Raw genomic sequence first — 144,179 nt, 5'->3', positions numbered from 1 at the left:
GGAGAGGGAGGAGTGGAGTGAGGAGGAGAGGGAGGAGTGGAGTGAGGAGGAGAGGGAGGAGGAGGGAAGGGGGGTGAGGGAGGAGTGGAGTGAAGGGGGTGAGGGAGGAATGGAGTGAGGAGGAGAGGGAGGAGTGGAGTGAGGGGGCTGAGGGAGGAATGGAGTGAGGAGGAGAGGGAGGAGTGGAGTGAGGAGGAGAGGGAGGAGTGAGTGAGAGGAGGAGTGGAGTGAGGAGGAGGAGGAGGAGGAGGAGAGAGGAGGAGTGAGGAGGAGGAGTGAAGGGGGGTGAGGGAGGAGGGAGTGAGGGAGGAGAGGGAGGAGTGGAGTGAGGAGGAGAGGGAGGAGGAGTGAAGGGGGGTGAGGGAGGAGGAGTGAAGGGGGGTGAGGGAGGAATGGAGTGAGGAGGAGAGGGAGGAGTGGAGGAAGGGGGGTGAGGGAGGAGGGAGTGAGGGGGGGCGAGGGAGGAGTGGAGTGAGGAGGAGAGGGAGGAATGGAGTGAGGAGGAGGAGAGGGAGGAGGAGTGAGGAGGAGAGGGAGGAGGGAGGAAGGGGGGTGAGGGAGGAGGAGTGAGGGGGGCGAGGGAGGAGTGAGTGAGGAGGAGATGGAGGAATGGAGTGAGGAGGAGAGGGAGGAGTGGAGTGAGGAGGAGAGGGAGGAGTGGAGTGAAGGGGGTGAGGGAGGAGTGGAGTGAAGGGGGGTGAGGGAGGAATGGAGTGAGGAGGAGGAGAGGGAGGAGTGGAGTGAGGGGGCTGAGGGAGGAATGGAGTGAGGAGGAGAGGGAGGAATGGAGTGAGGAGGAGAGGGAGGAGTGGAGTGAGGAGGAGAGGGAGGATTGGAGTGAGGAGGAGAGGGAGGAGTGGAGTGAGGAGGAGAGGGAGGAGTGGAGTGAGGAGGAGAGGGAGGAGTGGAGTGAGGAGGAGTGGAGTGAGGAAGAGTGGGGTGAAGGGGGGTGAGGGAGGAGTGGAGTGAGGAGGAGAGGGAGGAGGGAGTGAGGAGGAGAGGGAGGAATGGAGTGAGGAGGAGAGGGAGGAGTGAGTGAGGAGGAGAGGGAGGAGGGAGGAGGAGGAGAGGGAGGAGGGAGGAGGAGGAGAGGGAGGAATGGAGTGAGGAGGAGAGGGAGGAGGAGTTTGGAGGAGAGGGAGGAGGAGTGAGGAGGAGAGGGAGGAGGAGTGAGGAGGAGGGAGTGAGGAGGAGGAGAGGGAGGAGGGAGTGAGGAGGAGAGGGAGGAGGGAGTGAGGAGGAGAGGGAGGAGGAGTGAGGAGGAGAGGGAGGAGTGGAGTGAGGAGGAGAGGGAGGAGTGGAGTGAGGAGGAGTGGAGTGAGGAGGAGGAGAGGGAGGAGTGGAGTGAGGAGGAGAGGGAGGAGTGGAGTAAGGGGGGCTGAGGGAGGAATGGAGTGAGGGGGCTGAGGGGATGAGGGAGGAGGGAGTGAGGAGGAGAGGGAGGAGGGAGGAGGAGGAATGGGAGTGAGGGGGGTGAGGGAGGAATGGAGTGAGGAGGGTGAGGGAGGAGGGAGTGAGGGGGTGAGGAAGGAGTGGAGGAGGAGGAGAGGGAGGAGGAGGAGGAGGGAGAGGGAGGAGTGAGGAGGAGGAGAGGAGGAGATGGAGTGAGGAGGAGGAGTGAGGGGGAGGAGGAGAGGGAGGAGGGAGGAGAGGAGGAATGGAGTGAGGGGAGGAGGGAGGAGAGTGAGGAGGAGAGGAGGAGTGAGGAAGGGGAGGGAGGAGGGAGTGAGGAGGAGAGGGAGGAGGGAGGAGGAGGAGAGGGAGGAGGAGTGAGGAGGAGAGGGAGGAGTGAGGAGGAGGAGAGGGAGGAGGGAGTGAGGGAGGAGTGGAGTGAGGGAGTAGGGAGGAGGGAGTGAGGAGGAGAGGGAGGAGTGAGGAGGAGGAGGAGAGGGAGGGAGGAGGAGGAGAGGGAGGAGAGGGAGGAGGGAGAGAGGAGGAGGGAGTGAGGAGGAGAGGGAGGAGTGAGGAGGAGGAGAGGGAGGAGGAGGAAGGGGGTGAGGGAGGAAAGGGAGTGAGGAGGAGAGGGAGGAGGGGAGTGAGGAGGAGAGGGAGGAGGGAGTGAGGGAGGAGAGGGAGGAGTGGAGTGAGGAGGAGAGGGAGGAGTGAGAGGAGAGAGAGGGAGGAGGAGGAGGAGTGAGGAGGAGGAGGAGGAGAGGGAGGAGGGAGGAGGAGGGAGTGAGGGGGGAGAGGGAGGAGTGGAGTGAGGAGGAGAGGGAGGAGTGGAGTGAGGAGGAGAGGGAGGAGTGGAGGAGGAGGAGAGGGAGGAGTGGAGTGAGGAGGAGAGGGAGGAGTGGAGTGAGGAGGAGAGGGAGGAGTGGAGTGAGGAGGAGAGGGAGGAATGGAGTGAGGAGGGAGAGGGGGAGTGAGGAGGAGGAGAGGGAGGAGTGGAGTGAGGATGAGAGGGAGGAGAGAGTATGAGGAGGAGGAGAGGGAGGAGTGGAGTGAGGAGGAGAGGGAGGAGTGGAGTGAGGAGGAGAGGGAGGAGGGAGTGAGGAGGAGAGGGAGGAGGAGGAGGAGGAGAGGGAGGAGTGGAGTGAGGAGGAGGAGTGAGGGAGGAGGAGAGGGAGGAGGAGGAGGAGGAGAGGGAGGAGTGAGTGAGGAGGAGAGGGAGGAGTGGAGAGGAGGAGAGGGAGGAATGGGAGAGGAGGAGGAGGAGGAGGGGGCGAGGGAGGAGTGGAGTGAGGAGGAGAGGGAGGAATGGAGTGAGGGGGGTGAGGGAGGAGTGGAGTGAGGAGGAGAGGGAGGAGTGGAGTAGGGGGGAGTGAGGAGGAGGAGGGGAGGAGGAGGAGAGGGAGGAGGGGAGAGGAGGAGAGGGAGGGAGGGAGGAGGAGGAGAGGGAGAGGGAAGGAGGAGAGGGAGGAGGGAGGGAGGGGGAGAGGAAGGAGTGGAGGAGGAGGAGAGGGAGGAGGAGTGAGGAGGAGAGGGAGGAGTGGAGTGAGGAGGAGAGGGAGGAGGGAGAGGAGAGAGGAGGAGGAGGAGAGGGGGAGAGGGAGGAGGAGGAGGAGGGAGGAGGAGAGGAGGAGGAGGAGGAGTGAGGAGGAGAGGGGAGTGGAGGAGGAGGAGAGGGAGGAGGGAGGAGGAGGAGAGGGAGGAGTGGAGGAGGAGGAGAGGGAGGAGTGGAGGAGGAGGTAGGGAGGAGTGGAGTGAGGAGGAGAGGGAGGAGGGAGTGAGGAGGAGAGGGAGGAGTGGAGTGAGGAGGAGAGGGAGGAGTGGAGTGAGGAGGAGGGGAGGGAGGTGAGGGAGGAGTGGAGTGAGGAGGAGAGGGAGGAGTGGAGTGAGGAGGAGAGGGAGGAGTGGAGTGAGGAGGAGAGGGAGGAGTGGAGTGAGGGAGGAGAGGGAGGAGTGGAGTGAGGAGGAGAGGGAGGAGTGGAGTGAGGAGGAGAGGGAGGAGTGGAGGAAGGGGGTGAGGGAGGAGAGAGGAGGAGGGGAGGAGTGGGTGAGGAGGAGAGGGAGGAGTGGAGTGGGAGGAGAGGGAGGAGGGAGTGAGGAGGAGGAGGAGGGAGTGAGGGAGGAGAGGGAGGAGTGAGAGGGAGGAGAGGGAGGAGTGGAGTGAGGAGGAGAGGGAGGAGTGGGAGTGAGGAGGAGAGGGAGGAGTGGAGTGAGGAGGAGAGGGAGGAGGAGTGAGGAGGAGAGGGAGGAGTGGAGTGAGGGGGTGAGGGAGGAGTGGAGGAGGAGGAGAGGGAGGAGTGGAGTGAGGAGGAGAGGGAGGAGTGGAGTGAGGAGGAGAGGGAGGAGTGGAGTGAGGAGGAGAGGGAGGAGTGGAGTGAGGAGGAGAGGGAGGAGTGGGAGGAGGAGGAGAGGAGGAGTGGAGGAGGGGGTGAGGAAGGAGGGAGTGAGGAGGAGAGGGAGGAGGGAGTGAGGAGGAGAGGGAGGAGTGGAGGAGGAGGAGAGGGAGGGAGGAGGAGGGAGGAGAGGAGAGTGAGGAGGAGGAGAGAGGGAGGAGTGGAGTGAGGGGGTGAGGGGGAGGGAGTGAGAGGAGAGGGAGGAGTGGAGGAGGAGGAGAGGGAGGAGGAGAGAGGGAGAGGGAGGAGTGAGGAGGGGGTGAGTGGAGGGAGGGGGGAGGAGGAGGGGGGGGAGGAGGAGAGGAGGAGGGAGGGAGAGGGAGGGAGGAGGAGGAGGAGAGAGGAGGAGGGAGTGAGGAGAGGGAGGAGTGGAGTGAGGAGGAGAGGAGGAGTGGAGGAGGAGGGGAGGAGGAGGAGGAGGAGGAGAGGGAGGATGGAGTGAGGAGGAGAGGGAGGAGTGGAGTGAGGGGAGGAGAGGGAGGAGGGAGGAGGAGGAGAGGGAGGAATGGAGTGAGGAGGAGAGGGAGGAGTGAGTGAGGAGGAGAGGAGGGGGTGAGGGAGGATGGAGTGAGGGGGGTGAGGGAGGAGGAGTGAGGAGGAGAGGGAGGAGGAGGGAGGGAGTGAGGGGGTGAGGAGAGGAGTGAGGAGGAGAGGGAGGAGTGGAGTGAGGGGGAGGGAGGAGGAGTGAGGGGGGAGGGAGGAGGAGGAGGAGGAGAGGGAGGAGGAGAAACGGAGAGGAAGGAGTGGAGTGAGGAGGAGAGGGAGGAGTGGGAGGAGGAGGAGAGGGAGGAGGAGGAGGAGGAGAGGGAGGAGTGGAGTGAGGAGGAGAGGGAGGAATGGAGTGAGGAGGAGAGGGAGGAGGAGGGGAGGAGAGGGAGGAGTGGAGGAGGAGGAGGGAGGAGGAGGGAGGAGTGGGAGTGAGGGAGGAGAGGGAGGAGGAGTGGAGGAGGAGAGGGAGGAGGGAGTGAGGAGGAGAGGGAGGATGAGGAGGAGGAGGGAGTGAGGGGGGAGGAGGAGTGGAGTGAGGGGGAGAGGAGGAGTGGAGGGAGGAGGAGAGGGAGGAATGGAGTGAGGAGGAGAGGAGGAGTGGAGTGAGAGGGGAGGAGGGAGGAGTGGAGTGAGGAGGAGAGTGAGGAGAGTGGAGGAGGAGGAGAGGGAGGAGTGGAGTGAGGGGGGTGAGGGAGGAGTGGAGTGAGGGGGGTGAGGGAGGAGTGGAGTGAGGAGGAGAGGGAGGAGTGGAGGAAAGGGAGTGGAGTGGTAGTAGTAGGCCAAGGCCAACAGTTTACTGGGTCTCTCTACTCAACAAGATGTGAAAACAGAGTATAGTATATCTCATGAACAAATATCAATACAGTATTATGTGACTCATGTGGCTCAGAGCCTTTCTTTGTAGAGAGTTATCAGAGCCTTTCTTTGTAGAGAAGTATCAGAGCCTTTATTTGTAGTGAGGTATCAGAGCCTCTCTTTGTAGGGAAGTATCAGAGCCTTTCTTTGTAGAGAAGTATCAGAGCCTCTCTTTGTAGAGAAGTATCAGAGCCTCTCTTTGTAGAGAGGTATCAGAGCCTTTCTTTGTAGAGAAGTATCAGAGCCTCTCTTTGTAGAGAAGTATCAGAGCCTCTCTTTGTAGAGAAGTATCAGAGCCTCTCTTTGTAGAGAAGTATCAGAGCCTCTCTTTGTAGAGAAGTATCAGAGCCTTTCTTTGTAGAGAAGTATCAGAGCCTCTCTTTGTAGAAAAGTATCAGAGCCTCTCTTTGTAGAGAAGTATCAGAGCCTTTCTTTGTAGAGAAGTATCAGAGCCTTTCTTGAAGTATCGCTTCTTTGTAGAGAAGTATCAGAGCCTCTCTTTGTAGAGAAGTATCAGAGCCTCTCTTTGTAGAGAAGTATCAGAGCCTCTCTTTGTAGAGAAGTATCAGAGCCTTTCTTTGTAGAGAAGTATCAGAGCCTTTCTTTGTAGAGAAGTATCAGAGCCTCTCTTTGTAGAGAAGTATCAGAGCCTCTCTTTGTAGAGAAGAATCAGAGCCTCTCTTTGTAGAGAAGTATCATAGCCTTTCTTTGTAGAGAAGTATCAGAGCCTCTCTTTGTAGAGGCTGTCTAGGTATCAGTGCATCTAACCAATCATTGGTAAAACTGTATATCAGCCACTACTGTACACTGCACAGCTCTTCGCTTGACACTTTTATGAACTCTATCTTTCTCTCGCTTTTTCATTCTGCTTCTCTCGTAAAAACGGTAACCCTGTAACCATAGCAACCCCCCAGTTTGAACATAATGTTTTTGTGTTCTGTATTCATACTAAGATTACGATCATTTTATTCATCCAATTGCACACAAGGTCCAACGGAAGTTTGACTTCCACTTTTATCCCAACCCCTCTGAAAGATTGACATATACATACATGCCACAGGAGGCTGGTGTCACCTTAACTGGGGAGGACGGGCTCGTGGTAATGTCTGGAGCGGAATCAGTGGAATGGTGTCAAAAAACGTGTTTGATGCCATTTAATTCGCACGGCTCCAGCCATTATTATGAGTGTGTTGTGTCGTGTGTGTTGTATTGTGTTGTGTCGTGTGTTGTATTGTGTTGTGTTGTGTTGTATTGTGTTGTGTTGTGTTGTGTGCTGTGTTGTGTTGTTATGTTGTGTGTTGTGTTGTGTTGTGTGTTGTGTGTTGTGTGTTTTGTGTTGTGTGTTGTGTTGTGTTTTGTGTTTTGTGTGTTGTGTTGTGTTGTATTGTGTTGTGTGTTGTGTTGTATGTGTGTTGTATTGTGTTGTATTGTGTTGTGTGTTGTGTTGTATTGTGTTGTGTTGTGTTGTGTTGTGTGTTGTATTGTGTTGTGTGGTGTGTGTTGTGTTGTGTGTTGTGTTGTATTGTATTGTGTGTTGTGTGTTGTGTTGTGTGTTGTGCATTGTGTTGTGTTGTGTTGTGTGTTGTGTGTTGTGTTGTATTGAACAGAAGCAGGTTAGGTAGTCATCAGGCTGGCTGTGTGCCTCCATGCTGACGTATCTAGCACTGCTTCATAGTAGAGAGGCATCTAGCACTGTTTCATAGTAGAGAGGCATCTAGCACTGCTTCATAGTAGAGAGGCATCTAGCACTGCTTCATAGTAGAGAGGCATCTAGCACTGCTTCATAGTAGAGAGGCATCTAGCACTGCTTCATAGTAGAGAGGCATCTAGCACTGCTTCATAGTAGAGAGGCATCTAGCACTGCTTCATAGTAGAGAGGCATCTAGCACTGCTTCATAGTAGAGAGGCATCTAGCACTGCTTCATAGTAGAGAGGCATCTAGCACTGCTTCATAGTAGAGAGGCATCTAGCACTGCTTCATAGTAGAGAGGCATCTAGCACTGCTTCATAGTAGAGAGAGAGAGCAATATGCATAGTCAGATTTTGCACTTGTGTGTGTGTGCATGCGTGTGTGTGCTTGTGTGCATAAATGTGTGTGTGTGTGTGTGTGTGCATGCATGCATGCATGCATGTGTGTGTGTGTGTGTGTGTGTGTGTGTGTGTGTGTGTGTGTGTGTGTGTGTGTGTGTGTGTGTGTGTGTGTGTGTGATGATGACCATTATGTATCCTCGGGGAGAGCCCAGTTCTGCCCCGCCCCTCATCCTGGAATCAGGGTTGTCAATCAACATGATTGATCTCCTCTTCCACCCCCCTCCCTCCCTCTCCCCTCCCTCCCTCTCCCTCTCCCTCTGCCAATCTGTCCTCTCCCCCACTTTGCCCTCTCCTCCCTCCCCCCAGATGAGTTAATCAGTCATTTAGACAGGTAGGCGATTGTCCATCACCCCTCCCCCTCTCCAAGCTGACCAGAACATTGAAGGGGGGATGGGGTGGGGGTTAGGGACAGAGGGTGAGGGTCACGTTGTTTGCTGAAGGTGTCCGTACTTCATTCCCCTTCAGGGTCTCTAACGTTAGGTAGGGTGAAGACGCTGATTCTTGGACAGTTTTATATTTTCCCCCATTAATGGTTAAGGATTGTTTTGGGGGAGGGGAAACTGACCCTAGATCTGTGCCTAGGGGAAACTTCACCCTGTAGAGTGTCTGGATTCAACCCTCACTAGCCACCTCTGCAGTGCAGTACAGAAGACATCTGTCCAGTGGCAGACAGACAGACAGACAGACAGACAGAGGGACAGACAGACAGACAGACAGACAGACAGACAGACAGACAGACAGACAGACAGACAGACAGACAGACAGACAGACAGGTCACTGCAGGGTGGTTAGTGCTGATGACACGCAGGCTGATGGGACTGACAGCAGCCACTAGCCACCTTCTGGGACCAGACCAGATCTGACAGCTGGCCACTAGCCACCTTCTGGGACCAGACCAGATCTGACAGCTGGCCACACTTATCAGTCAGTCCAGCTGTGATTCCAGCTATAGTTACTGTTCTGCTTCAGTATTCCTCAAAAAAGGTCTCAAAATTCTGGTCATCTCAATCCATCTCTTCCTGTATCTCTCCCCATCTCTACCTACAGTATCACTGTATCCATCTCTTCCTGTATCTCTCCCCATCTCTACCTGTTACTGTATCCATCTCTTCCTGTATCTCTCCCCATCTCTACCTGTTACTGTATCCATCTCTTCCTGTATCTCTCCCCATCTCTACCTACAGTATCACTGTATCCATCTCTTCCTGTATCTCTCCTCATCTCTACCTGTCACTGTATCCATCTCTTCCTGTATCTCTCCCCATCTCTACCTGTTACTGTATCCATATTTTCCTGTATCTCTCCCCATCTCTACCTGTTACTGTATCCATCTCTTCCTGTATCTCTCCCCATCTCTACCTACAGTATCACTGTATCCATCTCTTCCTGTATCTCTCCTCATCTCTACCTGTCACTGTATCCATCTCTTCCTGTATCTCTCCCCATCTCTACCTACAGTATCACTATATCCATCTTTTCCTGTATCTCTCCCCATCTCTACCTACAGTATCACTGTATCCATATTTTCCTGTATCTCTCCCCATGTCTACCTGTTACTGTATCCATCTCTTCCTGTATCTCTCCCCATCTCTACCTACAGTATCACTGTATCCATCTTTTCCTGTATCTCTCCCCATCTCTACCTGTTACTGTATCCATATTTTCCTGTATCTCTCCCCATCTCTACCTGTTACTGTATCCATCTCTTCCTGTATCTCTCCCTACAGTATCACTGTATCCATCTCTTCCTGTATCTCTCCCCATCTCTTCTCTAATGTCTACCACTCTCCATCATCTGTCGATAGGACTCTTCCTCCATAGTTACCATATCAGATCACTCTGCATGGAAAGCCTTTTGAGAAATGAAGCAACTTGGTGTTTCTATACCTGGCTCTCTGTCAGTCTGATGGTGTAACCATGGCAACCAAATCTGACCATTACCATGGAGTTATTGCAGACCTGTGGCCACAGGTGATGAAGGATCGCAAGGTAGCCTGTGTGTAGGAGTCTGCAGGCATTGTCCTATTCATTTATTTATGTTTTTTTTTATCTGCCTAGCAACCCATGAGATATGAAGTGCTATTTAACTATCATCAACTCAGGGTAATGAGTCTGTTTTTGACTCCAAACATTTTCAGAGTAGGTTTATGTTGTTTCCATGGCGAACCTAATTTTGTGGTGGCTACCCAACTAGCACATTTGATTCCTTGGAAGTTGTGTGAAAGTACATGTTGCATTCACATTGCTTGTGAGAACAAAGACGTACGTTTCCTGACCGGTAAAATTGAACGTTTTTTATACATTCTAAGAACAGAAGAGAACATTTTGCCTTTAGTGGGAAGGTTTATTTTTAGGTTGCAGGGAGGTTCTGAGAACGTTTTACTCTGGTTTCTTGGAAGTTTTCCTGGGTGGTTTTATTAACGCTCTGAGAATGGAAATTATAGGTTATTTGTAGGTTTTTTAATAACTTCCTTAAAACTTTCACTGAATGATTCAATAAGACTTTTAATAACACTGCTAACTTATTTTTTATCTCCAAGCACAGATAGGACACATGGAAATTAATTTCCTTAGGCATTAATCATGCAAAGACATTTCTTTTTTATTGTGACAAGGCACCAGTGAGATTCCAACCTATAATCTTCAATTCTCTATCCTTGGAATTAGTCCACTGCACCACCAGGATGGAGCTAGAATGCCATGTGTTTTTAACTCATTCAAAGCTGTTCATTTTAGTCTCTTCAAACAGACCTCATTTCAAAGGAAACAAGCACTCATTTAGATCAGGTGTTGCCAATTAGTGGGCGCGGCCAACACACCTGAACACACTTAACAAGATAGAGGATAGAGAGAGTTTCGTTGATGCCGAGAACGGAATGTATGTTTTTAAATAACATTCTTAGAACATTCTCTGAACGTTACTAAAGCGTTCTTGTGTTTTTTATGGAAAGTTTCCTTAACGTTCTCGGAACAATTTGAAAACATGACTTTAAATAAAACCATGAGGAAACCTCTAGGAAAGGTTACGCTGAAGTGCTGAAATTCCCACAGAAGAACGTTATTTCTTAGCGTTCTCTGAATTATTTGAGAACATTCAATGTCAAACCAGTTGGAGAACGTTCCTAGAACATTACCAAAATTGAAATGAAATGTAAACACGTTTGAACTTTTAGGAAACGTTCTGTTAAAGTAATGAAATACCAAGAAAATAACATTTTTTTGTCAAGTACCTTAAATGTGCTGAGAACGTTCCAAAACCAAGCAAATATCCTGCAGCCTTACATTTTGCAGTGATTTTGTATCGCCATCTAGAGGATTTTTACTAAACACTGCATTTACACTGACGTCATCCATGCCCTTCCTGCAATACCATAACCTCACCAATAGGTGTCAGCAAACTACTACAGATTTCGGCATTATCAATTAGCGTAGGTAAAGTCCAACCTGCTAGTATCATAGTCACATAGGGGCAACTCACTGTCTGTAAACCTTGATTTGTTGGTTTACAATCTAGATAAAGAGCTGAGGGAGATATGTATCTATGGCCAGAGAGGGAGATATGTCTCTATGGCCAGAGAGGGAGATATGTCTCTATGGCCAGAGAGGGAGATATGTCTCTATGGCCAGAGAGGGAGATATGTCTCTATGGCCAGAGAGGGAGATATGTCTCTATGGCCAGAGAGGGAGATATGTGTCTATGGCCAGAGAGGGAGTGATAGAGTTGGCTCATAACTCTTTAATTTCCTTTCTCACATTGTGTCATATCAGAACTTCTGCATGCCAATATATACATGAAGGCAGGGTAAAGTGACCAGGCATCAGGATAGATAATAATAAGGTATTTGAGGTAGATATGTACATGAAGGCAGGGTAAAGTGACCAGGCATCAGGATAGATAATAATAAGAGTGAAATATAGAACAGAGTAACAGAAGCAAATGATGAGTGTAAAAGTGTGTATGTGTGTGTGTGTTGTGTCGGTCTGTGTGTGTGTATGTGGTGTGTGTGGTGTATGTGGTGTATGTGGTGTATGTGAATGTGTGGGGTTTTTATGTGGGAGTTTCATTGTATTGTGTGTGAGTGACAAACTTTTACAGATGCACCATTGAGAGCATCCTGTCAGGCTGTATAACCGCCTGGTATGGCAACTACACCGCCTGCAACGGCAGGGCTCTCCAGAGGGTGGTGCGGTCTGCCCAACGCATCACAGCGGGGCACACTGCCTGCCCTCCAGGACACCTACAGCACCTGATGTCACAGGAAGGCCAAAAAGATCATCAAGGACATCAACCACCAACCATTGTCTGGGTAGCCATTTGATTAGATGTTCAGGAGTCTTATGGCTTGGGGGTAGAAGCTGTTAAGAAGCCTTTTGGACCTAGACTTGGCGCTCCCCCGCTTGCCGTGCGGTAGCAGAGAGAACAGTCTATGACTAGGGTGGCTGGAGTCTTTGACAATTGTTAGGGCCTTCCTCTGACACAGCCTGGTATAGAGGTCCTGGATGGCAGGAAGCTTGGCCCCAGTGATGTACTGGGCCGTACGCACTACCCTCTGTAGTGCCTTGCGGTCGGAGGCTGAGCAGTTGCCATACCTGGCAGTAATGCAACCAGTCAGGATGCTCTCGATGGTGCAGCTGTAGAACCTTTTGAGGATCTGAGGACCCATGGCAAATCTTTTCAGTCTCCTTAGAGGGAATACGTTTTGTCATGCCCTCTTCACGACTGTCTTGGTGTGCTTGGACCATGTTAGTTTGTTAGTGATGTGGACACCAAGGAACTTCAAGCTCTCAACATGCTCCACTACAGCCCAGTCGATGAGAAAGGGGGCGTGCTCGGTCCTCTTCTTTTTCCTGTAGTCCACAATCATCTCCTTTGTCTTGATCACGTTGAGGGAGAGGTTGTTATCCTGGCACCACACGGCCAGGTCTCTGACCTCCTCCCTATAGGCTGTCTCGTCGTTGTTGGTGATCAGGCCTACCACTGTTGTGTCATCGGCAAACTTAATGATGGTGTTGGAGTCGTGCCTGGCCATGCAGTCATGAGTGAACAGGGAGTACAGGAGGGGACTGAGCACGCACCCCTGAGGGGCCCCCGTGTTGAGGATCAGCGTGGCGGATGTGTTGTTACCTACCCTTACCACCTGGGGGCGGCCCGTCAGGAAGTCCAGGATCCAGTTACAGAGGGAGGTGTTTAGTCCCAGGGACCTTAGCTTAGTGATGAGCTTTGAGGGCACTATGGTGCTGAACGCTGAGCTGTATATTCAATGAATAGCATTCTCACGTAGGTGTTCCTTTTGTCCAGGTGTGAAAGGGCAGTGTGGAGCGCAATAGAGATTGCATCATCTGTGGATCTGTTGGGGCGAAATGCCATTCTTTCAAAGCACTTCATGGCTACAGATGTGAGTGCTACGGGTTGGTAGTCATTTAGGTAGGTTACCTTAGTGTTCTTGGGCACAGGGACTATGGTGGTCTGCTTGAAACAATTTCCCCCCTGTATATCGTCTAGTGAGTGTGCGTAGGGTCAGTGCAGATAGTTTGGGTATCCTTACCTGGCTGTTTAGCAGTCTTACGGCTTGGGGCTAGGATCTGTCTCGGAGCCTGTTGGTCCGAGAGCCAATGCTCCGGTACCGTTTGCCGGACGGTAGCAGAGTGAACAGTCTATGGCTTGGGTGGCTTCAGTCTTTGGCAATTTTTTTTAGCCTTCCTGTTACACCGACACACCTCAACGTATAGGATCAGGCGAATTGGAAACAGGAAGTACAGTTTGTAGCAAGCAAAGGAATGTTCACAGATCACAGCCTAAGTATAAGCTCTGACTAGAAAACAAAATGTTTTGTTCCTTTTTATGGACCAAAACTAAATGAGGTATTGACATAGATTGTTAGGCGGGTCACAGCAACATGTTGGAACCACCGACTCAGAGAATCAATGACATGCTACTCAAAACCTCTGCATATCACCCCGTGTTTGAAATAAAGCAACTCCTGACCTTTGACCATAAGAGGTCAGCAAACGGTCAGCTGTAAAGGTCACAGGGGTCAACCAGAGAAGTTACTGTGACAGGATCTGTGTCCCAAATAGCATTCTATTCCCTATATAGGGCATTCACCCCTATCAGGGCCCTGGTCAAAAGTAGTGCCCTATATAGAGAATAGAATGCCATTTGAACTTGGGCCACTAGACCTGGGTACCAGCCTGTTTCTACTCTAGCCAACTGGCACGCAGGCTATCAGACTGGCACGCAGGCTATCAGACTGGCACGCAGGCTATCAGACTGGCACGCAGGCTATCAGACTGGCACGCAGGCTATCAGACTGGCACGCAGGCTATCAGACTGGCACGCAGGCTATCGAGACGCAGGCTATCAGGATGGCACGCAGGCTATCAGGATGGCACGCAGGCTATCAGACTGGCACGCGAGGCTATCAGACTGGCACGCGAGGCTATCAGGATGGCACGAGGCTGTCAGACTGGCACGCAGGCTATCAGACTGGCACGCAGGCTATCAGGCTGGCACGCAGGCTATCAGACTGGCACGCAGGCTATCAGACTGGCACACAGGCTATCAGACTGGCACGCAGGCTATCAGACTGGCACGCAGGCTATCAGACTGGCACGCAGGCGATCAGACTGGCACGCAGGCTATCAGACTGGCACGCAGGCTATCAGACTGGCACGCAGGCTATCAGGATGGCACGCAGGCTATCAGACTGGCACGCAGGCTATCAGACTGGCACGCAGGCTATCAGACTGGCACGCAGGCTATCAGACTGGCACGCAGGCTATCAGACTGGCACGCAGGCTATCAGACTGGCACGCAGGTTATTAGACTGGCACGCAGGCTATCAGACTGGCACGCAGGCTATCAGGATGGCACGCAGGCTATCAGACTGGCACGCAGGCTATCAGACTGGCACGCAGGCTATCAGACTGGCACGCAGGCTATCAGACTGGCACGCAGGCTATCAGACTGGCACGCAGGCTATCAGACTGGCACGCAGTCTATCAGGATGGCACGCAGGCTATCAGACTGGCACGCAGGCTATCAGACTGGCACGCAGGCTATCAGACTGGCACGCAGGCTATCAGACTGGCACGCAGGCTATCAGACTGGCACGAAGGTATGGACCTGTAAATAGACAGATCTATATCTATGAAATGTACTAATCTTCATCAGAGCGTGTGTGTGAGTGTCTGAGTCACCTGTCCATCAACAACCAACCATCCCAAACTGTCAATGGGTGAAAGTTTAGATGCACTGTACATATTTTGATGACCCAGACCAATGTATATGTCCATGAACCCTAGAAACCGCTTGAACAAGGCTCCCCAACTTTTCTTGAGCGGAAGGTCGGGGGTCCGGAACATACTTACACATCCTTTGTACACTGCAAATGTACCACCAGAAGCACAAACAGATTTAGTATTTCACAAAAACATAATCATTTCAAACCCTAATTACATTGGGATACGATCTCATAAGCCTCTATCTATACGGGGGATTTAGGGAACACATTTCCTACATTCAAATTACTTTAAGTTTACTTCCTGCTGATAATAATAATAATAATAATAATAATAATAATAATAATAATAATAATAATAATAATAATAATAATAATAACAATAATAATAATAATAATAATAAAAAAGAAATTGCTCAGAAAACTTGGGGGCCAAATAAAATTACCCGCCTGTTGAAGACCCCTGCTGTGACACTCTGGCTCCATGGACTTTGATTATTGAGCCAGGGTTGTTCATTTTCATTGTTTGGGTGTATTTCTATGTTGGGTATTCTAGTTGTTCATTTCTATGTTTGGTGATTGTTCTTGATTAGTCATATGACTCCCAATCGGAGGTAACGAGTGTCAGCTGTCGGCTCGTTATCTCTGATTGGGAGCCATATTTATACGGTGTGGTTTCTCCTTGGGTTTTGTGGGTTTTTGTTCCGTTTCGGTGAGTGTACCGTGGACTTCATTGAGTCGTCGTTTGTTTTGTATAATAGTTACGTTTATTGAATAAAGTCATGTTTCTTGGACACGCTGCGCCTTGGTCATACTTGGACGACATAGACGACCGTGACACCTGCCCTAGAAATTCTGAGGGAAAACCCTGTCACTGTGGATCAAGGATGGAGGGGGAAAGTTTACTATCCATACATTCACTAAAGACAGTGAGGGAAAAAAGTATTTGACCCCCTCTCAATCAGAAAGATTTCTGGCTCCCAGGTGTCTTTTATACAGATAACGAACTGAGATTAGGAGCACACTCTTAAAGGGAGTGCTTCTAATCTTAGCTTGTTACCTGTATAAAAGACACCTGTCCACAGAAGCAATCAATCAATCAGATTCCAAACTCTCCACCATGGCCAAGACCAAAGAGCTCTCCAAGGATGTCAGGGACAAGATTGTAGACCTACACAAGGCTGGAATGGGCTACAAGACTATCGCCAAGCAGCTTGGTGAGAAGGTGACAACAGTTGGTGCGATTATTCGCAAATGGAAGAAACACAAAAGAACTGTCAATCTCCCTCGGCCTGGGGCTCCATGCAAGAACTCACCTCGTGGAGTTGCAATGATCATGAGAACGGTGAGGAATCAGCCCAGAACTACACGGGAGGATCTTGTCAATGATCTCAAGGCAGCTGGGACCATAGTCACCAAGAAAACAATTGGTAACACACTACGCCGTGAAGGACTGAAATCCTGCAGCGCCCGCAATGTCCCCCTGCTCAAGAAAGCACATATACATGCCCGTCTGAAGTTTGCCAATGAACATCTGAATGATTCAGAGGAGAACTGGGTGAAAGTATGGTGGTCAGATGAGACCAAAATCGAGCTCTTTGGCATCAACTCAACTCGCCGTGTTTGGAGGAGGAGGAATGCTGCCTATGACCCCAAGAACACCATCCCCACCGTCAAACATGGAGGTGGAAACATTATGCTTTGGGAGTGTTTTTCTGCTAAGGGGACAGGACAACTTCACCGCATCAAAGGGACGATGGACGGGGCCATGTACCGTCAAATCTTGGGTGAGAACCTCTTTCCCTCAGCCAGGGCATTGAAAATGGGTCGTGGATGGGTATTCCAGCATGACAATGACCCAAAACACACGGCCAAGGCAACAAAGGAGTGGCTCAAGAAGAAGCACATTAAGGTCCTGGAGTGGCCTAGCCAGTCTCCAGACCTTAATCCCATAGAAAATCTTTGGAGGGAGCTGAAGGTTCGAGTTACCAAACGTCCGCCTCGAAACCTTAATTACTTGGAGAAGATCTGCAAAGAGGAGTGGGACAAAATCCCTCCTGAGATGTGTGCAAACCTGGTGGCCAACTACAAGAAACGTCTGACCTCTGTGATTGCCAACAAGGGTTTTGCCACCAAGTACTAAGTCATGTTTTGCAGAGGGGTCAAATACTTATTTCCCTTATTAAAATGCAAATCAATTTATAACATTTTTGACTTGCATTTTTCTGGATTTTTTTGTTGTTATTCTGTCTCTCACTGTTCAAATAAACCTACCATTAAAACATCATGTCTTTGTCAGTGGGCAAACGTACAAAATCAGCAGGGGATCAAATACATTTTTCCCTCACTGTATAAGAGATGTCTAAAAGCAACAAGACAAAGTCCAACTCTGATCTGGTGAGAGAGTTTTGCAGTGACTCACACACATGCACACACTCACGTACGCACACGCTCGCGCACGCACGCACGCACGGACGCACGCACGCACGCACGCACGCACGCACGCACGCACGCACGCACGCACGCACGCACGCACACGCACACACACACACACACACACACACACACACACACACACACACACACACACACACACACACACTGTCACGATGTCCACCGAGGCTGCCCCTCCTCCTTGTTCGGGCAGGCTTCGGCGTTCGTCGTCACCGGAGTACTAGCTACTACCGATCTCATTCTCATCACTCCACTTGTCATGTCTTGTCAATCACACACACCTGGTGCTCATTCCCCTAATTAGTATGTGTGTAAGTGTTAGTATGTGTATAAGTGTGGTCCTCTGTAGCTCAATTGGTAGAGCATGGCGCTTGTAACGCCAGGGTAGTGGGTTCGATCCCCGGGACCACCCATACGTAAAAATGTATGCACGCATGACTGTAAGTCGCTTTGGATAAAAGCGTCTGCTAAATGGCATATTATTATTCCCTCTGTTCCCCTTGTCTTTGTGAGTGATTGTTTATTGTGAGAGCGTTTTAGCTCGGTTGAGCTACTCAACATTGTATTTATACCAAGGTGGATGTTTTCCCTTGAGCTTGTTCCTGTTGACGCTTGGGGCGTTTGATATATGTGAAAACATTAAACTCTAGACTTCAGTATTTTACCTCCTGCGCCTGACTCCTTCATTTCACCTTGTCACACACACATACACATACACACATACACATACACACATACACATACACACATACACATACACACATACATGTACACACACACATACATGTACACAGTGCTTGACTTGGGCAGGAACTCACCGGAGCTGAGTACCAGAGCCTCAGATGCACCTAAATATAAACAGTACCAGCACCCAAAATTAGTAACGGCACCTATTTCAGTCCAAGTCAAGCACTACACGGACACACACAGACACACAGACACACACAGACACACACACAGACACACACAGACACACACACAGACACACACAGACACACACAAACAGACACACACACACACAGACACACACACACTCAGACACACACAGACACACACACAGACACACACAGACACACACACACAGACACACACACAGACACACACAGACAGACACACACAGACACACACACACACAGACACACACACACACACACACACAGACACACACACACACAGACACACACTCAGACACACACAGACACACACACAGACACACTCAGACACAGACACACACTCAGACACACACAGACAGTATGAAAAATGTATGCACTCACTAACTGTAAGTCGCTCTGGATAAGAGGATCTGCTAAATGACTAAAATGTAAAAATCGGAGTATTTGTTCTGCAGTATATTCACTCAGTCTGTCTGTTTGACACTGCATCATCAATGTATTACATGTCAGTTTGATTTACTGCATCAATAATATGGTCCAGCGAATGATGCCTGGACCACGTAGGGAGAGACAGACAGACAGACAGACGGACACACAGAAAGACAAAGAAGGAGAGGAGGGAGGGAGGGAAGGAAGAGAGGGAGGGGAGGGGAGGGGAGGGGAGGGGAGGGAGGGGAGGGAGGGAAGGAAGAGAGGGAGGGAGGGGAGGGGAGGGGAGGGGAGGGAGTCCTGTCAATGTGTCCCGGGGTCGTAGACACACAGATCACCCTACACTACAGGTAGGGTCTGTCTGACACTGATGACATCACAGACACACAGTGATCCCAGTTTAACAAAATCACACCATCAGAGCAAGGTTCAACCACAGATGGTGTGACTTTAGATTGGTTTAGAGGTCAAGGTTCAACCACAGAAGGTGTGACTTTAGACTGCTTTAGAGGTCAAGGTGGAAGGTTCGTGTAAGGTTGTGAGACACAATAAAAAAAACATAAAATATCATGTTGGTCAATAAACAATGATTAAAACATCACATGGTTCGTTTATATTACCAAGCCAACTCTGATCTGTTATTATGATGCCACTTCTGTCATGTCAGTCTGAATGGTAGGAGAGTTATTTTGGGAAGTAGGAAAGTCTGTCATGTCAGTCTGAATGGTAGGAGAGTTATTTTGGGAAGTAGGAAAGTCTGTCATGTCAGTCTGAATGGTAGGAGAGTTATTTTGGGAAGTAGGAAAGTCTGTCATGTCAGTCTGAATGGTAGGAGAGTTATTTTGGGAAGTAGGAAAGTCAGTCATGTCAGTCTGAATGGTAGGAGAGTTATTTTGGGAAGTAGGAAAGTCTGTCATGTCAGTCTGAATGGTAGGAGAGTTATTTGGGGAGGTAGAAAGTCTGTCACTGTGTGTCTGTGATGTCATCAGTGTCAGACAGACCGTACCTGTAGTGTCGGGTGATCTGTGTCTCTACGACCCCGGGACACATTGACAGGACTGACGGACTTTGACACCCATCAGCTGAGATTACTAAACAAGCCACGTAATGTGTCCGCTCATCAGCCACTGTGTGTGTGTGTGTGTGTGTGCATCTGCTGATTGTAATTTCTGTCCAAGAGAGAGATGAACAGGATCAGACCAGAGATGAACAGGATCAGACCAGAGATGAACAGGATCAGACCAGAGATGAACAGCATCAGACCAGAGATGAACAGGATCAGACCAGAGATGAACAGGATCAGACCAGAGATGAACAGGATCAGACCAAAGTTTTGTATTAATAATGAACAAAAATATAAACACAACGTGTAAACTGTTGGTCCCATGTTTCATGAGCTGAAATAAAAGATCCCAGAAATTTACCAAATGAACAAAAAGCTTATTTCTTTCAAATTCTGTGCACAAGTTTATTTACATCCCTGCTAGTGAGCATTTCTCCTTTGCCAAGATAATCCATCCACCTGACAGGTGTGGCATATCAAGAAGCTGATTAAACAGCATGATCATTACACAGGTGCACCTTGTGCTGGGGACAATAAAAGGCCAGTTTTGTCACACAACACAATGCCACAGATGTCTCAAGATTTGAAGGAGCGTGCAATTGGCATGGTGACTGCAGCAATGTCCACCAGAGCTGTTGCAAGATAATTAAATGTTCATTTCTCCTCCAATGTTGTTTTAGAGAATTAACAGTATATCCAACCGTCCTTACAACTGCAGACCACGTGTAACCTCACCAGCCCAGGACCTCCACATCCGGCTTCTTTACCTCCGGGATCATCTGAGACAAGCCACCAGGACAGCTGATGAAACTGTGGGTTTGCACAACCAAAGAATTTCTGCACAAACTGTCAGGAACCGTCTCAGAGAAGCTCATCTGCGTGCTTGTCATTCTAACCATGGTCTTGAACCGACTTCAGTGGGAAAATGCTCACCTTTGATGGCCACTGGCACGCTGGAGAAGTGTGCTCTTCATGGATGAATCCCTGTTTCAACTGTACCGGGCAGATGGCAGACAGTGTGTATGCCGTCGTGTGGGCGAGCGGTTTGCTGATGACAACGTTGTGAACAGAGTGCCCCATGGTGGTGGTGGGGTTATGGTATGGGCAGGCATAAGCTACGGACAACGAACACAATTGCAATTTAATCAATGGCCATTTCAACGCACAGAGATACCGTGACGAGATCCTGAGGCCCATTGTTGTGCCGTTCATCCACCGCCATCACCTCATGTTTCAGCATTAATGCACGGCCCCATGTCGCAAGGATCTGTACACAATTCCTGGAAGCTGAAAATGTCCCAGTTCTTCCATGGCCTGCATACTCACCAGACATGTCACCCATTGAGCATGTTTGGGATGCTCTGAAACGACGTGTACGACAGTGTGTGTAATGAATACTCAGGGAGAAAAATGGTGTAGATTCAGGCGCAGAGCGCGGCAGGCGTTTATTTCACCTTCGCAGAAGGCAGGAATCGTGGTCACATGCAGGCAATGGTCATACACAGGTAGGCAAACAGTCAGGAGAATCAAAAACTAGGACTGAAGGCTATAACTGGTTCTCACAAACGAGGTAGGAAAAGGCTTAGTAGAGTCAAAATGAACAATACCTCACAAGGCACAAACAGAAAGAACTGAACTAAATAAGGAGCTGATGAGACCAGTTGAGTAACTAACACAGGTGGAATCAATGAACAAAAATGAAAGACAGGGCTACGTTCAAGAACACAAAGAAACAGGGCTACGTTCAAGAACACAAAGAAACAGGGCTACGTTCAAGAACACAAAGAAACAGGGCTACGTTCAAGAACACAAAGAAACAGGGCTACGTTCAAGAACACAATGAAACAGGGCTACGATCAAGAACACAAAGAAACAGGGCTACGTTCAAGAACACAAAGAAACAGGGCTACGTTCAAGAACACAATGAAACAGGGCTACGTTCAAGAACACATAGAAACAGGGCTACGTTCAAGAACACAATGAAACAGGGCTACGTTCAAGAACACAAAGAAACAGGGCTACGTTCAAGAACACAAAGAAACAGGGCTACGTTCAAGAACACAAAGAAACAGGGCTACGTTCAAGAACACAAAGAAACAGGGCTACGTTCAAGAACACAAAGAAACAGGGCTACGTTCAAGAACACAAAGAAACAGGGCTACGTTCAAGAACACAAAGAAACAGGGCTACGTTCAAGAACACAAAGAAACAGGGCTACGTTCAAGAACACAAAGAAACAGGGCTACGTTCAAGAACACAAAGAAACAGGGCTACGTTCAAGAACACAAAGAAACAGGGCTACGTTCAAGAACACAAAGAAACAGGGCTACGTTCAAGAACACAAAGAAACAGGGCTACGTTCAAGAACACAAAGAAACAGGGCTACGTTCAAGAACACAAAGAAACAGGGCTACGTTCAAGAACACAAAGAAACAGCGCTACGTTCAAGAACACAAAGAAACAGGGCTACGTTCAAGAACACAAAGAAACAGGGCTACGTTCAAGAACACAAAGAGACAGGGCTACGTTCAAGAACACAAAGAAACAGCGCTACGTTCAAGAACACAAAGAGACAGGGCTACGTTCAAGAACACAAAGAACAGGGCTACGTTCAAGAACACAAAGAAACAGGGCTACGTTCAAGAACACAAAAGAAACAGGGCTACGTTCAAGAACACAAAGAAACAGCGCTACGTTCAAGAACACAAAGAAACAGGGCTACGTTCAAGAACACAAAGAAACAGGGTTACATTCAAGAACACAAAGAAACAGCGCTACGTTCAAGAACACAAAGAAACAGGGCTACATTCAAGAACACAAAGAAACAGGGCTAAGTTCAAGAACACAAAGAAACAGGGCTATGTTCAAGAACACAAACAGGGCTACGTTCAAGAACACAAAGAAACAGGGCTACGTTCAAGAACACAAAGAAACAGCGCTACGTTCAAGAACACAAAGAAACAGCGCTACGTTCAAGAACACAAAGAAACAGGGCTACGTTCAAGAACACAAACAGGGCTACGTTCAAGAACACAAAGAAACAGGGCTACGTTCAAGAACACAAAAGAAACAGGGCTACGTTCAAGAACACAAAGAAACAGTGCTACGTTCAAGAACACAAAGAAACAGGGCTACGTTCAAGAACACAAAGAAACAGGATTACATTCAAGAACACAAAGAAACAGCGCTACGTTCAAGAACACAAAGAAACAGGGCTACGTTCAAGAACACAAAGAAACAGGGCTACGTTCAAGAACACAAAGAAACAGGGCTACGTTCAAGAACACAAAGAAACAGGGCTACGTTCAAGAACACAAAGAAACAGGGCTACGTTCAAGAACACAAGGTTGACTAGGAAAATAAATACAGAACCTTACAGTGTGTTACATTTCCCGCCAATAACCAGCAACTTTGCACAGCCATTGAAGAGGAATGGGAGAACATTCCACAGTCCACAATCAACAGCCAGATACCCTTTTAAAAAGGTATCTGTATTCCCAGTACATCCATAGATTAGGGCCTAATGAATTTATTTCAATTGACTGATTTCCTTATATGAACAATAACTCAGTCAAATCTTTGAAATTGTGGCAGGTTGTGTTTTATATTTTTCTTCAGTGTGTTAATGATCCCTATTAGTTCCTGCCAAGGCAGCAGCTATTCTTCCTGGGGTTTATTATGGATCTCCATTAGTTCCTGCCAAGGCAGCAGCTATTCTTCCTGGGGTTTATTATGGATCCCCATTAGTTCCTGCCAAGGAAGCAGATACTATTCCTGGGGTCCAAATTAATTAAGCCAAAACCTAAAATGAAATAAAACGGTACATATAACATTATTACACCACTACATATCTGTAATACAACATTTATAATACCACCATGCATACGTGTGTGTGTTTTCGTGTGTGTGCGTATGCGTGTGTGCGTGCCTGGGTGTTTTCCCATAAGTACCCATGTAGAGATTAACAGGATCAGACAGTGGAAGGGTTTTCCCATGTACAGCAAGCTGTGAACCTTACCACTAATTATATGGATTCAAGACATACCTAAAGGCCCAGTGCAGTCAAAAACGTGATTTTCCTGTGTTTTATATACACTGAGTATACAAAACATTAAGACCATGACATAGACTGACCAGGTGAATCCAGGTGAAAGCTATGATCCCTTATTGATGTCACCTGTTAAATCCACTTCAATCAGTGTAGATGAAGGGGAGGAGACAGGTTGAAGAAGGATTTGAACGTTTTTTTAAGACCATTGAGACATGGATTGTGTGTGTGTGTGCCATTCAGTAAATAAGGAGGAGAAAAGATTGAAGTGCCTTTGAACGGAGTCTGGTATCAGCACGTATCAAGAATGGTCCACCACCCAAAGGACATCCAGCAAACTTGACACACCTGTGGGAAGCATTGGAGTCAACATGGGCCAGCATTCCTGTGGAACGCTTTCGACACCTTGTAGAGTCCATGCCCCGACGAATTGAGGTTTGTTCTGGGTGCAACTCAATATCAGGAAGCTGTTCTTAATGTTTGGTATACTCGGTGTAGATAATATGATGATAAAGCCTTTTAGTGGAAGAGCTGTATGAAAAGACCACCTGAGATTTCAACCTGTTGTGGTGGGATGGAGTTTTGACCTGCCTGGTGACATCACCAGGTAGTAAAGGAGTTAATAGACCAATAAGAAAGAGAGTTCCAAACTTCTCTGCCAATGACAGCTAGTTTTTCAGTTTTCCCCTCCCCACTATGACCACTCCCAGACTGTCCAAGCTAAATTCTTTGCTTTAGAAATTGTTCTTTGCTAAGAAGTTATTTTTGTTTCTTTTTTGACCATTTTCATTGAAAACAATCACAGTAAGGTACTTCATTGTTACCCAGAAATAATTTTATATTGAGATAAAAGTCGTTAGGAATCAAACCAATGTGAAATTAATATTAAGAAAGACAGTTCAACTAAGCTCATGAGGAATTGATAAGTTATATATTTCAAGAATCAATGGGCGTGCATACTGTATCATTAAAGAAACATACCAAAAATGGATGTACCAATGTCAGATTTTCCCTCATGGTTGTATGAAGTCACAGTATTGTTGTGGAACATATACAGTGGGTCTGGCAGCAAAGCATCTCACCATGGCAAAGTATACTGAAGCTTCTGCCCTCCTGTGGGCGGCAGGTAGCTTAGTGGGGTAAGAGCGTTGTGCCAGTAACCGAAAGGTCGCTGGTTCTAATCACCGAGCCGACTAGGTGAAAAAATCTGTCGATGTGCCCTTAAGCAAGGCACTTAACCCTAATTGCTCCTGTAAGTCGCTCTGGATAAGAGCGTCTGCTAAATGACTAAAATGTAATGTTCTGGGTTTATAAAGCTAAACTGGCCACTGCTGTGTGCCGACATTGGCATGGAGAAGTTCTGACATGATGCGATAATAAGTGTACTCATTGAGTCTAAATCACACACACACCCTTCCAATGAATCCATGAGAGACAGGGCCTCAACCCCTGTCAAAAGTAGGTCATACTGTATGGACACACACACACACACGCACACACACACGCACGAAATGTAAACACAGGATGCGGATACAGTAATGAAATCTCTCTCAGTCGTGTTAAAGAGTGTGAGCTCTGGCACCGGAGGACACACACGCACGCACACACACCAGCCAGGTAGTCATTGGCAGTACCTGCTGTGAGATATGAACAGTACGGAGCTTGCCCAGCCTGTGGTGACTTGTTTCTGCCTGTACCTCTTGGAACACTGCGGTACCCACTCTCACTGACACCTGTATGTGTGTGTGTGTGTGTGTGTGTGTGTGTGTGTGTGTGTGTGTGTGTGTTCCCTCGTGAGTTTCTATCCCACCTGTTGATGTACACCCCCCTGCTCATACCCCCCTGCTTCTACCCCTCTGCTTCTACCCCTCTGCTCCTACCCCTCTGCTCCTACCCCTCTGCTCCTACCCCTCTGCTCATACCCCCCTGCTCCTACCCCTCTGCTCCTACCCCTCTGCTCCTACCCCTCTGCTCATACCCCTCTGCTCCTACCCCTCTGCTCCTACCCCTCTGCTCATACCCCTCTGCTCCTACCCCTCTGCTCCTACCCCTCTGCTCCTACCCCTCTGCTCCTACCCCTCTGCTCCTACCCCTCTGCTCCTACCCCTCTGCTCCTACCCCTCTGCTCCTACCCCTCTGCTCATACCCCCCTGCTTCTACCCCTCTGCTTCTACCCCTCTGCTCCTACCCCTCTGCTTGGCTGTTTTGACGCACAGAGTGCTTGAACTTTCAGACGGCCTCAGAATAACCTGCATAGCGTTCCACCCACCCACCCCCACCCACAGCGTTTGGCAACAAACACTCAAGGTCATGTGGCTTCGCTGACGCACACCACACACACACAAACATATAGACACTCCCAGACATGTCGTACGATGGCTCAGGTGGGCTCAGGCTACACGTGCGCGCTCGTCTGTTTGTGTGTCCCCGTGCGGCCTCGTGACCGATTGCATTTTGTTTCCATAAGGCCAGTGTGAGGTATACGTCTGCCTCAGCCTGATGGCAGTCAGTTCATGAGATCATGTTGGCTTCTCCACAGTATGCCAGCAGAGAGATAAGGGAGAAAACAGAACCACCACAGAGAGGCTGAGTAAAAAGGAACCTCTGAGAAAGTTCTGGATTTTTTTTTTTGGGGGGGTCAAGGTCCGCCATGCTTTGTGAAACCTGTGTGAAAATATTGTAGACCAGGGGTGAGCAAGTTACAACCCTGGTCCTAGAGGACCGCACTGATTGTTCCAGCCCTGCACCAACACACCTGATCCAAATATAAAACAAGCATACATTGGTGGAGTCACAAATGTCACCCTATTCCCATAGGTGTTTCATATGTGTAGGCCGTCATTGTAAATAAGAATTTGTTCTTAACTGACTTGCCTAGTTAAATAAAGGTTAATAATAATAATAATAATATCAGCTGAATTGGGGGGTGTTCAAGCCGAGCTGGAATAAAAGCCTGCACACACTGCGACCCTCGAGGACCAAGGTTGTTGTCAGGTCAACTACTATCTCTTTTTAGAGTGAGTTTTTGAATGTTTACCTTTATTTAACTAGGAAACTCAATTAAGAACAAATTCTTATTTACAATGACGACCTACCAAGAGGCAAAAGGCCTGGTGCGGGGACAGGGTCTGGGATTAAAAATAACAATTCAGGACAAAACACACAGCACGACAAGAAAGACACCACAACACTACATAAAGAGAGACACCACAACACTACATAAAGAGAGACACCACAACACTACATAAAGAGAGACACCACAACACTACATAAAGAGAGACACCACAACACTACATAAAGAGAGACTCGACACCACAACACTACATAAAGAGAGACTCGACACCACAAAAGAGACACCACAACACTACATAAAGAGAGACTACCACAACACTACATAAAGAGAGACCCACAGCACTACATAAAGAGACACACAACACTACATAAAGAGAGACACCACAACACTACATAAAGAGAGACACCACAACACTACATAGAGAGAGACACCACAACACTACATAGAGAGAGACACCACAACACTACATAGAGAGAGACACCACAACACTACATAAAGAGAGACACCACAACACTACATAAAGAGAGACGCCACAACACTACATAAAGAGAGACACCACAACACTACATAAAGAGAGACACCACAACACTACATAAAGAGAGACACCACAACACTACATAAAGAGAGACGCCACAACACTACATAAAGAGAGACGCCACAACACTACATAAAGAGAGACGCCACAACACTACATAAAGAGAGACACCACAACACTACATAGAGATAGACACCACAACACTACATAGAGATAGACACCACAACACTACATAGAGAGAGACACCACAACACTACATAAAGAGAGACACCACAACACTACATAAAGAGAGACGCCACAACACTACATAAAGAGAGACGCCACAACACTACATAAAGAGAGACGCCACAACACTACATAAAGAGAGACACCACAACACTACATAAAGAGAGAAACCACAACACTACATAAAGAGAGACGCCACAACACTACATAGAGAGAGACGCTACAACACTACATAAAGAGAGACGCCACAACACTACATAAAGAGAGACGCCACAACACTACATAAAGAGAGACACCACAACACTACATAAAGAGAGACACCACAACACTACATAAAGAGAGACGCCACAACACTACATAGAGAGAGACGCCACAACACTACATAAAGAGAGACACCACAACACTACATAAAGAGAGACACCACAACACTACATAGAGAGAGACGCCACAACACTACATAAAGAGAGACGCCACAACACTACATAAAGAGAGACGCCACAACACTACATAAAGAGAGACACCACAACACTACATAAAGAGAGACTCCACAACACTACATAAAGAGAGACACCACAACACTACATAAAGAGAGACACCACAACACTACATAAAGAGAGACACCACAACACTACATAAAGAGAGACCCCACAACACTACATAAAGAGAGACACCACAACACTACATAAAGAGAGACTCGACACCACAACACTACATAAAGAGAGACTCGACACCACATAAAGAGACACCACAACACTACATAAAGAGAGACACCACAACACTACATAAAGAGAGACGCCACAGCACTACATAAAGAGAGACGCCACAGCACTACATAAAGAGAGACACCACAACACTACATAGAGATAGACACCACAACACTACATAGAGAGACACCACAACACTACATAAAGAGAGACACCACAACACTACATAGAGAGAGACGCCACAACACTACATAAAGAGAGACGCCACAACACTACATAAAGAGAGACGCCACAACACTACATAAAGAGAGACACCACAACACTACATAAAGAGAGACGCCACAACACTACATAAAGAGAGACGCCACAACACTACATAGAGAGAGACGCCACAACACTACATAAAGAGAGACACCACAACACTACATAGAGAGAGACGCCACAACACTACATAAAGAGAGACGCCACAACACTACATAAAGAGAGACGCCACAACACTACATAAAGAGAGACACCACAACACTACATAAAGAGAGACTCCACAACACTACATAAAGAGAGACGCCACAACACTACATAGAGAGAGACGCCACAACACTACATAGAGAGAGACACCACAACACTACATAAAGAGACGCCACAACACTACATAAAGAGAGACGCCACAACACTACATAAAGAGAGACGCCACAACACTACATAAAGAGAGACGCCACAACACTACATAAAGAGAGACGCCACAACACTACATAAAGAGAGACGCCACAACACTACATAAAGAGAGACGCCACAACACTACATAAAGAGAGACGCCACAACACTACATAAAGAGAGACGCCACAACACTACATAAAGAGAGACGCCACAACACTACATAAAGAGAGACGCCACAACACTACATAAAGAGAGACGCCACAACACTACATAAAGAGACACCACAACACTACATAAAGAGAGACACCACAACATTACATAGAGACACCACAACACTACATAGAGAGAGACACCACAACACTACATAAAGAGAGACGCCACAACACTACATAAAGAGAGACGCCACAACACTACATAAAGAGAGACGCCACAACACTACATAAAGAGAGACGCCACAACACTACATCAAGAGAGACGCCACAACACTACATAAAGAGAGACGCCACAACACTACATAAAGAGAGCCGCCACAACACTACATAAAGAGAGCCGCCACAACACTACATAAAGAGAGACACCACAACACTACATAAAGAGAGACACCACAACACTACATAAAGAGAGACGCCACAACACTACATAGAGAGAGACGCCACAACACTACATAAAGAGAGACACCACAACACTACATAAAGAGAGACACCACAACACTACATAGAGAGAGACACCACAACACTACATAAAGAGAGACACCACAACACTACATAGAGAGAGACGCCACAACACTACATAAAGAGAGACGCCACAACACTACATAAAGAGAGACACCACAACACTACATAAAGAGAGACGCCACAACACTACATAAAGAGAGACGCCACAACACTACATAGAGAGAGACGCCACAACACTACATAAAGAGAGACACCACAACACTACATAGAGAGAGACGCCACAACACTACATAAAGAGAGACGCCACAACACTACATAAAGAGAGACGCCACAACACTACATAAAGAGAGACACCACAACACTACATAAAGAGAGACTCCACAACACTACATAAAGAGAGACGCCACAACACTACGTAGAGAGAGACGCCACAACACTACATAGAGAGAACCCAACACTACATAAAGAGACGCCACAACACTACATAAAGAGAGACGCCACAACACTACATAAAGAGAGACGCCACAACACTACATAAAGAGAGACGCCACAACACTACATAAAGAGAGACGCCACAACACTACATAAAGAGAGACGCCACAACACTACATAAAGAGAGACGCCACAACACTACATAAAGAGAGACGCCACAACACTACATAAAGAGAGACGCCACAACACTACATAAAGAGAGACGCCACAACACTACATAAAGAGAGACGCCACAACACTACATAAAGAGACACCACAACACTACATAAAGAGAGACACCACAACACTACATAGAGACACCACAACACTACATAGAGAGAGACACCACAACACTACATAAAGAGAGACGCCACAACACTACATAAAGAGAGACGCCACAACACTACATAAAGAGAGACGCCACAACACTACATAAGAGACGCCACAACACTACATAAAGAGAGACGCCACAACACTACATAAAGAGAGACGCCACAACACTACATAAAGTGAGCCGCCACAACACTACATAAAGAGAGCCGCCACAACACTACATAAAGAGAGACACCACAACACTACATAAAGAGAGACGCCACAACACTACATAAAGAGAGACGCCACAACACTACATAGAGAGAGACGCCACAACACTACATAAAGAGAGACACCACAACACTACATAAAGAGAGACACCACAACACTACATAAAGAGAGACACCACAACACTACATAAAGAGAGACGCCACAACACTACATAGAGAGAGACGCCACAACACTACATAAAGAGAGACGCCACAACACTACATAGAGAGAGACGCCACAACACTACATAAAGAGAGACGCCACAACACTACATAAAGAGAGACGCCACAACACTACATAAAGAGAGACACCACAACACTACATAAAGAGAGACTCCACAACACTACATAAAGAGAGACGCCACAACACTACATAGAGACGCCACAACACTACATAGAGAGAGACACCACAACACTACATAGAGAGAACCCAACACTACATAAAGAGACGCCACAACACTACATAAAGAGAGACTCGACACCACAACACTACATAAAGAGAGACTCGACACCACAACACTACATAAAAAGAGACGCCACAACACTACATAAAGAGAGACACCACAACACTACATAGAGAGAGACGCCACAACACTACATAGAGAGAGACACCACAACACTACATAAAGAGAGACGCCACAACACTACATAAAGAGAGACGCCACAACACTACATAGAGACACCACAACACTACATAGAGAGAGACACCACAACACTACATAGAGAGAGACACCACAACACTACATAAAGAGAGACGCCACAACACTACATAAAGAGAGACGCCACAACACTACATAAAGAGAGACTCGACACCACAACACTACATAAAAAGAGACGCCACAACACTACATAAAGAGAGACACCACAACACTACATAAAGAGAGACTCCACAACACTACATAAAGAGAGACGCCACAACACTACATAAAGAGAGACACCACAACACTACATAAAGAGAGACTCCACAACACTACATAAAGAGAGACGCCACAACACTACATAGAGAGAGACACCACAACACTACATAAAGAGAGACACCACAACACTACATAAAGAGAGACACCACAACACTACATAAAGAGAGACTCCACAACACTACATAGAGAGAGACACCACAACACTACATAAAGAGAGACACCACAACACTACATAAAAAGAGACACCACAACACTACATAAAGAGAGACACCACAACACTACATAAAGAGAGACTCCACAACACTACATAGAGAGAGACCTGAGACGTCACCAGTAGAGAGGAGATTCAGCAACTCTTGGAGGAAAATAGAATTAAGCAAAACGCTTCTTTACGTTCTGAGTAAAACCACTTTTACTTATCGGCGTTTTGCCTTCTTTAGGGTTTTTACCGAAAGGAATGAGGCTTTTAAACATTTAAAAATGGGCTCAGGGACCAATCACAACGAATGTGCAAATAAAAACATGATGCGATTTGTTAAAGCAGTTGTAGAAGGACCAACCAATAGATTGTGAGTGCATGTTGCACTGACCAACGGAAAATGCAAACACCGAAATAACATAAAATGATAGGTTAGATGAGTTACCTGAGTCTGACCAATAGATTGTGATGTTGTACTGTTGTACTGACCAATAGATTGTGATGTTGTACTGTTGTACTGACCAATAGAGGATGTATGTATGATAACGTCAGTAGAGAATACAGTTTTTGCCTATTGCTTACACACTTTTTGCAGAATTTGGCTCATTATGTCAAAACTCAACACACAAGCCAATCAGACATAGCACTTGGAGATTAACAGCTCACATATTTGCCAAAATGAAACACTGCAATCAAAACTTAACACTCCTTTCTAAAAATGAAATTCTTACAACAAAACCATACACACAAGCAACATTTGAATGACTCTTTCATATCACCAGCAACACACTGATGGGCTTTATATAAAACACTGCAGTCTCTGTGATTCTATTTTTATTGTCATTTTATTGTCATTGTCTTCTGTAAACCTCAAAAGTAGAATTTCTGCAGTAATCAAACAGTATTTACAAAAAAGTTTTTACAAAAAAACAAACATTCTTACAGAAATTCTTAACATCAAATTTAGCAACAAAACAAAACAAAACAATTACTGGATAAATTGCTATTGGGGGAAAAAACATATACTTGTTTTGTGTGTGTGTGCGTGTGTGTGTGTGTGTGGTGGGGGGCGGGGGGGCTTATGGATCACGCCTTCTGTTCAGATCTGGCCACAAGACCTCGTCAACATCACAGGCGATGTCCTCGCGGGCTAGGCATCGGGGAAAATATTGCCTTGTGTGCCGAATCCACCCTTGGATTGATCCCACCTCAATGTCTCCACATGCCTCTTCCATTGATTGCAGAAGAGTCATGCGGGCATGTGGTTGCCGATCATATACTTACCACCGCCACGCTGAAAATAATTTCTCGATTGCATTTAGAAAGGGGCTGTAAGGGGGCAGGTATAAAACTGTGAAATGATTATGGTTGTTGAACCAATCTTGGACCAGAGCAGCCCGGTGGAAACTAACATTATCACAGATGACAACAAACCTGGGCTGCTGTGGTCTGTCCTGCACAACTGCATGTAGTGCATCTAGAAATGCAATGATCTGTCCTGTATTGTAGGGACCTAGAGTGGCATGATGATGCAGGACTCCTTGGACACTAATTGCAGCACACAAGGTGATATTTCCCCCACGCTGCCCAGGGACATTTACAACAGCCCTTTGTCCCACTACGTTACGGCCCCCGACGCCTGGTTTTGGCCAGATTGAAGCCTGCCTCTTCCACGTAGATGAACTCATGCGGCAGTTCGGCGGCATCAAACTCCAGAACTGTCTGTAACAGAAAATATTGAATATTGTTACTGAAAACACATACAGTAACTACAATGTAGGGGCTGGGTTGGGTGAGTATAGACAAAAACTACAAGCTACAGGCAGGGCAGATGGCAGCATAAACCCTCATTCCCACATCACAATATATAGTATGTAAAGTAAAGTGACACATACCTGCACATAATCATGGCGCAGATCCTTGACCCTGACACTGTTCCTCTCAAATGGCACCCTGTACAGCTGTTTCATTCTGAAGTTATGTTTCTGTAGGATGCGACTTAGTGTAGAAATGCTGACCCCTGTTGATATTGTTGAATTCATTTCCATTTGCAATCATGCGTTGTTGCAACTCACGAAGTCGGATTGCATTATTTTCTCGCACCATTTCAATGACGGCAAGCTCTTGTTGTTGAGTGAAGAGCCGTTTCCCTTCCACCTTGAGGAGGTCGTCCAACCATTCTGTAGAAAATGCCACCACAAGATGTCATTGGTTGGGTTATTTTTCACATACTGTACTTTCAAACTGTACACAAAGTACTGCAACATCACAATGGTATTCCTTTACATATACAGTACTTCACTGTACTATCCATTTTTGTATAGTATAGTTAGTACAGTAATACTGTAATATGATACAGAATCATGTGACACATACAGTAGGGACAGTCTGGAGTAGAAACTTGAAGATATACCTGTTCTCCAGTCGGAATGTCCTTATTATCGATGCTACTGTGTAGCGACTGAGGTCAGGGTGGACTCTTTGCCCAGCCTCCCTCATGGACAGGCCATGATCTATCACATGGTCCACCAGAGCAGCCCTGATGTCATCTGATATACGTCTCCGCACTGGTCCTCGTCCTCTTCCACGTCCTCTTCCACGTCCGACTCCTCTTCCTCGTCCTCTTCCACGTCCTCTTCCTCATCCGACTCCTCTCTCTCTTCGTCCTCCTCTTACTCTGACCCTTATTGCCTCCATGCTTGCAAAGTTCTAAAAATGGCTTACCTGAGGCCTATTTCTAGTGCTAAGGCTCAGACTGGCTGGTGTTCTGTTTTCTGTGCAAGTGTTTTCAGGTGTGTATGTAAGTGCATACAATTGGCAGATGAGTTTTGCATTTTGAACAGAGTGTTTTCCCAATGATAACAGGTGATTTCGTTTTTTGAACAAAATGTCTAATGTAAGAAAACGTGTGTTGTGTTTCGCAATAAGTGTGTTACAGAATTGCAAACAAAGTGCAAAGTTGACGTTGTGTTTAAGCTATGGTTACACTGTGTTTAAGCTATGGTTAAACTGTTGTCAGCGGGTGCTGTAGGTGGGTGTGGTGCAGGAATCAGGCGCAGGACGCAGAAACTTAGTCCAAAAGACTTTAGTGAACACTCACTCATAACACGAGCCAAAAAGCCCGGAGGCGAGAAATTACGCACACAGGCGTAAAACAAAAAGCGCACTAACATGTGCGAGAACCCTCCCTAACAGAGGAGGAAAACAACGAAGCACAGACAACCAACAGTAGCGCACAAACACGACAGCAAGTACAATCACACACAACACCTGACAAACACAACGAGAACTTATAGGACACTAATGAACGCTAAATGAAAACAGGTGTACAACATTTTACATTTACATTTACGTCATTTAGCAGACGCTCTTATCCAGAGCGACTTACAAATAGGTGCATTCACCTTATAGCCAGTGGGATAACCACTTTACAATATTTTTTTTTAGGGGGGTAGAAGGATTACTTTATCCTATCCCAACATCAAGACAAAACCAAACGAACATCGAAACATACAACGGTGGCAGCTAGTACTCCGGAGACGACGACCGCCGAAGCCTGCCCGAGCAAGGAAGAGAGGCAGCCTCGGCCGAAACCGTGACAACTGTGTTTAAGCTATGGTTACACTGTGTTTAAGCTATGGTTACACTGTGTTTAAGGTATGGGTACACTGTGTTTAAGGTATGGTTACACTGTGTTTAAGCTATGGTTACACTGTGTTTAAGGTATGGTTACACTGTGTTTAAGGTATGGTTACACTGTGTTTAAGCTATGGTTACACTGTGTTTAAGGTATGGTTACACTGTGTTTAAGGTATGGTTACACTGTGTTTAAGCTATGGTTACACTGTGTTTAAGGTATGGTTACACTGTGTTTAAGGTATGGTTACATTGTGTTTAAGGTATGGGTACACTGTGTTTAAGGTATGGTTACACTGTGTTTAAGCTATGGTTACACTGTGTTTAAGGTATGGTTACACTGTGTTTAAGGTATGGTTACACTGTGTTTAAGCTATGGTTACACTGTGTTTAAGGTATGGTTACACTGTGTTTAAGGTATGGTTACATTGTGTTTAAGGTATGGTTACACTGTGTTTAAGGTATGGTTACACTGTGTTTAAGCTATGGTTACACTGTGTTTAAGGTATGGTTACACAGTGTTTAAGGTATGGTTACACTGTGTTTAAGGTATGGTTACACTGTGTTTAAGGTATGGTTACACTGTGTTTAAGGTATGGTTACACTGTGTTTAAGCTATGGTTACACTGTGTTTAAGGTATGGTTACATTGTGTTTAAGGTATGGTTACACTGTGTTTAAGGTATGGTTACACTGTGTTTAAGCTATGGTTACACTGTGTTTAAGGTATGGTTACACTGTGTTTAAGGTATGGTTACACTGTGTTTAAGGTATGGTTACACTGTGTTTAAGGTATGGTTACACTGTGTGTAAGCTATGGTTACACTGTGTTTAAGGTATGGTTACACTGTGTTTAAGGTATGGTTACATTGTGTTTAAGGTATGGTTACACTGTGTTTAAGGTGTGGGTACACTGGGTTTAAGGTATGGTTACACTGTGTTTAAGGTATGGTTACACTGTGTTTAAGGTATGGGTACACTGTGTTTAAGGTATGGTTACACTGTGTTTAAGCTATGGTTACACTGTGTTTAAGGTATGGTTACACTGGGTTTAAGCTATGGTTACACTGGGTTTAAGCTATGGTTACACTGTGTTTAAGCTATGGTTACACTGTGTTTAAGGTATGGTTACACTGTGTTTAAGCTATGGTTACACTGTGTTTAAGCTATGGTTACACTGTGTTTAAGGTATGGTTACACTGTGTTTAAGGTATGGTTACATTGTGTTTAAGGTATGGTTACACTGTGTTTAAGGTATGGTTACACTGTGTTTAAGCTATGGTTACACTGTGTTTAAGGTATGGTTACACTGTGTTTAAGGTATGGTTACACTGTGTTTAAGCTATGGTTACACTGTGTTTAAGCTATGGTTACACTGTGTTTAAGCTATGGTTACACTGTGTTTAAGGTATGGTTACACTGTGTTTAAGGTATGGTTACACTGTGTTTAAGGTATGGTTACACTGTGTTTAAGGTATGGTTACACTGTGTTTAAGGTATGGTTACACTGTGTTTAAGGTATGGTTACACTGTGTTTAAGCTATGGTTACACTGTGTTTAAGGTATGGTTACACTGTGTTTAAGGTATGGTTACACTGTGTTTAAGCTATGGTTACACTGTGTTTAAGGTATGGTTACACTGTGTTTAAGGTATGGTTACACTGTGTTTAAGGTGTGGTTACACTGTGTTTAAGCTATGGTTACACTGTGTTTAAGGTATGGTTACACTGTGTTTAAGCTATGGTTACACTGTGTTTAAGGTATGGTTACACTGTGTTTAAGCTATGGTTACACTGTGTTTAAGGTATGGTTACACTGTGTTTAAGGTATGGTTACACTGTGTTTAAGGTATGGTTACACTGTGTTTAAGCTATGGTTACACTGTGTTTAAGGTATGGTTACACTGTGTTTAAGCTATGGTTACACTGTGTTTAAGGTATGGTTACACTGTGTTTAAGGTATGGTTACACTGTGTTTAAGGTATGGTTACACTGTGTTTAAGCTATGGTTACACTGTGTTTAAGCTATGGTTACACTGTGTTTAAGGTATGGTTACACTGTGTTTAAGGTATGGTTACACTGTGTTTAAGGTATGGTTACACTGTGTTTAAGGTATGGTTACACTGTGTTTAAGCTATGGTTACACTGTGTTTAAGGTATGGTTACACTGTGTTTAAGGTATGGTTACACTGTGTTTAAGCTATGGTTACACTGTGTTTAAGGTATGGTTACACTGTGTTTAAGGTATGGTTACACTGTGTTTAAGGTATGGTTACACTGTGTTTAAGGTATGGTTACACTGTGTTTAAGCTATGGTTACACTGTGTTTAAGGTATGGTTACACTGGGTTTAAGCTATGGTTACACTGGGTTTAAGCTATGGTTACACTGTGTTTAAGCTATGGTTACACTGTGTTTAAGGTATGGTTACACTGTGTTTAAGCTATGGTTACACTGTGTTTAAGGTATGGTTACACTGTGTTTAAGGTATGGTTACACTGTGTTTAAGGTATGGTTACATTGTGTTTAAGGTATGGTTACACTGTGTTTAAGGTGTGGGTACACTGGGTTTAAGGTATGGTTACACTGTGTTTAAGGTATGGTTACACTGTGTTTAAGGTATGGGTACACTGTGTTTAAGGTATGGTTACACTGTGTTTAAGCTATGGTTACACTGTGTTTAAGGTATGGTTACACTGGGTTTAAGCTATGGTTACACTGGGTTTAAGCTATGGTTACACTGTGTTTAAGCTATGGTTACACTGTGTTTAAGGTATGGTTACACTGTGTTTAAGCTATGGTTACACTGTGTTTAAGGTATGGTTACACTGTGTTTAAGGTATGGTTACACTGTGTTTAAGGTATGGTTACACTGTGTTTAAGCTATGGTTACACTGTGTTTAAGGTATGGTTACACTGTGTTTAAGGTATGGTTACACTGTGTTTAAGGTATGGTTACACTGTGTTTAAGCTATGGTTACACTGTGTTTAAGCTATGGTTACACTGTGTTTAAGGTATGGTTACACTGTGTTTAAGGTATGGTTACACTGTGTTTAAGGTATGGTTACACTGTGTTTAAGGTACGGTTACACTGTGTTTAAGGTATGGTTACACTGTGTTTAAGGTATGGTTACACTGTGTTTAAGCTATGGTTACACTGTGTTTAAGGTATGGTTACACTGTGTTTAAGGTATGGTTACACTGTGTTTAAGCTATGGTTACACTGTGTTTAAGGTATGGTTACACTGTGTTTAAGGTATGGTTACACTGTGTTTAAGGTGTGGTTACACTGTGTTTAAGCTATGGTTACACTGTGTTTAAGGTATGGTTACACTGTGTTTAAGCTATGGTTACACTGTGTTTAAGGTATGGTTACACTGTGTTTAAGCTATGGTTACACTGTGTTTAAGGTATGGTTACACTGTGTTTAAGGTATGGTTACACTGTGTTTAAGGTATGGTTACACTGTGTTTAAGCTATGGTTACACTGTGTTTAAGGTATGGTTACACTGTGTTTAAGCTATGGTTACACTGTGTTTAAGGTATGGTTACACTGTGTTTAAGGTATGGTTACACTGTGTTTAAGGTATGGTTACACTGTGTTTAAGCTATGGTTACACTGTGTTTAAGCTATGGTTACACTGTGTTTAAGGTATGGTTACACTGTGTTTAAGGTATGGTTACACTGTGTTTAAGCTATGGTTACACTGTGTTTAAGGTATGGTTACACTGTGTTTAAGGTATGGTTACACTGTGTTTAAGCTATGGTTACACTGTGTTTAAGCTATGGTTACACTGTGTTTAAGCTATGGTTACACTGTGTTTAAGGTATGGTTACACTGTGTTTAAGCTATGGTTACACTGTGTTTAAGCTATGGTTACACTGTGTTTAAGGTATGGTTACACTGTGTTTAAGGTATGGTTACACTGTGTTTAAGGTATGGTTACACTGTGTTTAAGGTATGGTTACACTGTGTTTAAGGTATGGTTACACTGTGTTTAAGCTATGGTTACACTGTGTTTAAGCTATGGTTACACTGTGTTTAAGGTATGGTTACACTGTGTTTAAGGTATGGTTACACTGTGTTTAAGCTATGGTTACACTGTGTTTAAGCTATGGTTACACTGTGTTTAAGGTATGGTTACACTGTGTTTAAGGTATGGTTACACTGTGTTTAAGCTATGGTTACACTGTGTTTAAGGTATGGTTACACTGTGTTTAAGGTATGGTTACACTGTGTTTAAGGTATGGTTACACTGTGTTTAAGCTATGGTTACACTGTGTTTAAGCTATGGTTACACTGTGTTTAAGGTATGGTTACACTGTGTTTAAGGTATGGTTACACTGTGTTTAAGGTATGGTTACACTGTGTTTAAGCTATGGTTACACTGTGTTTAAGCTATGGTTACACTGTGTTTAAGCTATGGTTACACTGTGTTTAAGGTATGGTTACACTGTGTTTAAGGTATGGTTACACTGTGTTTAAGGTATGGTTACACTGTGTTTAAGGTATGGTTACACCTGTGTTTAAGCTATGGTTACACTGTGTTTAAGGTATGGTTACACTGTGTTTAAGGTATGGTTACACTGTGTTTAAGGTATGGTTACACTGTGTTTAAGCTATGGTTACACTGTGTTTAAGCTATGGTTACACTGTGTTTAAGGTATGGTTACACTGTGTTTAAGGTATGGTTACACTGTGTTTAAGGTATGGTTACACTGTGTTTAAGGTACGGTTACACTGTGTTTAAGGTATGGTTACACTGTGTTTAAGGTATGGTTACACTGTGTTTAAGCTATGGTTACACTGTGTTTAAGGTATGGTTACACTGTGTTTAAGGTATGGTTACACTGTGTTTAAGCTATGGTTACACTGTGTTTAAGGTATGGTTACACTGTGTTTAAGGTATGGTTACACTGTGTTTAAGGTGTGGTTACACTGTGTTTAAGCTATGGTTACACTGTGTTTAAGGTATGGTTACACTGTGTTTAAGCTATGGTTACACTGTGTTTAAGGTATGGTTACACTGTGTTTAAGCTATGGTTACACTGTGTTTAAGGTATGGTTACACTGTGTTTAAGGTATGGTTACACTGTGTTTAAGCTATGGTTACACTGTGTTTAAGCTATGGTTACACTGTGTTTAAGGTATGGTTACACTGTGTTTAAGCTATGGTTACACTGTGTTTAAGGTATGGTTACACTGTGTTTAAGGTATGGTTACACTGTGTTTAAGGTATGGTTACACTGTGTTTAAGCTATGGTTACACTGTGTTTAAGCTATGGTTACACTGTGTTTAAGGTATGGTTACACTGTGTTTAAGGTATGGTTACACTGTGTTTAAGCTATGGTTACACTGTGTTTAAGGTATGGTTACACTGTGTTTAAGGTATGGTTACACTGTGTTTAAGCTATGGTTACACTGTGTTTAAGCTATGGTTACACTGTGTTTAAGGTATGGTTAGACTGTGTTTAAGGTATGGTTACACTGTGTTTAAGGTATGGTTACACTGTGTTTAAGCTATGGTTACACTGTGTTTAAGCTATGGTTACACTGTGTTTAAGGTATGGTTACACTGTGTTTAAGGTATGGTTACACTGTGTTTAAGCTATGGGTTACACTGTGTTTAAGCTATGGTTACACTGTGTTTAAGGTATGGTTACACTGTGTTTAAGGTATGGTTACACTGTGTTTAAGCTATGGTTACACTGTGTTTAAGGTATGGTTACACTGTGTTTAAGGTATGGTTACACTGTGTTTAAGGTATGGTTACACTGTGTTTAAGCTATGGTTACACTGTGTTTAAGCTATGGTTACACTGTGTTTAAGGTATGGTTAGACTGTGTTTAAGGTATGGTTACACTGTGTTTAAGGTATGGTTACACTGTGTTTAAGCTATGGTTACACTGTGTTTAAGCTATGGTTACACTGTGTTTAAGCTATGGTTACACTGTGTTTAAGGTATGGTTACACTGTGTTTAAGGTATGGTTACACTGTGTTTAAGGTATGGTTACACTGTGTTTAAGGTATGGTTACACTGTGTTTAAGCTATGGTTACACTGTGTTTAAGCTATGGTTACACTGTGTTTAAGGTATGGTTACACTGTGTTTAAGCTATGGTTACACTGTGTTTAAGCTATGGTTACACTGTGTTTAAGGTATGGTTACACTGTGTTTAAGGTATGGTTACACTGTGTTTAAGCTATGGTTACACTGTGTTTAAGGTATGGTTACACTGTGTTTAAGCTATGGTTACACTGTGTTTAAGCTATGGTTACACTGTGTTTAAGCTATGGTTACACTGTGTTTAAGGTATGGTTAGACTGTGTTTAAGGTATGGTTACACTGTGTTTAAGGTATGGTTAGACTGTGTTTAAGCTATGGTTACACTGTGTTTAAGGTATGGTTACACTGTGTTTAAGCTATGGTTACACTGTGTTTAAGGTATGGTTACACTGTGTTTACGGTATGGTTACACTGTGTTTACGGTGTGCTACAAGGAGTTTAGGTATTGAGGCTTTGGTCAAAGCATTCGGTTTTAGTGTGTAAGCAATGGGCAAAAACTGTAACACAACCTGACTTTGTAAACAGTCTGAGTTCTAATGATAAATACGAAAACAGAAAAAGGTGTGGGAGCCTTTGTGTTGGAGCCAAGAGCTGAGAATCAGCAGCACCTAGAATAGAACTTAAAATACAACTTCATCATCCTTTGTGAAACTTGAACTTTTTGCCGACCTCAGCATGTGTGTGTGTGTTTGTTTGTGTGTGAATGTGTGTTTGTGTGTGTCTGCATGTGTGTGTGTGTGTGTGTGTGTGTGTATGTGTGTGTGTCTGCATGTGCGTGTGTGTGTGTGTGTGTGTCTGCATGTGTGTGTGTGTGTGTGTGTGTGTGTGTGTGTGTGTGTGTCTGCATGTGCGCGTGTGTGTGTGTGCGTGTGTGTGTGTGTGTGTGCTTGCGTGTGTTTGGTATTTTGTATCTCTCCAACCCAGGTTTCCATCAGTAAATCCCCCAGCGACTAAAATGCCCCACCATTAAAATAGTTTAGATAAACGTTCACACACACATTGTAATGTCAGCCAGCTGCTTGAAGAGAGAGAAGTTAAACCATTAAATGAACAGAAACTCATGCTAACGCTAACTGGCTAACGCTATTATACACGTTCTCTTACGCTAATTTCACCTTTTGGGAGCAGAAGTCCCTACCTATCCTGTTTTATTAAACTGCCAATACATCATGAGACCACGTCTACCCAGGCTGACAGACCTTTTGTAAAAACAGACCTTTGATAACCTTAAGGATATTTTTGTTGTGGCGGACAAGATGCTGCAGATGCAGTTCTAAATAGCTGATATTTCAACATGGCTTCCCTTGCAAGCTTGTGCATCACTGTGATCAAATGGATTGCAACTTGAGCGAATGATCATCGGAGAGACTGTACAACAACAGAGGAGTTAGCTTCAGCAGAAACAGGCTCTACGTCTACTGCTATGACACTATGTCCCCTTCCACTAGTGGGTTTATAAGTGAGAGAGAGAATTCACAAAATGGGACAAACACCAAATTGAGACTCTGTGTACAACGTAAAACACCAAATAATTTATGCAGAGCAGAATTAGGCCGACACCGGTTAATTATCAAAATCCAGAAAAGAGCCATTAAATTCTACAACCACCTAAAAGGAAGCGATTCCCAAACCTTCCATAACAAAGCCATCACCTACAGAGAGATGAAACCTGGAGAAGAGTCCCCTAAGCAAGCTGGTCCTGGAGCTCTGTTCACAAACACAAACAGACCCCACACAGCCCCAGGACAACAACACAATTAGACCCAACCAAATCATGAGAAAACTAAATGAGAATTACTTGACACATTGGAAAGAATTAACAAAAAAACAGAGCAAACTAGAATGCTATTTGGCCCTAAACAGAGAGTACACAGTTGCAGAATACCTGACCACTGTGACTGACCCAAACTTAAGGAAAGCTTTGACTATATACAGACTCAGTGAGCATAGCCTTGCTATTGAGAAAGGCTGCCGTAGACAGACCTGGCTCTCAAGAGAAGACAGGCTATGTGCACACTGCCCACAAAATGAGGTGGAAACTGAGCTGCACTTCCTAACCTCCTGCCAAATGTATGACCATATTAGAGACAAATATTTCCCTCAGATTACAGAGATCCACAAAGAATTTGAAAACAAACCCAATTTTGATAAACTCCCTTATCTACTTCAGAATGTTCCGAATGTTACTGTCATCTCCATTTACTAACACGCCAGCCAGTCAGCCAGCTAGCCAGCCAGCCAGGGTCAGCTTATCTTCTCTTCTGTTGACGCACATTGATATGTGTGTCCAGTCTCACTCTAGTACCCAGACCTGGGTTCAAATCATTTTCAAAATAATTTCAAATACTTTATCTGTGCTTGATTGAGCTTGCCTGGCTTAAATGGACCAATAGAATAGCCCCAAAACGGTCAACCTCATCCATCTGCAACTCCAGGCAGGCCAGAGAGTATTTAAACACATGGTCTGATTTGAGTCTGTCTGAACTTGAATGTAGAGTTGGAGTTCAGTGAAAAGTAGTTTAATAGAACAAGGGCCCCTTGAGTGTGTGTTTGTATTTGTGTGTGTGCGTGTGTTGCATGTATGTGTATGAATGTGTGAATGTGTGTACAAGCGTGTGAGTGTAGACATATGTGTTTTTGACGTGTGTGTCAAATTAAATCAAATTGTATTTGCCACATGCGCCAAATACAACAGGTGTAGACATTACAGTGAAATGCTTACTCACAAGCCCTTAACCAACAATGCAGTAAAAAAAAAAAAAAGTGTTAAGTAAAAAATAGATAAGTTAAAAATAAAATAACAGTAGGGAGGCTATATACAGGGGGTACCGGTACAGAGTCAATGGGAAATAACAGTAGGGAGGCTATATACAGGGGGTACCGGTACAGAGTCAATGGGAAATAACAGTAGGGAGGCTATATACAGAGGGTACCGGTACAGAGTCAATGTGCGGGGGCACCAGTTAGTCGAGGTAATTGAGGTAATATGTACATGTAGGTAGAGTTAAATGCAGAAATGCATAAATAATAAACAGAGTAGCAGCAGCGTAAAAGAGGGGGGCAGTGCAAATAGTCCAGGTAGCCATGAAGAGTAAAAAGGGGGGGGCAGTGCAAATAGTCCGGGTAGCCATGATTAGCTGTTCAGGAGTGTTATGGCTTGGGGGTTGAAGCTGTTTAGAAGCCTCTTGGACCTAGACTTGGCGCTCCGGTACCACTAGCCATGTGGTTGCAGAGAGCCGTGTGGTCTATGACTAGGGTGGCTGGAGTCTTTGACCATTTTTAGGGCCTTCCTCTGACACCGCCTGGTTTAGAGGTCCTGGATGACAAGAAGCTTAAACCCAGTGCCATACGCACTACCCTCTGTAGTGCCTTGCGGTCGGAGGCAGAGCAGTTGCCATACCAGGCGGTGATGCAACCATTCAGGATGCTCTCGATGTGTGTGTGTGCTTGTGAATATGTGTGCTTCTGAATACATCAGTCTCTCTGAGCGACCTCAGGAACACACAGGCCAGTGTTCAATCTCACAGCTCTCACAGTGTGTCGTGTACATTTACGTTTTAGTCATTTAGCAGACGCTCTTATCCAGAAGATACATTATTTGTAATTTTTTTCATACTGGCCCCCCGTGGGAATCGAACCCACAACCCTGCAGTTGCAAACGCCATGCTCTATCAACTGAGCTACATCCCTGCCGGCCATTCCCTCCCCTACCCTGGACGACGCTGGGCCAATTGACAGAGCCTGGATTCGAACCAGGATCTCTAGCGAGCACTGCGATGCAGTGCCTTAGACCACTGCGCCACTCGGGAGGCATGGTGTAGAACATTCCCTCACACCATAACCAGTTCCTCACTGCCCATTAGCAAATATAATGTTTACCTGCGTACAGAATCACAAGGCTGTATACATCCCACTTCTATTTGCTCAACTGCAGACGTGGAACTTCCATGAAAACGTCAATTGTGCTGTACAGCTTACTGTTGGGTCTGTATAGGCCAGACCAGGGTATGTGGTATCTCTGGTTCATGGTGTAGTTGTGTGTTTAGTGACCTTTTGAGTTTGCCTGTTTATATATCTCCTATCATGTACATGTTTTTACATAACCAGAATAAATATGAAAACTGACAATTTAAATGAAAACGCGTACATTGACATTATTGCAATAACCTTGAATAAACCATTATGGTAATGGTAGTTTTTGCACTATTAAACATCTGCAATGTAAAATGACTAATACTATTTGCTAATATTGTTATTCTGAAATGTGTCAAGTTGTTGGGTCTTTATAGCCTGTAATAACCTTTGTTTTGCCAATTGGAATACATTTCAGTCCATGTCCATTGTAAAAAGGCACTGAAGCCTAGTAAAATCATACATTGTAAGAACAGTAAAGAAAAATAAAGCCTATCCATTCCATCCACTGGCCTTCTAATACATGTATTATAGATATACTTACATAAGTTATAAACAGAATGAGAATATCAATATTTTCTTTGGAATTCCCTCTGACGGTTCGGCCGGTTGTGGGCGGGGTTGACTGATAGTGAATGGTGGCCGGGTTAAGGGGCGGGGTCATACTACTACGCCAAGAATGGCAGATTGTTCATGGTCAGTTTTTAAGTTGTGTGTAGTCTGAACGGAACTCACAAGGAGTTACTGATTTGTGTTTTAATACGCCGTTTTGTTTATATAATATTTGTTGTTTATCCATAAAGTAATGGCAAAAGGAGAAGGAACCGAACTATATTCCAACAACAGTTTATTAACGAATAAACCGGTCAACCCAGATGTGGTCAAATTAGCTGTGAAGGTAAACTTTATTAATTTATACTTTTATCAACAATATTAGCAGCAAATGTGTATGCATGAGTGTACATTCTGAACTAAACTGGAGAGGAAAACCGCTTCGATTGAAGATATTCCAAAGATAGAAGAGGTTTGTCTTTCTCTTGCCTGTGAAGGGGACACGATCGCTGTCTTTTTCCACGCCCAGCCTAATCAAACAAAATTAGCCTGGTTACTTATTGGAACAAGGCTATAATACATTTTTATTGTTGATCAATTATATGGCCTATCATCAGTTTTTGATTTCCACCGGCTGCTGACAGCAGCCACCACGTTTCAATGACATTTTTGCTAGTTGCTAAGGCGAGCACCTAACTCCGGCTTGTCTTTCCTTCTTATTCATTTTCTACTTATTATCCGGTTGGTAGCACCGTAACCAGAGGAGCTATAGCTAGCTCTTTCTTTGATAGACCTATTTCAAAATAGCGTATATAAGAAGTGGTTAGAAATAACTATGCGGTTTTAGGTCATCTCTAAAAAAAAATCTGAATTGGAATGGGGCTTTTTGGGGGTTGGAATAATCGGAACGCACGGTGCCAGAGGAGCACTAGGAGCAGGGCAACGTGTCATTTCGCCCGGGCTGGAGCTATGATCTCTTCTGAAGTTTGAATCACCCCCTTCCAAGCATGCTTGATCCGTGTGTACTTTTTAAAAAAATATTTTACTATACCTAGTCATCAACAACATAGGTGTTCACCGGAAGCCCTTCCCGACATTCTATCTCTAGTAATCGATCATTAAATGCTTATTGATTGGCAATTTAGTCCAACCTCAACGTCACCAATGGGTTTAGATCTCCACCAATAGTGATGACTAATATTGAAACGTAGAGACCCAGTGATCAGTTTCTTTGTTGTGATGGTCTCTTTGACATGACCTCACTTCCACCATAGTAAAGAGAGGAAAGCAAATGCCAGTAGTCTTCCTATGATGCCTCGGACAGACAACATAAACTGCACCTTATTTGGAGATCATTTTTATTAGCCTAAGTGTTTCACTAATAAACGCAAGTAGGGCTATATGACGTCACAAGATGGACTATTGAACTCGACTGCATTGCATTTCAGTGACGTTTTGATGTGCGGTGTTCACATTAGCTATACGGCGAGGGATGGTATGTGGCTATGTGTGGGACCACGGGTATTTTGGGATGGGGACAGGGGTTGGCCTGTGTCCCATCCTGTACCGGCTAACTGAAGGGGGTCTATTAATATACAAGGGGATATTGAACACGAGAAACATCCATTCAGATAATGTGAAGGGTTAAATACAGACCGTTTCCATGTCTGACGTCCATATTCTGCAGTTTCCAATTCATTTCACTCCTTTTTCAAGCGTAGGCCCACATGCCAGACAGAGATTTGATGTGGGTGGTAGTAGCCTCAATAAGCCTATGTTGGGAAATGCATCTCATGGCGGCACGGTTTTTGGTTTCAAAAGATTCAAACCCGTCCAATGCCACAGGCGTTAGGCCAGGTATTGTATATTGTCAGTCGACCGCTCTCTGAAAGATGCCTTACCTCCCCGTGGTTATATCAGGGTTAAGAGAGGGTCATGTTTCAGTCAGAACAACAACGTATCACCTAAACACAGAATGTGTTGCCGCGTCAACTGTCTTAGCTATCTCGGACGTTTATGGTCACACGGTAGATCATCTGTCTCACCAGATCTAAAGCACAAACAATAATAGACATAGGTTCTCAAGGCAGGTGACAATTTATATTTAGGGTAGAGTTGCTTTAGATTTAACTTGTTTTAATGGCCCCTGGGAACTTGGCCTGAAAATCCTTCAGGTTTAGATGTGTTGGATAAGGGTTGATTTGGGACTGGGCACAAACTCTGGATACTAAGTACCAGGACACATGTGTGTGAATGGGGTGATGTCTCTGAGATCCCACCAATCAGGATCCTCGCAAACCGGGTGGCAGCCACAGAGAGCCTTTTTCATTGGCTTAGGAGGAGGGTGTGAGTGTGTGCCCCAGACTGCCCATTAGTTGACAGACGAGAGGGCTTCCTGTCAAAGTTCCTTGGGGGGTGCGGAGGAAGGGAGAGGGGTGGATGGAGAGGTACGGAGGAAGGGAGAGGGGTGGATGGAGAGGTACGGAGGAAGGGAAAGGGGTGGATGGAGAGGTACGGAGGAAGGGAGAGGGGTGGATGGAGAGGTACGGAGGAAGGGAGAGGGATGGATGGAGAGGTACGGAGGAAGGGAGAGGGGTGGATGGAGAGGTACGGAGGAAGGGCGAGGGGTGGATGGAGGGGTACGGAGGAAGGGAGAGGGGTGGATGGAGAGGTACGGAGGAAGGGCGAGGGGTGGATGGAGGGGTACGGAGGAAGGGAGAGGGGTGGATGGAGAGGTACGGAGGAAGGGCGAGGGGTGGATGGAGAGGTACGGAGGAAGGGAGAGGGGTGGATGGAGAGGTACGGAGGAAGGGCGAGGGGTGGATGGAGAGGTGCGGAGGAAGGGAGAGGGGTGGATGGAGAGGTGCGGAGGAAGGGAGAGGGGTGGATGGAGAGGTACGGAGGAAGGGAGAGGGGTGGATGGAGAGGTACGGAGGAAGGGAGAGGGGTGGATGGAGAGGTACGGAGGAAGGGAGAGGGGTGGATGGAGAGGTACGGAGGAAGGGAGAGGGATGGATGGAGAGGTACGGAGGAAGGGAGAGGGGTGGATGGAGAGGTACGGAGGAAGGGCGAGGGGTGGATGGAGGGGTACGGAGGAAGGGAGAGGGGGTGGATGGAGAGGTACGGAGGAAGGGCGAGGGGTGGATGGAGGGGTACGGAGGAAGGGAGAGGGGTGGATGGAGAGGTACGGAGGAAGGGCGAGGGGTGGATGGAGAGGTACGGAGGAAGGGAGAGGGGTGGATGGAGAGGTACGGAGGAAGGGCGAGGGGTGGATGGAGAGGTGCAGAGGAAGGGAGAGGGGTGGATGGAGAGGTGCGGAGGAAGGGAGAGGGGTGGATGGAGAGGTGTGGAGGAAGGGAGAGGGGTGGATGGAGAGGTACGGAGGAAGGGAGAGGGGTGGATGGAGAGGTGCGGAGGAAGGGAGAGGGGTGGATGGAGAGGTGCGGAGGAAGGGAGAGGGGTGGATGGAGAGGTGCGGAGGAAGGGAGAGGGGTGGATGGAGAGGTGCGGAGGAAGGGAGAGGGGTGGATGGAGAGGTACGGAGGAAGGGAGAGGGGGTGGATGGAGGGGTACGGAGGAAGGGAGAGGGGTGGATGGAGAGGTACGGAGGAAGGGAGAGGGGTGGATGGAGAGGTACGGAGGAAGGGCGAGGGGTGGATGGAGGGGTACGGAGGAAGGGAGAGGGGTGGATGGAGAGGTACGGAGGAAGGGCGAGGGGTGGATGGAGAGGTACGGAGGAAGGGAGAGGGGTGGATGGAGCGGTACGGAGGAAGGGCGAGGGGTGGATGGAGAGGTGCGGAGGAAGGGAGAGGGGTGGATGGAGAGGTGTGGAGGAAGGGAGAGGGGTGGATGGAGAGGTACGGAGGAAGGGAGAGGGGTGGATGGAGAGGTGCGGAGGAAGGGAGAGGGGTGGATGGAGAGGTGCGGAGGAAGGGAGAGGGGTGGATGGAGAGGTGCGGAGGAAGGGAGAGGGGTGGATGGAGAGGTACGGAGGAAGGGAGAGGGGTGGATGGAGAGGTACGGAGGAAGGGAGAGGGGTGGATGGAGGGGTACGGAGGAAGGGAGAGGGGTGGATGGAGAGGTACGGAGGAAGGGAGAAGGGTGGATGGAGAGGTACGGAGGAAGGGAGAGGGGTGGATGGAGAGGTACGGAGGAAGGGAGAGGGGTGGATGGAGAGGTACGGAGGAAGGGAGAGGGGTGGATGGAGAGGTGCGGAGGAAGGGAGAGGGGTGGATGGAGAGGTACGGAGGAAGGGCAGAGGGGTGGATGGAGAGGTGCGGAGGAAGGGAGAAGGGTGGATGGAGAGGTACGGAGGAAGGGAGAGGGGTGGATGGAGAGGTACGGAGGAAGGGAGAGGGGTGACTGGAGAGGTACGGAGGAAGGGAGAGTGCAGAGGGGTGGATGGAGAGGTGCGCAGGAAGGGAGAGGGGTGGATGGAGAGGTGCGCAGGAAGGGAGAGGGGTGGATGGAGAGGTGCGGAGGAAGGGAGAGGGCAGAGGGGTGGATGGAGGAAGTGCGAGGCTGCTAAGCAGAATGCCCCCTATGACTAGTCTATCACCATTATGATGAGAGCCTGCTAAATGCTCCTAGGCCTAAAAGGAGACCACAGACCCAATCAAGTTGAAGTCGCAAATACTTGGTCTGGTCTTAGCAAAGGCTTTCAAAACTAGGGTTGTCACAATCCTCACCAGGGGATTGCGACAACCCTGTGAGGGGACGCACTGACCAGTGTGGGCCTTGGTTGCATAATGTTTGCCTGGCATGAGTGACCAGACCAGTGGCCTCTTCCCTACATCATCACCCTATGGACCCTGGTCAAAAGTAGTTGGTCCCTGGTGAAAAGTAGTGCACTATATATAGGGAATAGGGTGCCATTTGGGATGCAGACTGGGTGATTTGGTATCAGGGTTGGAAATGTCCCAGTCTACAACCTGTGGGGCAGAAACAGAATGATCAGGCTACTCTGTTCTGTTCACACTGTTGAAGTGGGTCGGACTGTCCCAACACCGGTCCTCAAGTTACTGTGGGGGTGTTCTGTAGACGGATTACTCTCTCCTCCCAGCTGAGCTTACAGAAACACACACACTGGTCCTCTGTCGGACTGTTGATCAGGCGAACAGAACATTGTATCATCCGATTGTTTGTTGGTCTCTTGAGTGGGAAGAGGAGAGCTGTGAGAAAGATAATGTATTGCTACGGACGGAGGGAGGGAGGGAGGGACGGACGGAGGGAGGGAGGGAGGGAGGGAGGGAGGGAGGGACGGACGGACGGAGGGAGGGAGGGAGGGAGGGACGGGAGGGAGGGACGGAGGGACGGGCGGAGGGAGGGAGGGAGGGAGGGAAGGAGGAAGGGACGGAGGGAGGGAGGAAGGGACGGAGGGAGTTGAGAAGTAGGAAAGAGAAAGAGTGGTATATCGAGAGACGCAGACAAAGAGAGATGGACGATCCAGAATTTACCCAAATAAAGGCAGGAGAAAAAACCCAGTCTAGATGAGTGAAGCAGACAGGAGGAAGGGATATAATACTGGCCATTTAGACACTTTTAACCAAAGCGACTTAGTCATGCGGCCATACATTTTACATATGGGTGGCCCCGGGAATCGAACCCACTACCCTGGCAGTGCAAGCGCCATACTCTACCAACTGAGCCATACAGGATGGGATAGAGAAGGGAGGGGTGGGTGGAGAGGTGCGGAGGAAGGGCAGAGGGGTGGATGGAGAGGTACGGAGGAAGGGAGAGGGGTGGATGGAGAGGTGCGGAGGAAGGGCAGAGGGCAGAGGGGTGGATGGAGAGGTGCAGAGGAAGGGCAGAGGGCAGAGGGGTGGATGGAGAGGTGTGGAGGAAGGGCAGAGGGGTGGATGGAGAGGTGCGGAGGAAGGGAGAGGGGTGGATGGAGAGGTGCGGAGGAAGGGAGAGGGGTGGATGGAGAGGTACGGAGGAAGGGAGAGGGGTGGATGGAGAGGTGCGGAGGAAGGGAGAGGGGTGGATGGAGGGGTGCGGAGGAAGGGAGAGGTGTGGATGGAGGGGTACGGAGGAAGGGAGAGGGGTGGATGGAGAGGTGCGGAGGAAGGGAGAGGGGTGGATGGAGAGGTGCGGAGGAAGGGAGAGGGGTGGATGGAGAGGTGCGGAGGAAGGGAGAGGGGTGGATGGAGAGGTGCGGAGGAAGGGAGAGGGGTGGATGGAGAGGTACGGAGGAAGGGAGAGGGGTGGATGGAGAGGTGCGGAGGAAGGGAGAGGGGTGGATGGAGAGGTGCGGAGGAAGGGAGAGGGGTGGATGGAGAGGTACGGAGGAAGGGAGAGGGGTGGAGGAAGGGAGAGGGGTGGATGGAGAGGTACGGAGGAAGGGAGAGGGGTGGATGGAGAGGTGCGGAGGAAGGGAGAGGGGTGGAGGAAGGGAGAGGGGTGGATGGAGAGGTACGGAGGAAGGGAGAGGGGTGGAGGAAGGGAGAGGGGTGGATGGAGAGGTACGGAGGAAGGGAGAGGGGTGGATGGAGAGGTGCGGAGGAAGGGAGAGGGGTGGAGGAAGGGAGAGGGGTGGATGGAGAGGTACGGAGGAAGGGAGAGGGGTGGAAGGGCGAGGGGTGGATGGAGAGGTACGGAGGAAGGGCTAGGGGTGGATGGAGAGGTACGGAGGAAGGGAGAGGGGTGGAAGGGCGAGGGGTGGATGGAGAGGTACGGAGGAAGGGCTAGGGGTGGATGGAGAGGTACGGAGGAAGGGAGAGGGGTGGATGGAGAGGTGCGGAGGAAGGGAGAGGGGTGGATGGAGAGGTGCGGAGGAAGGGAGAGGGCAGAGGGATGGATGGAGGAAGTGCGAGGCTGCTAAGCAGAATGCCCCCTATGACTAGTCTATCACCATTATGATGAGAGCCTGCTAAATGCTCCTAGGCCTAAAAGGAGACCACAGACCCAATCAAGTTGAAGTCGCAAATACTTGGTCTGGTCTTAGCAAAGGCTTCCAAAACTAGGTTAATGCGTTTCACCTCGCGCTAAATTTTTCAGGTTGCACATTGTCCAGTTGTTTAGATATCTTTTGTAGACTAGCCTATATATTTTGGATCACTTTGTTGATGTCCCTCTCCTTCCAATTGTTTAAGTGGTGTTCCACTTTCATATCAGTTTTTCATTTTCTCGGTTCATTTGTGACACTTCTGTAGAAGTTCAGACCGCAACAAACGTAAAACACGGTGATTTTGCAAGACTCATAAAGGCATCAATCCATTCCATGGAAGCCTGGGTGGAGGCATGTTTTTGCTTTTCCGTAGTAGACGTCTGACTCAACAGACTGGCATTCAGGCTATTATCTTTGACTCTTCAAAAAGAAAAGGAAAGCTGCACACTCTAGGAGCTCAGATGCAATAATTTAATATCTTAATAACCAACGTTTCGACAGACAAGCTGTCTTCATCAGGGTATATCTATTATCTTTGACTCAACAGACTGGCATTCAGGCTATTGCATGGAACTTTTAGGCCTTAATTCAACATTCATGAGTATTCCTCTACCCGTTTGTGTTGCCTAACGATTTAAAAATGTCAACTTCTCGTCACTGAATTAACCCCTTCTCTTTTGTCTCTCTCTTAACCCAGTGTGAACAGAGGAACAGGTTGTCCATATGCAACAAGCTGTGCTACGCGGTGGGAGGAGCGCCCTATCAGATCACAGGCTGCGCTCTGGGCTTCTTCCTCCAGATATACCTGCTGGATGTGGCTCAGGTGATTCATCAGTCAGAGGCCCCATTCCAGTCCCTGGTTCCTTCACATAGTTCCCTAGAACCCTACTGAGGATGGGGGGGTGGAAAGGCTTTCACAATTCGAATAGTGTCATGAATTTCTGTAGGATATTCTAAATACATGTGTTTTTTTTGTTTAACTTACGTTTTTTTAAACTGAGCGCTGCGTGAGTGAGAGGCTGGCGCTCTATTGCTGCGGAGGTGCTGGTGAGATGGGAGTGAGCACACGGACGGGGAGAGATTCATTAGCCAAGGCAACACGGCTACAGCTAACTTGTATCAGCCACAATGTTATTCACCATCCCATATAACAGTGCCTGTCTTGACTGGAGTAGCTTAGAGAAGCTAGCTAGCTAAGCTAAGCTAAGCTAATTGAGGCGGGCATGCTGTGCTTTCTCCCCAACCCCATTCGGATAAAACAACTGTCTACCTGTTGGTTGCTTGTTGTAGCCTACTCCTTCTCATTTCTCTAACTTTTAATTTTGAGATTTTATTCCATCTATCATTGCTTTAGTGAACTCTCACATTGCACCTCTTTGCTGCTTTAATTGGTCGACCTAAACAACGAGCTACATGCATGAAGGCTACCGGACGGCTACCGGAAGGCTACCGGACGGCTACCGGACGGCTACCGGTCTTTTTATGGGGCGCACGTCATAAAAAAACGACATTGACCCTTCATCCTAGCCCACTACCCCTGAAGAATTCACAGGTCTGAAAGTAGACCTAGTTGTCAAAGATGTCTGAAGAATGGCGAACACCGTGCTGCATGGCCTTCTAGATTGACCTGCAGTATATAGGCTGGTATCTATGGCACCTCATGCACGAGGCTGTACATTTGCCCCCCCCCCCCCCCCCACCCCTCACAAGTCAGGGCACTCACAGGGCACTCACAGGACAGTGTGACCGCTAGGCAGATTGACGTTTGTCATGAGTCTTGTCCTGGAGGCTGAACTGAGTGATTTCCCCTTAGATAGGCCAAATGCAAAATCAAAATTGGCTATATTGTAAAAGTTAATGAGAACAGAAATGTGCTTTTTGTTCTTAATTTAAGGTTAGGCGTTAACGTTAGCAGTGTGGGTTGGGGTTAAAATCAGATGTTATGACTTTGTGGCTGTGCCAACTAGCGACCAGTGCAGAGCTGCCTCCAGTACAAGACTGATGACGCAACGCTAAACTGCGACCGCCAGCCAGGGCCGCTCGCCAGCAATGGAGACATTGTCCCTGACTGAAGAGGTGGACCAAGTCTGCATCCCAAATGGCACCCTATTCCCTATATAGTGCACTACTTCAGACCAGGACCCATAGGACTCTGGTCCAAAGTAGTGCACTATATAGGGAATATTATAGTTTTTGCATCCATCCATATCTCTAACCCTTCTCTCTCTCTCTCCTCTCTCTAGTTGGACCCATTCTATGCGTCGATCATCCTGTTCGTTGGGAGGGCCTGGGACGCTATAACGGACCCCACCATAGGCTTCCTGGTCTCCCGCTCCCCCTGGACACGCTTCGGACGCATGCTGCCATGGTACGACCTCTTCACTGGTTCTCATATCTATCAATCAAATGGTAGCTGTTTACAAACGGGTATTTCTCTCGTTCATTCCTTTTTGACTGCTTATCTGAAAATGATCAGGACAATGGTCCTGAATAACAGAACGAAGGAACGGGAGATTCAGGGGTAGGAGAACACAGCCTGGGTATTGACAGGGAACGGGAGATTCAGGGGTAGTTGGTTTAGAATTCCTTGTCTTCTGTTGCAGTAACTAAATGCAACATCGAATTGGCACTGAAAAGTGCACCAAAATATATATAGGGGCTTCAAATATTCCACAATCCCCTCTGTTCTTTTCCAGTTAGGATGTGACATGACATTTTTGGTGTTTGTGTCTTCAGGAGTTTTTTTAAAGGGCAAGGCAGGGATGTCAGGGGAGACATTGTGACAGCCACAATATTCACTGTCTGTCCTTCCCAAAATAGTTTAGCAATAGATCTCGCAGGAATGTCTGTGTTTTAGACATTTCCCCATTGGTCGATGTCTTCGCCCCTGTGGTAATCTAATTAGCATAGTAAAACATTCCCCATTAAAGATCCATCAGTTTAAGCTAGAGATCTGGGTTTTTTTTTGTACTGGCTGCGTCTCAATCCACCGCATCCGCCTATGAAACACTTCCACATCTGCTGTGAAAGGTGACAGCTGGAGCGGTGTTTGTCAGACCATGAGACGTCCCAAAGAATCGGTCTTCTCGTAAATTTGTTTGTAGCGTCCGAACGGTTTGTCGTACAAACTATTAAGACCCCTACAAGCGTCTTGGGACTCGTCTGAAGTCATTACAGCCGATCTGCCAACTTCTGTCTGTAGCGTCCCAAAAATGTGGGCTACACACTAATATCACCCCTCTGTGTAAAGGTGAGACTCTCATGAACACGTACATGTTGGTTGTTTTGCTCTATGACGCCCCAGGCCTCACAAGAAGGTCCCACCGGTACCCAGTTGAAAATATCAATAGAAGTATACAGTGCTTTCGGAAAGTATTCAGACCCCTTTACTTTTTCCACATTTTGTTACGTTACAGCCTTATTCTAAAATGGATAAAATATTTTCTTCCCCTCAGAAATCTACACACAATACCCCATAATGACAAAGCGAAAACAGGTTTTTAGATATCTTTGCAAATGTATTTAAAAAAAAAACGTACATAAGTATTCAGACCCTTTGCTATGAGACTCGAAATTGAGCTCAGGTGCATCCTGTTTCCATTGATCATCCTTGAGATGTTTCTACAACTTGATTGGAGTCCACCTGTGGTAAATTCAATTTATTGGACATGATTTGGAAAGGCACACACCTGTCTATATAAGGTCTCACAGTTGACAGTGCATGTCAGAGCAAAAACCAAGCCATGAGGTCGAAGGAATTGTCCGTAGAGCTCCGAGACAGGATTGTGTCGAGGCACAGATCTGGGGAAAGGTACCAATTTCTGCAGCATTGAAGGTCCCCAAGAACACAGTGGCCTCCATCATTCTTAAACGGAAGAAGTTTGGAACAACCAAGACTCTTCCTAGAGCTGGCCGCCCGGCCAAACTGCGCACTCGGGGAAGAAGGGCCTTGGTCAGGGAGGTGACCAAGAACCCGATGGTCACTCTGACAGAGCTCTAGAGTTCCTCTGTGGAGATGGGAGAACCTTCCAGAAGGACAACCATCTCTGCAGCGTTCCACCAATCAGGTCTTTATGGTAGAGTGGCCAGATAGAAGCCACTCCTCAGTAAAAGGCACATGACAGGTCGCTTGGAGTTTGCCAAAAGGCACCTAAAGACACTCAGACCATTAGAAACAAGAGAGGAGGGAGGAGACTATCTGTTGTTCCATGTAGGTACAGTGGGGAAAAAAAGTATTTAGTCAGCCACCAATTGTGCAAGTTCTCCCAATTAAAAAGATGAGAGAGGCCTGTAATTTTCATCATAGGTACACGTCAACTATGACAGACAAAATGAGAAAAAAATATCCAGAAAATCACACTGTAGGATTTTTAATGAATTATTTGCAAATTATGGTGGAAAATAAGTATTTGGTCAATAACAAAAGTTTCTCAATACTTTGTTATATACCCTTTGTTGGCAATGACACAGGTCAAACGTTTTCTGTAAGTCTTCACAAGGTTTTCACACACTGTTGCTGGTATTTTGGCCCATTCCTCCATGCAGATCTCCTCTAGAGCAGTGATGTTTTGGGGCTGTCGCTGGGCAACACGGACTTTCAACTCCCTCCAAAGATTTTATATGGGGTTGAGATCTGGAGACTGGCTAGGCCACTCCAGGACCTTGAAATGCTTCTTACGAAGCCACTCCTTCGTTGCCCGGGCAGTGTGTTTGGGATCATTGTCATGCTGAAAGACCCAGCCACGTTTCATCTTCAATGCCCTTGCTGATGGAAGGAGGTTTTCACTCAAAATCTCACGATACATGGCCCCATTCATTCTTTCCTTTACACGGATCAGTCGTCCTGGTCCCTTTGCAGAAAAACATCCCCAAAGCATGATGTTTCCATCCCCATGCTTCACAGTAGGTATGGTGTTCTTTGGATGAAACTCAGCATTCTTTGTCCTCCAAACACGAGAGTTGAGTTTTTACCAAAAAGTTCTATTTTGGTTTCATCTGACCATATGACATTCTCCCAATCCTCTTCTGGATCATCCAAATGCACTCTCGCAAACTTCAGACGGGCCTGGACATGTACTGGCTTAAGCAGGGGGACACGTCTGGCACTGCAGGATTTGAGTCCCTGGCGGCGTAGTGTGTTACTGATGGTAGGCTTTGTTACTTTGGTCCCAGCTCTCTGCAGGTCATTCACTAGGTCCCCCCGTGTGGTTCTGGGATTTTTGCTCACCGTTCTTGTGATCATTTTGACCTCACGGGGTGAGATCCTGCGTGGAGCCCCAGATCGAGGGAGATTATCAGTGGTCTTGTATGTCTTCCATTTCCTAATAATTGCTCCCACAGTTGATTTCTTCAAACCAAGCTGCTTACCTATTGCAGATTCAGTCTTCCCAGCCTGGTGCAGGTCTACAATTTTGTTTCTGGTGTCCTTTGACAGCTCTTTGGTCTTGGCCATAGTGGAGTTTGGAGTGTGACTGTTTGAGGTTGTGGACAGGTGTCTTTTATACTGATAACAAGTTCAAACAGGTGCCATAAATACAGGTAACGAGTGGAGGACAGAGGAGCCTCTTAAAGAAGAAGTTACAGGTCTGTGAGAGCCAGAAATCTTGCTTGTTTGTAGGTGACCAAATACTTATTTTCCACCATAATTTGCAAATAAATTCATTAAAAATCCTACAATGTGATTTTCTGGATTTTTTTTCCTCAATTTGTCTGTCATAGTTGACGTGTACCTATTATGAAAATTACAGGCCTCTCTCATCTTTTTAAGTGGGAGAACTTGCACAATTGGTGGCTGACTAAATACTTTTCCCCCCACTGTAGTCTGTTATTCAATGCTTTTGTATGGGCCAAAACATTTTTTAAATCAAGTAATGTTTTTATATATTTATATATTTGTTATACTTCATTTATATATTTGTTCTTCAAATTCAAAATCAAATAGAAAAATTATCCTTGGTATGACCTTAAAACAATTCCATATAGCTTCCATCCGCCCAGCTTACAGGGCTTAGACATTTCCCCATGGGTCCCCAGTCATTAAGACATTTCCCAATTGGTCTTCCAAGTGTGCTTCCAGCTCACGTTTCAGATGGGCTGCGTCCCAAATGACAGCCTGTTCCCTACATAGTGCACTACGTTTTGACCAGAGCCCTATGGGAATGGAGTGGCATATGGGACACTGCTTACATTTACATGTTAGTCATTTAGCAGACGCTCTTATCCAGAGCCACTTACAGTTAGTGCATACATTATTATTATTTTTATATTTTTTCATACTGGCCCCCCATGGGAATTGAACCCACAACCAACTGAGCTACATCCCTGCCGGCCATTCCCTCCCCTACCCTGGACGAAGCTGGGCCAATTGTGCGCCGCCCCGTGGGTCTCCAGGTCGCGGCCGGCTACGACAGAGCCTGGATTCGAACCAGGATCTCTAGTGGCACAGCTAGCACTGCGATGCAGAGCCTTAGACCACTGCGCCACTCGGGAGGATATGCATGCTAAATGCCATCAGTGGTGTGACTTCCTTGATCCTCTGATTTGACTGACGAGAAATGGACTGGGTTGTAACTGTCTGCTGATGGTGTGTTTGGGGCAGCAGTCTCGTGGTGCAACTGCATACATTTTCATTCAAATTTCAGCTGCGGCTCTGAAAGGGTTACTGCAGTTCAAGCTGATGCTCAGAGTACTTCATCACAGCACCCCATAAAAGATTGCATTACTGCTTTTCCGTTAAAAAGTCATAAAGATTTCTTCAATCAAACGTTCTCTAAAACATAATTACCTGCAGGGCTAAAATATGAAAACATCCAAACAATCAGGCCTTTCTTTGAGTCTTAGTTTGTTAATAAAGAGAATACAGAGGTTTCCTGCATGACTTGCAGTTTCCCACAGGGCATGGCATGGTCTTGGTGAATCCAACTCCTTGCTGCTAGGTTACCTTTGGGGGGGAAACAAAGTTGGGCTGCACCTCGACTCATGTTAGTTGATACCTTGGCCGTCTATCATTAATGATTTCATTCATATGTAGGCTGACAGGCCTATAGACGTATATATTTTTGTGCATCCAAAAATCCACCTCCACTTCTGCCTTGTTGAATCATGGGAAATGTCCCTACTCCCCCCCCCCCCCATCTGGAATGCTGTGTAGTTTTGCTCAGCTGCCCTTTGACCTCTTTCCACTGAAGTTAGGACTGACAGTGCTGCCCGGGGCAATGCATATATTCTGTTTTCTGAACTCCACCACGCCCATGTCCCTAAAGTTGAATAGAGTTTGGGATTGGCTAGCCTTGGGTTGGGTGGATGGGGGCTGGGTGGGGACATTGGGATGTGTCTCTTTTGGATTTGTACTATATAGTACTATAGAGTATGTTAGAGTACTATAGAGTATGTTAGAGTACTATAGAGTATGTTAAAGTACTATAGAGTATGTTAAAGTACTATAGAGTATGTTAGAGTACTATAGAGTATGTTAGAGTACTATAGAGTATGTTAGAGTACTATATAGTATGTTAGAGTACTATATAGTATGTTAGAGTACTATAGAGTATGTTAAAGTACTATAGAGTACTATAGAGTATGTTAGAGTACTATAGAGTATGTAGAGTATGTTAGAATACTATAGAGTATGTTAGAGTACTACATAGTATGTTAGAGTACTATAGAGTATGTTAGAGTATGTTAGAGTACTATAGAGTATGTAGAGTATGTTAGAGTACTATAGAGTATGTTATAGTACTATAGAGTATGTTAGAGTACTATATAGTATGTTAAAGTACTATAGAGTATGATAGAGTATGTTAGAGTACTATAGAGTACTATAGAGTATGTTAGAGTACTATAGAGTATGTTAGAGTATGTTAGAGTACTATAGAGTATGTTAAAGTACTATATAGTATGTTAGAGTACTATAGAGTATGTTAGAGTACTATATAGTATGTTAGAGTACTATAGAGTATGTAGAGTATGTTAAAGTACTATAGAGTATGTTAAAGTACTATAGAGTATGTTAGAGTACTATAGAGTATGTTAGAGTACTATATAGTATGTTAGAGTACTATAGAGTATGTTAGAGTACTATAGAGTATGTAGAGTATGTTAGAGTACTATAGAGTATGTCTCTGTCTAGCTACTGATGCTGCAAGCCTGCAAACCATTTTTGACCAAGGTCACTGACCCTGACAGAGTATCAAATCTAATGTAATTTGCCACATGCACCGAATACAACAGGTGTAGTAGACCTTAACGTGAAATGCTTACTTACTAACCCTTAACCAACAATGCAGTTTTAAGAAAAATAAGTGTTAAGTAAAAAATGGATAAGTAAAGAATAAAAATTAAAAATAATTAAAGAGCAGCAGTAAAATAACAGTAGGGAGGCTATATACAGGGGGTACCGGTACAGAGTCAATGGGAAATAACAGTAGGGAGGCTATATACAGGGGGTACCGGTACTGAGTCAATGTGAAATAACAGTAGGGAGGCTATATACAGGGGGTACCGGTACTGAGTCAATGTGAAATAACAGTAGGGAGGCTATATACAGGGGGTACCGGTACTGAGTCAATGTGAAATAACAGTAGGGAGGCTATATACAGGGGGTACCGGTACAGAGTCAATGTGAAATAACAGTAGGGAGGCTATATACAGGGGGTACCGGTACAGAGTCAATGTGAAATAACAGTAAGGAGGCTATATACAGGGTGCGGGGGCACTGGTTAGTCGAAGTAATTGAGGTAATATGTACATGTGGGTAGAGTTAAAGTGACTATGCATAAATAATTAACAGAGTAGCAGCAGCGTAAAAAGAGTGGGTGGGGGGGGGCAGTGCAAATAGTCCGGGTAGCCATGATTAGCTGTTCAGGAGTCTTATGGCTTGGGGGTAGAAGCTGTTAAGAAGCCTTTTGGACCTAGACTTGGCACTCCGGTACCGCTTGCCATGTGGTAGCAGAGAGCACAGTCTATGACTAGGGTGGCTGGAGTCTTTAACAATTGTTAGGGCCTTCCTCTGACACCGCCTGGTATAGAGGTCCTAGATGGCAGGAAGCTTGGCCCCAGTGATGTACAGGGCCGTACGCTCTACCCTCTGTAGTGCCTTGCGGTCGGAGGCCGAGCAGTTGCCAGTCTGTGCTAGAAAAACAGTCCTGTAGCTTAGCATCTGCATCATCTAACCACTTCCTTATTAACCAAGTCACTGGTGCTTCCTGCTTTAGTTTTTGCTTATAAGCAGGAATCAGGAGAATATAATTATGGTCAGATTTGTCAAATGGAGGGCGAGGGAGAGCTTTGTACGCGTCTGTGTGTGGTGTAAGGGGGTCTAGAATATATATATATTATTTTTTTCTGGTTGCACATTTAACATGCTGGTAGAAATGAGGTAGAACAGATTTAAGTTTCCCTGCATTAAAGTCCCCGGCCACTAGGAGCGCTGCCTCTGGATGAGCATTTTCCTGCTTATGGCCTTATACAGCTCGTTGAGTGCAGTCTTAGTGCCAGCATCGGTTTGTGGTGGTAAATTGACAGCTACGAAAAATATAGATAAACTCTCTTGGTAAATAGTGTGGTCTACAGCTTATCATGACTCTTCCTCAGGCGAGCAAAACCTTGAGACTTCCTTAGTATTAGATTTTGTGCACCAGCTGTTGTTTACAAATATACACCGCCACCCCTTGTCTTACCGGAGTCAGCCGTTCTATCCTGCCGATGTAGCGTATATCCCGCTAGCTGTATGTTGTCCATGTCGTCGTTCAGCCACGACTCGGTGAAACATAAGATATTACAGTTTTTAATGTCTCGTTGGTAGGATATCCGTGATCGTAGGTCGTCTATTTTGTTTTCCAATGATTGTACGTTGGCTAATAGGAAATATGGTAGAGGCAGATTACTCGCTTGCTGTCGGATCCTTACAGGGCACCCCGACCTACGTCCACGATATCTCCGTCTCTTTCTCATGCGAATGATGGGGATTTGGGCCTTGTCGGGTGTCTGTAGAATATCCTTCACGTCTTTTTGGTGCAGAAACATGATGTACAGAATAAATGACAAATAATGCAAAAAAACACATATAATAGCACAATTGGTTAGGGGGCCGTAAAACGGCAGCCATCTCCTCCGGTGCCATTATGACTTCCTCTGACCCTAGGCTACCATGCACAGCTCCCTCTGTCCTCTCCCGAACCTGCCAACCTAGCACAGCATCATTACAAATGGCCTGATTACCCAGTTAGACCCAATGACCAGACTGACTGTCGTGGAGGTCTACTGATTATCCAGTTAGACCCAATGACCAGACTGACTGTCATCGAGGTCTACTGATTACACAGTTAGACCCAATGACCAGACTGACTGTCATCGAGGTCTACTGATTACACAGTTAGACCCAATGACCAGACTGACTGTCATCGAGGTCTACTGATTACACAGTTAGACCCAATGACCAGACTGACTGTCATCGAGGTCTACTGATTACACAGTTAGACCCAATGACCAGACTGACTGTCATCGAGGTCTACTGATTACACAGTTAGACCCAATGACCAGACTGACTGTCGTAGAGTTCTACTGATTACCCAGTTAGACCCAATGACCAGACTGACTGTCGTGGAGGTCTACTGATTACCCAGTTAGACCCAATGACCAGACTGACTGTCATCGAGGTCTACTGATTACACAGTTAGACCCAATGACCAGACTGACTGTCATCGAGGTCTACTGATTACACAGTTAGACCCAATGACCAGACTGACTGTCGTAGAGGTCTACTGATTACACAGTTAGACCCAATGACCAGACTGACTGTCGTAGAGTTCTACTGATTACCCAGTTAGACCCAATGACCAGACTGACTGTCGTGGAGGTCTACTGATTACCCAGTTAGACCCAATGACCAGACTGACTGTCGTAGAGGTCTACTGATTACCCAGTTAGACCCAATGACCAGACTGACTGTCGTAGAGGTCTACTGATTACACAGTTAGACCCAATGACCAGACTGACTGTCGTAGAGGTCTACTGATTACACAGTTAGATCCAATGACCAGACTGACTGTCGTAGAGGTCTACTGATTACACAGTTAGACCCAATGACCAGACTGACTGTCATCGAGGTCTACTGATTACACAGTTAGACCCAATGACCAGACTGACTGTCATCGAGGTCTACTGATTACACAGTTAGACCCAATGACCAGACTGACTGTCATCGAGGTCTACTGATTACACAGTTAGACCCAATGACCAGACTGACTGTCGTAGAGGTCTACTGATTACACAGTTAGACCCAATGACCAGACTGACTGTCGTAGAGGTCTACTGATTACACAGTTAGACCCAATGACCAGACTGACTGTCGTAGAGGTCTGCTGATTCTGAAGGCAATCATCCTCCATGTAAGAAGCATGCCCACTCAACATAAAAAAAAAAAAATGTGTGACATTCAATTCTGAAATAACTTATCACTGAATCCAGAATCACTAGGATATTTGCACTTGAGCGATTTGTCTTTGTCTGAACATACTATGCTCATCTCAAATGTTATTTGTCACGTGCTTTGTAAACAACAGGTGTGGACTAACAGTGAAATGCTTCCGGGCCTTTCCCCACAACGCAGAGAGAAAGAAAATAGAGAAATAATAGAAAAGTTAAACACGTAACAATAAACAATGAGTATAAAAATGAGTAACGGTAACTTCCGGAAAGTTAAGAGCATTTGGCTAGTAATTGAAAGGTCATTGGTTCGAATCCCCGAGCTGGCAAGGTTAATAAAAATGTTAAAAAGCTGACGTTCTGCCCTTGAGCAAGGCAACTGCTCCCCGGTTGCCGTGGGTGTCGATTTAAGGCAGAGTCGGAGGGTTTGGGGTGAATGTGGAAGACACATTTTGGTTGAATGCATTCAGTTCTGCAACTGACTAGGTGTCCCTTTTTGTAACTTGGCTATATACACAGGGTACCAGTACGGAGTTGATGTACAGGGGTATGAGGTAATTGAGGTAGATGCAGGGGCTTGCAAAAGTATTCACCCCCCTTGGCATTTTTCCTATTTTGTTGCCTTACAACCTGGAATTAAAATTGATTTTTTGGGGGGTTTGTATCATTTGATTTACACAACATGCCTACCACTTTGAAGAAGCTAAAATCATTTTTATTGTGAAACAAATAAGAAACAAAACAAGAAATAAGACAAAACAGAACTTGAGCGTGCATAACTATTCACCCCGCCAAAGTCAAAACTTTGTAGATCCACCTTTTGCAGCAATTACAGCTGCAAGTCTCTTGGGGTATGTCTCTGTAAGATTGGCACATCTAGCCACTGGGATTTTTGCCCATTCTTCAAGGCAAAACTGCTCCAGCTCCTTCAAGTTGGATGGGTTCCGCTGGTGTACAGCAATCTTTAAGTCATACCACAGATTCTCCATTGGATTGAGGTCTGGGCTTTGACTAGGCCATTCCAAGACATTTAAATGTTTCCCCTTAAACCACTCGAGTGTTGCTTTAGCAGTATGCTTAGGGTCATTGTCCTGCTGGAAGGTGAACCTCCGTCCCAGTCTCAAATCTCTGGAAGACTGAAGCAGGTTTCCCTCAAGAATTTCCCTGTATTTAGTGCCATCCATCATTCCTTCAATTCTGACCAGTTTCCCAGTCCCTGCTGATGAAAAACATCCCCACAGCATGATGCTGTCACCACCATGCTTCACTGTGGGGATGGTGTTCTCAGGGTGATGAGAGGTGTTGGGTTTGCGCCAGACACAGTGTTTTCCTTGATGGCCAAAAAGCTCAATTTTAGTCTCATCTGACCAGAGTACCTTCTTCCATATGTTTGGGGAGTCTCCCACATGCCTTTTGGCGAACACCAAACGTATTTGCTTATTTTTTTCTTTAAGCAATGGCTTTTTTTCTGGCCACTCTTCCATAAAGCCCAGCTCTGTGCAGTGTATGGCTTAAAGTGGTCCTATGGACAGATACTCCAATCTCCACTGTGGAGCTTTGCAGCTCCTTCAGGGTTATCTTTGGTCTCTTTGTTGCCTGTCTGATTAATGCCCTCCTTGCCTGGTCCGTGAGTTTTGGTGGGTGGCCCTTGCTTAGTGGTGTTGCAGACTCCGGGGCCTTTCAGAACAGGTGTATATATACTGAGATCATGTGACAAATCATGTGACACTTAGATTCCACACAGGTGGACTTTATTTAACTAATTATGTGACTTCTGAAGGTAATTGGTTGCCCCAGATCTTATTTAGGGGCTTCATAGTAAAGGGGGTGAATACATATGCATGCACCACTTATTTATTTTTTCGAATTTTTTGAAACAATTTTATTTATTTATTTCACTTCACCAATTTGGACTAATTTGTGTATGTCCATTACATGAAATCCAAATAAAAATCAATTTAAATTACAGGTTGTAATGCAACAAAATAGGAAAAACTGCAAGGGGGTTGAATACTTTTGCAAGGCACTGTGTAACTAGGAATAAAGTGACAGATAGTAAGCAGCAGCGTATGTGATGAGTCAAAAGTGCAAAAAGGGTCAAGGCAGATAGTTAAAAGCTTCCCGGACTAACTATTTAGCAATCTTATGGCTTGGGGGTAGAAGCTTTTTCAGGGTACTGTTGGTTCCAGACTTGCATCAGTGCCGCTTGCCGTGCGGTAGCAGAGAAAACAGTCTATGACTTGGGTGGCTGGAGTCTTGACAATCTTTAGGGCCTTCCTCTGAGACCGCCTTGTATAGAGGTCCTGGATGGCAGGGAGCTCGGCTCCAGTGATACACTGGACCGTATGCATTACCCTCTGTAGCGCCTTGCGGTCGGGTCAAGATGCTATCAATGGTGCAGCTGTAGAACCTTTTGAGGATCTGAGGGCTCATGCCAAATCTTTTGAGCCTCCTGAGGGGGAAGAGGTGTGGTCGTGCCCTCTTCACGACCATGTTGGTGTGTTTTGACCATGATAAATGGTGGTCCTCTGTAGCTCAGCTGGTAGAGCATGGCGCTTGTAACGCCAAGGTAGTGGGTTCGATCCCCGGGACCACCAATACACAAAAATTTATGCACGCATGACTGTAAGTCGCTTTGGATAAAAGCGTCTGCTAAATGGCATATTATTATTATTATTATTATTATTATTATTATTATTATTATTATTATTATATTATTATTATAAATCCATAGTGATGTGGAAACAGGAACTTGAAGCTCTCGACCCGCTCCACTACGGCCCTGTCGATGTGGATGGGGGCGTGTTCGGCCCTCAGTTTCCTGTCGTCCACGATCAGCTCCTTTTGTCTTTTTGACGTTGATTTCCTTGTCCTTCTTGACTTGTTGTTCTGGCACCACACTCTGGTCTCTGACCACCTCCCTATAGGCTGTCTCATCGTTGTCGGTGATCAGGTGCTTCTCTCGTGCACAAGTCTACACTCTTTTTATTTTTTTATTATTAACACTTCCTCTTCGGCGCACACAAATATAATTTTATATTTGTATTTTGACTGCTTTTTTGGTACTTTTATATACAGCAATCACAATAATACATTACTGAACATACAGTATGCTCTTAATCCCACCCCTCAGCCCATCCCACCTAGCACCATAGTGACCCACCTAGCCCCGTAGTGACCCACCTAGCCCCGTAGTGACCCACCTAGCCCCGTAGTGACCCACCTAGCACCGTAGTGACCCACCTAGCACCATAGTGACCCACCTAGCCCCATAGTGACCCACCTAGCCCCGTAGTGACCCACCTAGCCCCGTAGTGACCCACCTAGCCCCGTAGTGACCCACCTAGCCCCGTAGTGACCCACCTAGCCCCGTAGTGACCCACCTAGCACCGTAGTGACCCACCTAGCACCGTAGTCTACACTCTTAGTATCTGAGTCCCCCTCACATAAACACACAGGTACACGGAGACTCCCTCACGGGCAGGCAGGTCTGGGTACAGTCTGTCTATGTGGGCTAGGTCCAGTCCTGTCTGTCTGGGCTGGCTTGGCTGGCTTGGCTGGCTTGGCTGGCTTGGCTGGCTTGTCATGAACATGATTTAACTGATGTCTGTGGTTTCCTTTCCAGTCATCCATTGTCTGTGGTAGGTAGGTCTGTAATGATCTCACCTAAATAATTGTCAGACAAGGAACCGATTTCTGTCAACAAATCAGAAGTGGAAATGTCAGACTGAGACAAGATGAGTCAAACACACAAAACCACAGTGTGAAAACTCCAACAGTCACCGTTAAACTCACAGTGACTCCAACAGTCACTGTTAAGCTCACAGTGACTCCAACAGTCACCGTTAAGCTCACAGTGACTCCAACAGTCACCGTTAAGCTCACAGTGACTCCAACAGTCACCGTTAAGATCACAGTGACTCCAACAGTCACCGTTAAGCTCACAGTGACTCCAACAGTCACAGTTAAGCTCACAGTGACTCCAACAGTCACCGTTAAGCTCACAGTGACTCCAACAGTCACCGTTAAGACCACAGTGACTCCAACAGTCACGTTAAGCTCACAGTGACTCCAACAGTCACTGTTGAGCTCACAGTGACTCCAACAGTCACCGTTGAGCTCACAGTGACTCCAACAGTCACCGTTAAGCTCACAGTGACTCCAATAGTCACCGTTAAGCTCACAGTGACTCCAACAGTCACCGTTAAGCTCACAGTGACTCCAACAGTCACCGTTAAGCTCACAGTGACTCCAACAGTCACCGTTAAGCTCACAGTGACTCCAACAGTCACCGTTAAGCTCACAGTGAAAAATGTGCAACACAGTCAGTCGCTATTAAGCTCAGTGATTCTTGGAGGTTCAAGACGCTGAGCCCATCTATAACCTCAGTCATGCAGACATAGATCAAACGATTCAATGGAATTTAGCGAATCGGTTCAAGCAGGATGCAGCGTGATCATCTGTTTCTTACATCTCTCTGGTATCCTCATTCTGAAGTATTCTGAGGGGAAAGAGTGGGGAAGAATGGAGGAAGAAGATTCAAGTTCAGTCAGTCAAGATGTGTTATGTCCTAGATGTTGAGAGGATCTGTCCCTTATACTCTGTCTGACAGACAAACCCGAGTTGGTCATGAACATGATTTAACTGATGTCTGTGGTTTCCTTTCCAGTCATCCATTGTCTGTGGTAGGTAGGTCTGTAATGATCTCACCTAAATAATTGTCAGACAAGGAACCGATTTCTGTCAACAAATCAGAAGTGGAAATGTCAGACTGAGACAAGATGAGTCAAACACACAAAACCACAGTGTGAAAACTCCAACAGTCACCGTTAAGCTCACAGTGACTCCAACAGTCACCGTTAAGCTCACAGTGACTCCAACAGTCACCGTTAAGCTCACAGTGAAAAATGTGCAACACAGTCAGTCGCTATTAAGCTCAGTGATTCTTGGAGGTTCAAGACGCTGAGCCCATCTATAACCTCAGTCATGCAGACATAGATCAAACGATTCAATCGAATTTAGCGAATCGGTTCAAGCAGGATGCAGCTTGATAATCTGTTTCTTACATCTCTCTGGTATCCTCATTCTGAAGTATTCTGAGGGGGAAGAATGGAGGAAGAAGATTCAAGTTCAGTCAGTCAATATGTGTTTTGTCCTAGATGTTGAGAGGATCTGTCCCTTGTACTTTGACTGAGAGGTGAAAAAGGATCGGTTCGAGGGTAGAGGAGTGACCACTGTAGTCAAACAAGAGGCTTTGGTTCAGAACAGGCATGAATCTTGAGGTGACTTAATTAGTGTCTAGGGGCTGGGAGGAAGAGAGACAGAGAGGGGGAGGAGCAGAGAACTCCAGTCTCTTCATAGTGTTTGGGAGGGTAGGAGAGCTCTGATTGGCTGAAACTGGTGGTGTGTTGTGGGCTGGACCAATAAGACACGGCTGTATATAATTTTTTTAAAGGGTGGCTGAGGAATCTGAAGGGGTTACTGCAGTTCAACAGATGTGGAGAAGCTTGAGGGGATCGAGAGCTGAAGGTATGAGCGCCGTGTCAATGATTTCCAGTGGAGCTGCGACTACGGGACTAGGCAGAGTTATGCTTCCCAGAGGGCTCCGCATCTAGATTTTACTTTAGGTTTACCTCCAAGTAGGAGTAGCCCATAGCTTTATACATTTAGATCAGATTTATACACGTTTCCTAACACTAATAGCTTTAATAACTAGGCCTACACTGCTGTGTCAAATGTAATTACTAGAAGTCCTAGTCTTTTAGACCACGTTATCTATTTTTCTTTTTTGCACTGTTTAATGTCACTGGATTCATAACTTGGTTATTTCAACATCATTACTTTTGTCAACATTACCAGAAAGTCTGGTTTTCTAAGATAAGCCATGTTTACACTTATCCTGCAAGCTATGTTTAATTGAATAGAAAGCATTGACATTTAACTGATCCAATAATCCTATATAATTTCCTTCATGTGATAGCCACTGAATAGGTATGAAGAATTTCTTGAGAACCACGTTGGCTAGGTGTGGGACACGTTGGCTAGGTGTGGGACACGTTGGCTAGGTTTGGGACACGTTGGCTAGGTTTTCCCACTACTGTGTTTGAATACAAGTCGTCACCCACATGACACGCCATACTATACTGCTCTGCTATCATAATTACCGGAGGTCATAAAAGTCCTTATAACCTCACTATCTCTGCTTCATTCGAAACAAGCTTAACCCCATCCCTTTATTAAGATGAGCATGTCGCTACGAGTGTTTGCTAAGCCAACTCCTAATAGTTATTTGACTTTAAATAAGTTTAACTCTGACTCTCCCTCGGTCAACTATTTTAGTGGCAGGAGGAAGTAATCAAATCAAATCAAATCAAATCAAATTTTATTGGTCACATGCGCCGAATACAACAGGTGCAGACATTACAGTGAAATGCTTACTTACAGCCCTTAACCAACAGTGCATTTATTTTAAACAAAAAAGTAAGAATAAAACAACAACAAAAGTGTTGAGAAAAAAAGAGCAGAAGTAAAAATAAAGTGACAGTAGGGAGGCTATATATACAATAGAATAAAGTGACAGTAGGGAGGCTATATATACAGGGGGGTACCGTTGCATAGTCAATGTGCGGGGGCACCGGCTAGTTGAGGTAGTTGAGGTAATATGTACATGTGGGTAGAGTTAAAGTGACTATGCATAAATACTTAACAGAGTAGCAGCAGCGTAAAAAGTATGGGGTGGGGGGCAGTGCAAATAGTCCGGGTAGCCATGATTAGCTGTTCAGGAGTCTTATGGCTTGGGGGTAGAAGCTGTTGAGAAGTCTTTTGGACCTAGACTTGGCACTCCGGTACCGCTTGCCGTGCGGTAGCAGAGAGAACAGTCTATGACTAGGGTGACTGGAGTCTTTGACAATTTTGAGGGCCTTCCTCTGACACCGCCTGGTATAGAGGTCCTGGATGGCAGGGAGCTTTGCCCCTGTGATGTACTGGGCCGTACGCACTACCCTCTGTAGTGCCTTGCGGTCAGAGGCCAAGCAGTTGCCATACCAGGCGGTGATGCAACCAGTCAGGATGCTCTCGATGGTGCAGCTGTAGAATTTTTTTGAGGATCTGAGGACCCATGCCAAATCTTTTTAGTCTCCTGAGGGGGAATAGGCTTTGTCGTGCCCTCTTCACGACTGTCTTGGTGTGTTTGGACCATGATAGTTCGTTGGTGATGTGGACACCAAGGAACTTGAAGCTCTCAACCTGTTCCACTACAGCCCCGTCGATGAGAATGGGGGCGTGCTCAGTCCTCTTTTTTTTCCTGTAGTCCACAATCATCTCCTTTGTCTTGGTCACGTTGAGGGGAGAGGTTGTTGTCCTGGCACCACACGGCCAGATCTCTGACCTCCTCCCTATAGGCTGTCTCATCGTTGTCGGTGATCAGGCCTACCACTGTTGTGTCGTCGGCAAACTTAATGATGGTGTTGGAGTCGTGCCTGGCCATGCAGTCATGGGTGAACAGAGAGTACAGGAGGGGACTGAGCACGCACCCCTGAGGGGCCCCCGTGTTGAGGATCAGTGTGGCAGATGTGTTGTTACCTACCCTTACCACCTGGGGGCGGCCCGTCAGGAAGTCCAGGATCCAGTTGCAGAGGGAGGTGTTTAGTCCCAGGATCCTTAGCTTAGTGATGAGCTTTGAGGGCACTATGGTGTTGAATGCTGAGCTGTAGTCAATGAATAGCATTCTCACGTAGGTGTTCCTCTTGTCCAGGTGGGAAAGGGCAGTGTGGAGTGCGATAGAGATTGCATCATCTGTGGATCTGTTGGGGCGGTATGCAAATTGGAGTGGGTCTAGGGTTTCTGGGATTATGCTGTTGATGTGAGCCATGACCAGTCTTTCAAAGCACTTCATGGCTACAGACGTCAGTGCCACGGGTCGGTAGTCATTTAGGCAGGTTATCTTAGAGTTCTTGGGCACGGGGACTATGGTGGTCTGCTTGAAACATGTTGGTATTACAGACTCAGTCAGGGACATGTTGAAAATGTCAGTGAAGACACTTGCCAGTTGGTCAGCACATGCTCGGAGTACACGTCCTGGTAATCCGTCTGGCCCTGCGGCCTTGTGAATGTTGACCTGCTTAAAAGTCTTACTCACATCGGCTACGGAGAGCGTGATCACATAGTCGTCCGGAACAGCTGGTGCTCTCATGCATGCTTCAGTGTTGCTTGCCTCGAAGCGAGCATAGAAGTGGTTTAGCTCGTCTGGTAGGCTTGTGTCACTGGGCAGCTCGCGGCTGTGCTTCCCTTTGTAGTCTGTAATAGTTTTCAAGCCCTGCCACATCCGACGAGCGTCAGAGCCAGTGTAGTATGATTCAATCTTAGACCTGTATTGACTCTTTGCCTGTTTGATGGTTCGTCGGAGGTCATAGCGGGATTTCTTATAAGCGTCCGGGTTAGACTCCCTAGGTAGGCGCCTGTTCTATGCTTCTGGTTATAACCTAGCCCAGGGCTCTCCAACCCTGTTCCTGGAGCGATACCCTCCTGTAGGTTTTCGCTCCAACCCCAGTTGTCTGATTCAGCTTATCAACCTGCTAATTATTAGAATCAGGTGCGCTAGATTAGGGTTGGAGCAAAACCCTGCAGGACGGGAGCTCTCCAGGAACATTTACATTTACATTTACATTTTAGTCATTTAGCAGACGCTCTTATCCAGAGCGACTTACAGGAGCAATTAGGGTTAAGTGCCTTGCTCAAGGGCACATCGACAGATTTTTCACCTAGTCGGCTCGGGGATTAGAACCAGCAGACCTTTCGGTTACTGGCACAACGCTCTTAACCACAAGGTTGGAGAGCCCAGGGCTAGGTTATACTGTGTGGTGGGTAGGGGCAAAGACTCACCACGTGTGTGCTAGACTATGCACTGTAAACCCTAATAAGTTCACATAACTCAAAAATTATTTTGTAACAGATTACACAAAAATATTTTAGTGATGTTTTTAAATGTTTTAAGTTTACATAAAATAAAAATTACATTTACAGTTGCCTTAAATTATCTCAATGTTATCTTATAAATATTGATATTCCTCAACTTATAATTAGGGAGTAATTCTCTCAAAATGTTCAATATTCTTCAACTCATAATGTGGGACATGCAATCAAAATTAATTCTAAACTGAAATACTGATGTTTGGTCCATTACACAATTATAATCAGCGAATAATGTTAGAAAACATGAAAGTGACACCACAGTGACAATTTAACTTTTTTTTTATTCAACACAATGTGCTTTTAAAAAGGCACGAATCAAAAGGAGCTCAGTCAAAACAAAGTGCTTGTCATAAATTAAAACAAAAAAGGAAAAGGAAATGACTCCATAAAAACAAAATGCGTTTTAAAGTACATTAAGTGTTAATAGTTCCATATTCTGATAGTGGTCATTGCTACAGAGGGTAGATTCAGTATTTTGGGTCTCCATATCACATTATTCAGTAAACATTATGATAAAAACTCACAAAGGCTTCATGATAAAATTCAATAAGATTCTAATTATAATCCACCCTCAACAGCAATGACAACTATTAGAATGTGGAGCCATTTAAAACGTTTTGGCACTTACTGTACCTTGAAGGCTGCAACTCACTTTTTTTAAAAATAAAACATTCAAATAAAAGTACTGGTTTCTACTGTGCCGTACTTCAACTGGCAACATCAAGGTAAGCATTAGGTCACACAACATTAAACATGTATAGTGCATGAATTCAACAGTCGTTTCCCACAAGTACAGTACAAAAACTTGGGCTTGGCAATACGTCAACGTTGTGATGTTTATCTATTAACAATCAATGTATTAAATCTGAGGTAGAAGAGGCAAACAGTGTAACATACTAATCTTCAGTGTAATAATATTAAAACGTTTGGGTGTCAAGAGCAATCTTCCATCTATGTTGTAAGCGCAGAGAGGTGTTTTGTCATTTTTGCTCTGATGGGGTGTGAACAGCCAGATTGTTTGGGAAAAGTTCGTAAGATCTCAGGTGTTCAATGTAGTGTGATGGTTGCTCTTGGCAAAGAAAGACAACACTACTGTTAACCAGGAGAACCTGTTCAATTCTACAGTAATTAGGCAGTCCTCCCTCTTGTCCCACGGACAAAAACATTCCTACATCAAAGTCAGTTCCATCAATGCAGACCTTTTGATGTGCTGTAAATAACATTGCTTGCTGTTATTTGTTCAATGTGTGTCTTGGCAACATTTGGAAGCATTGATACCAGTACAGAAGAGACATTTGATGTCCGCTGGTGAGGTTTGAAGAATCCGGAGGCACTGAGATGGTATGCTACCATGTATTGATGCCTGTCTGCAAGTGTTTTTAACACATTTTTTAAAGTTTTGTGTGTCGTGTACAACTCTCTTGAAAAAAACGGTTTTTACCCTCAAACCTCATTGTCCACAAGTGTACAAGGGGCCCAAAACGGCGTACAAGGTCAGGATAGTGCTCAATGTAGTGATGCTTAGGACGGAGTTTGAAATCTGGAAAGGCTTCTTTCAGCATCTCTCTATGATCCTGTATCTTGGACTGTAAATACTGGATGGACTCCTCTGTGAATTCTGTGCACAGCGATAACTCTACTACCTCTTTTAAGTCCATTAGCACAGTCCATGCTCCATCCTCTTCAGGAACTGAAGTCCCAATAATCAAAGGGAGCAGTCTAAGCAATGTGGCATTTTCATGGCCGTTACCACCAAATGCTTTTCTTTACAGCGAAGGTCTGTGGTATTTTATGAGGTTTGTCAAGCTTGTCTGTGTGCTGGTATGGAAACGATAGAATTATCTCGTTCAAATATTCAAGGGTGAAGTATATGCAACGGATCATCTCTCCGATACACAGGGCGAGCTCTACGGGCACAATGCCCTCAAAAAGATTGTGGAGGGCATCAGGTGGAAAGCCAGTGACCGTATGAAAATGCTCTAGATGCTGGCTCAGGACACAATCTGCCTGAACACCATTTTGACTCTGACTACCCCCATGCATTACAGCATGCACATCACTATTATGGCTGTCTTTTTGTCCTAAGACTGAACTCGCCACTTGCAACTTCATGAGTCTGAAGTTTAGCTTGTGTCGCTGTGCAGAATCTGCAAAAAATATTCTGCTCTAAAAGACTTTGAAAAGCCTGCCAAAATCATGGGCTGCAAGATTGTCAGACACCACACACATGACTGTTCCTTGAACTACCTTACCAATAGACTCAATGAATACCCCGTCTTGTTCAAGGGTACGGAGGTCTCTCAGCAAAGGACCAAGTGCTTTTTCATAGCCAAATGTCTGTATGTCAGCCACTTTACATAAAGCTGCAAGCTGAATTACATGCAGGGCTGATCGGTATTTACTGGCAAGATCAGCAAGAGTCCAGTATACTGAACAGATTTTGTGTATTTTCCGTGATGTGCCAAGTGGATTGGCTATTTCCAAATCATCAATGTACAAAATGAGTGTTATCGTTAACTCATCTGAAGACAAGAATGTGTTCTCTTTGAAGTACAAGCCATCTTGGTGGCTTACATAATGACTGTTTTGTGCCACTTTTGTTTCTTTAATTTTGTCCAGAATATCTGTATGATTGAAGATTTTTTGTATAATCTCCAGAATGGGAACATGCACTGCTGTGTGTCCTGGCTGTAGCAGATACTGTACAGGCTTTACCACAGGGTAATTATTTTCGATGAAGGTTTTCCTTCTCTTGGTTGAGGATAACTGCTTCCCCTTAGCTGTGGCACTGACAATAATATTACTGTCCATAACAGTACTGACAACATCATTTAGAAGTGTTTCACTGACAGTGATGTCATGACTCTGTAAGACCTCTCTCTAATATCTTGTTTGAGTATCGGTTGGGACAAAGGAAAATATCTGAGTCAAATGTTCCACTATCTCCTGAGATGCCAAGTCAGACACATGAAGAATAGATGGCATCTTTAGGAATAACGATGCCAAGTTATGCTTCAGCTGGGCTCTTAAAGTGTCTGTGTCACACTGACCGTTCACCTCATCAAGATCAAATGTGTCCCTGCACTGTGACTTTCAGCGTGTTCCCCAAGACTTTCTGCTGCAACTACAACTGGGGTACTATCATTGTCTGCCAATACAACACATTCACCAAAGTCTGAATCACCACCATGTTTTCTACTTTTGTGTGCATTAAACGCTGAGTAGCTATTTGTTCTGTAATTACAATTCTTGAATGGGCATGCTACCATCTCATGACTTCGTAAATGACTTCTCAAATGACCCAATATAATTTCCTCAGAAAAGGGCTGCTTGAAGTTACACAAAGGACATGTAAAAAAAAACACATGCTCCTTCAGTTGCATCTACTCTACATGAATCATTATGACATCTTGACAGATGAGCTTTCATCGCTTCGAATGATGGAAAAGTACAAATGCAACTGTCATAGAGACATGGCAGGGGGGACACTCTTGAATATTGGCTATGCAGTACAGTATAGTGCCAAAATAATTGTCCCCGGGTATTTGAAGTTGCAGAACACAACTTGCACTTCAACTCCATTGGGCCAACTTCAGCCTGCAATTTAAATATTTTCGATTAAAGTCTAAACCATTTCAGCCCTGTTTTGCACTTTTGGCTATTCAAAAGTTGATTTAAACAAATAAAAAAATAAAAAAAAATGATGCCAACCAGTTAACACATCAGTAATTTGATTAAATCTGTTCTGCTGCAAAAAAAATCTAAACATTGTGAATAACTCAAGGCGAAAATCTTTTATTTTTATTTTTTATTAGTACACAATTTACAAAACTCACCTATTAGCACCTGTCTGATGGTGAAACGCTGGCTCTCTGTAGCACTCTTTGTAGTCCGATATCTGTACACAACATGCGCACAAAGATGATTTGTTAATTTTCAAAAAACATTTTTAAAATAATAATGTGAATATATAGATAAAAAGTTTCCAAATCTATCAAAAACATTCATTGTACACTAATTATAGTAAAAATGAAAATGTTAAAAGATAAGCAAGTTAGTTATTAACAAGCAAAGCATCAAAGTTGTGTGCTTATAGATCTGCTATTTCTGTTGTTGTTCTTTGTATTTAACAAAGTATTAATAAAGGATTCAAGTGATCAACTGTTGACCCCACAGTTGAGATAAAAACATTTAGAGAAATAGCAACAGAACGACTGTGGAAACACATAAAATACAACCAATTATTAGTAACACTATTTCATAATACATCCTACCTGAACTGTTAAAAGGATTTCGAGATGATCTCACAACCACACACTTGAGCCTAGGAAGAAATACAAACCCAGGCCTGGTTAGCATCATGATAACACACTCACATTGTGTTGTTTAGCATTGTTTCGTTTCACGCTAGCACACACGTACACACAGCTCGATAACGTAAAATATTTACTGTGTAAAGCAGACACTTATTGAAATAAGTATACTCACAGTACGCACTTGCATTACCGGCGAACAGCGAAAACTCATGGACCTTGCTCCACCGTCAATGTCCCGGGCAAACATGCATTATGGGAAATGTAGTTCATCCAGGAAACCCCGCTGATAACGTTACACCGTTGTAAGATGAAGTAACGTAACGTATTTGTCACATATTTAACAACTTCTAAAGTTACAATTACTTGGATTTTTAAACTATTTACAACAAATATTCACTGTGCACATTGTACAAATGTATTCCCAGTTCCACATTTAAGACTATCGAAATTCAATAAAAAAAAAAAACTACAAAAACAACATTAGAGTTACTTACCAAATCAGAGGTGATGATAAGATGGCGCTTCAGAAAACGAGGGCAATAAGACTAATGATAAAAAACGGAGGTGGTGGTGGTTTCAAGCGGGCAGCATAAAAGTGCGCATTGCAAACAAATTAAAACAAATTAAACTGTGTTCCACATCCACACGGGCGGCCCAAACATCCCCGCATCAAGGCAAATTCAAGATGGCTGACTCAGCTTTCCTGAGGCAGAGATGACCCACCCACCAGAACGTCATTACGTCGATAACGTCATGACACTACCTAAACTTTTTGAGCGATTCCACACAAATTACCTATAAAATATTGAGCCCTCTTCAATTAAAGTGGCATAAATCTCAACAGAGCTCAACACTTTATAGTTTGGTCAACTGCATAACGACATTTTGACTGTTATGACCTTATTACTTATGAGCTAGTACAACTGTTTGGGATTACAGTGTGCTAGTCAGGCTTGGTAGTTGGCACAGGAACCAGCCTTTATAATGTCCACTTCAGATGGGTGTTGCTCCATTTGGAAGACATGGGGGGTGTGGCCGGGCGCTCAGGCCGATCGCACATAAGACCTTTTTGAGCTGCTTTTTATATATTAATGTCACAGGCAAACAGACAGAGATTGGAGCCAGAGTTGGATAAAAGAACACAGTTCAGAAAGGCCCAACTGAACCATTTGTTGACATCTTGTGTGAAATTCTATGCTATGTACTGAATTTTATTTCATACACTAGTAATTAATAAATCATTCAACTGATAACATTTTGGTCTTCATTTGGATAATAAGGAAACAGCATTAGTCAATGAACTACAATAAACCGGTACAGGCAGATATTAAACAGGACTTTTTGCTACAATGAACATTGGACTAACACCCAGACAGTTCAGGACCTTTGTTTTGGGACGTGGCAGAGCCAAGTGATCTTTGACGTGGACAGAAGGCTAAGCCAGGCTCCCGACCGGGACATTATGTACATTCCTGATGGGTCGGTCACACCTCTCCCTAAATGTGAACCCGGCGTCTGCTCTCTGCTCGGTGTCCGCGAGACCGTGAGATCCCGTAGATCACACCACCTTGACACATATATCGTTTTTTAACAACCATCCCCCTGCCACTAAAACCCATCACACTCATGAGTTGGTGGGGCGTACTCTCTCACCCACTCTCTCCTCAGTCCTGTACTCATTATTGAGTGGCTGCATCTCAGTTGTCTGAAGTGGCTTCCTCTCTCCTCTCTCCATTCCCAGGTCAATACTGATCTGAAAACACTGATCGGTGAAAGTAACTCCTATTAGGAAATGGAGCTTCCACCTGCCCAGTGCTTTTAGAGACAAGGAGACAAAGCTACTCTTGATGTGAAAGTAGGTCCGAAAATAGGTTTAATTTAAGCCAATCCGGATAGTTTTCACCTGGCCATTTTGTTTTTTATTAGTGCTGATGAAGCAATAGGAGGCAAGACGAGGAAACATGTTGCACTTTTGATACACCTCTTTAAGGCATCTCCACCAGCAGGCTGAACCTGAAATAGCCAAACAAATCATCTAGTTCTGAAGAAATGTCATGGTTTTACTCCGCCGTGTGACAAATCACTGAACTGTTGTCAGTTCAGGTTGCACATGATGGCGTATTGTGGTCCGATATGACATTTCCTGTCCTCACCTGATGATGATGATGATGATGATGATGTGGCTGGCTTGCACCATATCCTCCTTAGCCAATCAATGACCGGATGGGATGTGGCCATTTCTTGCTGAGGAAAGCTGACTCCTCTCTTTTCCCCTTCATGCGGGTCCACACACACACACACACACACATACATACATACACACACACACACACACACACACACACACACACACACACACACACACACACACACACACACACACACACACCCCACGCCCCTCTCTCTGTTGGTGCGCGTCGATCAGGCAACAGGAAGTCCATAACTGGGACAGGAAGTGACCATATACATTCTTCCGTTCCCCCAAAGTGACCCTTTACTCAGGGATGACATAATCATGGTCTGTCTCCACTGGAGTGCCAAGGGAAAGGGTGTCTGTGGGGGGAGGGTGTGTGTCTCTGTCTGTGGGGGAGAGTGTGTGTGTGGGGAGAGTTTGTGTGTGTCTGTGGGGGGAGAGTGTGTGTGTCTGTGGGGGAAGAGTGTGTGTGTCTGTGGGGGAAGAGGGAGTGTGTTTGTGGGGGGAGGGTGTCTGTGTCTGTGGGGGAGTGTGTGTCTGTGTCTGTCTCTAGGGGGGAGAGTGTGTGTGGGGGGAGAGTGTGTGTGGGTATCTGTGGGGGAGAGTGGGTCTGTGGGGGAGAGTCTGTGTCTGTGGAGGAGAGTGAGTGTGTCTGTGGGGGGAGAGTGGGTGTCTGTGGTGGAGAGTTTGTGTGTGTTGTGGGAGAGTGTGTGTGTGTGTGGTGGAGTGTGTGTGTGTTGTGGGAGAGTGTGTGTGTGTGTGTGGTGGAGTGTGTGTCTGTGGGGGAGAGTGTGTGTGTGTGTGTGTCTGTGGTGGAGTGTGTGTGAGTCTGTGGGGGAGAGTGTGTGTGTCTGTGGGGGAGAGTGTGTGTGTGTGTGAGTCTGTGGGGGAGAGTGTGTGTGTGTGTGAGTCTGTGGGGGAGAGTGTGTGTGTGTGTGAGTCTGTGGGGGAGAGTGTGTGTGTGTCTGTGGGGGAGAGTGTGTGTGTGTCTGTGGGGGAGAGTGTGTGTGTGTGTGAGTCTGTGGGGGAGAGAGTGTGTGTGTGTGTGTGAGTCTGTGGGGGAGAGAGTGTGTGTGTGTGTGTGTAGCGTGAGCTGCAGTGTGAGGAGGGGGGTGCACTGGAGAGTATCTGCACACAAGCGACAGGAAGTGAGGTAGAATGCATCAGGGAGAGTAAGATAATGGGATGATCCTATCCTTCACCTGTCTGACCCACATTTCTCACACAGCCCTTACATAACACATTACATTTAAAGTGACATCATTCATCTCTTACTGGCAGTGCTGAAAAACGGCTAATCATTCCTAAGTACCTGTAGAACTGCCTTCCCCTGCCTGTGTACTGGTAGAACTGCCTTCCCCTGCCTGTGTACTGGTAGAACTGCCTTCCCCTGCCTGTGGACTGGTAGAACTGCCTTCCCCTGCCTGTGTACTGGTAGAACTGCCTTCCCCTGCCTGTGTACTGGTAGAACTGCCTTCCCCTGCCTGTGTACTGGTAGAACTGCCTTCCCCTGCCTGTGTACTGGTAGAACTGCCTTCCCCTGCCTGTGTACTGGTAGAACTGCCTTCCCCTGCCTGTGTACTGGTAGAACTGCCTTCCCCTGCCTGTATACTGGTAGAACTGCCTTTCCCTGCCTGTGTACTGGTAGAACTGCCTTTCCCTGCCTGTGTACTGGTGGAACTGCCTTTCCCTGCCTGTGTACTGGTGGAACTGCCTTCCCCTGCCTGTGTACTGGTAGAACTGCCTTCCCCTGCCTGTGTACTGGTAGAACTGCCTTCCCCTGCCTGTGTACTGGTGGAACTGCCTTTCCCTGCCTGTGTACTGGTAGAACTGCCTTCCCCTGCCTGTATACTGGTAGAACTGCCTTCCCCTGCCTGTGTACTGATAGAACTGCCTTCCCCTGCCTGTATACTGGTAGAACTGCCTTCCCCTGCCTGTGAACTGGTAGAACTGCCTTCCCCTGCCTGTGAACTGGTAGAACTGCCTTCCCCTGCCTGTATACTGGTAGAACTGCCTTCCCCTGCCTGTGTACTGGTAGAACTGCCTTCCCCTGCCTGTGTACTGGTAGAACTGCCTTCCCCTGCCTGTGGACTGGTAGAACTGCCTTCCCCTGCCTGTGGACTGGTAGAACTGCCTTTCCCTGCCTGTGGACTGGTAGAACTGCCTTCCCCTGCCTGTATACTGGTAGAACTGCCTTCCCCTGCCTGTGTACTGGTAGAACTGCCTTCCCCTGCCTGTGTACTGGTAGAACTGCCTTCCCCTGCCTGTGTACTGGTAGAACTGCCTTCCCCTGCCTGTATACTGGTAGAACTGCCTTCCCCTGCCTGTGAACTGGTAGAACTGCCTTCCCCTGCCTGTGAACTGGTAGAACTGCCTTCCCCTGCCTGTGTACTGGTAGAACTGCCTTCCCCTGCCTGTATACTGGTAGAACTGCCTTCCCCTGCCTGTATACTGGTAGAACTGCCTTCCCCTGCCTGTGTACTGGTAGAACTGCCTTCCCCTGCCTGTATACTGGTAGAACTGCCTTCCCCTGCCTGTGAACTGGTAGAACTGCCTTCCCCTGCCTGTGTACTGGTAGAACTGCCTTCCCCTGCCTGTATACTGGTAGAACTGCCTTCCCCTGCCTGTGTACTGGTAGAACTGCCTTCCCCTGCCTGTGGACTGGTAGAAATGCCTTCCCCTGCCTGTGTACTGGTGGAACTGCCTTCCCCTGCCTGTATACTGGTAGAACTGCCTTCCCCTGCCTGTGTACTGGTAGAACTGCCTTCCCCTGCCTGTGTACTGGTAGAACTGCCTTCCCCTGCCTGTGTACTGGCAGAACTGCCTTCCCCTGCCTGTGTACTGGTAGAACTGCCTTCCCCTGCCTGTATACTGGTAGAACTGCCTTCCCCTGCCTGTATACTGGTAGAACTGCCTTCCCCTGCCTGTGTACTGGTAGAACTGCCTTCCCCTGCCTGTGTACTGGTAGAACTGCCTTCCCCTGCCTGTGTACTGGTAGAACTGCCTTCCCCTGCCTGTGTACTGGTAGAACTGCCTTCCCCTGCCTGTGTACTGGTAGAACTGCCTTCCCCTGCCTGTGTACTGGTAGAACTGCCTTTCCCTGCCTGTGTACTGGTAGAACTGCCTTTCCCTGCCTGTGTACTGGTAGAACTGCCTTCCCCTGCCTGTGTACTGGTAGAACTGCCTTCCCCTGCCTGTGTACTGGTGGGGAATAACAGACAGTACCTGTAGAACTGTAGTGTGACAAGGCTTCCTCTCCTTATATCCTTAATCAGATCAGTGGTAATGAAGGAGAGGAGATGAGGACGCCTCTTTTGACTATTGAAATGCACCCGTTGTCACAAGGCCAATCTCACCAAGGTTATCTTTGCTTTCAGAAAATTGAAATGCCTCCCCCTTTGACTATATAGTTCACTTTTGAATATACCCGTTGTCACAGCTATCAAGGCCGATTTCTGCCTACAGAAAAACACTAGTCTCCTTCTTTGACTACTTTGGCCTTCTGCCTCTCCAATCATCACTTGGCCTTAACCAGTCATCAGACTCCAAGTGAAATGTCATGCAGTGGAAATAGCTGTTTATTTAATAAGAGAGTCATGTGAGAGCTACTTCATTAGATAATGATTGTGTCCTCTTCACAGACACTGTGGTTATGTGACGATGTAGGATGCTTGAGACTGTCATGTTTTTACTCTCCCCCTCTGTCCCCCTCTCTCTCTCTCTCTCTCTCTCTCTCTCTCTCTCTCTCTCTCTCTCTCTCTCTCTGTCTGTCTGTCTGTCTGTCTGTCTGTCTGTCTGTCTGTCTGTCTGTCTGTCTGTCTCTGTCTCTGTCTCTGTCTCTGTCTCTGTCTCTGTCTCTAGGATCCTGTTCTCTACTCCTCTAGCAGTGGTCAGTTATTTCCTTATCTGGTATGTTCCTACGTTTGAGAACGGGAGGGTCATCTGGTACCTGGTCTTCTACTGCCTCTTCCAGACCCTCCAGACGGTGAGTTAAAGGAATCCTGCACACAATTCCACACGTATAAAGCAACACAAACCCGGTACAATCCAATCATTTCAATGTCTCCTCTCTCTCCCTCTCCCTCCCTCTCCAGTGTTTCCATGTGCCCTATTCAGCTCTAACCATGTTCATCAGTGAAGACCAGAAGGAAAGGGATTCTGCCACTGCTTACAGTAAGTCCCCTCTACCTGGACCCTTACCTCGCTACCTAGAGACTATTAAATAGTAATGAAGGGCAAAGATATGGAAAATCGATATCAGTTGCACATTTTTTTTACGATATAATTCGTTTTATAAATTACATTGCAACTGTGTTCCTTTTCTGTTAATTTCCAAGGCTTTTGTGAAGTCCAAGCAACTGCTTGTTGATTGTCCATTGGGCCAGGTGTGTGTGCTCTTTGGGACCTAAAACCTACCGAACCAGTTTGAATACAATGAGACCCACTGGGCCCATCAGCGGGCAATTAAATAGAACTACAGGAACCGTCCTGTCCTATACGCTCAGTGGCCACCCCGTTCACGAAAATGGTTCGCTCCGGCAGACAGTGAGTCGCTATATAGAGCAGGCAGGCAGGCATCGAGGCATTCAGTTACTGTTCGATTGAACGTTAGAATGGGCAAAACGACTGTGACTTGTGTGTGACTTTGAGTGCGGTGTGATCGTCGGTGCCATGACATGCCAGATCCAGTATCTCAGAAACAGCCGCCTTCCTGGGCTTTTCACGCCCGACAGTGTCTAGGGTTTACCGAGAATGGTGCGACAAATGAAAAAAAAAAAACATCCAGTCAGTGGCAGTCCTATGGGTGAAAACAGCGTGTTGATGACAGAGCTCGAAGGAGAATGGCAAGAATGGTGCAAGCTAACAGGCGGGCCCCAAACAGACAAATAACGGCATCTCGGAACGCACAACTTGTTGATCCTTGTCACGGATGGGCTATTGCAGCAGACGACCACACCGGGTTCCATTCCTATCAGCTAAAAACAAGAAGAAGCGCCAATCACGAACACTGGACAATTGAGTGGAAAAACTGTTGCGTCATGCTGAGTCAGGATTTGGCACACAGTATGCAGCATGAGTCCATGGACCCATCCTGCCTGGTGCCAAAGGAACAGGCTGGTGGCGGTGGTGTAATGGTGTGGGGAATGTTTTCCTGGCACACGTTAGGTCCCTTGATACCAATTGAGCAACGTTTGAACGCCACACTTTGTAGAATCCATGCCCTGAAGAATTCAAGCTGTTCTGGAGGCAAAGGGGTGGTCTGACCCGGTTCCAGATGGGTGAGCCTAATAAACTGGCTAGTGAGTGTATAGTGTAGGTTAACCTCAAGGATAGACCGATATAATGATACGTCTTGCCAATATCAATATCAAACAATATCGATATCACATTGAATTATCGATAATGGTGCCCACGGCTAGTAGTCTGCAAGTTTGGATATTAGGACACAATCTACTCAATCAATAATATATTAATAATAATAATATGCCATTTAGCAGACGCTTTTATCCAAAGCCACTTCGTCATGCGTGCATATGTTTTACTTATGGGTGGTCCCAGGAATCGAACCCACTATCCTGGCGTTACAAGCACCATGCTCTACCAACTGAGCTACAGAGGACCACCAAGAGGATCATTGGTTGTTTTTTTTGGACAGAATAGAAAGATTGGTTGGTTTCATCTTGTATGCTTCTCTCCTCGTCCAATCAGGAATGACTGTGGAGGTTATGGGTACTGTGATTGGCACAGCCGTCCAGGGTCAGATTGTGGGCATGGCCAACGCCCCCTGTATCCCGGCGCCCGGTGATAATGTCACGGCCGACGGGCTAAACTCCTCCCTGCTGCTGGGACAGGAAGTCAACGCCACGACCACGGTCATCACCCTGGACCAAACGGTACGCGTCCACTCAGACGCACTCGCACACACCGATATACACCCACGTATCCTATCAAAACAAACTTTATTTATACAGCACATTTCAGACATGGAATGCAACACTGTGTGCTTTACAGGGAAGAAAAACAATGGCTTTCTTGGGTAGATCAGACAGGAGAGCATTACAGTAGTCAAGCCTGCTTGTAATAAAAGCATGGATGAGTCTCTGTATCAGCCCGAGAGTCTAAAAACCATTCATGAAGAATAACATACAGTAGCTTTATCGTAAAGTGTAAACGTATGTTCTACTACATGTGACTAATACTAGGCCTATCAGGTTACTTTAATCTAATAACCTACTGTCCCTCCCTCCTATCGGCTGTTCTCTCTGTTTACTGTTCTATAGTCTAATAACCTACTGTCCCTCCCTCCTATCGGCTGTTCTCTGTTTACTGTTCTATAGTCTAATAACCTACTGTCCCTCCCTCCTATCGGCTGTTCTCTCTGTTTACTGTTCTATAGTCTAATAACCTGCTGTCCCTCCCTCCTATCGGCTGTTCTCTATTTACTGTTCTATAGTCTAATAACCTACTGTCCCTCCCTCCTATCGGCTGTTCTCTGTTTACTGTTCTATAGTCTAATAACCTACTGTCCCTCCCTCCTATCGGCTGTTCTCTGTTTACTGTTCTATAGTCTAATAACCTACTGTCCCTCCCTCCTATCGGCTGTTCTCTCTGTTTACTGTTCTATAGTCTAATAACCTACTGTCCCTCCCTCCTATCGGCTGTTCTCTCTGTTTACTGTTCTATAGTCTAATAACCTGCTGTCCCTCCCTCCTATCGGCTGTTCTCTGTTTACTGTTCTATAGTCTAATAACCTACTGTCCCTCCCTCCTATCGGCTGTTCTCTGTTTACTGTTCTATAGTCTAATAACCTACTGTCCCTCCCTCCTATCGGCTGTTCTCTGTTTACTGTTCTATAGTCTAATAACCTACTGTCCCTCCCTCCTATCGGCTGTTCTCTCTGTTTACTGTTCTATAGTCTAATAACCTACTGTCCCTCCCTCCTATCGGCTGTTCTCTCTGTTTACTGTTCTATAGTCTAATAACCTACTGTCCCTCCCTCCTATCGGCTGTTCTCTCTGTTTACTGTTCTATAGTCTAATAACCTACTGTCCCTCCCTCCTATCGGCTGTTCTCTCTGTTTACTGTTCTATAGTCTAATAACCTACTGTCCCTCCATCCTATTGGCTGTTCTCTCTGTTTACTGTTCTATAGTCTAATAACCTACTGTCCCTCCCTCCTATCGGCTGTTCTCTCTGTTTACTGTTCTATAGTCTAATAACCTACTGTCCCTCCCTCCTATCGGCTGTTCTCTGTTTACTGTTCTATAGTCTAATAACCTACTGTCCCTCCCTCCTATCGGCTGTTCTCTGTTTACTGTTCTATAGTCTAATAACCTACTGTCCCTCCCTCCTATCGGCTGTTCTCTCTGTTTACTGTTCTATAGTCTAATAACCTACTGTCCCTCCCTCCTATCGGCTGTTCTCTCTGTTTACTGTTCTATAGTCTAATAACCTACTGTCCCTCCCTCCTATCGGCTGTTCTCTCTGTTTACTGTTCTATAGTCTAATAACCTACTGTCCCTCCCTCCTATCGGCTGTTCTCTCTGTTTACTGTTCTATAGTCTAATAACCTACTGTCCCTCCCTCCTATCGGCTGTTCTCTGTTTACTGTTCTATAGTCTAATAACCTACTGTCCCTCCCTCCTATCGGCTGTTCTCTCTGTTTACTGTTCTATAGTCTAATAACCTACTGTCCCTCCCTCCTATCGGCTGTTCTCTCTGTTTACTGTTCTATAGTCTAATAACCTGCTGTCCCTCCCTCCTATCGGCTGTTCTCTCTGTTTACTGTTCTATAGTCTAATAACCTACTGTCCCTCCCTCCTATCGGCTGTTCTCTCTGTTTACTGTTCTATAGTCTAATAACCTGCTGTCCCTCCCTCCTATCGGCTGTTCTCTCTGTTTACTGTTCTATAGTCTAATAACCTACAGTCCCTCCCTCCTATCGGCTGTTCTCTCTGTTTACTGTTCTATAGTCTAATAACCTACTGTCCCTCCCTCCTATCGGCTGTTCTCTGTTTACTGTTCTATAGTCTAATAACCTACTGTCCCTCCCTCCTATCGGCTGTTCTCTCTGTTTACTGTTCTATAGTCTAATAACCTACTGTCCCTCCCTCCTATCGGCTGTTCTCTCTGTTTACTGTTCTATAGTCTAATAACCTGCTGTCCCTCCCTCCTATCGGCTGTTCTCTGTTTACTGTTCTATAGTCTAATAACCTACTGTCCCTCCCTCCTATCGGCTGTTCTCTCTGTTTACTGTTCTATAGTCTAATAACCTACTGTCCCTCCCTCCTATCGGCTGTTCTCTCTGTTTACTGTTCTATAGTCTAATAACCTACTGTCCCTCCCTCCTATCGGCTGTTCTCTCTGTTTACTGTTCTATAGTCTAATAACCTACTGTCCCTCCCTCCTATCGGCTGTTCTCTCTGTTTACTGTTCTATAGTCTAATAACCTACTGTCCCTCCCTCCTATCGGCTGTTCTCTGTTTACTGTTCTATAGTCTAATAACCTGCTGTCCCTCCCTCCTATCGGCTGTTCTCTCTGTTTACTGTTCTAAAGTCTAATAACCTACTGTCCCTCCCTCCTATCGGCTGTTCTCTCTGTTTACTGTTCTATAGTCTAATAACCTACGGTCCCTCCCTCCTATCGGCTGTTCTCTGTTTACTGTTCTATAGTCTAATAACCTACTGTCCCTCCCTCCTATCGGCTGTTCTCTGTTTACTGTTCTATAGTCTAATAACCTACTGTCCCTCCCTCCTATCGGCTGTTCTCTGTTTACTGTTCTATAGTCTAATAACCTACTGTCCCTCCCTCCTATCGGCTGTTCTCTCTGTTTACTGTTCTATAGTCTAATAACCTACTGTCCCTCCATCCTATCGCCTGTTCTCTCTGTTTACTGTTCTATAGTCTAATAACCTACTGTCCCTCACTCCTATCGGCTGTTCTCTGTTTACTGTTCTATAGTCTAATAACCTACTGTCCCTCCCTCCTATCGGCTGTTCTCTCTGTTTACTGTTCTATAGTCTAATAACCTACTGTCCCTCCCTCCTATCGGCTGTTCTCTGTTTACTGTTCTATAGTCTAATAACCTACTGTCCCTCCCTCCTATCGGCTGTTCTCTCTGTTTACTGTTCTATAGTCTAATAACCTACTGTCCCTCCCTCCTATCGGCTGTTCTCTCTGTTTACTGTTCTATAGTCTAATAACCTACTGTCCCTCCCTCCTATCGGCTGTTCTCTCTGTTTACTGTTCTATAGTCTAATAACCTACTGTCCCTCCCTCCTATCGGCTGTTCTCTATTTACTGTTCTATAGTCTAATAACCTACTGTCCCTCCCTCCTATCGGCTGTTCTCTCTGTTTACTGTTCTATAGTCTAATAACCTACTGTCCCTCCCTCCTATCGGCTGTTCTCTATTTACTGTTCTATAGTCTAATAACCTACTGTCCCTCCCTCCTATCGGCTGTTCTCTCTGTTTACTGTTCTATAGTCTAATAACCTGCTGTCCCTCCCTCCTATCGGCTGTTCTCTCTGTTTACTGTTCTATAGTCTAATAACCTACTGTCCCTCCCTCCTATCGGCTGTTCTCTGTTTACTGTTCTATAGTCTAATAACCTACTGTCCCTCCCTCCTATCGGCTGTTCTCTCTGTTTACTGTTCTATAATCTAATAACCTACTGTCCCTCCCTCCTATCGGCTGTTCTCTGTTTACTGTTCTATAGTCTAATAACCTACAGTCCCTCCCTCCTATCGGCTGTTCTCTCTGTTTACTGTTCTATAGTCTAATAACCTACTGTCCCTCCCTCCTATCGGCTGTTCTCTCTGTTTACTGTTCTATAGTCTAATAACCTACTGTCCCTCCCTCCTATCGGCTGTTCTCTATTTACTGTTCTATAGTCTAATAACCTACTGTCCCTCCCTCCTATCGGCTGTTCTCTCTGTTTACTGTTCTATAGTCTAATAACCTACTGTCCCTCCCTCCTATCGGCTGTTCTCTGTTTACTGTTCTATAGTCTATTAACCTACTGTCCCTCCCTCCTATCGGCTGTTCTCTCTGTTTACTGTTCTATAGTCTAATAACCTACTGTCCCTCCCTCCTATCGGCTGTTCTCTCTGTTTACTGTTCTATAGTCTAATAACCTACTGTCCCTCCCTCCTATCGGCTGTTCTCTCTGTTTACTGTTCTATAGTCTAATAACCTACTGTCCCTCCCTCCTATCGGCTGTTCTCTCTGTTTACTGTTCTATAGTCTAATAACCTACTGTCCCTCCCTCCTATCGGCTGTTCTCTGTTTACTGTTCTATAGTCTAATAACCTGCTGTCCCTCCCTCCTATCGGCTGTTCTCTCTGTTTACTGTTCTAAAGTCTAATAACCTACTGTCCCTCCCTCCTATCGGCTGTTCTCTTTGTTTACTGTTCTATAGTCTAATAACCTACTGTCCCTCCCTCCCTATCGGCTGTTCTCTCTGTTTACTGTTCTATAGTCTAATAACCTACTGTCCCTCCCTCCTATCGGCTGTTCTCTGTTTACTGTTCTATAGTCTAATAACCTGCTGTCCCTCCCTCCTATCGGCTGTTCTCTCTGTTTACTGTTCTAAAGTCTAATAACCTACTGTCCCTCCCTCCTATCGGCTGTTCTCTTTGTTTACTGTTCTATAGTCTAATAACCTACTGTCCCTCCCTCCTATCGGCTGTTCTCTCTGTTTACTGTTCTATAGTCTAATAACCTACTGTCCCTCCCTCCTATCGGCTGTTCTCTCTGTTTACTGTTCTATAGTCTAATAACCTACTGTCCCTCCCTCCTATCGGCTGTTCTCTCTGTTTACTGTTCTATAGTCTAATAACCTACTGTCCCTCCCTCCTATCGGCTGTTCTCTCTGTTTACTGTTCTATAGTCTAATAACCTACTGTCCCTCCCTCCTATCGGCTGTTCTCTCTGTTTACTGTTCTATAGTCTAATAACCTACTGTCCCTCCCTCCTATCGGCTGTTCTCTCTGTTTACTGTTCTATAGTCTAATAACCTACTGTCCCTCCCTCCTATCGGCTGTTCTCTCTGTTTACTGTTCTATAGTCTAATAACCTACTGTCCCTCCCTCCTATCGGCTGTTCTCTGTTTACTGTTCTATAGTCTAATAACCTGCTGTCCCTCCCTCCTATCGGCTGTTCTCTCTGTTTACTGTTCTAAAGTCTAATAACCTACTGTCCCTCCCTCCTATCGGCTGTTCTCTCTGTTTACTGTTCTATAGTCTAATAACCTACTGTCCCTCCCTCCTATCGGCTGTTCTCTGTTTACTGTTCTATAGTCTAATAACCTACTGTCCCTCCCTCCTATCGGCTGTTCTCTGTTTACTGTTCTATAGTCTAATAACCTACTGTCCCTCCCTCCTATCGGCTGTTCTCTCTGTTTACTGTTCTATAGTCTAATAACCTACTGTCCCTCCCCTCCTATCGGCTGTTCTCTCTGTTTACTGTTCTATAGTCTAATAACCTACTGTCCCTCCCTCCTATCGGCTGTTCTCTCTGTTTACTGTTCTATAGTCTAATAACCTACTGTCCCTCCCTCCTATCGGCTGTTCTCTGTTTACTGTTCTATAGTCTAATAACCTACTGTCCCTCCCTCCTATTGGCTGTTCTCTCTGTTTACTGTTCTAAAGTCTAATAACCTACTGTCCCTCCCTCCTATCGGCTGTTCTCTCTGTTTACTGTTCTATAGTCTAATAACCTACTGTCCCTCCCTCCTATCGGCTGTTCTCTGTTTACTGTTCTATAGTCTAATAACCTACTGTCCCTCCCTCCTATCGGCTGTTTACTGTTCTATAGTCTAATAACCTACTGTCCCTCCCTCCTATCGGCTGTTCTCTCTGTTTACTGTTCTAAAGTCTAATAACCTACTGTCCCTCCCTCCTATCGGCTGTTCTCTGTTTACTGTTCTATAGTCTAATAACCTACTGTCCCTCCCATCGGCTGTTCTCTCTGTTTACTGTTCTATAGTCTAATAACCTACTGTCCCTCCCTCCTATCGGCTGTTCTCTCTGTTTACTGTTCTATAGTCTAATAACCTACTGTCCCTCCCTCCAATCGGCTGTTCTCTGTTTACTGTTCTATAGTCTAATAACCTACTGTCCCTCCCTCCTATCGGCTGTTCTCTTTGTTTACTGTTCTATAGTCTAATAACCTACTGTCCCTCCCTCCTATCGGCTGTTCTCTCTGTTTACTGTTCTATAGTCTAATAACCTACTGTCCCTCCCTCCTATCGGCTGTTCTCTCTGTTTACTGTTCTATAGTCTAATAACCTACTGTCCCTCCCTCCTATCGGCTGTTCTCTCTGTTTACTGTTCTATAGTCTAATAACCTACTGTCCCTCCCTCCTATCGGCTGTTCTCTCTGTTTACTGTTCTATAGTCTAATAACCTACTGTCCCTCCCTCCTATCGGCTGTTCTCTCTGTTTACTGTTCTATAGTCTAATAACCTACTGTCCCTCCCTCCTATCGGCTGTTCTCTCTGTTTACTGTTCTATAGTCTAATAACCTACTGTCCCTCCCTCCTATCGGCTGTTCTCTCTGTTTACTGTTCTATAGTCTAATAACCTACTGTCCCTCCCTCCTATCGGCTGTTCTCTGTTTACTGTTCTATAGTCTAATAACCTGCTGTCCCTCCCTCCTATCGGCTGTTCTCTCTGTTTACTGTTCTAAAGTCTAATAACCTACTGTCCCTCCCTCCTATCGGCTGTTCTCTCTGTTTACTGTTCTATAGTCTAATAACCTACTGTCCCTCCCTCCTATCGGCTGTTCTCTGTTTACTGTTCTATAGTCTAATAACCTACTGTCCCTCCCTCCTATCGGCTGTTCTCTGTTTACTGTTCTATAGTCTAATAACCTACTGTCCCTCCCTCCTATCGGCTGTTCTCTCTGTTTACTGTTCTATAGTCTAATAACCTACTGTCCCTCCCTCCTATCGGCTGTTCTCTCTGTTTACTGTTCTATAGTCTAATAACCTACTGTCCCTCCCTCCTATCGGCTGTTCTCTCTGTTTACTGTTCTATAGTCTAATAACCTACTGTCCCTCCCTCCTATCGGCTGTTCTCTGTTTACTGTTCTATAGTCTAATAACCTACTGTCCCTCCCTCCTATCGGCTGTTCTCTCTGTTTACTGTTCTAAAGTCTAATAACCTACTGTCCCTCCCTCCTATCGGCTGTTCTCTGTTTACTGTTCTATAGTCTAATAACCTACTATCCCTCCCTCCTATCGGCTGTTCTCTGTTTACTGTTCTATAGTCTAATAACCTACTGTCCCTCCCATCGGCTGTTCTCTCTGTTTACTGTTCTATAGTCTAATAACCTACTGTCCCTCCCTCATATCGGCTGTTCTCTCTGTTTACTGTTCTATAGTCTAATAACCTACTGTCCCTCCCTCCAATCGGCTGTTCTCTGTTTACTGTTCTATAGTCTAATAACCTACTGTCCCTCCCTCCTATCGGCTGTTCTCTCTGTTTACTGTTCTATAGTCTAATAACCTACTGTCCCTCCCTCCTATCGGCTGTTCTCTGTTTACTGTTCTATAGTCTAATAACCTGCTGTCCCTCCCTCCTATCGGCTGTTCTCTCTGTTTACTGTTCTAAAGTCTAATAACCTACTGTCCCTCCCTCCTATCGGCTGTTCTCTCTGTTTACTGTTCTATAGTCTAATAACCTACTGTCCCTCCCTCCTATCGGCTGTTCTCTGTTTACTGTTCTATAGTCTAATAACCTACTGTCCCTCCCTCCTATCGGCTGTTCTCTGTTTACTGTTCTATAGTCTAATAACCTACTGTCCCTCCCTCCTATCGGCTGTTCTCTCTGTTTACTGTTCTATAGTCTAATAACCTACTGTCCCTCCCTCCTATCGGCTGTTCTCTCTGTTTACTGTTCTATAGTCTAATAACCTACTGTCCCTCCCTCCTATCGGCTGTTCTCTCTGTTTACTGTTCTATAGTCTAATAACCTACTGTCCCTCCCTCCTATCGGCTGTTCTCTGTTTACTGTTCTATAGTCTAATAACCTACTGTCCCTCCCTCCTATCGGCTGTTCTCTCTGTTTACTGTTCTAAAGTCTAATAACCTACTGTCCCTCCCTCCTATCGGCTGTTCTCTGTTTACTGTTCTATAGTCTAATAACCTACTATACCTCCCTCCTATCGGGCTGTTCTCTGTTTACTGTTCTATAGTCTAATAACCTACTGTCCCTCCCATCGGCTGTTCTCTCTGTTTACTGTTCTATAGTCTAATAACCTACTGTCCCTCCCTCCTATCGGCTGTTCTCTCTGTTTACTGTTCTATAGTCTAATAACCTACTGTCCCTCCCTCCAATCGGCTGTTCTCTGTTTACTGTTCTATAGTCTAATAACCTACTGTCCCTCCCTCCTATCGGCTGTTCTCTCTGTTTACTGTTCTATAGTCTAATAACCTACTGTCCCTCCATCCTATCGGCTGTTCTCTGTTTACTGTTCTATAGTCTAATAACCTACTGTCCCTCCCTCCTATCGGCTGTTCTCTCTGTTTACTGTTCTATAGTCTAATAACCTACAGTCCCTCCCTCCTATCGGCTGTTCTCTGTTTACTGTTCTATAGTCTAATAACCTACTGTCCCTCCCTCCTATCGGCTGTTCTCTGTTTACTGTTCTATAGTCTAATAACCTACTGTCCCTCCCTCCTATCGGCTGTTCTCTCTGTTTACTGTTCTATAGTCTAATAACCTACTGTCCCTCCCTCCTATCGGCTGTTCTCTCTGTTTACTGTTCTATAGGCTAATAACCTACTGTCCCTCCCTCCTATCGGCTGTTCTCTCTGTTTACTGTTCTATAGTCTAATAACCTATTGTCCCTCCCTCCTATCGGCTGTTCTCTATTTACTGTTCTATAGTCTAATAACCTACAGTCCCTCCCTCCTATCGGCTGTTCTCTGTTTACTGTTCTATAGTCTAATAACCTACTGTCCCTCCCTCCTATCGGCTGTTCTCTCTGTTTACTGTTCTATAGTCTAATAACCTACTGTCCCTCCCTCCTATCGGCTGTTCTCTCTGTTTACTGTTCTATAGTCTAATAACCTACTGTCCCTCCCTCCTATCGGCTGTTCTCTCTGTTTACTGTTCTATAGTCTAATAACCTACTGTCCCTCCCTCCTATCGGCTGTTCTCTGTTTACTGTTCTATAGTCTAATAACCTACTGTCCCTCCCTCCTATCGGCTGTTCTCTCTGTTTACTGTTCTAAAGTCTAATAACCTACTGTCCCTCCCTCCTATCGGCTGTTCTCTGTTTACTGTTCTATAGTCTAATAACCTACTATCCCTCCCTCCTATCGGCTGTTCTCTGTTTACTGTTCTATAGTCTAATAACCTACTGTCCCTCCCATCGGCTGTTCTCTCTGTTTACTGTTCTATAGTCTAATAACCTACTGTCCCTCCCTCCTATCGGCTGTTCTCTCTGTTTACTGTTCTATAGTCTAATAACCTACTGTCCCTCCCTCCTATCGGCTGTTCTCTCTGTTTACTGTTCTATAGTCTAATAACCTACTGTCCCTCCCTCCTATCGGCTGTTCTCTCTGTTTACTGTTCTATAGTCTAATAACCTGCTGTCCCTCCCTCCTATCGGCTGTTCTCTCTGTTTACTGTTCTATAGTCTAATAACCTACTGTCCCTCCCTCCTATCGGCTGTTCTCTCTGTTTACTGTTCTATAGTCTAATAACCTACTGTCCCTCCCTCCTATCGGCTGTTCTCTCTGTTTACTGTTCTATAGTCTAATAACCTACTGTCCCTCCATCCTATCGGCTGTTCTCTGTTTACTGTTCTATAGTCTAATAACCTACTGTCCCTCCCTCCTATCGGCTGTTCTCTCTGTTTACTGTTCTATAGTCTAATAACCTACTGTCCCTCCCACCTATCGGCTGTTCTCTGTTTAATAATAATAATAATAATAATAATAATATGCCATTTAGCAGACGCTTTTATCCAAAGCGACTTACAGTCATGCGTTTACTGTTCTATAGTCTAATAACCTACTGTCCCTCCATCCTATCGGCTGTTCTCTCTGTTTACTGTTCTATAGTCGAATAACCTACTGTCCCTCCCTCCAATCGGCTGTTCTCTGTTTACTGTTCTATAGTCTAATAACCTACTGTCCCTCCCTCCTATCGGCTGTTCTCTGTTTATTGTTCTATAGTCTAATAACCTACTGTCCCTCCCTCCTATCGGCTGTTCTCTCTGTTTACTGTTCTATAGTCTAATAACCTACTGTCCCTCCCTCCTATCGGCTGTTCTCTGTTTACTGTTCTATAGTCTAATAACCTACTGTCCCTCCCTCCTATCGGCTGTTCTCTCTGTTTACTGTTCTATAGTCTAATAACCTACTGTCCCTCCCTCCTATCGGCTGTTCTCTGTTTACTGTTCTAAAGTCTAATAACCTACTGTCCCTCCCTCCTATCGGCTGTTCTCTGTTTACTGTTCTATAGTCTAATAACCTACTGTCCCTCCCTCCTATCGGCTGTTCTCTGTTTACTGTTCTAAAGTCTAATAACCTACTGTCCCTCCCCTCCTATCGGGCTGTTCTCTGTTTACTGTTCTAAAGTCTAATAACCTACTGTCCCTCCCTCCTATCGGCTGTTCTCTGTTTACTGTTCTATAGTCTAATAACCTACTGTCCCTCCCATCGGCTGTTCTCTCTGTTTACTGTTCTATAGTCTAATAACCTACTGTCCCTCCCTCCTATCGGCTGTTCTCTCTGTTTACTGTTCTATAGTCTAATAACCTACTGTCCCTCCCTCCAATCGGCTGTTCTCTGTTTACTGTTCTATAGTCTAATAACCTACTGTCCCTCCCTCCTATCGGCTGTTCTCTCTGTTTACTGTTCTATAGTCTAATAACCTACTGTCCCTCCCTCCAATCGGCTGTTCTCTGTTTACTGTTCTATAGTCTAATAACCTACTGTCCCTCCATCCTATCGGCTGTTCTCTCTGTTTACTGTTCTATAGTCTAATAACCTACTGTCCCTCCCTCCTATCGGCTGTTCTCTGTTTACTGTTCTAAAGTCTAATAACCTACTGTCCCTCCCTCCTATCGGCTGTTCTCTGTTTACTGTTCTATAGTCTAATAACCTACTATCCCTCCCTCCTATCGGCTGTTCTCTGTTTACTGTTCTATAGTCTAATAACCTACTGTCCCTCCCTCCTATCGGCTGTTCTCTCTGTTTACTGTTCTATAGTCTAATAACCTACTGTCCCTCCCTCCAATCGGCTGTTCTCTGTTTACTGTTCTATAGTCTAATAACCTACTGTCCCTCCCTCCTATCGGCTGTTCTCTCTGTTTACTGTTCTATAGTCTAATAACCTACTGTCCCTCCATCCTATCGCCTGTTCTCTCTGTTTACTGTTCTATAGTCTAATAACCTACTGTCCCTCCCTCCTATCGGCTGTTCTCTGTTTACTGTTCTAAAGTCTAATAACCTACTGTCCCTCCCTCCTATCGGCTGTTCTCTGTTTACTGTTCTATAGTCTAATAACCTACTGTCCCTCCCTCCTATCGGCTGTTCTCTGTTTACTGTTCTATAGTCTAATAACCTACTGTCCCTCCCTCCTATCGGCTGTTCTCTGTTTACTGTTCTATAGTCTAATAACCTACTGTCCCTCCCTCCTATCGGCTGTTCTCTCTGTTTACTGTTCTATAGTCTAATAACCTGCTGTCCCTCCCTCCTATCGGCTGTTCTCTCTGTTTACTGTTCTATAGTCTAATAACCTACTGTCCCTCCCTCCAATCGGCTGTTCTCTGTTTACTGTTCTATAGTCTAATAACCTACTGTCCCTCCCTCCTATCGGCTGTTCTCTCTGTTTACTGTTCTATAGTCTAATAACCTGCTGTCCCTCCCTCCTATCGGCTGTTCTCTCTGTTTACTGTTCTATAGTCTAATAACCTACTGTCCCTCCCTCCAATCGGCTGTTCTCTGTTTACTGTTCTATAGTCTAATAACCTACTGTCCCTCCCTCCTATCGGCTGTTCTCTGTTTACTGTTCTAAAGTCTAATAACCTACTGTCCCTCCCTCCTATCGGCTGTTCTCTCTGTTTACTGTTCTATAGTCTAATAACCTACTGTCCCTCCCTCCTATCGGCTGTTCTCTCTGTTTACTGTTCTATAGTCTAATAACCTACTGTCCCTCCCTCCTATCGGCTGTTCTCTGTTTACTGTTCTATAGTCTAATAACCTACTGTCCCTCCCTCCTATCGGCTGTTCTCTCTGTTTACTGTTCTATAGTCTAATAACCTACTGTCCCTCCCTCCTATCGGCTGTTCTCTCTGTTTACTGTTCTAAAGTCTAATAACCTACTGTCCCTCCCTCCTATCGGCTGTTCTCTTTGTTTACTGTTCTATAGTCTAATAACCTACTGTCCCTCCCTCCTATCGGCTGTTCTCTCTGTTTACTGTTCTATAGTCTAATAACCTACTGTCCCTCCCTCCTATCGGCTGTTCTCTCTGTTTACTGTTCTATAGTCTAATAACCTACTGTCCCTCCCTCCTATCGGCTGTTCTCTCTGTTTAATAATAATAATAATAAAATGCCATTTAGCAGACGCTTTTATCCAAAGCGACTTACAGTCATGCGTTTACTGTTCTATAGTCTAATAACCTACTGTCCCTCCATCCTATCGGCTGTTCTCTCTGTTTACTGTTCTATAGTCGAATAACCTACTGTCCCTCCCTCCTATCGGCTGTTCTCTGTTTACTGTTCTATAGTCTAATAACCTACTGTCCCTCCCTCCTATCGGCTGTTCTCTCTGTTTACTGTTCTATAGTCTAATAACCTACTGTCCCTCCCTCCTATCGGCTGTTCTCTCTGTTTACTGTTCTATAGTCTAATAACCTACTGTCCCTCCCTCCTATCGGCTGTTCTCTCTGTTTACTGTTCTATAGTCTAATAACCTACTGTCCCTCCCTCCTATCGGCTGTTCTCTATTTACTGTTCTATAGTCTAATAACCTACTGTCCCTCCCTCCTATCGGCTGTTCTCTCTGTTTACTGTTCTATAGTCTAATAACCTACTGTCCCTCCCTCCTATCGGCTGTTCTCTCTGTTTACTGTTCTATAGTCTAATAACCTGCTGTCCCTCCCTCCTATCGGGCTGTTCTCTGTTTACTGTTCTATAGTCTAATAACCTACTGTCCCTCCCTCCTATCGGCTGTTCTCTGTTTACTGCTCTATAGTCTAATAACCTACTGTCCCTCCCTCCTATCGGCTGTTCTCTGTTTACTGTTCTATAGTCTAATAACCTACTGTCCCTCCCTCCTATCGGCTGTTCTCTCTGTTTACTGTTCTATAGTCTAATAACCTGCTGTCCCTCCCTCCTATCGGCTGTTCTCTTTGTTTACTGTTCTATAGTCTAATAACCTGCTGTCCCTCCCTCCTATCGGCTGTTCTCTTTGTTTACTGTTCTATAGTCTAATAACCTGCTGTCCCTCCCTCCTATCGGCTGTTCTCTTTGTTTACTGTTCTATAGTCTAATAACCTACTGTCCCTCCCTCCTATCGGCTGTTCTCTGTTTACTGTTCTATAGTCTAATAACCTGCTGTCCCTCCCTCCTATCGGCTGTTCTCTCTGTTTACTGTTCTATAGTCTAATAACCTGCTGTCCCTCCCTCCTATCGGCTGTTCTCTTTGTTTACTGTTCTATAGTCTAATAACCTACTGTCCCTCCCTCCTATCGGCTGTTCTCTGTTTACTGTTCTATAGTCTAATAACCTACTGTCCCTCCCTCCTATCGGCTGTTCTCTCTGTTTACTGTTCTATAGTCTAATAACCTACTGTCCCTCCCTCCTATCGGCTGTTCTCTGTTTACTGTTCTATAGTCTAATAACCTACTGTCCCTCCCTCCTATCGGCTGTTCTCTCTGTTTACTGTTCTATAGTCTAATAACCTACTGTCCCTCCCTCCTATCGGCTGTTCTCTTTGTTTACTGTTCTATAGTCTAATAACCTACTGTCCCTCCCTCCTATCGGGCTGTTCTCTCGTTTACTGTTCTATAGTCTAATAACCTACTGTCCCTCCCTCCTATCGGCTGTTCTCTCTGTTTACTGTTCTATAGTCTAATAACCTACTGTCCCTCCCTCCTATCGGCTGTTCTCTTTGTTTACTGTTCTATAGTCTAATAACCTGCTGTCCCTCCCTCCTATCGGCTGTTCTCTCTGTTTACTGTTCTATAGTCTAATAACCTACTGTCCCTCCCTCCAATCGGCTGTTCTCTGTTTACTGTTCTATAGTCTAATAACCTACTGTCCCTCCCTCCTATCGGCTGTTCTCTCTGTTTACTGTTCTATAGTCTAATAACCTGCTGTCCCTCCCTCCTATCGGCTGTTCTCTCTGTTTACTGTTCTATAGTCTAATAACCTACTGTCCCTCCCTCCAATCGGCTGTTCTCTGTTTACTGTTCTATAGTCTAATAACCTACTGTCCCTCCCTCCTATCGGCTGTTCTCTGTTTACTGTTCTAAAGTCTAATAACCTACTGTCCCTCCCTCCTATCGGCTGTTCTCTCTGTTTACTGTTCTATAGTCTAATAACCTACTGTCCCTCCCTCCTATCGGCTGTTCTCTCTGTTTACTGTTCTATAGTCTAATAACCTACTGTCCCTCCCTCCTATCGGCTGTTCTCTGTTTACTGTTCTATAGTCTAATAACCTACTGTCCCTCCCTCCTATCGGCTGTTCTCTCTGTTTACTGTTCTATAGTCTAATAACCTACTGTCCCTCCCTCCTATCGGCTGTTCTCTCTGTTTACTGTTCTAAAGTCTAATAACCTACTGTCCCTCCCTCCTATCGGCTGTTCTCTTTGTTTACTGTTCTATAGTCTAATAACCTACTGTCCCTCCCTCCTATCGGCTGTTCTCTCTGTTTACTGTTCTATAGTCTAATAACCTACTGTCCCTCCCTCCTATCGGCTGTTCTCTCTGTTTACTGTTCTATAGTCTAATAACCTACTGTCCCTCCCTCCTATCGGCTGTTCTCTCTGTTTAATAATAATAATAAAAATGCCATTTAGCAGACGCTTTTATCCAAAGCGACTTACAGTCATGCGTTTACTGTTCTATAGTCTAATAACCTACTGTCCCTCCATCCTATCGGCTGTTCTCTCTGTTTACTGTTCTATAGTCGAATAACCTACTGTCCCTCCCTCCTATCGGCTGTTCTCTGTTTACTGTTCTATAGTCTAATAACCTACTGTCCCTCCCTCCTATCGGCTGTTCTCTCTGTTTACTGTTCTATAGTCTAATAACCTACTGTCCCTCCCTCCTATCGGCTGTTCTCTCTGTTTACTGTTCTATAGTCTAATAACCTACTGTCCCTCCCTCCTATCGGCTGTTCTCTCTGTTTACTGTTCTATAGTCTAATAACCTACTGTCCCTCCCTCCTATCGGCTGTTCTCTATTTACTGTTCTATAGTCTAATAACCTACTGTCCCTCCCTCCTATCGGCTGTTCTCTCTGTTTACTGTTCTATAGTCTAATAACCTACTGTCCCTCCCTCCTATCGGCTGTTCTCTCTGTTTACTGTTCTATAGTCTAATAACCTGCTGTCCCTCCCTCCTATCGGCTGTTCTCTGTTTACTGTTCTATAGTCTAATAACCTACTGTCCCTCCCTCCTATCGGCTGTTCTCTGTTTACTGCTCTATAGTCTAATAACCTACTGTCCCTCCCTCCTATCGGCTGTTCTCTGTTTACTGTTCTATAGTCTAATAACCTACTGTCCCTCCCTCCTATCGGCTGTTCTCTCTGTTTACTGTTCTATAGTCTAATAACCTGCTGTCCCTCCCTCCTATCGGCTGTTCTCTTTGTTTACTGTTCTATAGTCTAATAACCTACTGTCCCTCCCTCCTATCGGCTGTTCTCTGTTTACTGTTCTATAGTCTAATAACCTACTGTCCCTCCCTCCTATCGGCTGTTCTCTGTTTACTGCTCTATAGTCTAATAACCTACTGTCCCTCCCTCCTATCGGCTGTTCTCTGTTTACTGTTCTATAGTCTAATAACCTACTGTCCCTCCCTCCTATCGGCTGTTCTCTCTGTTTACTGTTCTATAGTCTAATAACCTGCTGTCCCTCCCTCCTATCGGCTGTTCTCTTTGTTTACTGTTCTATAGTCTAATAACCTACTGTCCCTCCCTCCTATCGGCTGTTCTCTGTTTACTGTTCTATAGTCTAATAACCTACTGTCCCTCCCTCCTATCGGCTGTTCTCTCTGTTTACTGTTCTATAGTCTAATAACCTACTGTCCCTCCCTCCTATCGGCTGTTCTCTCTGTTTACTGTTCTATAGTCTAATAACCTACTGTCCCTCCCTCCTATCGGCTGTTCTCTTTGTTTACTGTTCTATAGTCTAATAACCTACTGTCCCTCCCTCCTATCGGCTGTTCTCTCTGTTTACTGTTCTATAGTCTAATAACCTACTGTCCCTCCCTCCTATCGGCTGTTCTCTCTGTTTACTGTTCTATAGTCTAATAACCTACTGTCCCTCCCTCCTATCGGCTGTTCTCTCTGTTTACTGTTCTATAGTCTAATAACCTACTGTCCCTCCCTCCTATCGGCTGTTCTCTCTGTTTACTGTTCTATAGTCTAATAACCTACTGTCCCTCCATCCTATCGGCTGTTCTCTCTGTTTACTGTTCTATAGTCTAATAACCTACTGTCCCTCCCTCCTATCGGCTGTTTCTCTGTTTACTGTTCTATAGTCTAATAACCTACTGTCCCTCCCTCCTATCGGCTGTTCTCTCTGTTTACTGTTCTATAGTCTAATAACCTACTGTCCCTCCCTCCTATCGGCTGTTCTCTGTTTACTGTTCTATAGTCTAATAACCTACTGTCCCTCCCTCCTATCGGCTGTTCTCTGTTTACTGTTCTATAGTCTAATAACCTACTGTCCCTCACTCCTATCGGCTGTTCTCTGTTTTACTGTTCTATAGTCTAATAACCTACTGTCCCTCCCTCCTATCGGCTGTTCTCTGTTTACTGTTCTATAGTCTAATAACCTACTGTCCCTCCCTCCTATCGGCTGTTCTCTCTGTTTACTGTTCTATAGTCTAATAACCTGCTGTCCCTCCCTCCTATCGGCTGTTCTCTCTGTTTACTGTTCTATAGTCTAATAACCTACTGTCCCTCCCTCCTATCGGCTGTTCTCTCTGTTTACTGTTCTATAGTCTAATAACCTACTGTCCCTCCCTCCTATCGGCTGTTCTCTCTGTTTACTGTTCTATAGTCTAATAACCTACTGTCCCTCCCTCCTATCGGCTGTTCTCTCTGTTTACTGTTCTATAGTCTAATAACCTACTGTCCCTCCCTCCTATCGGCTGTTCTCTCTGTTTACTGTTCTATAGTCTAATAACCTACTGTCCCTCCCTCCTATCGGCTGTTCTCTCTGTTTACTGTTCTATAGTCTAATAACCTACTGTCCCTCCCTCCTATCGGCTGTTCTCTCTGTTTACTGTTCTATAGTCTAATAACCTACTGTCCCTCCATCCTATCGGCTGTTCTCTGTTTACTGTTCTATAGTCTAATAACCTACTGTCCCTCCCTCCTATCGGCTGTTCTCTGTTCATAGCTCGTCTTTTGGGTGTTGTTTTGTATGTTTTTACTACTACTGTTAATACAGTCCACTAAAGCTGCTGTTCCTCTCCACTGTCACAGAAAGCGGCCTACATGATAGCCTCCGGTGCCATCTGCTCCATCTACGTGCTCTGTGCCGTGGTACTGTTCCTCGGAGTCAAGGAGAGGAAAGGTAAAGCATTTATCTCAAATCAACAAACCCCCTGTTGATATTATGTGTTAACTTTCGGGTCATTAACGTTCCACGTACCTATTGGATAATGATGAGCTGACAGTCCTACTAAACAAGCGCACACTCCCTCGTGTGATGTGGATGTTATTGAGATCTACATTGGGGTTGTGATGACGCTGTATCGTGACAATGGCCTGATGGGCTGTGACCGTTGTGGCTGGATGTTCTAAAACAGGACTGCCCAACCCTGTTCCTGGAGAGCTACCCTCGTGTAGGTTTTCGCTCCAACCCCAGGTGTTACTAACCTGATTCATCTTATCAACCTGCTAATTATTAGAATCAGGTGCGCTAGATTAGGGTTGGAGCAAAAGCCTACAGGACGGTGGCTCTCCAGGAACAGGGTTGGGCGGTCCTGCTCTAACAGGTTATCTGTTAGGGTTTAGAAACGTACTTGTCAACTGCTGAGTGACCTACGTTAAGATAAGTTCTGAAAGAACTGAAGAGTTATCATATACTGTCAGTCATTCATCCTCCTAGATCTTATTCTCCTAGTGTTTGTTTTAATGATATATTATATTTTAGATTATATAATTTATTTTCATAATTATAATCAACTCTCACCCTCATGAGATGGAGGGGTATCATAAAGTTGAAACACATTTGACATGTAGGTTAACTTTGATTACAACATGATCTCCCTCCCCCCTCCAGAGTCGTCTCGCACCCCCCGGTCAGAGCTCATGTCGTTCTGGCAGGGTATCAGACTGGTGATGGGCCATGGACCATATGTCAAGCTGGTCATGGGCTTCCTCTTCACCTCACTGGCTTTCATGGTGACTATTTCTCTCTATCTCTCTCTCTCTCTCTCTCTCTCTCTCTCTCTCTCTCTCTCTCTCTCTCTCTCTCTCTCTCTCTCTCTCTCTCTCTCTCTCTCTCTCTCTCTCTCACTCTCACTCTCACTCTCACTCTCTCTCTCTCCCCCTCGCTCTCAATTTCAATTTCAATTTCAATTTCAATTTAAGGGCTTTATTGGCATGGGAAACGTGTGTTAACATTGCCAAAGCAATTGAAGTAGATAGTAAACAAAAGTGAAATCAACAATAAATATTAACAGTAAACATTACACTCAGAAGTTCCAAAAGAGTAAAGACATTTCAAATGTCATAATGTCTATAAACATTATATATACAGTGAGGGAAAAAAGTATTTGATCCCCTGCTGATTTTGTAGGTTTGCCCACTGACAAAGAAATGATCAGTCTATAATTTTAATGGTAGGTTTATTTGAACAGTGAGAGACAGAATAACAACAAAAAAATGTCATGTCAAAAATTTTATACATTGATTTGCATTTTAATGAGGGAAATAAGTATTTGACCCCTCAATCTCTCTCTCTCTCTCTCTCTCTCTCGCGCCCTCTCTCTCTCTCTAGCGCCCTCTCTCTCTCGCGCCCTCTCTCTCTCTCGCGCCCTCTCTCTCTCTCTAGCGCTCTCTCTCTCTCTGCGCTCTCTCTCTCTCTCGCGCCCTCTCTCTCTCTCGCGCTCTCTCTCTCTCGCGCCCTCTCTCTCTCGCGCGCTCTCTCTCTCTCTCGCGCCTCTCTCTCTCTCTCGCGCCCTCTCTCTCTCTCTCGCGCCCTCTCTCTCTCTCTCGCGCCCTCTCGCTCTCGCGCCCTCTCTCTCTCACGCGCCCTCTCTCTCTCTCGCGCCCTCTCTCTCTCTCTCGCGCCCTCTCTCTCTCTCACGCCCTCTCTCTCTCGCGCCCTCTCTCTCTCTCTCTCTCTCTCTCGCGCCCTCTCTCTCTCTGCGCTCTCTCTCTCTCTCTGGCCCCTCTCTCTCTCTCTACGCCCCCTCTCTCTCTCGCCCCCTCTCTCTCTCACCTCTCTCTCTCTCGCCCCTCTCTCTCTCTCGCGCCCTCTCTCTCTCCCCCTCTCTCTCTCTCTCGCTCTCTCTCTCACGCTCTCTCTCTCTCTCTCTCCCCCTCTCTCTCTCTCTCGCCCTCTCGCCCTCTCTCTCTCTCACCCTCTCTCTCTCTCGTCCTCTCTCTCTCTCTCTCGCTCTCTCTCTCTCTCGCCCTCTCTCTCTCTCTCTCGCCCCCTCTCTCTCTCTCGCCTCCTCTCTCTCTCGCTCTCTCTTATTTATTTATTTATTTATTTATATGGAGATTGCATGGATGATTTTATACACCTGTCAGCAACGGGTGTGGCTGAAGTAGCCCAATCCACTAATTTCAAGAGGTGTCTACATACTATAGTGTGTTTGTCACACATCACACGTTCAGTAACTTGCAAGCTCACTCACTCACTCACTCACTCACTCACTCAGGCATACACACTTTTGCTGTAGTTTACATACATACGCATGCATTTGATTGATTGATCAGTGATTCATATTACACACAAAGGTTTTATATCCACACATGCCAGCTATCACTCACACATACACCAAAGACTGTTCACAGCACCATTGGTATCCACTTAATGGTAGAAAACGGACATGCGTCTTATATAAAAGTCATCTGGTGTATAGTAATAATAATATCCTAGTCTGTGACCATCATCTCATCCACAGTAAAGTCAGCCCAACCATAAAGCTAACATTCAATATACTCTAATGCTTGGATAGGCTGTCTGCCCCCCAGTCAGCTCTGCTCCTTCTGTGTCTGTGTGTCTGTGTTTTATTTATATGGTTTCTGGGGTACGCCGCTCCTCGTATTAATGTTTAGAGTCTCCAGCCAGCGGTCTGAGGTGTATGTGTGTAGGGTCTAACTGAGCGTGTCTGGGTTTCTTCTCTCTCAGCTCCTGGAAGGGAACTATGCTCTGTTCTGCTGCTACACTCTGGGCTTCAGGAACGACTTCCAGAACATTCTACTGGTCATCATGGTGAGGACACACACAGTGTGAATGACCTTGTCCGTTTATATATTTGATACAGCCAGATTGACACTCTTCCTACGTCACTTACTGACCTCTATTGATAGTGTAACCTTGACAACCACTAGAGACAGCCAGGAGGTTTTCTATACAAAACAGCTGCCTCTCTCTCTCTCTCTCTCTCTCAGGGGGTTTTCTATACAAAACAGCTGCCTCTCTCTCTCTCAGGAGGTTTTCTATTCAAAACAGGCCTCTCTCTCTCTCTCTCTCTCTCTCTCTCTCTCTCTCTCTCTCTCTCTCTCTCTCTCTCTCTCTCTCTCAGGAGGTTTTCTATACAAAACAGCTGCCTCTCTCTCTCTCAGGAGGTTTTCTATACAAAACAGCTGCCTCTCTCAGGTTGTTGCCAAGTCAGTCTCTCTGGTAGCCAGTGACCTGTAGCTGCTCATTACTTTGACCTGTGATCACATTCACTGGCCTGGTCTGAATACCAGCCTGTTCCCACAGACATTTACCACTGCTGTAAAGACTCGGATGCCCCTTTCGCTCTTATAAATATACAGTAAATGGGGGAACTAGCGTTGCTGACATACCTTCATCCCTCTCCTCAGTCATATTGATTTAAAGGACTTCATGAACTCTTTCAATCCTAACGGGAATGTAATTAGTGAGTGTGGCAGTCAGACACAGGACTTTACTGTGAACTAGGGGAAACTCACCCACTGGTCTTCGTGCTAATTCAATAAATAAAAGGGAAAAGATTACTGTGTTAATATCCTTTCCTTTATGTAAGATTTTAGTCCTGGTTTCTAGTAGAATTACTTTTAGGAGTTAGAGTTATGGTTAGACAAACGAGACCTTGTCCCCAAGGCAGAGGAAGGACCGAGGGGGGGGGGGTTTAGACAAACGAGACCTTGTCCCCAAGTCAGAGGAAGGACCGAGGGGGGGTTTAGACAAACGAGACCTTGTCCCCAAGGCAGAGGGAAGGACTGAGGGGGTTTAGACAAACGAGACCTTGTCCCCAAGGCAGAGGAAGGACCGAGGGGGGGTTTAGACAAACGAGACCTTGTCCCCAAGGCAGAGGAAGGACCGAGGGGGGGGGTTTAGACAAACGAGACCTTGTCCCCAAGGCAGAGGAAGGACCGAGGGGGGGGGTTTAGACAAACGAGACCTTGTCCCCAAGGCAGAGGAAGGACCGAGGAACCGAGGAGTCAACTGGCGACACTGAAGCTGCCAGTCGGAAGCAAGACCCTTTTTCGTAGCTATTAAGTAGTAGATTCCCAAATGCCCAATAGAAATACAATACAGTCATTAAGCTGGAATTGTGTAGGAACGAGAATAGGAAATATTTTTCACCAGTAGGCATGTCCCCAAACTCTGCTCATCGCTACTCAAACGACATCATCAGTCCTGACTTACCACTCATGGATATATTAAATCAGTAGTGAATCAACATATTATTGAGTAGAACTTGTAAGGTAGTGATGAATTGTAAGTTAGTCGTTTTGAGGTTGTGGTGATGTACTGCCATCTGGTGGCAACTAGAAACAATTGCATAATAGGAACTATTACAAATTTGATGGTCGCTGAAAATAAATATTAGTGCTTGAAAAAGTACTTGAAAGACCTTGAATTTGACTTGCCACTGTCTGTACGAACCCTGCTATTGTGTTAAGGACATGGTCTATTCACACAGAAATAATTTTTGTAGACTATGCAAATGTTTTGATGCTGGAAGGAGAGAGACTTGACAGGCATTGGGGTGCAGACAGTTCAGGCGAAAGCAGATGCACATTACCTGATGTGGTATTGCCAGATTACCTTGATGTGGTATTGCCAGGAAGCAGAACAAGCATTGTGAAGATGTTTAGCAGATGCAGTCCACACACAGATAATGCACTAGAAAGATGATGCACCAGAAAGATGACACAGACAGACAAAGTGAAATTACTCAGATGCCTGAGATTGCTGGATTTACTAGAGCAGGTTTAGGGAAATGTACCTCTATGCTCAGTACTTCCTTTGCAGTATTAACGCCTACAACACACACAATGTTAAATTAATCATATACAAATGCATCCAAAAATAAGGAAAACTACTGCCATCCCAGTGGCGCCCATAGGGGTCAATGTTTGACCTTTTTATTGGCTAAACCCACACTGTGTAAGGTGCAAAAATGCATCAGACTTTGACATTGCAGCATGGGAGAATCGGCCCTGAAGAGACCCATGAAGGGGAAAGACACAACGCTGAATCCTGTGCTGGTGCCAGTTCTACATTGTGACTTTTTCTCTAACAACCTGCAGAGCTTTTTTCACGGGGCACCCGAGATATTCCGCTTCTGGTGGCCGTTCACTGGTTAGCCTCCCGAGTGGCGCAGTGGTCTAAGGCACTGCATCGCAGTGCTAGCTGTGCCACTAGAGATCCTGGTTCGAATCCAGGCTCTGTCGTAGCCGGCCGCGACCGGGAGACCCATGGGGCGGCGCACAATTGGCCCAGCGTTGTCCAGGGTAGGGGAGGGAATGGCCGGCAGCGTTGTGGGTTCGATTCCCACGGGGGGGCAGTATGAAAAAATAAAAATATATAATGTATGCACTCACTAACTGTAAGTCGCTCTGGATAAGAGCGTCTGCTAAATGACTAAAATGTAAATGTAAACCATAAAGTCAGAGGTCAATCTGATCTATCCCAGGCTATCTAGGGTCAGATGGTGATGCAGGAAAGTCCCTATTAACGTCCACTGGAATGTTTTATGAAGCATCCTGTAATTCCTGCTGTATTACCGCTGCTGTGTTGTGATAGGTTGCCTGACTACCCGGTGAAACGCTACTCCGTGCCCACAGGCGTTTAGAAAAATGTGTCATTGGCTTTGATACCGATTTGGTTACAGATGATCCAATCGCTGATGACTTTGTTTTGTAGCTACAACAACACTAATTTTGAAGTCAACGTAAAACAACTTCAACGTTTTACATTTTACGTCATTTAGCAGACGCTCTTATCCAGAAGGATTACTTTATCCTATCCCAGGTATTCCTTAAAGAGGTGGGGTTTCAAATGTCTCCGGAAGGTGGTGGTGGCTGTAGTGAATGTAGATCAGCGGAAGAATTCAGATTGAGTCATCGGGCATTAGAGAGGTTGAGAATGACTTCATTTAGGAAGGCTGGTAAATCCCAAACACAAACCAGACAGTTTCTGCAGTCCTGCCACATAATGCGTTCCAGAGACGGAACATTACATAACGTCTGCATCCCAAATGGCACCCTATTCCCTATATAGTGCACTACTTTAGACCAGAGAATGGCACCCTATTCCCTATATAGTGCACTACTTTAGACCAGAGAATGGCACCCTATTCCCTATATAGTGCACTACTTTAGACCAGAGAATGGCACCCTATTCCCTACATAGTGCACTACTTTAGACCAGAGAATGGCACCCTATTCCTTATATAATCCATATGTTCCCTGTTCAAAAGTAGTGCACCACACAGGGAATAGGGTTCCATTTCAGACTCAGCGCTTCTCTTTACGCGTTGGCTAAAGTAGAAACGGACTGGAACCCTGGCCAGGTCATTGCAGAAAAAAAAGCAACAAAAACATGCATACTAAACTATAGCAAACAAAACCATTTCTATATTAAGTAAACTAAACTCTCTCTCTTCTTTTCTCTCCAGCTCGCTGCGATGCTCACCATCCCCTTCTGGCAGTGGTTCCTCACCAAGTTTGGCAAGAAGACAGCCGTGTACATCGGCACCTCTGTAAGACTTAGCAGACCCTCAGAATGATCACACACACGCCTTAGCCCATGGAGACATGCTTTATTGGGCCAGGGCCTCGGATGTGGTGACACTGAAGGCAACTTCAGTGTCACCACATTGTAGAATAATAGTGAAGATATCGCGTTTACAGTGACAAGGTTTTCATCTGACAGTGACGATATACTGTAGTAATATAAATACAGTACCAGTCAAAACGTTGGACACACCTACTCATTCAAGGGTTTTTCTTTATTTGTACAATTTTCTACATTGTAGAATAATAGTGAAGACATCAAAACTATGAAATAACACATATGGAATCGTGCAGTAACCAAAAAAGTATATTTTATATTTGAGATTCTTCAAATAGCCACCCTTTGCATGGATGACATCTTTACACACTCTTGGCATTCTCTCAACCAGCTTCACCTGGAATGCTTTTCCAACAGTCTTGAAGGAGTTCCCACATATGCTGAGCACTTGTTAGCTGCTTTTCCTTCACTCTGCGGTCCGACTCATCCCAAACCATCTCAATTGGGTTGAGGTCGGGGGATTGTGGAGGCGAGGTCATCTGATGCAGCACTCTCCTCCTGCAGCACTCATCACTCTCCTTCTTGGTAAAATAGCCCTTACACAGCCTGGAGGTGTGTTTGGGTCATTGACCTGTTAAAAAAACTAATGATAGTCCCACTAAGCCCAAACCAGATGGGATGGCGTATCGCTGCAGAATGCTGTGGTAGCCATGCTGGTTAAGTGTGCCTTGAATTCTAAATAAATCACAGACAGTGTCACCAGCAAAGCACCCCCACACCATAACACCTCCTCCTCTATGCTTTACGGTGGGAAATACACATGCGGAGATCATCCGTTCATCCACACCGCGTCTCACAAAGCCACGGCGTTTGAACCAAAAATCTCAAATTTGGACTCCAGACCAAAGGACACATTTCCACCGGTCTAATGTCCATTGCTCATGTTTCTTGGCCCAAGCAAGTCTCTTCTTCTTATTGGTGTCTTTTTAGTATTGGTTTCTGTGCAGCAATTCGACCATGAAGGCCTGATTCACACAGTCCCCTCTGAACAGTTGATGTTGAGAGGTGTCTTTTACTTTAACTCTGTGATGCATTTATTTGGGCTGCAATTTCTGAGGCTGGTAACTCTAATGAACTTATCCTCTGCAGCAGAGGTAACTCTGGGTCTTCCATTCCTGTGACGGTCCTCATGAGAGTCAGTTTCATCATAGCGCTTGATGGTTTTTGCGATTGCACTTGAATAAACTTTTAAAGTTCTTGAAATGTTCCGTATTGACTGACCTTCATGTCTTAAAGTAATGATGGACTGTCGTTTCTCTTTAGTTATTTGAGCTGTTCTTGCCATAATATGGACTTGGTCTTTTACCAAATAGGGCTATCTTCTGTATACCACCCCTACCTTGTCACAACACAACTGATCGGCTCAAACGCATTAAGAAGAAAATAATTTCCACAAATTAAACTTTTAAGAAGGCACACCTGTTAATTGAAATGCATTCCAGGTGACTACCTCATGAAGCTGGTTCAGAGAATGCCATGAGTGTGCAAAGCTGTCATCGAGGCAAAGGGTGGCTATTTGAAGAATCTCAAATATAAAAAATATTTTGATTTATTTAACACGTTTTGGGTCACTACATGATTCCATATGTGTTATTTCATAGTTTTGATGTCTTTGCTATTATTCTACAATGTAAAAATAAAGAAAAACCCTTGAATGAGTAGGTGTGTCCAAACTTTTGACTGGTAGTGTATATACTGGTCCTGTATAAACTGGTCCTGTATATGTAACTGAAGTGATTTGTAAAATGTAACAGAGTAAAAAGTAAGATACTTCTTTCAGAAATTACTTAAGGAAGAGTACAAATACAGCCCACAGAGAGTAACTGGAACAGTACTAGTTCCTCCAGACAGTACAGCCCACAGAGAGTAACTAGAACAGTACTAGTTCCTCCAGACAGTACGGCCCACAGAGAGTAACTAGAACAGCACTAGTTCCTCCAGACAGTACAGCCCACAGAGAGTAACTAGAACAGTACTAGTTCCTCCAGACAGTACAGCCCACAGAGAGTAACTAGAACAGTACTAGTTCCTCCAGACAGTACGGCCCACAGAGAGTAACTAGAACAGTACTAGTTCCTCCAGACAGTACAGCCCACAGAGAGTAACTAGAACAGTACTAGTTCCTCCACAGTACAGCCCACAGAGAGTAACTAGAACAGTACTAGTTCCTCCAGACAGTACAGCCCACAGAGAGTAACTAGAACAGTACTAGTTCCTCCAGACAGTACAGCCCACAGAGAGTAACTAGAACAGTACTAGTTCCTCCAGACAGTACAGTCCACAGAGAGTAACTAGAACAGTACTAGTTCCTCCAGACAGTACAGCCCACAGAGAGTAACTAGAACAGTACTAGTTCCTCCAGACAGTACAGCCCACAGAGAGTAACTAGAACAGTACTATTTCCTCCAGACAGTACAGCCCACAGAGAGTAACTAGAACAGTACTATTTCCTCCAGACAGTACAGCCCACAGAGAGTAACTAGAACAGTACTATTTCCTCCAGACAGTACAGCCCACAGAGAGTAACTAGAACAGTACTAGTTCCTCCAGACAGTACAGCCCACAGAGAGTAACTAGAACAGTACTAGTTCCTCCAGACAGTACAGCCCACAGAGAGTAACTAGAACAAGACTAGTTCCTCCAGACAGTACAGCCCACAGAGAGTAACTAGAACAGTACTAGTTCCTCCAGACAGTACAGCCCACAGAGAGTAACTAGAACAGTACTAGTTCCTCCAGACAGTACAGCCCACAGAGAGTAACTAGAACAGTACTAGTTCCTCCAGACAGTACAGCCAACAGAGAGTAACTAGAACAGTACTAGTTCCTCCAGACAGTACAGCCCACAGAGAGTAACTAGAACAGTACTAGTTCCTCCAGACAGTACAGCCCACAGAGAGTAACTAGAACAGTACTAGTTCCTCCAGACAGTACAGCCCACAGAGAGTAACTAGAACAGTACTAGTTCCTCCAGACAGTACAGCCCACAGAGAGTAACTAGAACAGTACTAGTTCCTCCAGACAGTACAGCCCACAGAGAGTAACTAGATCAGTACTAGTTCCTCCAGACAGTACAGCCCACAGAGAGTAACTAGAACAGTACTAGTTCCTCCAGACAGTACAGCCCACAGAGAGTAACTAGAACAGGACTAGTTCCTCCAGACAGTACAGCCCGCAGAGAGTAACTAGAACAGGACTAGTTCCTCCAGACAGTACGGCCCGCAGAGAGTAACTAGAACAGTACTAGTTCCTCCAGACAGTACGGCCCACAGAGAGTAACTAGAACAGTACTAGTTCCTCCAGACAGTACGGCCCACAGAGAGTAACTAGAACAGTACTAGTTCCTCCAGACAGTACGGCCCACAGAGAGTAACTAGAACAATACTGGTTCCTCCAGACAGTACAGCCCACAGAGAGTAACTAGAACAGGACTAGTTCCTCCAGACAGTACAGCCCGCAGAGAGTAACTAGAACAGTACTAGTTCCTCCAGACAGTACAGCCCACAGAGAGTAACTAGAACAGTACTAGTTCCTCCAGACAGTACGGCCCACAGAGAGTAACTAGAACAGCACTAGTTCCTCCAGACAGTACGGCCCACAGAGAGTAACTAGAACAGTACTAGTTCCTACAAAAATGTACTTAAGTACATGTAACGGGTTACTACCACTGATTTTATATATACACTAGATGACTGATAGCGGGTGCTGTTTTAAAATCACCGTACCTCCATCCCCCACCATTGTAAAAAATATTTTGGAAGCTATAGAAATGTATTCATTCCTATGGAGGACTGCTCCTAGTGGGGAGTATGGCCGACCTGTGGCTTCAAAGCCTCTCAATGGCCTATACATAGCATCAGCAACCCAGGGTTTATAGACACTGAGTGTACAAAACATTAGGAACACATTCCTCATATTGAGTAGCACCCCCTTTGCCCTCAGAACATCCTCAATTCATCGGGCATGGACTCTACAAGGTGTCGAAATCGTTCCACAGGGATGCCGGCCCATGTTGACTCCAATGCTTTCCACAGTTGTGTCAAGTTGGCTGGATGTCCTTTGGGTGGTGGACCATTCTTGATACACACAGGAAACTGTTGAGCGTGGAAAAACCCAGTAGAGTTGCAGGTCTTGACACACTCAAACCGGTGTGCCTGGCACCTACTGCCATACCCCGATCAAATGCACTTAAATATTTTGTCTTACCCATTCACCTTCTGAATGGCACACATACACAATCCATGTCTCAATTGTCTCAAGGTTTAAAAATCCTTCTTCAACCTGTCTCCTCCCCTTCATCTACACTGATTGAAGTGGATTTAACAAGTGATGTCAATAAGGGATCATAGATTTCACCTGGTCAGTCACATGGTCAGTCACCTGGTCGGTCACCTGGTCGGTCACCTGGTCGGTCACCTGGTCGGTCACCTGGTCGGTCACCTGGTCGGTCACCTGGTCAGTCACCTGGTCAGTCACCTGGTCAGTCACCTGGTCACGGAAAGAGCAGGTGTCCTTAATGTGATGTATACTCTGTGTACATAATTGGTGATAAGTGGTTTCTCTCCTCTCTGCAGTCTGTGATCCCCTTCATGATCCTGGTGGTGTTATAATAAGGGGGTTCTGTCCTCTCTGCAGTCTGCGATCCCCTTCATGATCCTGGTGGTATTATAATAAGGGGGTTCTGTCCTCTCTGCAGTCTGCGATCCCCTTCATGATCCTGGTGGTGTTATAATAAGGGGGTTCTGTCCTCTCTGCAGTCTGTGATCCCCTTCATGATCCTGGTGGTGTTATAATAAGGGGCTTCTGTCCTCTCTGCAGTCTGTGATCCCCTTCATGATCCTGGTGGTGTTATAATAAGGGGGTTCTGTCCTCTCTGCAGTCTGTGATCCCCTTCATGATCCTGGTGGTGTTATAATAAGGGGGTTCTGTCCTCTCTGCAGTCTGTGATCCCCTTCATGATCCTGGTGGTGTTATAATAAGGGGGTTCTGTCCTCTCTGCAGTCTGTGATCCCCTTCATGATCCTGGTGGTGTTATAATAAGGGGGTTCTGTCCTCTCTGCAGTCTGTTATCCCCTTCATGATCCTGGTGGTGTTATAATTAGGGGGTTCTGTCCTCTCTGCAGTCTGATCCCCTTCATGATCCTGGTGGTGTTATAATAAGGGGGTTCTGTCCTCTCTGCAGTCTGTGATCCCCTTCATGATCCTGGTGGTGTTATAATAAGGGGGTTCTGTCCTCTCTGCAGTCTGTGATCCCCTTCATGATCCTAGTGGTGTTATAATAAGGGGGTTCTGTCCTCTCTGCAGTCTGTGATCCCCTTCGTGATCCTGGTGGTGTTATAATAAGGGGGTTCTGTCCTCTCTGCAGTCTGTGATCCCCTTCATGATCCTGGTGGTGTTATAATAAGGGGTTTCTGTCCTCTCTGCAGTCTGTGATCCCCTTCATGATCCTGGTGGTGTTATAATAAGGGGGTTCTGTCCTCTCTGCAGTCTGTGATCCCCTTCATGATCCTGGTGGTGTTATAATAAGGGGTTTCTGTCCTCTCTGCAGTCTGTGATCCCCTTTGTGATCCTGGTGGTGTGTGTGGAGAAGAATCTCATAATTACCTACATCGTGTCGTTCGCTGCCGGGGTCGGAGTCGCTGCTGCCTTCCTGTTGCCATGGTGAGTTGGAGTAGCTGTCTGTCCCCTTCATCTCTTTCTGTTTTCCTCTCTATTTCCCCTTACTCCATTTTATTCACTCTCTTGTATGTTTTGAGTCACTGGTTGTGTGGACACTAATTTCTCTGTCTCCGTCTCTAGGTCCATGCTGCCAGACGTGGTGGATGACTTCCAGGTCAGGAACCCAGACTCTCAGGGCCACGAGGCCATCTTCTATTCCTTCTATGTCTTCTTCACCAAGTTTGCCTCTGGAATCTCCCTGGGGATCTCTACTCTCAGCTTGGAGTAAGTTTACGCTTCATCAGCAGACAGACGCTCTGGCCCTCGGCCCCGTCGCACTGTACATAATCATAAGATATCATAGGTCAGGAAGTCTTATTTTCCCAGTGTGGCCAAGTAAAAAACATGAGGATAAGCCAAATCCCACTTCAAAGCACAGGATTCCTCCTTCATCTGAATTAGTGTGTGTGTGTGTGTGTCACATGAACTTCTTTGTTACCACTTTGATCAAAGTCCTGTGGCTAGATTCATTCCAACATCAACCTCCTCTAACCTCATCATTTCCTCTCTCTCCTTCCCTCCATCTGTAGTTTTGCTGGGTATATGACTCGAGGTTGCACCCAGCCTGAGAACGTGGATATAACCCTGAAGGTTCTGGTCTCCGCGGGGCCCATAGGACTCATTCTGATTGGCCTGGTCATATTCCACTCTTATCCAATCGACGAAGAGAGGAGGCAGGGCAACAGGAAGCTGCTGCAGGAGCAACGGTAAGACTGGCGTGTCTGACCGGGAAACTCGGCCAAGCATTTCCTGTATATCTGAAAGGATTGGATAGATATGTAGTCGGCATAGACCTGGAAATATCGCCAAATTGTGTACCATTATAAAGATCCCTTATGGCCTTCAGAACTACTCACAGGGTTCGCACAAGATGCTTAAAGAACAAGGATTCCAGTACTTGTAATTCAAGTACTGGAATACCTTGAAAATCAGACATTTTCTCAAGTTGGTACTTGAAAAGTACTTGAATTAAAATGAGAGGAGAACAGAAAATGATCAAATACGTTTATGAAAAATATTAGAAAAAATGTATTGGGTCTTGCAAATTAATTTCCAGGCAGACTACATCGTTTTATTTCCTCACGTGTTCCGCGCTCTTGTTGCCAGGCGAGCTCGCTCATTCCACCCACACTGCCAGTCAGCCAGACAGATACAGATCTGACTGATTAGGCGCCGCCAAACGTCACATCGATAGCTAAAACGCCGGGCAAATGTAGATTCAACCCTGCCTTTTGTGCGTATGGAAAATTTCGTGAATCTTTTATTTCGGCTCATGAAACACTTTTATATTGTTGTTCATCACTGGACCCACACCGTGTAAGGTGCAACAAATACGTCAGACTTTGACATTGTGAGCATGGATGAATCTGCCCTGAAGAGCCTTTTCTAAATTGTGACTTTTTTTCTCTGCAACAACCTCCAGAGCTTTTTTGCCAATCACCTTTAGCTTTAGCTGTGCTCCTGCCGTTCTGGTGGCCGTTCCTCACGCAGCTCACCCGCCCTTCTCCCGACTGGCGACACGAAGAGTGTGTTCGTAAATTCACTCTGGCTATCTACTCCGATTTCAGAGCACTCTTGTCCGAGTGTGCCAGAGCGCAGAATAACGGATGACTTTACGAACGCTCAACTCCCGTCGAATATGGCTGGTGTCAGTAAACGTCAGCAAAAAAAAACATTATTAAATTGTTGCCAGAAGCACAGTTGGTCACTAATGTTCTAGATAACATGAAAACAGCCTGCTAGGGTGAGTAAAATGGTCAGTGAGCTGTTCTCTCATTTGTGTCTGGACGTAGCTAGCCAACGTTAGCCAGTTAGCTTGGGTGCTTGACTGCCTTTGCGGTCAGAACGCTCAGATCAACCCTACTCCTCGGCCAGAACGCGCTCCGAGAGCGAAACGCTCTGAATTTACTAATGACCTAGAGCGTACTCTGACACACTGGAGGCAATTTATAATAATAATAATAATATGCCATTTAGCAGACGCTTTTATCCAAAGCGACTTACAGTCATGCGTGCATACATTTTTGTGTATGGGTGGTCCCGGGGATCGAACCCACTACCTTGGCGTTACAAGCGCCGTGCTCTACCAGCTGAGCTACAGAGGACCACAATTTACGAACACACCCAAATGCTGCCAGTCGGATGCAAGACCCTTTTTCGTAGCTATTAAGTAGTAGATTCCCAAATGCCCAAAAAAACAGTCATTAAGCTGGAATTGTGTAGTAACGAGAATAGGAAATCTTTTTCACCAGTAGGCATGTCCCCAAACTCTGCTCATCGCTACTCACACGACATCATCAGTCCTGACTTGCCACTCATGGATATATTAAATCAGTAGTGAATCAACGTATTATTGAGTAGAACTTGTAAGGTAGTGATGAATTGTAAGTCAGTCGTTTTGAGGTTGTGGTGATGTACTGCCATCTGGTGGCAACTAGAAACAATTGCATAATAGGAACTATTACAAATTTGATGGTCGTTGAAAATAAATATTAGTGCTTGAAAAAGTACTTGAAAGACCTTGAATTTGACTTGCCACTGTCTATACGAACCTTTTACTCATAAAGTAGCCTGGGTGCCAGTCTGTTTGTGCTGCTTTTCCACTCCTTGCCACCCAGGCTATTCATAAAGTACATTTGTTGTGAACTGTTCGGATGTATGGACTGCTCGTCTGTCGTGTGTGAGTAACCCCTGGTCTCTCTGTTCTGTTCCCACAGGGGAAATGAGTCCGACTCAGAAACCAACCCCACAGAACTAACCAACATGGTTAGGTTCTAGAACACTCGTGGATCTATGGGGTGACGGATTGTTGCTTGCACTGGGTGTGGCTAATGAGGGGGGGGGGCTGGACCTATCACGATGAGGGAGATACTGCGCCCATCCAATCACACTGCTGCTTCAGGTCTCTGAACTTAAAAGGTTCACTTACATAACAGAGGACAAAACAGAAAAAAAAAAGTCTGATAAAACTGCAGTTTGGCAAGGAACGACAACAGCATATCTTACCCCATGGCAAAGGAAGCATATGACGGACGCCCACTTCAGCTATGACACATTTTTCCAACAGACGTCACCCACTCTGTCAAATGTCAAAAGGCAACCTATTTCCTAGCGCACTACACTTTAATGGCATAAAAGTAGCGTGCTCTATGGGGACTCTTTGAAGTGCCATTTCAGACCTTTTTGTTGTCTGTGAATGTTGCACAAAACCTTGTGATGTGTACTGTTGTGTAACATTGTTGGTGTATGTTGCAAATGTTGACAATTGCTATCAGGACTATCTATTGTAGGTATAACTTGACAATGACTTTAGACACCGTTCTAGAGCAGTTAGATTGTTCTAGTGCAATCTAACCAATCTACAAAGTTCTGACCTCCATGTGTGTATTGAGCTCAAAACCTTTAATTGGAAAGTTAATTTTAAAAAATTTTAATGGTAAATTATCAGTCGTCTCTTTTTTTAAATGCATGTTGGGGGTTTTTTTGGCCCCCGAAAAAGAGAAGCAAGTCAAAGTATTGGAAAACGGGGTGTGGAGTGAATTGCCTGTATTGTGAAGTCTCTCTTAGTTTGTGTGTTATTATATTGAAAGTGGCCACAGGATGTCAGTTGATATTGACCTACAGAGAAAAACACTGGACTAGGCCTGTACATCGCTGTCCCATGGAAAAGATCATCCTACATTTCATGTCTTCACCAGATATGGAATATACACTGAACAAAAATACAAATGCAACAATTTAAAGATTGAAAGTTAATTTAAAAAATGTAATGGTAAATTACAGTTCATATAAGAAATGTATTAGGCCCTAATCTATGGATTTCACATGACTGGGAATACAGATATGCAACTGTTGGTCACAGTATTTGGTGTACCACCATTTTCCTCATGCAGCGTGAGATATCTCCTTGATCGCATAGAGTTGATCAGGCTGTTGATTGTGGCCTGTGGAATGTTGTCCCACTCTTCAATGGCTGTGCGAAGTTGCTTGATATTGGCGGGAACTGGAACACGCTGTCGTACACGTCGATCCATAGCATGCCAAACGTGCTCAATGGAAGACAGTTCTTTCTGTTTGTGCCTTGTGAGGTATTGTTCATTTTGACTCTACCAAGCCTTTTTTCCTAACTCGTTTGTGAGAACCAGTTATAGCCTTCAGTCCTAGTTTTTTCAGGCCTGTTTGCCTACCTGTGTATGACCATTGCCTGCCTGTGACCACGATTCCTGCCTTCTGCGAAGGTGAAATAAACTCCTGCCGCGCTCTGCGCCTGAATCTACACCATTTTCTCCCTGAATATTCATTACACACACTGTCGTACACGTCGTTTCAGAGCATCCCAAACATGCTCAATGGGTGACATGTCTGGCGAGTATGCAGGCCATGGAAGAACTGGGACATTTTCAGCTTCCAGGAATTGTGTACAGATCCTTGCGACATGGAGCCGTGCATTATAATGCTGAAACATGAGGTGATGGAGGTGGATGAATGGCATGACAATGGGCGTCAGGATCTCGTCACGGTATCTCTGAGCATTCAAATTGCCATCGATAAAATGCAATTGTGTTTGTTGTCCGTAGCTTATGCCAGCCCATACCATAACCCCACAGCTACCATGGGGCACTCTGTTCACAACGTTGACATCAGCAAACCGCTCGCCCTCATGAAGCCATACACGCTGTCTGCCATCTGCCCGGTACAGTTGAAACCGGGATTCATCCATGAAGAGCACACTTCTCCAGCGTGCCAGTGGCCATCGAAGGTGAGCATTTTCCCTCTTGAAGTCGGTTACGACGCCGAACTGCAGTCAGGTCAAGACCCTGGTGAGGACGACGAGCACGCAGATGAGCTTCCCTGAGACTGTTTCTGACAGTTTGTGGGGATATTCTTCGGTTGTGCAAACCCACAGTTTCATCAGCTGTCTGGTGTCAGACGATCCCGCAGGTGAAGAAGCCGGATGTGGAGGTCCTGGGCCTGCGTGGTCTGCGGTTGTCAAGCCGGTTGGACGTACTGCCAAATTCTTTAAAGTTACGGTAGAGAAATTAACATTCAATTATCTGGCAACAACTCTGGTGGACATTCCTGCAGTCAGCATGCCAATTGCACGCTCCCTTAACTTGAGACGTGTGGCATTGGGTTGTGTGACAAAACTGCACATTTTAGAGTTATATTTTATTGTCCCCAGCACAAGGTGGACCTGTATAATGATTACGTTGTTTAATCAGCTTCTTGATATGCCACACCTGTCAGGTGGATGGATCATCTTGGCAAAGGAGAAATGCTCACTAAACAGGGATGTAAACAAATTTGTGCACAACATTTGAGAGACACTTTTTGAGCATATGGAAATTTTCTGGGATCTTTTCATTTCAGCTCATGAAACATGGGACCAACAGTTTACATGTTGAGTTTATGTTTTTTGTTCAGTGTATTAACACAGTTATGTTATACATACGGTTATATATTTACAGGATTATTATAATACCTGTTGAACAGCGCCTTCATAATGGACTAAATGTTTAAAGTCTCTCTAGTGGACATCTAGCTCTGGTCCTGTTTAGAGGAACGGTCTAGTGCCCTGGACCAGAGCTAGTGGACATCTAGCTCTGGTCCTGTTCAGAGGAACGGTCTAGTGCCCAGGACCAGAGCTAGTGGACATCTTGTGTGCCAAAAGTGGGAGAGACGAGACTAGTCCAACTTCAGTTATTTTGATGAAACTTTGGTGAATGTTGCCATAGAGATATGGCATTTACAAAATGACACTGATTTGGCCCAAGGGGGGGGAGGTGCGCTGCGTCATTCATAGGGGGCGACATGTTTACTGTCGCCTTGGTTTTTAAAAAAAAAGTTATTTTTCTGAATATGTTTAGAGGCGGTAGTAGCCAAACGTTTCAGCTCTAAAATCTTTGAATGTATCTCACTTCCACACAGAGCTGTAACAATGCCCTGTACACGCACACATCCTGTGCATAATGTAAATATTGTAAGTAAAAGTTGGAAATCTTTGAAATATATGAAATAAATGTTATACTAATTGATGCAGTATTGTGCTTTGTCTGTCAGAATTAATTAAGGGAATGTCTTTCCTATCAACTTGATGTACAGCTAATGTAATGAAACAGACTACCATACAGTTAACCAGTGTCAGCCCTCTCTGGCCTATATAGTAATGAAACAGACTACCATACAGTTAACCAGAGTCAGCCCTCTCTGGCCTATATAGTAATGAAACAGACTACCATACAGTTAACCAGAGTCAGCCCTCTCTGGCCTATATAGTAATGAAACAGACTACCATACAGTTAACCAGAGTCAGCCCTCTCTGCCCTATATAGTAATGAAACAGACTACCATACAGTTAACCAGAGTCAGCCCTCTCTGGCCTATATAGTAATGAAACAGACTACCATACAGTTAACCAGAGTCAGCCCTCTCTGCCCTATATAGTAATGAAACAGACTACCATACAAAAATGTGAAACGTCTGGAGGGGCCCGAGGAGAGGTTTGGGAAACCCTGCCCTAAAGGAACCCCAAGGGAGATTCCAAGAGTGAGATCTCCCTTTGGGGGATTTCGTAATAGACTTATCAAGGCTAGGATTGTTGCACTATTCCCTCGGTTCAGAAAACACAACCCGTGCTTCTCTATCACAAATCCCTCACGCCTTTTTTTTTTTTTTTTTTTTTTTGGGGCGGGGAATGGATCAGCTTAATATTGCAGATAGATTGTATCTTCTATCAATGTAATTGTCTGCATCACTTCCAATCCCCCATGTTTTTATATATATATTCCACTTTATTACTTTTCAACCCCACCATCCTTTCCCTACTTGGAGTAAATTAGTGAACAACAATGCCCAGGCCTCTACTTCCGGTCTATACTTACTATCTACACCTTATGGACAGAGTTAATTTTACAATAATTCTATTATATATATATATATATATATATATATATTATTTATTTTTTGCTCCTGAACTTCTTCTACTCTCAACCTCTCCGATCATTTTCATGATGTCCATCCGGTTTGCTTCTATATGCCATATCTTTCTAACTGTACTCTTTCCCAAAAGCTCTCAACCTATAACCTATATACTTATTATGGACACAGTATGCTTACATTATTAGTTATCTTTGTTATTATTTGTTGTTATTTGTTATTAGTCCCATCCTTCAACTCTATTCAATACCTCCCATCTATCTCTTAACACCATCCATATAGGATTTCTATTTGCCATATATATTTCAACCGTACTGTGATGTTTTACAAAAGTTCTGAACCTTTCTATTCTCATTGCTTCTACAGATTGTGAATTAAAAATAAACATTTTTGCTAAAAGTATTATTATATTATTGATTGATTGACTATGACTTTTCAGATCACCCAGTAATGCTATCTGCAAGGTTAGTTCCAGGTAAATATTGCAATCCTTTAGCCATTCCTGGACCTGTGTCCAAAAACAAGCTACAAATGGACAGAACCAAAACAAATGATCTAATGATTCTGTCTCTTCACAGCAAAATCTGCAGCGCTGGGAAGATTGTATCCCCCATATAAATAACATTATATTGGTAGCAAGAATTTTATATAATAATTTAAATTGAAAGATTCAAATTTTTGAATCCGGTGTCGTTTTGCGTGTCAGTTCATAAACACTATGCCATGGGATCGGTACGTCAAAGATCTCTTCCCAACTATTTTGCAATCTATATGGGACGGCTGTCAATCCTTTGGTCCTTAAGTGAAACTGATATACTTTTTTATTTATCACAGTTTTCCTTAACCAATTATGTTCTTTAATGCAAGGCCGACAGACAAGTTCCTTACTTTCTCCCCCTTCCACTTTACTCTTCCACTTTTGCGGTAAGGCTGCAATTATTTGGTTGTAATTTTGGGTAGAGCAGACATTTCCATATGTTTTTGTTAGCTGCATGTGCGACATAACTCCACCAGTCCTACCGATGATATCATTTACGAAGATTATACCTTTTTTAAACATTCTGTCAAAAAATTAAGGTTTTTGTCAATTAGTATATTTGAATTTAACCACAATATTTGTTGCATTATTTGTTCTGTCGTTTCTGGAGGATTAAATTGAAATTGCAACCAACTTTCTATGGCTTGTTTTAGAAATAGTGACATTTGGGAGATTATTTCCTTTTCAAATAACTGAAAGTGAGAGGTTGTAATCTGAATAAAGGGAAAAAGGCCTTTCTTGAACATTGGGTGAGACAATCTTACTAATTTGCTTGAGAACCAGTTCGGATTTAAGTATAACTTTTGGATGACTGAAGATTTTAGTGATAGGTCTAATGCTTTAATATTTAATAATTTCTGTCCTCCGAATTCATATTCATAATATAAATATGCTCTTTTAATTTTGTCTGGCTTGCCGTTCCAAATAAAATTGAATATTTTTTTCTCATATAATTTCAAAAACGGTTTGCTAGGTGTAGGCAAGACCATAAGCAAATAGGTAAACTGGGATAATACTAAAGAGTTAATCAGGGTGATTTTTCCACAAATTGACAGGTATTTTCCTTTCCATGGTAGTAAGATCTTATCTATTATTGCTAACTTTCTATTAAAATTTATTGAAGTGAGATCATTTATTTCCTTTGGGATATGTATTCCGAGTATATCCACATCACCATCAGACCATTTTATTGGTAAACTACATGGTAATGTAAAAATTGTATTTTTTAGTGATCCAATACGTAATATAGTACATTTGTCATAATTTGGTTTTAATCCAGAGAGGTTAGAAAATGTATCTAGATCCTCTATGAGGCTGTGGAGGGATTCTAGTTGTGGATCTAAAAGAAAACATGAATCATCTGCGTACAATGACACCTTTGTTTTTAAGCCCTGTATTTCTAATCCTCTGATATTATTATTGGATCTGATTTTAATAGCTAACATCTCGATGGCCACAATAAATAGATATGCCGATAGTGGACAACCTTGTTTCACTCCTCTTGACAGTTTAAAACTTTCTGAGAAATAGCCATTATTTACTATTTTACACCTAGGGTTACTATACATGATTTTGACCCATTTTATAAGAGATTCTCCAAAATTGAAATGCTCCAGGCATTTATATATAAACCCCAGTCGAACTTTATCAAATGCCTTTTCGAAGTCTGCTATGAATAGCAGGCCTGGTTTCCCATATTTTCCATAGTGTTCTATTGTTTCCAATACTTGCCTTATATTATCTCCAATGTATCTTCCATGTAAAAAACCTGTCTGATTAGAATGAATAATATCCGACAATACCTTTTTAATTCTATGCGCTATACATTTTGCTAGGATTTTTGCATCACAACACTGAAGTGTAAGGGGCCTCCAATTTTGACTGGATCTTTATATTTTCCACTTGTATCCTGTTTCAGGAATAATGAGATCAGACCTTCTTCTTGAGTGTCAGATAATCTACCATTTACATAGGAGTGGTTAAAACATGCTAATAACGGTCCTCTTAGTATATCAAAAAAGGTTTGGTATACCTCGACTGGTATGCCATCCAACCCTGGAGTTTTCCCGGACTTAAAGTCTTTAATTGCATCCAGAAGTTCCTCCTCTGTAATTTCACCTTCACATGAGTCTTTCTGTGTGGCTGTTAATTTGACATTATCAATAGAAAAGAAATCTCTACAATTAGCTTCAGTTAGAGGAGATGGAGGCGACTGAAAAGAAAACAACATATGCTTAAAGTACTTTGTTTCTTCCTTCAAAATATCATTTGGTGAATTATGGGTGACTCCGTCAATTGTAACCAGTTTCATTAAGTTCTTTTTGGTAGCATTCCTATGTTGAAGATTAAAAAAGAATGTTGTGCATTTTTCCCCATATTCCATCCAGTTTGCTTTATTTTTATAATATATTACACTTGATCTTTCTTGAATAAGTTTCTCCATTTATTTTTGCTTTTCCTCTAATTTATTCTGAGCCTCTATGTCACAGTTTTTATTGCCATCTATCTGTTCTGTTAGACTTTCTATTTCCTTTCTTAGTATAAACTCTTTTGACCTAAATTGCTTTTGTTTTCGAGATGAGTACTGAATTGCATGGCCTCTAAAGGCACATTTAAAGGTGTCCCATACAATAAGGGGATTCGCTGTACCTATGTTATGTTGGAAAAAGTCAGTTATAAATTCCTTTGTTCTAATTATAAATAAATTATCATCCAATAGGCTTTGATTAAATTTCCAATATCCTCGCCCACGTGGAAATTCAGTAAGAGTAATGTATATGCCTATTATATGATGGTCCGACCGCATTCTGTCCCCTATCAACACTTTTTTTTACTTTTGGTGCCAACGAGAATGAGATAAGAAAGAAGTCAAGACGACTAGCTTGATTCAGTCTCCGCCATGTATATCTCACTAGATCAGTATATTTAAGCCTCCATATATCTACTAGTTCTAATGTATCCATGACATTCACAATTTCCTTAAGAGCATGTGGGTGATTGTTTGTGGTGTGATTTCCTTTTCGGTCTATTGAGCTATTTAAAACAGTATTATAATCCCCCACCATAATAGTATTGTCTTGAGTTGCTTGCAGGCTTGATAATTTATTATATATATTGTCAAAGAATTGTGGATCATCATTATTTGGTCCGTAAAGGTTAATGAGCTATATCTGTTTATGGTCCAATAACATATTTAAAATAATCCATCTACCTTGCGTATCTATTTGGACAATTTGCACATTCGGATCGAAATTACTATTAATTAATATCATCACCCCTTTTGAATTTCTTTGCCCATGGGAGAAGTATATTTCCCCCCCCATTCTTTTTTCCACGCTACTTCATCTCGAATTGTTGAATGAGTTTCCTGTATACAATAGATATTATATTCCTTCTCTTTGAGCCATGTAAATATTGTTCTTCTTTTGTTATTATCAGCTAAGCCATTACAATTATAACTGGCTATACTTATTTCACCATACACCATAATGAGATACAAGTTTCAAGTCTATTTATCATTATATATGTTTGTAAATTTACCAATAAAAAATAGCGTAATGATTGAGTGTCCATATAGCTGTACCGTGATATTTGCATTGCTACGGAGTAATCCTTCAATTGTTCTCCACTAATTCCCCCGCTAAAGCCCCTCCCCATCCCAAGTTGAGCCGTCATCCCAGTGATCGGCATCCCACCCACGTCCCTCCGTATCCCTAAGGCCCCGAGAGGCCAGGACCCATCCATCGAAAACAGCACACAGTGCCACCCACAAAACAGAAGCAGATTAACCGCCAAAAGCATTTCCAATGCTTTCACCTCTATATATATATATATATATATATATATATATATATATATATATATATATAACTATTTATGTATTTATTATGCATATCCTATTTTCCATCATTATCAATTAATATGCGTAATAATGTCTGCAGTTCACGCATAGGATTCTAACATATAACCCGGATTGCCATTGTATTACATTTAATTAATTGACAATCCCTCACGCCTTAACAGGAAACGCTTTTGACCCTCATACACTATCCTACTTCTGCTCATCATAGTAGCAAATGGTAGAAGGGTGTATTGACCTGAGGTAGGCTGAAAGCCAGGTCGCTTGGCCCTAAGAAAATCACGCTACAAACAACAACCCCTAGAGAGTAAGGGCCTCATCAAGGCTAGCGTTGTTCAACATGTCGGGCAGCATGACTACCTTGTTAGGAAATGTCTAACTAGTACTAAATGCAGTTGCAATATGCTGACCAATTTTAGCTGGCTCGCTGGCTTTCATTTCAATGTGGGATCAAATACAAAGTAGTGCTATAAAACGTTCAAATCCTCAGACCGATGGACTGTAACCTAAGCCTCTGTTTTGCAGGCATGAACTCTTAGGTTGCATGTATTGAAAATAGATTCAAAATGTTATAAATGTATTACTCCCAAAATAAGAAGAACATTTTTTACATTTACTTTTTAGTCATTTAGCAGACGCTCTTATCCAGAGCGACTTACAATTAGTGAGTGCATGCATTTTTCATACTGCAGTACCCATGCTCCTGCATATATCCCCACAAGATACAGGTACAGTATGCTAGAATGCCAAACAAATGCCATGCCAAACTATATATATTTTTAAATACAGCCAAGCTAATCTTTTCATGAATTCTGTCACGTTTTGTATTTATTTCATTTTTATCTCCACAAGACTCCATGATGCAGGACCTACAGGAGCTGATGTGGAGTTTCACTGGGCCAGATTGTCATGTAACTCCAAAGGTGACTTGGGCATAGAGGCAGACCTTGTTTGTAAAAAACTGGGGGGAAAGAGAGAGGCAATGGTGGACAGCATGCTCTCTCTGCTGAAGGTGCCGTGTTGGGCCAGTGTCAGTATTGCAACAGTGAGGATGCGGTTGTGTGGTGCAGAGATTGGCTGCCCAGGCATCTTCTCTGTGCCCCGTGTGACACAGCCACCCACAGCACCAAGGTTTTGCACAACAAGGGAGTCTCTGTTTTAAGGGTTTTACTGCCCCGTTGTCCCCAACCACAGTAATTCATCAGGATGATGAGGGATTCCTTACCTTACAGGAGCAAGGTGTGTCGAAAATATGTAGAACAATTTATTTGTGATTCTTTGGTGTCACATTTTGGTTTCTAGTTTGTATTTTGCCCATTTTGCCCACAGCAGTGTGTTTGCCCCTCCAGCTCCCCGACAGTGACAAGCAGGTGATCCTGATTGGAATAAAGGGTAAGTCTGTGATTTTAAAGGACTTTACTTCTAGTCACTTGTTTTTAAAGAATGTAATGAATTACTTCCTAATAATGACTCCTGACTCAGGGCGCGACAACCTGCCCCTTCCTGCTCTGAACTGCTCCGGGGGTCTGAGACATTGAGGCTGATGAGGATGAACTTGTAAAGAGTGGCTTCTGGCCAGCCACCGTGACTCACCAGACCACCGTGACTCACCAGGCCACCGTGACTCACCAGGCCACCGTGACTCACCAGACCATCTTCACAGTGGACGGACCTCTTGAAGCCTTTGAAGACATGAAGGTGTTGGCCCCAGGATGCTCCCGTCAAGCCTTTGTGGGAATGATTTGACGGAAGAACAAAGCACTTTGGCAGGGTAAGTGTGTATGTACTCATCAAATGGTCATTTGAATGAATTAGTGGTTAATATTTGAAATAGACAAGATTTTGTGGAAGCGATCTCCTCCATTGTCCTGCCTGCTCACGGGAGATGGATACTATATCAGTGGATGGGAATCACAAGCAATACCGCTTCCATAAAACCTCGGGGTTTGTACTACCTTCCTATGTGTTGTTTTGTTCAGGGTATAATTATACCTTCTTAAAGTGCATGCTGGTCTTCTTTTTGCTATGAAGTATATTTTTGCGATGTTATATTGCAGTTGGTCTTCTTTTTAGAAGAAGATTAATTGTCAATTAGAAGGTCATTATCCATGTATTTTTGCTTTATCCAAATCCCTCGGAGACAGACACACACACACACACAAGAGAGGTTGGAGCAACACGGTCAGATGTCTGGGATTTGAACCTGCAACCCCACCTCTCTAGGCTACTTGCCACCCCTTGGCGGTTTGGGTTTTATGTATAATTTTGTGATGTCATCTTGCAGCCTAACTCTCTATTTAGTGTTGAGAAGGACTCCTATGACGGTGTCTTCCTGGTGAAAGACGATCATGATGTCATCCTTCGTCAAACATCGTCCATACAAATACCAATCACGTAATGATATTATTGTTCAGTGTCTGTTTAAGATAACATAGCTTAATGTCACCCGGTTTACAACTTGTTTCCTTTTAAGTTAATCTCTGCACTTCACTGTGATTTTCATGTCGTAGACGCCAGGCAAAGGAGCGTGTGGCGCGTCAGAGTGGACAGCGGCCAAAGAGACGTCAGGAAAATCATCTGCCAAAGTAGACGAGGAGGGCCTTGAGATAGCAGTTTGCCGACACGGCGCGCTCCTCAAGGCTCTCTACATGTACAGAGGCCAGATATATACGCCTATGCAATGTACTTGCAGAAGGAGCTGTCTTCTGCTGGCATGGTGGGCTTTTTCTGCTGCGATGTTGCGTGCAAATAAATACCGGCCACATTTGCATAAAGTTGCGCCCAGAGTAGGAGGAGCTTCTGAAAATGCACCGGTTATGCGAAGGACATCGATGAGGTCATCAATGGTCTTGTGAGTCATTGTTTTCCTTCAGGACTTGTTTTTTTGTGTTATGCAGAAATGATTTTTTAATGATTTATTTAATAATAGAAATAATACATGATTACATTTTTTTTTTTTTTTGTATTGGTTCATTATTACATTTTAGTCATTTAGCAGACGCTCTTATCCAGAGCGACTTACAGTTAGTGAGTGCTGGTTAAGTGTGCCTTGAATTCTAAATAAATCACAGACAGTGTCACCAGCAAAGCACCCCCACACCATAACACCTCCTCCTCCATGCTTTATGTTGGGAAATACAAATGCGGAGATCATCCGTTCACCCACACCGCGTCTCACAAAGCCACGGTGGTTGGAACCAAAAATGTCCAATTTGGACTCCAGACCAAAGGACAGATTTCCACTGGTCTAATGTCCATTGTTCGTGTTTCTTGGCCCAAGCAAGTCTCTTCTTATTATTGGTGTCCTTTAGTAGTGGTTTCTTTGCAGCAATTCGACCATGAAGGCCTGATTCACACAGTCTCCTCTGAACAGTTGATGTTGAGATGTGTCTGTTACTTGAACTCTGTGAAGCATTTATTTGGGTTGCAATTTTTGAGGCTGGTAACTCTAATGAACTTATCCTCTGCAGCAGAGGTAACTCTGGGTCTTCCATTCCTGTGACGGTCCTCATGAGAGTCAGTTTCATCATAGCGCTTGATGGTTTTTGCGACTACACTTGAAGAAACGTTTAAAGTTCTTGAAATGTTCCGTATTGACTGACCTTCATGTCTTAAAGTAATGATGGACTGTTGTTTCACTTTGCTTATTTGAGCTGTTCTTGCCATAATATGGACTTGGTCTTTTACCAAATAGAGCTAAAATAAAATATATTTTGATTTGTTTAACACTTTTTTTGGTTACTACATGATTCCATGTGTTATTTCATAGTTGATGTCTTCACTATTATTCTACAATGTAAAAAATAGTAAAAATAAAGAAAAACCCTGGAATGAGTAGGTGTGTCCAAACTTTCGACTGGCACTGTACTACCATACCCCGTTTAAAGGCACTTAAATGTTTTGTCTTGCCCATTCACCATCTGAATAGAACACATACATAGTCCATGTCTCAATTGTCTCGAGGCTTAAACATCCTTCTTTAACCTGTCTCCTCCACCTTCATCTACACTGATTGAAGTGGATTAAACAGGTGACATCAATAAGGGATCACAGCCTTCACCTGGATTCACCGAGGTCAGTCTGTGTCATGGAAAGAGCAGGTGTTCATAATGCTTTGTACACTCAGTGTATATCAATCAAGTATACTTACAGTAGAGTATCTTCTCAAACACAAATCTAAGATCAGTGTGATCCAGCCACCATCTCCTCCTCTGACAGGTCCCTAGAGGTGGTGAGGATCTGGGCTTTAACACCCCCTACGTCTTCTTCTTTGACATATCCTTTAGACTAAGTGTCATGATTTAACTGGATATGAACCTAAATGCAGACAACTACACCGAGCCAGAGAAAGTTTAACAGGTTTATTGCAAAGTAAAATAGTCCAGGTTTCCAAAAAGGGTGAAGAGCAAGTCCAGGTCTACAGGGAGGGTAACAGATCCAGGTTCTGAGCAGGAGTGGTACCGTAACGTCCTAGTGTCCGTGGTGAGTCCAAAAGGGAGGTCCGGTAGTGGAAAGCAGGATGGTGGTGGCAGGAGTGAAGCGGAGGCAGGAGTCAGGTTCCAATAATCTGTGGCACAGGAGAAATATAAATAGAACAGGCCAAAAACACAAAGAGCGAAAACAAGCAGGTTGAATCAGCAGCGAGACTAACATGGTCGTCTTGACTATGATCTGACGATGAGTGGAAAGTTTGACCGGGTCTTAAAGGCTGAGGTGATTATGGTGAATGAGCTGCAGCTGGAGCCCTGACTCCCGCACACCAGACTTCACTCCTGCAATCAAGGACAGACAGAGGGGAGGGGGAGAGCAGAGAGAGAGAGCTACCTAGCAGCAGTAGGCCTAACACTAAGAAGCTGAAACCACAGTATGTTATGGTCATTATTACTGTACAATGTCAAAGGAACGTCACACAAGTCTCCTTGCTCCTAGTTGTACATACTAAGGGTTATTGTCTTACAAAAAAAGGTTTTCCAGTCTGCCTGAACAAACAAAATATCAACAGATATGCTTGTGACGACAATATTTTCACTCACATGGACGTTTTTTCCAGCCTCTGTTTTTTTCTTTCTTTGTAGGGCTGTGGGGCCCCACAGAACTTAAATTTTTTTAGCCCTCACCCCAAGGTTGTGGGCACAGTTTGGACACTATTTTTTTTTGTTGATCCCGGCATTTCTGATATTGAGAACAATGTGCATCTTTATAATCTGTCAATATGAACACAAAATCATATGCTATTTTTTTCATAATTATTCCAGAATGAGGTAGTAAGTAGAGGGTTATTTTGGATATTAAATTGTCCACATCAGGAACAAGATCAACAAACTGATTAGGAAGGTTGATTCAGTTGTTGGAGTTAGTTATTGGCCTGACTCCTGACTCTCTGGAGGTCATGACAGAGCAGAGAACCAGACAGAAACTGGATATCTGTATAGTCCTTCCAATGACCCTAGGAACACTTTGAACAACTGGCTTGTAATGAATAATAATATGCCATTTAGCAGACGCATTTTTGTGTATGGGTGGTCCCAGGGATCGAACCCACTACCTTGGCGTTACAAGCGCCGTGCTCTACCAGCTGAGCTACAGAGGACCACGGTAATGCCAAAGTGCTCAACAGAAAGATTTAGGAGGTCCGTTTTACCTAATGCAAAAATATATACATACAGTACCAGTCAAAAGTTTGGACACACCTACTCATTCAAGGGTTTTTCTTTATTTTTACTATTTTCTACACTGTAGAATAATAGTGAAGACATCAAAACTATGAAATAACACACATGGAATCATGTAGTAACCAAAAAACAGGTGTGCCGTCTTAAAAGTTAATATGTGGAATTTATTTCCTTCTTAATGCGTTTGAGCCAATCAGTTGTGTTGTGACAAGGTAGGGGGGGTATACAGAAGATAGCCCTATTTGGTAAAAGACCAAGTCCATATTATGGCAAGAACAGCTCAAATAAGCAAAGAGAAATGACAGTCCATCATTACTTTAAGACATGAAGGTCAGTCAATAAGGAACATTTCAAGAACTTTGAAAGTTTCTTCAAGTGCAGTCGCAAAAACCATCAAGCGCTATGATGAAACTGGCTCTCATGAGGACCGCCACAGGAATGGAAGATCCAGAGTTACCTCTGCTAAAGAGGATACATTCATTAGAGTTATCAGCCTCAGAACTTGCAGCCCAAATAAATGCCTCACAGAGTTCAAGTCACAGACCCATCTCAACATCAACTGTTCAGAGGGGACTGTCTGAATCAGGCTTTCATGGTCGAATTGCTGCAAAGAAACCACTACTAAAAGACACCAATAAGAAGAAGAGACCTGCTTGGGCCAAGAAACACAATCAATGGACATTAGACCAGTGGAAATCTGTCCTTTGGTCTGGACTCCAAATTGGAGATCTTTGGTTCCAACCAAGGTGTCTTTGTAAGAAAATTTTATTGAGATCAAATGGTTAATCGATGAGAAAATGTGCATAATGTCGGCCAAAATCCACCTTGCTCCATCTTCTCCCACTGTCTGCCACTGGGCCTCCTGTCATCAACATATTTGGTAGAGAGTGTAAACGCTTCACACTTATTAAATGCGTCGGGCGTTCTACAGTTCGGCTGGCAGCTAGTTGAAATCGGCTAGGCAGCAGAACGAGTGTGCTCAGCATAGTCCCTTAAAAGACCTTTGCGTAGCCAGTATACACTTCCTCAAAATAGTCCAAATTAATCTAAGGTAACGCAAGAAATCTGTAATTCATTTTTACGTTTATGCCGAGTTCTTAGTCGGGCAATTTTACATCTATCTAAGATGTTTGGTGCAGTATTTCTCAATGAAAAAGTTTGCTTGAAAACGAGTCATCTTTCTTTAAATGACAACAAAGACTATAATGAAAAATCTCCACTGTTGACCAATCACGGACGAAGGGGCGTAGACTTCAGCTCCTGAGCTTCCGCTGGCCTTGAGAAAAAAAAATTGTGTGCCCGAACAGCCCGAAAAAAAAAAACTTACTAAAACGAACAAAACCATCACAAAATGTCATCATAATATATGTGTAGTGTATTAAGAATTATGACTTTGCTAATGTTTTCAAGTGGAACCTGAGAGGATGTTTATTCAGTTTCAGAGAGAGTTGTTTTAGAGTGACGCCCCATAGAACAGATGGGAGTCTGTGTGTTGTAGACAGGGGATTGGACAGTAGAGGGAGCCACCCATATTTTGGGAATATTATAAGTACTGGGTTTAAACAGAGAAGATTAGAGCAGACATTGTAATTTGGAAAACACTGCTCTCCGGGTGATCATGACATCTGTAAACTTATGCTGAAATCATGTGATATGAATAAAACTTATGATCAAAGTTCAGTATAAGCGGACTCCTTTGTTACAGCATAATTAGCAACATTGACTCGACACTACATATGCACAAACTCTTCCGAACTGTTTAGGCTGGGAAGCATGCAGACGAAATATCTGGCTCGTTCTATCCGTGGTAACAGTGCATCTCTCCATAGTCAAGTGCGGCATTTGCTGACATCCTCCATATGTGACTTGTGTTTTTAGATATGGGGAGATAAGGACAGGTTATGAAGACGTACTAGTTCCATTGGACAGAGCTCTGTTTACTTTACACCAGTGGTTCTCAACTGGTTTTGCCTGGGGACCCGAATTTGACAATGACAATTGAGTCGCGACCCAATATTATGGACTGTTGATGATTACATTTTGTAATGTTGTATTGCAGCTGCCTTCTTGGGCAGGCTTCACTTGCAAAATAGACTCTGTCTCAATGGGATGCTGTTATGGTATTAAAGAAAGTCGTTACACAGCCATATTAACTGAGAAAACATTGATTATCAATTCAAGAGAATAAGCCATTTAATTAGGCGGCCAGTTCAGGAGTGGGGTGTAAGAAATGACCAGATTCAGAACATGACATCAAAACCAGTCCAATAATGTTAATGAACAGTAACACATACCAGTGTTTAAATAGAAAAAACAACAATCATTAGGATTTCGTAATCATGAATTACCATGTGAATAGTTTCACAATCTTGAAAAGCTTTTTTAAAGGTGCACGTTTTTAACCAGTGCAATAAAATGTAATATGAATGTCAGAATTAATTAACAATAATAATTAATATACTCAACAATAACTCATTTACCTGTTTATTTATTGTGTGTGTGTGTGGCTATGTCGTATCGCGTAAGTGCTGGCAATTATTGCTGATAAACAAAGGAGTCTGCTCATACTGAACTTGGATCATAAGGTTTATTCATATCACAAGCTTCAGCATAAGTGACAGATGTCATGACACCCGGAGAACGGCGTCCCAGATTGCAATGGCCGTTCTGCCCTCTCTTTGTCTAGCCCCTACTTATAAACAATGCAAAAAGATGGGTGCTCCCTCTTCTGGCCAATCACCAGTCTCCCCTGGGGCGTCACCCTCCAAACGGCTACATTTGAACTAAGATAAACAACATTCCATTTCTTCATAAAAACATTTAACAAAGGCATAATCCTAATACACGACAGCTATCAGTGGGAAAACTGGGGGTGTTTCTTCAGTTTGATACGTTTATTGAAGTCTGGGGGTGATGGTTGACAGGTCAACTCGGACGTCATGCTGGCTGTCCAGTTTGTTTCTGTTTTCAACTCCGCCATAGCAGAGAAGCCACTTCCACACGGATAGGTAGAGCTGAACGGTAGCGTTGATTCTGATTGACAGGTGAGACCAGGATACTCTCCCTCTACGCTGCACCGGAACTGTGGCAGTGCCATTTCCGGGAAGCGCATGCTCAGTCCGCGATCAAACGACAGCGCCACCAGCTGATCCTCTTCGTTGCTTGGCAACGTGACGCTTCCCCATCTCCACTCGAAAGGGGTCCCGTATCCAGTCGTCTTGTCTCCTGTTTTTCCTCCCGGGAAGTAGTCGCAAAACTTTCCCTGCAGTTTAACAAGATGCTATTTAACATGTTTATTTTTTTTTCAGTGTGTCGCTGTGCGCTTTGTTGATCAGATTCTGAATCTTGAAATCAGCATTGGGAAACATGTCAATCCTCCCGTTAGAAACATGATTCGCCCAAACGGTAAACTTCATCTTGAAGGCATCCACTTTGTCCCTCTGTTCAGATCGATTGTGCCCCCTTCCCTTGCTTTGACACATTGTGCCTCCGGTCCCTTGCTTTGACACATTGTGCCTCCGGTCCCTTGCTTTGACACATTGTGCCTCCGGTCCCTTGCTTTGACACATTGTGCCTCCGGTCCCTTGCTTTGACACATCGAGCGAATTCAGGCAACCTTCGCCAGCCATTCCTCACAATCGAAATGTTCAGCCAGAGGTGACTTGTTTTCCGAAAATAACGCAGCAATCTCCGCTTGAAGCTTATAAAAGCGACCCAACAATGTACCCCTGGATATCCAGCGGACCTCTGCATGATAGGGGAATGGTTTTAAGTTTGTTGGTGGTTGACTCTCCCAAGATTTCAGTGCACATATCATTCGCAGCAGGGAGTATGAGATCCTCTGCGCTGGTGTGGACTTTTTTGCACTTTGCAATGCGCTGGACCACAAGGTGTGATGCGCTAAGTGCCTTTTGCTTGTACGGTGCATACGTTCTTCAATGAATCTTGGGAGGCCTCCAGATATTTATATTTTATTTTCAAAAAGTCAGCTGTCTTATCTTTGTGTCTTGGATTATTGGTGTCCAGATGGCTTTTCATTTAGGAGGATTCATGCTCTCATTAGCGAACAGCTCATAGCGGTCTACACTCACCCTGCCTGTACTCTATATATGTAAAACCATATTTGATGAAGTCGGGGTCGTATTTTCTCTTCTTGACAGGGACCGGGTTGTCTGCCTTGTTGTTGACATTGGAAGCAGCAGTAGATGAAGAGGGAGCTGCACGTTTTTAAAAAGATGTCCATGATTTTACTCTGACAGCTAGCCTATAGGAGTTAAATCACAGATAGCTAGCCACATGCGCAATGCCCGCAGAACACATCTGCATAGTTAGCTGTCAATCAAGCTAGCTGTCAGAAGAAGATCTGTATGATCTGATTGGACGTGTCACATTTAAAACAAAAACAATGTTGCAGAATGACATTGTTATTGGATCAGTGTGTGAGTGTGTGTGGGGCGAAAACCCTCTGAGACCCGAACGTAGCGAGCCATTTCATCACTGCGGACGCACTGCACGTACAAAGTCAGCAGCAATAAGTAGTGCTGCTTGGACTGAGTGTGTAGGCTTAACGTTGTGTAAAGTCAGCAGCAATAAGTAGAGCAGCGGACGCACGCCTGTGTGCAGCCGGAACGTTGTGTAAAGTCAGCAGCAATAAGTAGAGCAGCGGACGCACGCCTGTGTGCAGCCGGAACGTTGTGTAAAGTCAGCAGCAATAAGTAGAGCAGCGGACGCACGCCTGGGTGTAGCCGGAACGTTGTGTAAGGTCAGCTGCAATAAGCGGTGCGGCGGTATCCTTTCAAAATAAAAGTTTAGGTGCGGCGGTGACCTTTTTATATATATATATTCTTGCACAAATCCTGCGATCCCTTAAAATCCTCCCGCGACCCCCATGGGGGACACACCCGCCATCTGGTGGCGATGGAATAGAGCTGATGCATCGATCGATGTCTCTGAATTCGATTTGCTCTCCCTGTTGTCTGGTTGAGTTGATCCCAGAAATCCACTCACTGCTGATGCAACACATTGACGGGTCCACCTGGCTTCTACATCTAAACATCTAACACATTAACGCTAAGGTAATATGGAATTTTCTATAGCTAGTATGCTTTTCTGACGACGGTTTATATATGATTTCAAAGTTTCAACCTCTCAAGTGTTGTCTAGATTGTGTTTTAGCCAACCAGTTCGCTACAAATGGTTAGCCAAATGCTAGCGCTTAACATGGACGGTTCATTCACTCTCACGGTGTCAATAATAGCCAGCTCAATTGTCACTGGCAACAGTAACTGAAGTTGCTAACTAACAAGTAATTGAGCCAGGCTAGCACTACCAGTGACTAAATTCTGCTTGGTATAACACTGCTCTAAAACACACTGTTACTTATCTAGCTAACTAGATGTCTAGACTGCTAAATTACTGTTTACTTTGGTAACTTGCTAGCTACCTATCAACCTGTCAAATATTTGTCGTCTACCGTTAGCTAGATAGCTCATAGGCAGTCACAGGGGTGCGTCCCAAATATCACCATATTCCCTTTGGGCCATGGTCAAAAGTAGTGCACTATATAGGGAATGGAGTGCCATTTGGGATATGCACCCTGACTCATATTCCTGACTCAATAACTGACCTCCTGTTCTCTCTCCTCCCCTCCTCTCCCCTCCCCTCCCCTCCTCTCCTCTCCCCTCCTCTCCCTCCCTCCCTCCCCTCCCCTCCCCTCTCCCTCCCTCCCCCTCCCCCTCCCCTCTCCCCTCCTCTCTCCTCTCCCCTCCTCTCCCCTCCCCTCCTCTCCTCTCCCTCCTCTCCTCTCCCCTCCTCTCCCTCTCCCTCCTCTCCTCCTCTCCTCTCCCCTCCCTCCTCTCCCTCCCTCCCCTCCCCTCCCTCCCCTCCCTCCTCCTCCCTCCCTCCCTCCCTCCTCTCCCCTCCCCTCCTCTCCTCTCTCCTCCCTCCCTCCCCCTCCTCTCCTCTCTCCTCCCTCCCTCCCTCCCCTCCTCTCCCCTCCTCTCCTCTCTCTCCCCTCCTCTCCTCTCTCCTCCCTCCCCTCCCTCCTCTCCCTCCCCTCCTCTCCTCTCCCTCCCCTCTCCTCCCCCTCTCCTCCCCCCTCTCCTCTCCTCTCCTCTCCTCTCCCTCCCCTCCTCTCCCCCCTCCCCTCCTCTCCCTCCCCTCCCTCCCCTCCTCTCCCCTCCCCTCCTCTCCCCTCCCTCCCCTCTCTGTGTAGGAGCTAGGCACCATGGGAGAACAGCTGAGCCCAGATGAGAAGCTTCACCTCATCACTAGGAACCTGCAGGTGGGACACACACACACACACACACACACTAAATAAAGGTAAACACACACACTCTCTCTCTATTGAATGGTTGATATTGTCTGTGTGTGGTGTTTCAGGAGGTGCTTGGAGAGGAGAAGATGAAGCAGGTTCTGGCAGAGAGGGAACTGAAGGTGTACTGGGGAACAGCCACCACAGGAAAACCCCATGTTGCCTACTTTGTCCCCATGTCCAAGATCGCAGATTTCCTCAAGGCAGGGTGTGAGGTGAGATCTGTGTCTGTGTTTGTTTCCCTTATCTTCCTAACTTATCTGATGTGTGTGAATGTGCTTCCCTCATTATTGACCAGCCTATTTTGTTGTGATGGGGGAAAAAACCACTAGCTACTTATCAAAGTATTATTTTGGACGGTATTATATCGATACTTTGACTCCAAGTATCGATTTGTAAAAAATAAATAGAAAGACATTTTTTAAATAATACAAATATTGATGTATTTTTGCTAGGTAGCGTTAGCTAGAGCTAGGTAGCGTTAGCTAGAGCTAGGTAGCGTTAGCTAGAGCTAGGTAGCGTTAGCTAGAGCTAGGTAGCGTTAGCTAGAGCTAGGTAGCGTTAGCTAGAGCTAGGTAGCGTTAGCTAGAGCTAGGTAGCGTTAGCTAGAGCTAGGTAGCGTTAGCTAGAGCTAGGTAGCGTTAGCTAGAGCTAGGTAGCATTAGCTAGAGCTAGGTAGCGTTAGCTTGAGCTAGGTAGCGTTAGCTAGAGCTAGGTAGCGTTAGCTAGAGCTAGGTTGCGTTAGCTTGAGTAAGTTCCCGTAAGTTCCCTAGCAATTCTCAGCCCTAACTATTTGTGCGGGTGTGTGTCCGTCCCGTGTAGCTCAGTTGGTAGAGCATGGCGCTTGCAACGCCAGGGTTGTGGGTTCGATTCCCGGGTGGGGGGGCAGTATGAAAATGTATGCACTCACTAACTGTAAGTCGCTCTGGATAAGAGCGTCTGCTAAATGACTAAAATGTTTCAAATAAATGTCTAACTCCCCTGCCGACCCCCTCCCCAGGTGACCATCCTGTTTGCAGACCTGCATGCGTTCCTGGACAACATGAAGGCTCCCTGGGAGCTGCTGGAGCTGAGGGTGCAGTACTATGAACAGGTGATCAAGGCCATGCTGGAGAGCATCGGGGTGCCGCTGGACAAACTCAAGTTCATCAAGGGGACAGACTTCCAACTCAGCAGGTTAGCGGGCAGGCTCAGTAGTTCTCTTTCAACAACAGTTATCTCAATGCAAGGCTCTGGTTTGTAGGAGCTGGTCTCGTAGCCTTGAACTCAGAATGCACTTTGAAGAATCCACATTGAACATGCTTTTTAGTTCAGGACTAGACTCAATCTTTGTCAGGGAAACCAGTCCATAGTGTTTAGATGTCAAAGTCAGTGCTCATTTGATGTACCTACGTATGCCCTCTGCCTGTCTCTCTCCCTCCCTTAGAGAGTACACTCTGGATGTGTACCGTCTATCGTCCATGGTAACAGAACATGATGCTAAGAAGGCTGGAGCTGAGGTGGTTAAACAGGTGGACCACCCACTACTCAGTGGTCTGCTCTACCCTGGACTACAGGTATTAACATGGTTATAACACATTATAACACCCACTACTCAGTGGCCTGCTCTACCCTGGACTACAGGTATTAACATGGTTATAACACATTATAACACCCTCTACTCAGTGGTCTGCTCTACCCTGGACTACAGGTATTAACATGGTTATAGACTACAGGTAATAACATGGTTATAACACATTATAACACCCACTACTCAGTGGTCTGCTCTACCCTGGACTACAGGTATTAACATGGTTATAACACATTATAACACCCACTACTCAGTGGTCTGCTCTACCCTGGACTACAGGTATTAACATGGTTATAACACCCTCTACTCAGTGGTCTGCTCTACAGGTATTAACATGGTTATAGACTACAGGTAATAACATGGTTATAACACATTATAACACCCACTGCTCAGTGGTCTGCTCTACCCTGGACAACAGGTATTAACATGGTTATAGACTACAGGTATTAACATGGTTATAACACATTATAACACCCACTACTCAGTGGTCTGCTCTACCCTGGACAACAGGTAATAACATGGTTATAACACATTATAACACCCACTACTCAGCTCTACCCTGGACTACAGGTATTAACATGGTTATAACACATTATAACACCCTCTACTCAGTGGCCTGCTCTACCCTGGACTACAGGTATTAACATGGTTATAACACATTATAACACCCTCTACTCAGTGGTCTGCTCTACCCTGGACTACAGGTATTAACATGGTTATAACACGTTATAACACCCACTACTCAGTGGTCTGCTCTACCCTGGACTATAGGTAATAACATGGTTATAACACCCTCTACTCAGTGGTCTGCTCTACCCTGGACAACAGGTATTAACATGGTTATAGACTACAGGTAATAACATGGTTATAACACATTATAACACCCACTACTCAGAGGTCTGCTCTACCCTGGACAACAGGTATTAACATGGTTATAGACTACAGGTATTAACATGGTTATAACACATTATAACACCCACTACTCAGTGGCCTGCTCTACCCTGGACAACAGGTAATAACATGGTTATAACAGGTTTGTAACCCATTTGCCCCGTCTGTCTTCTAGGCTCTAGATGAGGAGTATCTGAAAGTAGATGCCCAGTTTGGAGGAGTCGATCAGAGGAAGATCTTCACCCTGGCTGAGAAGGTACCCTGAACCTTCTGACCTGTTGTTACATTTACATTGACATTTTAGTCATTTAGCAGACGCTCTTATCCAGAGTGACTTACAGGAGCAATTAGGGTTAAGTGCCTTGCTCAAGGGCACATCGACAGATTTTTCACCTAGTCGGCTCGGGGATTAGAACCAGCGACCTTTCGGTTACTGGCACAACGCTCTTAACCACTAAGCTACCTGCCGTTACACTGTCAGCACTGTCCTCTTGTAGAGAGAGCTGTTTTTAGATTGAGTTAATTAATTGGTCAACTGGGAAATTAAGAAATTATTGTAATGGGTAAGTTTTGCATAATGTATACATTCTGAATATCCCTCTCTCGCTACTCTCCCCTATTCTCTCTCTCTCCATCCCTGTTCTCTCTCACTCTCTCTTTCCCTCCATCAATTCCTTCCCTATTTTCTCTCTCTCTCTCTCTCCACCCCTTCTCTCTCTCTCTCTCTCTCTCTCTACCCCTTCTCTTTCTATCTCTCTCTCTCTCTCTACCCCTTCTCTTTCTATCTCTCTCTCTTTCTCTCTCTCTCTCTCTCTCTCTCTCTCTCTCTCTCTCTCTCTCTCTCTCTACCCCTTCTCTTTCTATCTCTCTCTCTCTCTCTACCCCTTCTCTTTCTATCTCTCTCTCTCTCTCTCCACACCTTCTCTTTCTCTCTCTCTCTCCACCCCTTCTCTCTCTCTCTCTCTCTCTCTCTCTCTCTCTCTCTCTCTCTCTCTCTCTCTCTCTCTCTCTCTCCACCCCTTCTCTTTCTCTCTCTATCTCTTCCTCCCCCAGTACCTGCCCTCTCTGGGCTATGCTAAGCGTTCCCATCTGATGAACCCCATGGTACCAGGACTGACTGGGGCTAAGATGAGCTCTTCAGAGGAGGTGAGTGGCCCTGTCACAATAGTTTTATGATTATAATGCATCCCTTCCTTCCTTCCTTCCTCTTCTTTTGGAGGTAATATATTGTTTTGACCAATCCCAAACGGACACAGCCCTGGGTTGTATTCATTACGACAGACAGTAGCAAAGCATTTTGCAACAGAAAATGAACGTTTGTTATTGGACAAGTTCAGGTAGTCCTTCCCCGTTTGTCCGTTTTCTTCTGGTTGGTGCCTAATGAACGTGGCCCTGTGTGTTTCTTGTTGACTTCTGCAGGAGTCAAAGATTGACCTCCTGGACAGGAAGGAGGATGTAAAGAAGAAGCTGAAGAAGGCTTTCTGTGAGCCGGGCAACATTGAGAACAACGGAGTCCTCTCCTTCGTCAAACATGTCCTCTTCCCACTCGTAGGAGGTGAGTAATGCCCCTGCTTCCCCCTCTTTCCTGTTCTGTTCTCTTCCCCCTCTCTTTTCCTTTATCAAGCATGTCCTATTCCCCTTGGTTGGAGGTGAGTCAGTCTCTTCTTCCTCTCTCTCCTCCTCTTCTCTCCTCTTCTTCCTCTCTTCTCCTTCATCATGGTAGGAGGTGAATTGATGTCTTCTTTCGTCCTCCTCCCACTCTTCCCTTCCTTTCATCCCTTGTCTCTGGATACTCCCCCTGTCCTCCTCCCTCTACAGTCCTCCTGTGCCAGGCACCAGCTAGAGTCAGCATGTCTGTGTTGCATCTCTTTCAGAGTTCTCCATTAAAAGAGACCCCAAGTTCGGAGGAGACAAAACCTACACAGACTTTGAGGAAGTGGAGAAAGAATTTGGCGAAGAGGTACGGTCATGACTGACTGCTGTTGTTGTTGTTGTATGACCACTGTTGTTGGCCCATCATGCATTGGTTTGACCTCTAACCTCTGACCTCTAGCTGATCCATCCTGGTGACCTGAAGGCGGGCGTGGAGGTGGCCCTCAACAAGCTGCTGGACCCAATCAGGAAGAAGTTTGAATCTCCAGAGCTCCGTAAACTCTCCAACACGGCCTATCCAGACCCATCAAAGAACAGTCAGTAGAACCTACTGTTACCAATCCTCACCGCCGTATACCTCAAGGCTTCCTAAAGTAGACCTATAGGAGACTGTTCCTCCACACCCGTGACCCTTGACCCTTGACCCTGTGTGTCTCTATGTCCCCCTGTCAGAGGGAGCAGGGAAGGGGAACTCTAAAGCAGCAGAAGGGGATGAGCTGGTTCCCTCCAGATTGGACATCAGGGTGGGCAAGGTCATCAGTGTGGAGAAGGTACTCATTCATTCATTAGTTTATTTATCCTTATTTAAACTAGGGAGACCCTTTTGAGAGAAATGCTGAATTCCAAATGGTGGAAATATGGTTGAAATACCCCCAGCCAATCAGAGAGCAAGATGGAGGAGCTAATACTCATGTACCTGAAGAGGCTAGGGGGCTATTTGGGATTCAGCAAATCATCTCCAATTTCCTTTCCTTCTCTTCACTGATTGGTCTTTCTCTCTGTCTGTCCTCGCCTCCCTCAGCATCCGGATGCTGATTCGCTGTACCTGGAGAAGATAGACGTCGGAGAGGCGGAGCCAAGGACGGTGGTGAGCGGCCTGGTGGCCTACGTTTCCCAGGAGGCCTTGCAGGACCGGCTGGTGTTGTTGCTATGCAACCTGAAGCCCCAGAAGATGAGGGGGGTGGAGTCCCAAGCCATGCTG

At 45.1% G+C, this 144,179-nt stretch overlaps 2 protein-coding genes across 3 annotated transcripts in view; both read left to right on the top strand.

The window, feature by feature from the left end:
• Window positions 1-45,693: 45,693 nt before the first annotated feature.
• LOC121586862 (sodium-dependent lysophosphatidylcholine symporter 1-B) lies at window positions 45,694-119,495 on the top strand. The gene is made up of 14 exons (XM_041903872.2): window positions 45,694-45,893; window positions 53,134-53,259; window positions 54,680-54,804; window positions 83,202-83,325; window positions 83,435-83,513; window positions 85,050-85,234; window positions 103,022-103,112; window positions 103,824-103,945; window positions 105,906-105,989; window positions 109,654-109,737; window positions 115,377-115,489; window positions 115,628-115,771; window positions 116,077-116,253; window positions 118,264-119,495. The coding sequence occupies exons 1-14, from the start codon at window positions 45,801-45,803 to the stop codon at window positions 118,322-118,324; spliced, it is 1,608 nt and encodes a 535-aa protein (XP_041759806.1). The 5' UTR covers window positions 45,694-45,800; the 3' UTR covers window positions 118,325-119,495.
• Window positions 119,496-137,522: 18,027 nt separating this feature from the next.
• The window catches only part of yars1 (tyrosyl-tRNA synthetase 1), a 9,663-nt gene continuing 3,006 nt past the window's right edge, over window positions 137,523-144,179 (top strand). For both annotated transcript variants that reach the window (XM_041903874.2, XM_041903873.2), the window contains exons 1-12: window positions 137,523-137,626; window positions 138,766-138,834; window positions 138,933-139,079; window positions 139,865-140,040; window positions 140,291-140,420; window positions 141,501-141,581; window positions 142,379-142,471; window positions 142,745-142,880; window positions 143,200-143,285; window positions 143,379-143,514; window positions 143,651-143,748; window positions 144,000-144,179. The exon at window positions 144,000-144,179 is cut by the window's right edge and continues 14 nt beyond it. In XM_041903874.2, coding sequence (XP_041759808.1) covers window positions 138,778-138,834; window positions 138,933-139,079; window positions 139,865-140,040; window positions 140,291-140,420; window positions 141,501-141,581; window positions 142,379-142,471; window positions 142,745-142,880; window positions 143,200-143,285; window positions 143,379-143,514; window positions 143,651-143,748; window positions 144,000-144,179 — 1,320 coding nt within the window. In that variant the 5' untranslated portion in view covers window positions 137,523-137,626; window positions 138,766-138,777. The remainder of the gene's footprint in view (window positions 137,627-138,765; window positions 138,835-138,932; window positions 139,080-139,864; window positions 140,041-140,290; window positions 140,421-141,500; window positions 141,582-142,378; window positions 142,472-142,744; window positions 142,881-143,199; window positions 143,286-143,378; window positions 143,515-143,650; window positions 143,749-143,999) is intronic.

This window comes from Coregonus clupeaformis, chromosome 17 (genome assembly GCF_020615455.1).
Source record: "Coregonus clupeaformis isolate EN_2021a chromosome 17, ASM2061545v1, whole genome shotgun sequence".
Classification (NCBI taxonomy): domain Eukaryota; kingdom Metazoa; phylum Chordata; class Actinopteri; order Salmoniformes; family Salmonidae; genus Coregonus; species Coregonus clupeaformis.
This window is presented reverse-complemented; position numbering and strand designations above follow the sequence as displayed.

Coding starts and splice junctions, on each gene's coding strand:
- LOC121586862 (XM_041903872.2), top strand. CDS start 45,801: ATGGCAAAAGGAGAAGGAACCGAACTATATTCCAACAACAGTTTATTA. Junction 105,990..109,653: donor ACATTCTACTGGTCATCATG/GTGAGGACACAC, acceptor TTTTCTCTCCAG/CTCGCTGCGATGCTCACCAT. Junction 116,254..118,263: donor AAGCTGCTGCAGGAGCAACG/GTAAGACTGGCG, acceptor CTGTTCCCACAG/GGGAAATGAGTCCGACTCAG.